Source organism: Diceros bicornis, chromosome 19 (assembly GCF_020826845.1).
Source record: "Diceros bicornis minor isolate mBicDic1 chromosome 19, mDicBic1.mat.cur, whole genome shotgun sequence".
Classification (NCBI taxonomy): Eukaryota; Metazoa; Chordata; class Mammalia; order Perissodactyla; family Rhinocerotidae; genus Diceros; species Diceros bicornis.
In genome coordinates this window covers 26,895,717-27,037,813 of record NC_080758.1, presented here as the reverse complement: position 1 = coordinate 27,037,813, position 142,097 = coordinate 26,895,717, and the positions used below count along the sequence as shown (strand labels likewise).

At 50.6% G+C, this 142,097-nt stretch overlaps 2 protein-coding genes across 13 annotated transcripts; one reads left to right on the top strand and one right to left on the bottom strand.

Moving 5' to 3' along the window:
• Window positions 1–66,533: 66,533 nt before the first annotated feature.
• On the bottom strand, window positions 66,534–102,985 carry COMMD7 (COMM domain containing 7). Of its 3 annotated transcripts, XM_058562940.1 has the most exons (10): window positions 102,926–102,985; window positions 100,503–100,690; window positions 78,758–78,811; window positions 78,557–78,659; window positions 69,808–69,864; window positions 69,689–69,726; window positions 68,905–68,995; window positions 68,540–68,589; window positions 67,829–67,877; window positions 66,534–67,286 (listed from the first exon to the last, which is right to left on the bottom strand). In XM_058562940.1, exons 2-10 carry the CDS (start codon window positions 100,608–100,610, stop codon window positions 67,210–67,212), a joined length of 627 nt encoding a protein of 208 aa, XP_058418923.1. In that variant the 5' UTR covers window positions 100,611–100,690; window positions 102,926–102,985; the 3' UTR covers window positions 66,534–67,209. The 3 variants fall into 3 exon arrangements, with proteins under 3 accessions (XP_058418923.1, XP_058418925.1, XP_058418924.1); XM_058562942.1 differs by lacking the exons at window positions 100,503–100,690; window positions 102,926–102,985 and adding an exon at window positions 85,227–85,853 and having other exon boundaries at window positions 78,758–78,808; XM_058562941.1 differs by lacking the exons at window positions 100,503–100,690; window positions 102,926–102,985 and adding an exon at window positions 85,227–85,852.
• DNMT3B (DNA methyltransferase 3 beta) lies at window positions 102,302–141,867 on the top strand. 10 transcript variants are annotated; one of them, XM_058562926.1, is made up of 24 exons: window positions 102,302–102,542; window positions 116,941–117,103; window positions 117,234–117,344; window positions 118,062–118,123; window positions 119,679–119,783; window positions 120,978–121,103; window positions 121,778–121,987; window positions 122,887–123,045; window positions 125,049–125,156; window positions 126,100–126,244; window positions 127,016–127,075; window positions 128,169–128,324; window positions 128,471–128,515; window positions 129,718–129,797; window positions 130,130–130,242; window positions 130,741–130,924; window positions 131,520–131,604; window positions 132,590–132,735; window positions 133,103–133,193; window positions 133,523–133,671; window positions 134,756–134,841; window positions 137,772–137,841; window positions 138,602–138,720; window positions 140,285–141,867. In XM_058562926.1, the coding sequence occupies exons 2-24, from the start codon at window positions 116,947–116,949 to the stop codon at window positions 140,424–140,426; spliced, it is 2,709 nt and encodes a 902-aa protein (XP_058418909.1). In that variant the 5' UTR covers window positions 102,302–102,542; window positions 116,941–116,946; the 3' UTR covers window positions 140,427–141,867. The 10 variants fall into 10 exon arrangements, with proteins under 10 accessions (XP_058418909.1, XP_058418905.1, XP_058418911.1 ...); XM_058562922.1 differs by lacking the exon at window positions 102,302–102,542 and having other exon boundaries at window positions 128,199–128,324; XM_058562928.1 differs by lacking the exons at window positions 102,302–102,542; window positions 117,234–117,344 and having other exon boundaries at window positions 128,199–128,324.
• Window positions 141,868–142,097: the final 230 nt, after the last annotated feature.

Below are 142,097 nucleotides of genomic sequence, written 5' to 3'. Positions count from 1 at the left end.
AGCTGAAGTCTTAGACACTATGCAGAAGTCAGACGAGGTGGCCCCTGCTCAGAACCTGCTGGGGGCAGGTGGGCCCATGAGGTGCTGAGGGACCATCTGCGGCTGGGACTCCAACTTTCTCCCCTCCGCTCGCCTCTGCGCTCATGCCCTGCCTGCCACTGGGCTTCCTTGCTGCTCCCAAGAGCCACGGGCCATGCTCCATCGTTCCCCCACAGGGCTTTTGTCCTTGCCGGTCCCACTGCCGGGGACTTTCCTCCCCCAGTGCTGCATGGCTGGTTCCCGCTCAGTCTCGGGCCTCAGCTCAAATGTCGCCTCCTCAGAGGCCTTCTCTGATCACCTGCCAGAGCAGGTCAGCCGCACCACCTCTTACTCTCCATCAGAGGGCACTTTCAGGTCTGTCATGGCACTTAACAAAAATGACAGTCAGCCTGTGTGTTGTTTACCTGTCTATTGTCAGTGTCCCCGTCGCTACAGTGGGGTGTGAGCTGCCTGTGCCTCTTGTTTCCTGGAGTCTTCTCAGCACCTGGCCCACAGTTGATGATCAGTAAATAGTTGTGAATGAGGGCATGAGAGTTTACCCCCCTCACTGTACAGATGCAGCAATTGAAGTTCAGAGATGGTGAGTCACTTTCCCAAGGTCACACAGCAAATCAGAGGCAGAACCAAGGCAGGAGCCCAGCTGAGCTCACCTGATTCTGTGTCCAGTGCTCTTCAGCCTGCACATAACTAGTACTTGGATCTCAGCCAGTCCTGCCCCAGCCTTTCAGATAGGACTTCTACCCTCACCACTGTCTTCTAGCTCTGGGGAGAAGGAAGAAGTGGGTAGAAAGGGTGGAAGGGGGCAAGGAGGGGAGAGTGCGTGTCAGAGGTGAAGGGGTCCTCAGGAGTCACCTAGCCCCACCTGGTGGGCTCCGTTGAGGTTGGGTGCCTGGCCTGGGGCCCCTGGGCCCACAGTCTGGTCTTGCCCTTGCCTGCCTGAGCTGGAAGGGGTTAAATTTTGTGCTTGGCTCCTGGCTCACTGTGGACCATGGCTGGGACAGAACATCTGTCTGTTGCTATGGTTGCCGTACACTTGAAGGGGATGGCTGGATAATTATGGCAAATGCTGCCGAGCGAGTGAGCGGGTGCCCAGAAGTGGCTCAGGACCCTTGCCCACCCAGTGCAGTGGCGGGCCGCAGCCCCCTCGCCTGGCCAGTTCACCGTGGGCTCTGTCCCGAGGCTTCAGCTCCTGGGCCGGGTGGAGGGGAGCCAACCGGAGCCACCTTGGCCTCTGCACAATGATGGGCCTGGCGTGGGGCTCCTGGCGCCCTGGAGCAGGGCAGACGCGGGCAGCCCTGGGCACCGGATCCTGGAGGCAGTGGGCCGGCTGGAGCAGGTGGCGGGCTCTGATAACACCCCAGTGCCTCCGTGTCCTCTCCTTGGGGAGAAGTCCGGTCATCATCGCTGCCCCCGTGGGTCTCTGGAGCCCAGGAGGTGGCAGGTGGAGACTGGCTTCATGAGGCTTGGCCTCTCTGCTCTGCCAGTTCGCTGGGCAACGCAGGTGGCCCGCTGGCCCCCTGAGCTTCAGTGACCTCATCTGCCCATGGAGGAGAAGAGTGCCGCCCTGGCAGAGCTGAAGGAGCTCTACAGGGGACAGGGTCAGGCAGAGGCCGCTCTGGGGCGGGAAATGGTTGCCCGGGCTCATCAGGCAGCTGGTGAACCTCACGCTGCTGTGGATTCACGACCTGCAAAGTGTGGCCCCGTGGTGGAGGGAGGGCTGGAGGCTGCTGAGCATGGTGGCCGGTCACGTGACTTGTCCTTTGATCCAGCCCCTGCCCAGCCCGGCTGTGGGCCGGGCAGAGGGGCTTATGCCAGAGGATCACCCTCTCACTCTCTCTCCCAACCCCTATCCCCAGGGCCAAGAGCTCAGCTTCCTCAAGGCTCTGAGCAGACTCGCAGACCAGCACACTCAGAGGCCTCAAGACAGGGGCTGGGCGCCCTCCCCAAGGGACACTTACAGGTTCCTGGCTCTCCCCATGCCACTCCTCTGGGCAACTTCTCTCCTCTCCTGCCATCTGCTTCCTTCACATAATAATCACCATAGTAATAACCAACACTGTGCAGGTGCCGAGCTCCAGGTGTATTAGCTTATTTACTTTCAGCAACGGATGAAGAAGGTGCCATTTTTAAGGCTGTTTTCAGATGGGGAACATTGAGGCACAGAGCAGTCAAGAGATCTTCCCAAGTCTCCTGGCTGGTAAGTAGTATAACCCAGAAGCTCAAAACTGGGCCACTCTGAGCACTGACTCCTCTTCTGTCTCCCCTCCCCCTGAGGACGACCTCCTTGATGTCAGCGATGGGTCTGCTTCTTCTGCGCAGCTCTGTGCACAGAGGAGACACAGACCACGTTTAACCTTGCGTTCATTCATTCATGCTTCATTCATTTGCTCACTATGCACTGAGCACCTCATAATGTGCCAGGCCCTGTGCTGGGTGGAGCAATGATCCCCTTCCCCACACGGGCCCAGCCAGAGGTCCCTGAGGACGTCTGACCCCAGTGCACGGAGACTAATTGAGACGAAGGATCAAAGTTGCTCTGGCAGCCTGGACTCTCCTGCTGGCCTGCGGGGGCAGGGCGGTAGCCACACCCTCACATTACCGCTGAGGAAATGGAAGTTCACAGAGATTAGGGGCTCTGCCCAAGGCCACACAGCTCGGTCCCAGGTGGGGCAGCTCCTGGGCCCTGGAATTCTTCGCCCCACAAAGCTGTCAGCATGGGGATGGCTTTGGCCTTGATGGAGTGCTCACAATAGGAACTGACTTGTCCTGGTCTGCCGCCCTCAGACCCAGGCGAACTAGATGGGTGGGTACCCTCGCTCAGGACCTCCTGCGTGCCAGACCCGGGCTTTGGAGTCCGGTGCCTGGTCTGGAATCCAGGCTACCTCCCTTCCTGGGGTGTGATCCTGAAGAAGGGAGGGCCCCTCCCTGCCCTGCCCTGGACCTGCGGGCCCCCCAGCCTGCCTTGACAGCTTGGAGTCAGGAGTGCTGTGCCAGGGGAGACACCAGGCCTGCCCAGTTCCTGTGCCTCCGGAGCGCCGGTGGGTGGGGAGGCCCGAGCCCTCCTTAAAGAGACAGGCGCCTGCCCCAGCCAAGCTCCACATACTCAACAGGCAGCTCCTGTGAGCTGTGAATCAGCATCCCAGGGGCACTCTGGGCAGCACAGAAGCATTTTCCCAGCCAGGATCTTCCTGCAGCCGCTGGGATGTGGGGGGTGGGACAAAGAGGTCTGCAAGGAGGGGCCTGTAGGCCCTGGAAGGCTGCTCCCCTCCCAGAGGCAGGGCCTCCTCCGGGCCTGACAGGCCCCAGGCAGGGCTTCCAGGAGACCTGCAAAAGGGGCTGCAGGGGGAGGCGTGGGGGGCTCTCTGGTTCCAAGCCTGATCCTCTTGCTTCCTCGCTGTGGATGGGGACCTGAGCCTCTCCAGGACTCAGTGTTCCTGGAGCAATGGTATCTGGCCTCTGTGACCTCTCTGGCCCCTTCCAACCTTGCTAAGATCCTCTAACTGAAACCAGACTTCCAGATTCCCCCTGACAGCTGGCTGAATCCTGGGCTTTCTGGTCCCTGGGTCTCAATACTCAGCCTGATACATGGTAGGTGCTGAGGAACACATAATAGAAAGATGGATGGATGGACGGATGGATGGATGGATGGATGGACGGATGATGGGAGACTGGCTGGAGGTTGGATCTATGGATGGGTGGATAATGGATGGATGGATGGATGGACGGATGGAGCAAAGGACCCCTGGGCCAGTGGACTCCTCAGTGCCGAGCAAGGGGCCTGCCTGGCTCCACTTGGGTAAGAGGTAAGTCAGTGGGTGAATGAGTCCTTGACTCCTCTCTGGCTCTTCGCCTCACATCCACCCCACTCTCAGGGCCATGTATTTTACCTCTAACTTTCTTTCCATCTCCCCTGCTACCTCCTGGCTAAGCCCACTACCCTCTCTAGCCTGGACGACCACAGCACCCTTCTCACTGGGCTCCCTGCCGCTCCCTCAGCCCACTTCAGATCATTCCCCACGAGCAGGAGGAGTTAGGATGTCAATGAGCCCCCTTCCCCTGCCTCAGATCTCCCCGTGGCTCTCCTTAGCCTGGTCCACAGGCCTCCACAATTGAGCCCGTTACCTCTGGCTCTCATCTCCCTCCCCACCCACTTCCCGATCTCTCCATCCTCCTCCAGGCTGACTGGTCTCCTGGAGGTTCCCCACGTGTGCCATGCTCCCACCCACCTCAGAGGCCAGGAACACTCTTCCTCCACTGCCCCTCACAGCCCCATAACCAATGCACCCGCACTTTACCCACTTACCTCCTACTCCCCTTCAGATCTCAGCTCAGGGGCCACTTCCTCCAGGAAGCCCTCTCTCACCCCGAGCTGTACCAGGCACTCCGCTGGTTGCTGTCATGGCACCCGGGCCCCTATTTTATAGCTCTTCTTACCGCTGCAGGCACGTGTCTTGTGTGACTGATAGGAGGACCAATGTCCTCCTAGCGATGTGGACCTGCACGGGCCGGGCCTACCTGTCTCACTCCCTACTGGGTCCCCCGCACACAGCACAAGTTCTGGCACACAGTGGGGACTTATTGAGTATTTGTTGAACGAATGAGTGAGCAAATGAACAGATGGAAGGATGGGTGGATGAGAGGGGATGGATGGCTGGATGGGTGAAAGCACAGTAAGGAGTCAGAAGGTTAAAGATGAGGTGACGGCTGTTTAAACAGGCCGGTTGGGGCCAGGGGAGCCTTGGAAAGGAGCTGACATTTGAGAAGAGTCATGAAGGTGGTGGGGGGTGACGGGTATCCAGCAGAGGAAAGAGCATTGCAAAGCCCAGACGGGAGGCCAGCACACACCTGGTGTGTCTGAAGGACACAGGAGAGAGGGAGGAGGAGCGCCGAGCCAGAGAGGGCAGAGAGGGGTCAGGCAGGTGCGTGAACCCTGGAGCTGGTCCCAAGGGAGGTGGGAGGAGCCTTTTGAGGGCTCCGAGCAGAGCAGTGGCTTCGCCCTTTTGTCCCCCCGAGTGGACTGCACGCGCCGTGAGGGCAGGCTCTGATCTGTGCACACAGACCTGGTGCCGGTGCACAGTCATAAATGTGGGTTCGGGGAGTGGCTGAGTGGTCCTTGCACAGGCATCTGAGGGGACATCTGCCATCCCTCTCCCTGGTGTGGCCATTTTCCACCCAGTCAGGCCATGTCCTCACTCTGCTTAAAACCACCCTGTGGCCTCCAGATCACCTGGAATAAAAGCCGAAGGCCTTGCAGTGGCCCGCAGGCCCCACGGCAGCTTCCGCACCCCGGCCCTAGCGCCACCCGGGGCGGGAGACTCTGCTGCAGCGCCGTCCTGGGCACTGCGGCCTGTCAGCAGCAGCAGCCCCGGGCCCTGCCCACTGGAGGCCAGCGACACCCCACCCCCAGTGGGGGAGGGGAGAGGAAGCACTGCCCCCCGGCGTCTGCACTGTCCCGCAGCCCTCCTCTGTCCCGGACCTCTTCCTGAGAATAGCCCCACCGCCGGCACGGCCCCTCCTCCCCTTGGGTTTACTTTCTCCACGGCTCTTACTGGCAGTCTGCCTTTCTTTGGCTCACTTGTGTGTTTAGCTGGTCTGACTCCCCACCTGGAATAAACTCCCATCTCATTTTGCTGGCCATCCCCAGGATGAGAGGTGAGGACTGTGGAGCTCAGGGGGTGGGCACTGGCTCAGATCCCCAGCGCCCAGAACAGGGCACTCTATATATTTGATGAGTGGATACTTGAATTCAGTTCATCACTGCCTTGTTTATGGATGAGAAAACTGGATCAGGAAAAAAAGAACTGGATCAGAGAGGTTTGGTGACTTACCCAAGGTCACTCAGCTAAGTCTCTGACACCACCAAGACTAGAACCTAGGGCCTCTGCTTCTAAATCTAGGTTCATTTAACTCTGTCCATATGCTCGATGGCCGAGGCCTGGGACATGGTGGGCCATGCAGAGGGAGACCAGAGGTTCCCAGGAAACAGGATTCCACTGGGACTCAAACCCACGACCACCTGGATAGGAAGCACGTATGTGCTCTCCCCACCAGGCGTCACAGTGTGGGGCTGAGGGAAAGGGGGCATTGCTGGGGGGTGCGAGGATTAATTCATCCTCATTGATTGAATTGGGTTTTATTGAATTCCTGAAAAGGCGCGGGCTGGGCATTTCGGAAAACACGGCTACGGTGTCTCCCTGGGACATGTCCTCCTATGTCAGGCAAGTGAGCAGACGCCATTTAAGATAAAAGTCTGTTGAGTTTACCCAGTAAACCTTCTACGCTATGCCGGGGGAGGCGGTGCTCGGGAGAGGGTGTGCGACTTCATGAAGAAGAGAATGTGCTTTTCATACATTACCCGGAGGAAAATCGTGTGTGTCGGAATAAACTCTGTCAAGATATGTAGGAGGGCGGCCGGACAGTTAATAATTCAGAGTGTTCACCAGCAGGAAGCAGGATTTAGAAATATTTCCTTGGGATCATTATTCAGAAAGACTGTAAATGGCTGGGAGCCTTCTCATCACGTTAGATGGCCATGATGGGCCAGCCGGGGGATTCCTGGGGAAGGCAAAGGGCAGCGACACAGTGACCCACCGTGGTGTGTGAGTAAAGCTCTGCTCCCCAGGAAAGCACTGTGGACACCCGTCTCATTCTTCTCACCGTCCCCAGGCTGAGAGGTGAGGACTGTGGAGCTCAGAGAGGGCAAGAGCACAGCCCCAGACCACACAGCTAGGAAATGGAGGACGGGACTGGGATGAGAACCCAGGTTGGGGTGGTTGAGTTGCAATGACTCCATTCTGACTTTGTGCAAGGGGATCCCCGCCTCTGTGCTTCAGTTTCCTCATCTGTAAAATGGGGATCTGTTTATTCACTCAGACAACACTTGTTTATGGGGTCCTTGTAAAATCTAAGTGTTGGGATGGAGTGTGACCAAGACAGACCCAGTGCTCATTTCCATGGAGCACAGTCTGGTGGAAGAGTCAGATGATGAGCAAATACATCCCATTGCAAATGGTAATCAATACTATCAAGAAAAATAAATATAAAGGGACAGGGTGGGAGATGGATACTTGAGTTAGGATAATCAGGGAGAGCCTCTCTGGACAGGGGATAGTTGAATGGAGACCTGAGAAAAGAGGGAGCTGAGAGGATTTCTGGAGGAAGAGAGCAGCAGGAACAGCAAGTGCAAAGGTCCTGGGGTAGGACTATGCCTGCTGTATTGGAGGAGCAGTGAGGAGGCCACCATGGCTGGAGTGGAGTGAGTTAGCAGGAGAGAGGTGGGAGGTGAGGCCAGAGATGCCAGCAGTGGCCAGAGCACAGAGGACCCCGTAGAAGTTTGGACTTTATTCCGAGAATTCTGGGGACCCACCAGAGGGCTGGTTTGCAGGGGAAGGACCAGTTATAGTGTATGTTTAAAAAGACCCTCTGAGGGCCGGCCCCATGCCTTAGCAGTTAAGTGCGTGCGCTCCGCTGCTGGCGGCCCGGGTTCGGATCCCGGGCGCGCACCGACGCACCGCTTCTCTGGCCATGCTGAGGCCGCGTCCCACATACAGCAACTATTTTATTTTATTTTTTCCCCCCAAGGCCCCAGTAGATAGTTGTATGTCATAGCTGCACATCCTTCTAGTTGCTGTACGTGGGACGCGGCCTCAGCATGGCGGGAGAAGCAGTGCTGGGTGCGCGCCTGGGATCCGAACCCGGGCCGCCAGCAGCGGAGCGCGCGCACTTAACCGCTAAGCCACGGGGCCGGCCGGACACATACAGCAACTAGAAAGATGTGCAGCTATGACTTACAACTATCTACTGGGGCTTTGGGGGAAAAAAATAAATAAATAAAATTGTTAAAAAGACCCTCTGAAAATTCAGATTAGATTGTCAAGTGAAAAAAGCACAGGGCAGAACCACGTGCACGGTATGCTACTCTCTGCTTAAAAAAAAAAAAGGAGATAAAGGTATGCATTGGCTTACATATGCATAAAATTTTCTCCAGCATGATAGATGAAAATAGGAGGAAACAGCGCTTGCCTCTGGGGAGGAGTTCTGCCGGGCTGGGGCTGGATGAGAGGGATACTTTCCTCTTTCAACATTTTTTCTTGCACCTTTTGAATTTTGAGCCGTGCAAATTTGTTACCTATTCAAAACATAAATAAATACTTTTTTGAAAGCAAAAGAAAAGAGAGGAAAGGGAAAAAAAGGAAGAAAAAGAAAGGCCCCTGTGGCTGCCCTGTGAATAATGGATTACGGATGCGCTGGGTGGCAGCTGGGAGGGAGATGGGGAGGAGGCTGGGGCTCTTTCATTGGTATTTTTAGCTCCACTGTACAGATGAGGACTGTGGGGCTCAGAGAGGCCAAGTGCTGAGCCTCAGACCACACAGCTAGGAAATGGAGGATGGGCTCGGATGAAAACCCAGGGCTGCCGGCTTCCTCGCTGCCTCCTTTCTGTTCTCTGCTCTGTTTCCTTGGAGCATCTGCCCAGCGATGTCTTCCTCAAGGCCCAGGTGATGAGACTCGGTTCCCGGGCTCTGTACGACAGCAAGATCTTACCGCAGTAGGTGCTCACAAGTGTTTGCTGAGTGATGGATTCACGCGTTCACTCGCTCATTCATTCATGCCACGATGGCAACGGGTACCTTCCCCGTGCCAGGCTCTGTGCCAGGGCCCAGGACTCAGCCATGAACGAGCCAAAGCCCCCACCTTCGTGGAGTTCACACTCTCCAGGGGCAGGACGAGGGGAGGCGGGGCGACTAGACGTGAAATATGTGTGACAAAGTGCTGGGAAGGAAACTGAAGTAGAGGGGTGCCGAGTGAGAGGGGAGGCCTTTTGACGGGCAGTCAAGGCTCGTCCGAGGAGGTGGTACCACAGCAGAGGCTTCGGGGGGTGTAGGAGTTTGTCCTGTGGGGATCTGGGGAAGAGATTTGCAGGCAGAGGGAACAGTCAGTGCAAAGGCGTGAGGAGGGTCTTGCTGGGGGTGTTTGAGGGAAAGCAGAGGGTGGAGAGAGCGGTCGAGGGGCAGGCAGCCAGCGGGGCTGTGCAGGGCTTGTGGGTGCTGTGTTACTCAGAGACAACACGGGACACTTTGGAGGGCTCTGAGCAGGGGCTCGACATGCTCTGTGAAGTTAAAATGAACACAGCTGCCCCCTCTGCTGTTAGTGGGCCAGCGACAGGGTGGCCTAGGCTGCATAGACTGCCTCGAAAGAGGTTCTGGGAGAGATAAATCTCAGAGCAGAGAGGCCAGAGGGGCTGTCCCAGCCTTCAAGGATCCTGGGGTGCTGGAGAGGACCTAGCTGCATTCACAGAAGCTGGTGTCCACTCCTAGGGCTTCAGCTGTCTGCCGTGTCTCCAGGGGACAAGGTCACAGATGGAGAAGGGCTCCCGAAGTCTGGCAACACTTAGCGCCAAGAACAGCGGTGCCCCACCACCAGTAGAGACTGACCCCTGCAGCTGAGGCCCACCAGGAGGAGGCGCGGGTCTGGAGGCTGATGGAGCCCCCGGCCACCTCCGGAGCCCTGGGTCGGGCCTGCGCTTTCGCCATCTGTGCTCTGCAGCTGGCCAGGCGTGCCCTGCTCTGGGGTGCCCATCGGGACACCCAGCCGACGGCACATCCGGCTCAAGCAGGGTGTCTCACGAGCACCGTTCGCAAATTCCTCAGGCTCCCAGCACTTTTGTGAGTTTGGGGTTGGGCCCCTCTCCTCTCCCAGTCTCACCAACAGGGAAAGAGAGGGGAGACGGGAGCTCACACATCCTGTCTGCTCTGAGCGGAGCCACTGGCCTCCGCATCCACCATCTCATTCTGTCCCGTGTCAATCCCCATTTACAGGGGCAGAAACTGAGGCTCTGAGAAATAGTGGCTTGTCCAAGGCCACCCCGGTGTTAAGAAGCAAAGCCAGGACTGAAACCTGGGACTGTCGGACTCCACACCAAATCCCTATTCTCACTGGCACCAAACGCCTGGAAGGAGCTTGTTGGGGGAAAGGAGCTTGTCAAAGCAACACCTTCATCCTGGGTTCAGAAGGCCCCGGGCCGCGGTTCCTCCACGGCGGTGAGGGAGCACGCCCCCACCAGCAGGCCGTATGGAAACGTGCTCCCTCCTCCCTGTGGAGCGGCCGTGCCCCGGGCTCAGGTGACACAGCACCTGCAGCTCGAGCCACCGCCTGCCTGGCCTGCCGGCTGCAATATTCCCAGAGCAGCGGGCGGGAGGGGGCCTCTGTTCACTGTGCCAGCCTCGAGAAGCCCAAAGACGGAGGTTAGGAATGCCTGCCAGGCTTCCAGCAACTACGGGAATGGACCCAGGGCAGCCTGACCCCTGCCCAGATCCCCTCACAAGGGCCGGCTCCTACACGCACACACACTGTCCAAGAGCTAGGCCTTCTGTCCTTGGCTTGTGAGACCCTGGGGAAACCCATGGTGGGGCCGCAGTGCCTGAAACGCCGCCGTCAGCCAGCATCACCCTGGGTTAGGGATTGCCTTGTCCCAGCTACCTTTTGTTTAATACGCCTATAATCTCAAGAGGGAGAGCATGCCTGGTCTTGAACACGTCAGTGAAACGATAACTGACGGGGGGGAGGAAAGAGCATCAACTTCCTGTTAGACTCATCGGACTCCAACTCTAACCATGACCCAGGCCTCCACGCCAGTGGCCTCTCTTCGCTCCCCCTGGCCTCACATCCGGCTTTCAGCCCCCCTCAAAGGCACCCCTTGCTCTCCTGCTCAGGCACCCCTTGGAGTCGAGCCCTCATCATCCCTCACCTGGACGGGTGCAGTAGCCTCTCAGCTGGGGGGCTAGGCCAACTCTGGTCTCAGCTGCAGAGTCTTCTCTCTCAAACGCAGCTCTTACCCTCTCCCTCGCCCGCTTGAAGCCCCACTATGGCTCTCCAGCAGCCCCAGGATTGGGCCCTGACACCCTTCAGGGCCTTTCATGGCCCAGCTAGGACTGTCAGTCCAACCCCACCCCTGGGTGTTTGAGAGCAGGGGTGCTGTGGTTGCTGTGTGACGTTGGGTGAGTTACTTAACTTATCTGAGCCTCAATTCCTCATTCATAAAAGAGAAATAGCAGACCTCTGCTGCAAAGAGAGCAGGGTTTAAATTGTGTGATTCCAATGAGCTCATGCCTGTAGCACGGGGTTGGACATAGAGTCAGTGCTCAATAAAGGTGATATCCTTATTTGTCACTGGCCCTATGAAACAACTAAAAAAAAATCTGCCACCATGCTGTGCTATTTCCTGTCTCTGAGCCTGTGCAGGTGGTGTGTCCTCTGCCTTGGCAGCCTAGTGAACTCCTATTGATCCTTCAACACCCCTCTCAGGCAGTGCCCTGACCCATGTCAGCTCTCCTTCCTCAGCACACTCCTCCGTATCGGCAGAACGGTGATCTGGGATTTTTCCATTTACTTGTTGATCCTCCACCATATGACTGTAGGCTCCCAGGGCAGCAGCTGACAAATGACTGAACTGAACCAGCCAGGGAGGGCTGGAGTCATGGGGGAGGTGGTGCAAGAGAGGAAGGAGGGAAGGTGGAGGCAGAGGGGCTCTGCGGTCGGCCAATGCAGAATAAAGCTTCCATTCATTCATTCACTCATTCATTTAACAAATATGTGTTGACCTCCTTCTCTACCTAAAGCCACTTGCTAACCTTCCATGGCTTCTAGAATCACATCCAAAAACTCTCCTCCGTGGCCCATGAGGCCCTGGAGATCCAACCCTAGGCGACCTCGCCGACCTCAGCCTCCCAGTCCCTCTCTGCTCCCCTCTGTGCTCCAGAACTCCGGCCTCCCTCTGGTTCCTCAAGCACGGCCACATTCTAGAACGTCCTTCTCCTGACCTTCCCAGGCCAGCCCCCTGGAGAGGCACTCCCTGATCACTCTGTGGAAATGGGGTCTCGCCCCTGCCCCCTGGCACCGACTCCGTCTCGGCGGCCCGTTCGCCTCATTCCTCACTCTCAGCCCACACCCCAGCTACACTGCGGGATTAGGCGTTCACACCCGCCTCCTCACTAGGCTGTGAACTCCCCGCGTCCCAGCTCGCCTGTCCCGACTGGCGCCTGCTGGAGAGGCCTCGCCTCCAGAAAGCCGCCTGGAGGCCAGAGCCAAAAGGGGCCTTGGTGAGCATCTAGGTCGCCTCCTCGTGTTGTAACAACAATAATAAAAATAATCATAATTCCAACAATAACAGCAGCTAACGCTTCCCACGTGCCAGGCGCTGCGCTTTCCTCTTACCCTGTTTTCTCTAATCCACAGAACAACCCCGTAAGGGGAGGTTCAATTCTATCCCCATTTCAGAGAGGAGAAAACTGAGGCTGGGAGAGGTTGACTTGCATCCCCTCTCAGGCCACAGAGCCTGCCCTCTTAGCTAACCACTGGGCTACACTGCCAGGTGACAGAGGGATGGAGAATAGCCACTATGAACACCACAGCAACAGCAGGGCAGTGACAAGACTGAGGCTCCACATTTTTAGCTGTGTGACTTTAGACATGTCACATACCCTCTCTGGCCTCAGTTTCCCCTCTATAAAATGGAGATAAATACAGTCCCCTCCATCAGATTGAATGTTCACAGAAGGGAGGCTGACAGGATCTCTACTATAGAGTGGAGGGGAATGGGTGCCATGAGGACAGGATTCTGGGGGTCCCCAAACACTGTTCCTGGGCCAAGGGCCTCCCCCACAGGCAAACTCCCCCACAAAGCTGCTCTGTGCATGGCTCCAGCAGGACCACTGTTGGCAGGCAGGGTGAGTCGAGTCATAAATACCCTTCTGGGGGGCGCCAGTGACCACACACTCCCCTCTGGAGAGGGAAGAAAACACTGTGGGTGATAAGACCCAGGGGTCCTGGGGTGAGCAGCAGGCAGCCAAGTGGGGCACCAGCATGCCCCAGAGTCGAGCCCTGAGCCACAGGGACCCCAAGTGCCCCCCACCCTCCTGACACCTGCTCCCCCTCGCCCCATGGGCCCTGGCAGTGGGAATGGGGCGTCTGCGGGAGCCTCCCCTGGGCCGTGCCAACCTCCCTGTACCCAGACAAAGCCCCCTCCCCCGGCCTCTGGGGAGGGGGCCAGTGGGCGAGGGAGCCAACAAAGGGAACCAGGGGGGCGGTGCCTGGGGCTTGTGCCACCCCCTCCCCGACCTGCCCAGAGCGCCCACACCCCCTCCTGCCACTTGGCCGCTCTGCTGGGGCGCCCGGCACCGTTGCTATGGCGGCAGCTCTGGGGAAGCTGCAGCTGGGTAATTATTGTGAACATCCATCCTGCCTCCTGCCCACCCCAGAGAGCAGGGTAGGGAGCAGCCGGGCCAGGGCAGCCCTTCCCCAGCCACCGGTGGCTGCCTCCTGGCCTGGCACGGTGCCCGCCTGAGGTGTGGAGGGGAGGAAAGCCATGCAGGCCACAGGAGCAGACGGGCAGGCCCGCTCCAGCAGGAGCCAGCTCGGGGCTGGCCAGGGGAGCCCCACTTTCGCCCCTGCCCCCCATCTCTGGCCCACCCTGGGGGCTGACCGACCAGCCCGGAACCTATTTTTTCCAGCTATAAACACACATGCCACACACAAAACCAGCCAGAGAGCCTCCTTTGTTCAAACGGCATCTTTCCTCGGCCTTTTTTGGGGCAGGGGGAGCCAACAGTGGCGAGTCTGGGCTCTGGCCTCTTACACAGGGACCTCCCCCTAGATGAGGAGGTCCCCCTGGGGCCCCCTGTGGGCCCTGCCATCTCCTCGGGCCCAGAAGCTCTTCCTGGCCCTGGTGTCTAAATATAGCCCAGCCTGGCCGGCTCGAGGTCACACACACTCCCAACCGCCTGGGGCAGCCACACGGAGGGCGGCAAGCGACGTCCATTGGTTGGAGCCTCCACCGGTGCCGGGCACCGTGCTGGGCTCAGATCCCCTGCCGTGGAGCGGGGGTGTGCCTGGGCCTTCTGGGGCTCAGGGACCCCTAGAGAGACGCATGCCTGTGACACAGGGGGCTCACTCTGTCCAGGGGACACAAGATAGCGTCCCCTCCCGCAGACTGGAGGCAGCATGGGAAGAGAGGCCTGATGGCTTGATGTGGGTGGAGAGATGTCAGGCCTGAAGGAAGGGAGGGGCCCAGGCAGAGGGGAGAGGGAGCAGGCACGGTCCAGACCTGGGACCTCCTCGTGTGGACAGGAGTGTGGGGTGCACCTCAGGCAGGATGCAGGGTCGGGGGCAGTGGGAGGCCGCAGAGCAGAGGGACACTCTTTTCCTCTCCTCTGGCCCCTGCCGCCCCTGGGGCTCCGCAAAGGCTGAGACGCTTGGCAGAGAGCACTCAGCAGGAGAGATCCGCCCCGATCCTTGATTTCCAAAGGTCCCTGGTGGCCAGGCTGGAAATGGAGGGGGCACGAAGGAGGGGGAAAGCTGGTGGGACAGGGGCCGTGGGTGGGCCAAGGGCCCCCGGGGCAGCAGGTTAGAGAGAAAATGAAATGACTAGACAGGCCTGGGGGCTTGGAGGTGGGGGGCTTGGCTTGCCTCTCCAGGTTTACCCAGGGCCTCGGGATGCCTGTGCCCCCTCCCCAGATCTCGGTCATCTAGGCACTGACCAGGGCCCTGCATGAGGGGCGGCCATGGTAAAATAAGAGGGAAAGGTTTGTTAAAAGAGAGCCCAGCCCAATGAGCCACCAGGCGGCAGGGCCCCGGGACAAGGCCGTCTTCTCGTCCATCGCTGATGGCGGGAGCAGCCTGGGCTCTGGCACGGCCTTCTGGGTGGGGGCGGTGCGGCCCTGATGGCCTTTGGACCTCACACTTACGGTCACAGGCATAAATCTTCCCAATGGGCCAAGGTTTCCCGTCTGCAAAGTTCGTTCCCGTCCAGAATCCTCCACTAGCCTCAAACAGCCCTGGTGCAGGCCAGGCAGGGAGGAGCAGCGGTTGCCGATATGAGGAGACTGAGTCTCGGAGAAGCAAGCTGATTTTCCTAGGCAGGGAGAAGGGGACAAGAGTCGTAATCAAGTACCCACTGAGTGGTGGGGACCTCGCACAAGTCACTCGGCTGCAGCTAGAAAGTGTTAGGAGCGGAACTCGAACTCGCTGCTGATGCCCGGACCAGGGGTGCCCTGTCCTCCTGAGACGGAGGTCAGCAGGAGCCCAAGCTGGGCCAGGCTCACACCCTTTCCAGCATGTTTTCTGAGACTAGAAGCCAGAGGGCCAGGGGGCCGAAGACAGAAATGCCTGTAGGAATTACCCAGTCTGACTGTGACCATTCCTATATTACAGATGGGGAAACTGAGGCTCTGGCCAGGTCCAGACCCAAAGATCCTGCTGTTTCCCAGATCCTGGAGTAGCCGAGACTGAGTGGGTCAGTCTCACTGATCCCCAGAGCTCTGCTGGGCCCAGCTGTCCAGCAGCACGCGCGGTTTTCATTTGGAATGTGGGAGAAAGAACTCTGGATGCAACTTCAGGAGATAGGGTTCTGGGCCAGCCCTGCAGCTAACATCAGCCCTGGGACTCGAAGGTCACTGGGTTAGAGCGACTTGGATCAGGAAGGACGGGGAGGGTCACGTCACAGCTGGCACCAGCCACCTGCAGGAGTCTCAACAGTGCAAGGACGGTGATAGTGCGCACTGGGCACCGCAAATGAGAACATCAGAGAGGCCATCTAAAGGGCGCTGGCACGTGATGAGGCTGCAAGACACACTTGCCACAGTTTGTATTATTATTCTTGTCCCTCTGCACCGGGTCTCTGATCTGAGTTTTTCTCTCTTCATCCTCAGAATAACTCTGTGAGGGAGGCTCTAGAATTATCTCCATTTTAGAGACTATGAAATGGAGGCTCAGAGACATCCATCCATCATGCATCCATTCATCATCCATCCATCATCCATCCCCATCATCCATCCATCCATCCATCCATCATCCATCCATCCATCATCCATCCCCATCATCCATCCATCCATCCATCCATCATCCATCCATCCATCATCCATCCATCCATCCATCCAACCATCCATCTATCCATCCATCATCCATCCGTCCATCATCCATCCATCCATCTTCCATCATCCATCCTCCATCCTCTCTCTCTCCCTCCCTTCCTTCCTTCCATTCCTTCTATAGACCAGACCCAGTGCTGGGTACAGGGCACACAGGGGTGAGTCAGCAGCCCTGACTCCACCCCCGTGGGGCTCCCAGCCTACACTGTTTCCTCATCTGCAAAATGGACACCATGGTGTCCATCTCCTGGAGTTGTTGGAAGAGTAAGCTCACAGTGTGAAAGGCCAGAGCAACAGAGATGTCATTGACTGTAGGTAATAATGAGGGTGGTGATGAGCCAGTTTAGAGCCAGTCCCCGTTCTGGCATCCGCAGCCCAAAGGGCAGGCCTCCAACTTTGCATGTGGCACCATGACCTACACCAGGCTCTTCCACCATCAACATGCCAGGGTCACTCCCACCTCGGGCTTTTGTTCAGGCTGTTCCGCCCACATAGAAGGCCCTTCCAGTCCCCTGCAAATCCCACCTGTCTCTCCGTATCCCCTCCCCACTCACACATTTCTCCAACTTTCACTTATCTCAGGCGCTCCAGGCAGTCAGCACCAACTTCTAGCACACATCTTGGCTCCTTGTGATTACAGGCCTGGGCTCTGGGGCTGTATAGGCCTGAGTTCTCATCCTGGCTCCCCCTCGCTCTGAGCCTCGGCTTCAGGGTGGGGGTAATTACAGCACCCACCACAGGGTGTGGCCTCAGGCTCGTGTGGCACGGGGCACACGGGAGCACTTGGTAAGGAATAGGCTGTTAGTTTGGTTCTATTCTTTTGGTCCCTTGTGCTTCCCACCTCTGCCCCACGCTGCTTGTGTGGCAGCCTTAGGTACAAGGACTCCCAAAGGAGGCAACGCCCTCCCCGAACTGGACCCTTCAGGGAGGGGAGAAATTTGGGGACTGAGGAGTTTCCCCCCTTCTCCCTGAAATCACCCCAGGCAGGATGCCACTCACCAGCAGGGCAAGCCAAGATAACTGGAAAGTTCTCTGTGGCTCAGGTTTCAAAGCCAACCCAATGGAGTGATGAGAGGCTCGGGAGTAAGGATTATGCTGGGGAGAGATGGCTTGGTGCAAAAATGTGCCACACTGGACAGCTCAGTGCTGGCGATGTGGGCGGAAGCAGGTCTACGCCCTTGGGTGGGAGTGCGGCTTAGCTCAGGCTTCCTGCTAACAGGTACTTTGTTAGTACCCGTCACAAACTCGGTACCCATCACCTTCAGAGGTGCCAGCGGCTTAGCCAGGTACCTATCCTGGAGACAGCGCTCTCGTGTACTATGAGGCTGCCCACGGCTGTTAGTGGAAGCAAAACAATGGAAACAATTTAAATGCTCATCAATAGGAGACTGGACAAAGAAATGACAGGCCAGCTCACATTGTGGAATACTGCACATATGGCTGTATACATACTGGCACAAAACCACGTCCATGACACGTTCAGTGAAAAACAAGGCATCTTGCAGAACAAAACATACAGCATGTTCCCATTTATGTGAGAAGCACACACTTAAGCATCTAAACACATAGTTACAGATATAGATGACAGAGATAAAGGTATAGGTATAGATATAAACAGAGGTATAGATATAGACATATACATGTGGCAGTAAAATGTTTGAAAGAATACCCACCAACCGACAGTGCAAGGGAATTACTTGGGCTTTTATTTGCTACATTTTATTAATGTTTGAGATATTATAATGAGAATATTTTCCCAAAATATGGGTGTGAGGCTAAAAATTGAAAAAGAAAAGAGCCTGGACATGCGGCCGTGAGCTCCAGGGAGGGCTGGGCCGGGAGCTCGAGGGAGGATGGTGTGTGGGGTCAGGCCTGCCGGGTGGTCTCAGGCTGCGCCTGCAGCCTCTGCCCGCACTGGCCATGGCTCCTTCTCCCCAGGGCCAGAGGCAGAGGGAACTGGCTTTGGCGGCAGCAGCAGCAGCCGCAGGGTACTTTGTCTGGAGGAGGGTGTACCCTGGACCATGTACTCTGCGAGATGGGCCCACCTCCACCCCGAGAGGAAGGGCGGGCCCTCGGAACCTGGCGGAGGGCAACCTTAGACATGCAGGCAGAGCAGCGGGCAAGAGACCCCGGGCAGCCCCAGGCCTGCAGGTGGGATGCTGTGTGGAGCCCACAGGTGTCTCCTCAGACTGCACTTGCACCTGGGCTAGACGAACACTGCATCAGAGGATGCAGCAGCCCACCTGTGCCCCTGCACGCCCAGCACAGAGGTCACGAGTGGGAGAGGGGAGAAGGCCGTTCATGGAGCACCTCCTGGGGCTGGGCCCTGAGCTGGGCACTTTTCCTGCTCTGTAACTTTGGCCTTTCAATTTTGTTCAGGGTGGTGGTTTTTGTTTTTTTTTTTTTGACACACAGAAGTTGGGGAGGTTTTTCAGCCAGATAATGAAAGCAAAGGGCTAAAATTATTCCAACGATGCAAAAGGATGCATAGTGAAAAGCAAGTCTTTTCCCCACCTTTCCTTCCAGCCACCCAGTTCCCTCCGGAGACTCCGTGCACACTTGAGCACGTGTGTCTGTTCATGCCCTCCTCTGATACTAACGGAAGCACACCACGCACTGTGCTCTGTGCCTTGCCTTTTTCACTAAAAATATGTATCTTCGAGCTTCTTCCACGGCATATATGCGAGCTGGCTCATTCTTTTTTGTGCCTGGATTTCCATGGCATACAGAATTCTTTAATATTCATGCATCCAGATCTGGAATTCTGGTCCCATGGTTTTCTGCCTTTCCCATATATGCTTCCTTCTGTCCTGCACAACAGCCCTGGGAGGCAGGTGGTCCCCACATTACAGATGAAGAAACTAGGGTGACCGACCATCCCAGTTTGCCCAGGACTGTCCTGGTTTTAGCGCTGAGAGCCCTGCGTCCCGGGAAAACCCTCATTCCCAGGCAAACCAAGATGACTAGTCACCCTAAAGGAAACTGAGGCCCGGAGGGGTAAGGACATTCCCATGACCTTGTGGTTGGTCAGCACACGCCTGAGACTGCCACTGAAGTCCACCCGATGTTGACAATACCACAGAGGACAATGACAGCAGCTGCTGCTTGGTAAGCGTTCCCGGAGCGCCAGTGCCTCCTCTGTGCTCACAGCAGCCCCAGGAGGCGGACTGTAGGGCATCAAGAGAGAACCTGAGACCCACAGACCCGGGTCCATCTCAGCTGTGTGTGTGATGTGGTAGTCAGCTCGCTCTCTGGTCCTGGGCCCAGAACAGACACTCAGCAAGTGTTTGTTAAGTGGGGGGAAAAAAAAGAGTGAATGAAGTACTAACATTTAATAGATGGAAAAATTGAAGCACAGAGAAGCTAAGTCACTGGCTCAGGGTCACGTAGTTCATAAGCAGCAGGGTCAGGATTTAAACCCAGACAGGGGCGCCAGAGCCCATGACACTTTTCCTTCTTCTGGAATATTCTTGTCCACAGTACCCATCGGTGCCCCCTGCCTCTGACTCCTCAGCTCAGTCCACCAGTGGGCCCCTCCTTCACTGCACTGCAGTGCCCCGGCCCTGCTCCCATCCTCCTTTCACAGGAGTCTTGCCTTCCCTGCTCCCGGCTCCTGGCTCGGGGGCATTGCTCTGCACCCCCCTACCCCCCTGGACAGGACGCTCGTCCAGAGCCCAGGGTCTGAGCTTCAGCCTTCCCCCATGGACTGTGTTTCATTTGTTCATCCATTTGTCCAGCTCTTTATTCCTTTGCTCAACAAACATTTACTGAAACTGAAATGAACCAGCTCAACCCCTGGTACTGGAAATTCAAAGATGAACCCAGCCTGGGCCTCGTCCTTGGGGGACAAAGAAACCTAGACAAAGAAACGGCACTGGGATCCCAGCGAGAGAAAGCTCTGACGGAGGCGGCCCAGGGCGGGCCACAGGGGGTGGGAGTGGGGGCTCCCAGCCTGGGGCTCTGGGAACGCTCCCTGGAGAAGGTTATGCTGGAGTCTGGAAAGATGAGGAAGAGTTAGCAAGACAGAGAGAAGGGAGGAGAGAGAGTTGGGGGTGGGGCTGTAACAGAGGGACAAACTGGCCTGGAGGCAGGAGGGAGCTGTGAGCCATTCAGAAAGTGCAAGTAAAGCAACTAGAAGGATGTGCAACTATGACATACAACTATCTACTGGGGCTTTGGGGGAAAAATAAATAAATAAAATTATAAAAAAAAAAAAAAAAAGAAAGTGCAAGTTGTTCTTCACAGCTGGGCCCCAGGCTGTCCTCAGGTGGGGACAGGTGGCCCTGGGGAACCCACCCCCTCTCCTGGCTACCCAGCAGGCTCTGCGCTGAGCAGGGCTTCCAAGAATCTCATGTCTAGGAATTGATCAGAAAAAAACTCAAAATAATCAGCGATGTGGACAGGGAATTACGCATGTGAGGAGGACGTCCATCACGATGATCTTTGCTGCAGCAAACCAGTGGAAACAGCCTCAGTGCCCAGCCGGGAGAAAGGGCACTTCAGCCGAGAGTCCGCCACCAGCTGGAGTCGTCCAAAGGTCTTAGAAGTCAGGTTTTCAGAGACAATTTAATGGCACCGGAAAATGTGTCTGCTGTAATTTAGAGTAAAAACCAGCAAGATGCAAACTCTTTTATTGTTCTAAGTTAGGATATATGTAGATACACGTGGGGAGATACTAGGAAGAACTGTATCAAATGCTTCACAGGGGTTATCTCTGATGACGGGCTAACCTAGGGGTTGTATTTCCTTTTTGAAAATAATTTCCTGTGTTCTCTGATTTTGCAACAATGGGCCAGTCTCACTTTTTTTTTCAGAGACCAATTCTAGGAGACAAGCTCCGAGAGGCCACGACTTCCCTTTCCAGCCTTGTCTAAGTTGGACCTCTAGGCCCACCAAGAACCCTCCATGGAGCCACACAGAACCACCTGGTACCCCAGCATAGCATGTCCATCCAGCCTCCGTGATTTTGCCTCTGCCAATCCTCTGTCCGAATGCCCTTCCCTTTCTCTCTCCTTCTGGTGAAACCCCCCCAGCCTCCCAGGCCTCCTCAGGGTCCTTCCCTTGAGGACATCATGCCCCCCAAGTGCCCACGCCACTGAAGGACAGGTTTACACACCCAAACCCCTCACTGCTCTGGACTCGGAGCTGCTGAGGGGAAGAAAAGGACCCTGCCTTATCTCCACCATCCCCAGATGCTTCATGCGGGGCCCTGAATTTATTTTTATTTATTCCCTTCCCTACCCTTCACTGAAATTCTCCACTATTTGCTTCTTCTCTCCCTCGCTGTCTTGCTGACCCAGTGCAGACATCTCTCCAGGGCTGGGGTTTGGAAGGTGCTCAATGCCCCCTGGAATGAAGGCAAGAAGGAACGAGGACGCGGTATTCCTCCCCTCTCCGTCCTCTGCCCCAGCCAAGAACCCACAGCAAAGCGTCGCTCTTTCTAAACCACAGACGTGGTCGAGTCGCCCACCTGCTGGGAGGCCCACAGTCAACGCAGCCCCTTCACAGAGGCCAAGGCCTAGTCATCCCTTCCCGCTTCATGGTCCACTGACCCCCGGAAGACAGCCTTGTCCCACAGGGGCCTGCACCCCCTCACGCCATGGCCCTGGGCCTGGGAGCCTCTGTCCTCCTTGCTCACCCAGCACACGGCCTCCCCCTTCCATGTCCTTGGGACCTTTCCTCGGCCCCCTGGCGCCGAGGACAGCCTCTGTGAGGGTGACCTCTCCTCCTGGTTTGCCCAGCACTTTCCAGTTAGCACTGAAGGTCCTGGGTCCCCAGAATCCCTCACCCTAGCTTCCGTTGACTCTTCGGGGCGGGGGGGATGTGTTCACAACCCACTGCTGGGAGACACCACCTGTGAGCCACTCGGGGTGAGTCCCCCTCCCAGCGCCCTGCCAAGGCCACGGAACAGGCCCCAGGAAATGTTTGCTGACACTGGCTGACTGCCTGGGGGAATGAATGAATGAATGAATGAACAAATGAATGAATGAATGAATGAATGAACGAACAATAACCTCACCCACTTTGAATCTTTGCTCAAATGTCACCTTCTCTGTGGGGCCTTCCTTGGCCACCCTGTCTCAAATAGTAGCCCCATCAGTACTCTCTCCCTGCCCCTGCTGTCCGTGTGCACTCGCATCTATCGCTAAGGGACATCCTCTACATGTCACTCTTCATTTCCTCTGGGGTCTGTCTGTCCCACCAGCAACAGCTCTTCCAGGCAGGGGTTTTGTCTGTTTTGTTTGCTGCCATCTTCCCAGTGCCTAGAACGGTAGATGCTCAGCAGGTATTAGTTGAATGAATGAATGAATGAATGAATGAGTGAACCCTGCATTTTCCTGCAAAAGGTGGAGCCCGTGGCCTTCTCACACATTTGCTCTTTTGTTTCATTTGTTCACCAGACATCAGCACCCACTTTCCGGTTAGCACTGAAGGTCCTGGGTCCCCAGAATCCCTCACCCTAGCTTCCGTTGACTCTTCGGGGTGGGGGGGATGTGTTCACACCCCACTGCTGGGAGACACCACCTGTGAGCCACTCGGGGTGAGTGCACTGTGTCAAGGCAGGGGGCTGTAGAAAGCAGAGTGCCCGGTCCGACGGCGGGAGGGGCAGCGGCCAGGAGAAGGACCGGAAGAGCCATCAGGCCTGGTGGTGTGTGAGGCCAAGGATCTGGCATTTGGGGAGGGGGTCTCCAAGTCAGGACCCCGTGCACCGCAACAGCCCTAAAAGGCCGGGACCGTAGTGATGGTGACCATCGCACAGTGAACACTTGCTGTGTCCCCACTATTCTGAGCGCTGGATGTGTATTTGCTCAGCTGACTCTCAGACCGCTGAGGTGCCGCTGTCGTCCCCATTTTGCAGACACCGTGCAGACTCTGGCGCTATAGAGAAAGAACGAGCGAGGCTCAGAGAGGCGAAGTCGCTTGCCCGAGGTCACGGAGCTGGTCAGAGGTGGGGCTGGGATTCACACCAGGATCCACAGGACTCCCAGACAGTGGAGGTCCCACCAGGTGACGTCCCGGAGTTGGTGCTGAGGGCGACTGAAGAGAGGGAGCGGGAGGCAGAGGAGGAGCACAGAGACCCAGGGCCAGGAGGGTGGGATCTGTGTTCAAGTGGGGCAGGGCAGTCGCCTGGGACAGGGGGACAGGAGGGACCAGGCCTGGCTGGGGAGATGGGGGCAGACTCCTCGGTGGACGTGTCCCCCCTTCTCTCCTAATCAGTGGGTGTGGAAGCTGTGGGCGGCTGTCTCCACCCCTTCACGCAGGCTGGCCGTCCACCCACTGGCCTGGAGAAGAGCATGCGAAAGCTGGGTGGGCAGCGGCTCCTCTCCCGGGGGCTCCTCCACGGCTCCCTGCGGCCACCCTCCTGACTCGCCCTGGTGATACTGAAGCGTAGTCCACGTCGGGAGCTGCACTGAGTGACTCAGGGGCTCTAACTTGTTTAATTCTCACAGGCCCCTCTTACAGCCGGGGAACTCAAGTTCACACGGTGAGGCAATTGCCCGAGTCACCAGCAGAGGGGGCATTCCAACCCTGACTGTCTGGCTCCAGAGCCTGTGCCCCTAACCCCGACCCAGGACGTGGGCCCCGGCCCTGCCTGGTTCCCACCGGGCGAGCCTGCGAGGCCCATGTCGCAGACACTGCACTGGAGCCCTCGCTGTGTCTCCACAGTGGCGGAAGGCTCAGCACACAGTAGGTGCACACGAATGCATCCTTGTGGTTTAAAATCTTAGAGTGGTGACTTCCCCCTTTGGATGCCCCCCTCCAGGCCTGGGGAATTATAACAATCCTTCATTTGGACAGGACTCGAGCCCTTTTGAAGCTGTCCTTCCTTGTAGGGCAGGGAAGCGGCAAGAACACTGGCTTTCAACCAGGCAAACCTGGAAAGGAACCCCAGCTCCACTCTCGGCTGTGTGGAAAGGGCAAGTGACTGCCCTGCCCCAAGCCTCAGTTTCCCCGCCTATCACATGGGGTCAATACCAGCCTTTGGGAGGAGACAGCATGAGCCAGAGCCAGACACACGGAGATGCTGGGGAGGATGGTATCTCTCCATTGAGGGTCCAACAACCTCTGGGCTCTCCAGGGTCTGGCCCTGATCCCCCTCCCTACTTTTAAACTGTGGACGTTGTAAATCATGATATATTTGAAATGTACGGAACAGTACAGAAGCGAGCTGACCCCTGGTCAGAGAGCTCCACACTACATAACCCTGACAGGGCCTGTGCTTTCAGAGTGTTTTCCTAGGGCCGGGGTCTCTACGAGGTGCTGGAGGCGGCCATCTCCTCCCTTTGTCCTCACGACCTTCTCTGCAGGTGAGTCCTTTGGTGACCCCACCTTGCAAAGGGGGAGACCGAGGCTCCAACAGATAAGGTGGCTTACCTGAGGCCCATAGCCAAGCAGTCGTGGCAGCAGGATTTGATTCTGTGTAGAGGTGTATTTATTGACGTGGAAAGATGTTTACAACATATTATTAAATGGAAATGCAGTCCCCAGGGCAACCGAGGCTAATTTGGGAAGTATCATTAAAGGGTTAACAGTGGTTGTCTCTAGTGATTGGATTATGGGCCTTACAAGTTTTTTCTTTTTTCTTCTGCTTATCTGTATTTCCTAATTTTTTATAGCAGCTTTATAGAGGTGTAATTCACATATCCTACAATTCACCCATTTAGTGTCCAATTCAATAGTTTTTAATAGATTCACAGAGTTGTGCAACCATCACCACAATTTTCTATCATTATCATCATCGTCGTAGAAAACCCCTACCCATGAGCAATCATTCCCCATTTCCCCAAATCCTCTCCCAGCCCTAAGCAGCCACTTTCTGTCTCTGTAGATTAGCCTATTCTGGACATTTCATATAAATGGATTCATACAATATGTGGCTGGCTTCTTTCACTCAGCATAATGTCTTCAAGGTTCATCCATGTCGTTGCATGTGTCAATATGTCATTCCTTTTTATGAATAATATTCCATATTATATTTATCAATTCATCGGTTAAAAGACATCCAGGTTATTTCCATTTTGGGGCTATTATGAATAATGGTGCTAGTAACATTTGTGTAATTTTTTGTGTGGATATGTGTTTTCATTTCTCTTGGGTGGATACCTAGGCCCGAAATTGCTGGGTCGTATGGCGACTCTATGTCAACCTTTTGAGGAACTGCCACACTGTTTTCCAATATGACCGCGCTGTTGTACATTCCCACCAGCAGTGTGTAAGGGTTACAATTTCTCTGTCTCCTCGCCAACGCTTGTTATTATCTGTCTTTTTGATGAGAGCCATCCTAGGGGGTATGAAGTGGTATCACACATGGTTTTGATTTGCATTTCCCTGATGGCTAATGATGTTGAGCATCTTTCATATGCTTATTGGCTGTTTGTATATCTTCCTTGGAGGAATGTCTGTTCAGATCCTTTGCTGTTTTAAAAATTGGGTTATTTCTGTCTTTATTATTAAGTTATTGGAAGCAGGATTTGACCCCAGGTCCTGCTCTACCGTCAATCAATAGATCCTGCACACGCAGGCGTGCACCTCTGCCTCCAAGGCCATCTAAAAGCACCCTGGAGTCCTGCCCACCTTCTGGGCGGGCAAGCCGCTACAGAAGTGAGCCTGGTTGGGCCCGGCCCACCACAGGTGCCCAGTGAGTGGCTACAGATGGACAGATGGACGAACAACTCGATCGCTAGGAAGCGGTGAGCCAACGGGGACGAAAAAACACTCAGAACAAAAACTCTGCCCCCCAGAAGGAGGAAAGGGCCGAGGCCCCGCTCCAGGAGATGGAGATAAAGCCCCGGGCGGCTGAGAGGCCACCACAGCAACTGCTTCCCGCGTCCCTGGTGGCGGCGACCCATCTGCATGTTTTTATGCTACTGACTGTTGGCGCACGTGAGGCCGTGAAGGGGAGGCCTGGGGAGATTAGCAGGAAACCCGAGAGCATATCTGTCCGGAGGGGGGACTGTAGTGGGTCTGTAGGGGTGGCAGCTGGTCAGAAGAGAGCAGGGACCTGGTGGGGTGAGGCCGCACAGCTGGGCCACTGCCCTAGCCCAAGAAACCCACTGCCTCGTCACCTAGGGCACCTTGTTCTTGACCCCCAGCTCTGGAGTCCAAATGCCTGGGTTCAAATCTCAGCATCACCATCTCCCCGCTGTGTGACTGGGCAAGTTACCTCCCTTCTATGAGTGTCTCCTGTGGAATGGAGATAACCAGGGAGGATGACGTAAGAACATAACACAAGCTCTGGTGGGGCCAGGCTGCAGGCTGGGAAGCTGTGGACAGCGGGGCTCACCCAGGGGGCATCCCCAGGCCCCCAGCACTCAGAGCTGGAGGACTGTCACCCTGTAAAATGGAAGCCACAAACTCTCCTGAGAACACCTGAGACCGGTCACTTGCAGGAAGCTTTCCCCTCAGACAAGAGCTGAAGTGCGGCCGCTGAGCGAGGTAGCTTCTCGAGCCTCCACAGGGAAGGCAGGCCGTGCAGCGGTTCCGAGCGCAGCCCCCCCCTTGGGCAGCCCGGGTTCGAATCCCAGCTCGACCACTGACCAGCTCTGAACCCTGGGCAAGGACTGGCCGCTCTGTGCCTCGGTTCACCCTTTGGAAAATGAAGATGACAGCAGTGCTTACTTTATAGGTTGGTTGTGAAAATTAAATGCTTTAATACAGGAAATATATCAATTAAAGTCTTAGCTTTAAAATAAAGATAGAGCATCTTCCAAATCCTTTCAACTTATTTGGACCCCACATTCCCCCAGATCCCTCCAGATGTGGTATGTGGAGGAGGGAGAAGTTTTCAACTATTTTGGCATTTCCCCAAGTGGGTTCAGTAGCCCCCTAAATTCACATGCTCCAGGACAACTCACCGGCCTCAAGTAGGCTCAGCTGCTGGCACGAAAAGACCACCCCCCCCCCCCGCCCCCGGCTCTTAGAACCTCAGAAGCGCCCATGAAAGGCTCTGAGAAACCCTGCAGAGGAGAAACCCTCCAGATGTTTAAGTTGGTGTTCCCCAAATTTATTTGACCATGAATGCCCTTTTCTGCCCAATATCAATTTAACATCCTCCTGGAAAAACAGTGACCATCAAGGACATCTCTATCTCACAGTTTCTGCCTCACAGAAAAGACAGAAGTTTTTCTAAGAATCATCCTCCCGTGGTCGAGAAGCCCGGTGGGGTTTTTCAAGCATTTTTCAAGCATGCCCCCACGAGGCAGGGGGCGGGGCTTGCCCACAGGAAAGCCCCGCCCCCTGCCTCGTGCTCCCAGCCCTGCTCCCTGGGTCAGAGAGGACAGGGCGGGGAAGGCCCCCTCAGGGACGCCCAGCCAGGATAGGCCCAGCTCCCTTCCACCCCCGGCAGCCGCCTCGGGCTCCCACAGACCAGACGGAACACACAGAATGTTTGTCAGAAGGCATAGAATGTTTGTCAGAAGGCGGCGTCTTTCAGGAGACTTCTAGAAGGAGTTGCCAAAAAGAAGGCTTTGTGGGTTAGGTCAGCCCAGCCTCAGGCATGGGAGGTGTGTGGCAGGATCCGGAGTCTCCTGGCACCTGAGGCCCTATGACCCCCGAGTCCCTTTAGTAGGGACAGCGCCCCTTGCAAATAGTCTGTCCCACCGCCCTGTAAGTGTTTCAGCAATTCTAACATTTGGCAACCAAAGTACTTCTCCCAGATGGCTGTGGGGACCCAGGACAAGTGGCAAAGTTCATCTTGAGGCCCTGTGGGGCTTGGAAAATGAGGTTAATCAGCTAGTCAGTGGAGGAGAGTGACAATTATTGAGCACCCACTGCATATTCGGCATTGTGTACGAAGCTCCATCTTTGTGATGAGATCTCAATTCTGATCATTTTGATCCCCATTTTACAGATGGGGAAACTGAGGCTCACGGCTATGAGTTAACAGGCCCAGGGATGCACGGACCTGGGATTCAACCCCAAGCCTGGTTTTGCCTCCCAGTTCCAGTACTGCCCGCTCCACTGTGCTGTTCTGCTGCAGCCTGACTGAGGTCGCCGACAAACGTTCCAAGATGGTGTTCCGTCCCCTGATCCCAGGCCCCTTTCTCACCACTAATCCCGGTTCTCAGGGCCTGAGGTATGGAGAAGGGAATCAGATGGGAGATGAATGTAGTCTGGCCCCTAATGGGGGCCCTATGGCCCACGTCATAGATGAAGAAACCAGCATTTGGGATTTTCAGTCAGAGTCCTGGAGAGTCTGGCTGTTTGAGCCCCCAATAATCTCATCATTGGGGTGAGGGAGCAGGTAGATAAGTCAGTTTTTGGAGCCTGCTAAGCTGAAGGCCAGCCCACCAGCCTGATTGACCCTGCCAACATGAAGACCTCCCCGGGAGCCCCGGCCCCGAGCCGGCACCTGGATGCAGCTTCCTTCCCTGCATCCTGCCCCACCCCCCACCAGCCTTGCAGGGTCCTGGTACTCAGCCTGGGGTGCGGTGAGGGGCTGGGCCCACCACACAAATCTCTGGAAACCACCTTTCCCTCTCCTGACTCCCCAGAATTCCTGGGTGAGCAGCGTGGCTGCAGGCTGGGTAGAGGGTGGGGGCAGGGGTGACAGCTCCACCCGTGCTTCTCGCGGGGGGCTCCTCATCTGCTCTGTCTGCACAGCTGCAGGGGAGGAAGGCCTGGCCTTGAGCTCCCAGCCCCTGAAACACCCACCTGGGAGCATCCTGCCCGTGCCCACCAAGGAAAGTGGCCATCGTCGGGCGAGAGCAACATCCCAAGCCCCGCCTGGCAGCAGAAGCTCTCCCACCGCTCGCTCATCCTCCAGCCTTCGGAGGGCAGGCTTCCTTGTCTCTGTCCTGGGTAGGGAGCCAGGTCACAGGGGAGACAGTGCCCTGCCCGAGGCCATGCAGCCGGGCAGTGGTGGGCATCACTCCAGGTCTGGCTGACGCCAGAGATGGGGCCGTTTCTCCCAGGACAGTGCAGTGATCAGCGGTGTGGGTTCTGGCTCAAGGCCGCCAGACTCAAAAGTCATGGCTCCTCAACATCCTCACTGCGTCACCTGGGGCTGGTTACTCAACCTCTCTATGCCTCAGTTTTCTCATCTATGCAATGCTGTCAGACAGTCCCTGAGTCCAAACCCTGTGTTAGCTGTGTGGCCTTGGGTGAGTGACTTAACCTGTCTGTGCCTCCATTTACTCCGATTTAAGATGGAGAGCTTCATATACATATGGGTTGGTATGAGGATTGAAAGAGACTACCGTGTGTGTAGGGCTCTCTGGCAGATGGTGCCTGGGAGGCCCACGGGGTCCACTGGTTGTTCCCTGGTGTTGTCAAGGCACTGCCATCCAGAGCGGGTCTGGAAGGATGCACAGGAAACGGGTCCCAGAGGGCATCTCCGGGGAGGGAAAGTGGGTGGCGGGGGACCCTGACTTGTCCCCATATGTTGTTTTCTACCTTCAGAACTTTGTATGACATACGTGTTGTATTACTATTACCCGAGTTGATTACATAACTATTGTACACAGATGCTCTTGCCCTGCCATGTCTCATGCTGCCCAGAGACCCCATCCCTCGGGTGCCCCTGTTCCAGGCTTGACCCACCCTCTGTAGCCACACATGGGCTCTGTCCAAGCCCTGCCTTTTAGCCCACTCCATGTCTCCCAGCAAGACCCCGGCACAGCCTCAGGGCCACGAGGTCTCTCCTTCCCAGCACAGGCTTGTCACCTGTGATGTGAGTGACAGGTGGTGAATCTCCGCCACTCCCCCGCCCCACCTGTGAGATGATGGTACCCCCACCCCCACCCAGGGTACTGTAAGGACTAAAGTGAGGCACTAAATCGTGGAAAGTGCTAGATTCAGTTCCCAGCCCAGAGTCTCCCTCCTCCTTCCCGTGCTTTGAAAGGGAAAATGATGTCGAAGGAAAGCTGCCACTTCTCTGAGCTCATCTCCACCCTCCAGGCCCCCTCCCACCCTGCAGGTGGGCCTCAGGCCTCCCAAGACAATTCCTGCCTCCAGGCCTTTGCCCTTGAGGTTCCCTCCTCCTGGCAGGCCCTACCCTGATCTCCCCAAGGCTGGAGATCAGGCTCCTTCCCATCACTCGGTCTCCCTTAAGTATCGCCTCCTCAGAGAGGCCCTCCCAGACCACCTTCTATAATGGCCCCCACTTCCTCTTCTCTCTATCTTTTGCCCCTCTTTATTTTCTTCATGGTATTTACCATTATCAGAAATTGTATTTTTCAAATAAACTTTTCTTTGGAAATAATTTTAGATTGACAGAAAAGTTGCAAATCTAGTACAGAAGTTTCCAGAATACCCTTCACCCAGTTTTCCTAATGTCAGCCTTGACCTAACCGTCGTACATTTGTCAAAACCAAGAAATCAACACTGATGTGTTACCATTAACTAACCTGCAGGCTTTATTCAGATGAAATTGTGCTTTTCCTTTATTTATTTACTTGTTTTCAGCTGCCTCTCCTGCTGGGAAGAAAACTCTGAGAAGCAGGGAAGCTGCCTCACTCACCACCACCAACTCCCCCACACCTGGCGATAAATATTGATTGGAAAGAAGAAGGGAAATAATGGCAAAAACAGCCGACGACTACCGAGGACGCCCTCTGTCAGGCTCTGCTCTGAGTGTGGTAAACACTGTACATCATTGAATCCTCCCGGCAGCCCATGAGGTAGCTACTAATTGTGGGGAAACTGAGGCATGGCACAGTTGGGTGGCTGGCCGAGGCCACACAGACAGTCGGTACCAGAGTGGATGGGCTCCAGAACTTTCCTCAGGTACCAGAATAAGTGCTGGTCCTTCCATGTCCTTAGTCCACGTCAGAGCCGGGGGTCAGCACCCTTCTGCAGCCTGGACCTGGACGCAGAGGCCCCGGGGCGGCTGATTTGCCTGAAGCCGCAGGATGGACGGGTGCAGGGCTGGGCCGGAAGCGGAGCCTGCTGCCTCCCGCTGGCTGCCCCGGGGCGGCGGCTGCCCTGGCTCTGTCCGGCAGGGCGTGGGGCGCGGCTCCCAGGGCCACCAGCCCCGCCCGGCTCCAGGGAAACGGGGCGGTTGCTTCACCCAGACTGTAGGCTCGCTCCCGTGCCCGACTCCCCAGGGGCCTGCAGACTCAGGGCAGCCCTGCGACACCCCCACCTCTGCTTTGCCCACAGCCCGGGCCTGGGCCTCCAGGATCTGGGTCGGAGGATGGGCCTTCTCAGGCAGCTGCTGGGCTCCGGGACAGGAGGGAGGAGGAAGCAACGGTCGTCCCTTTCCCGCTGCGGCGTGGGAGCAACATGGAGGATGACTGCAGTCTTCTCCCGACACCCCGGGACTAGCTGGAGAGGTGTCCCGGCACCTCCCAAAGGGAGAAGCCGTTCAGGAGCAGTGGGACAGGACTGAGGCCGGCCGCCCCGGTCCAGCCTGGGCTCCGCCGAGCGCCAGCCTGGCGCACACTCAAGGCCCTGATAATGTTTGCTGGCTGCCTTGAACACAAGCGCCAGTGCCCAGAATCTCCTTGAGGCTTCAGTCAGGCGTGCCGGCACCATCCCCCATTCTGGGGAGCAGAATAAGTATGGGGGGGTGACAGGGGACACCGTGAGGTGGTGGCGGCCTCTGTGCGAGAAGCAGGCTGCTCAACCCAGAGCTGGGGGGCTGGGGCGCCTTGTGTGCGGCTAATTAAACAGTGACTGTGATGAATCGGGGAGAGGCTGCTGCTCACTAATTAAAGGCACGGGCGTCGTGCCTGGCAAGGATGGAAGGCAGGAGCAGCCCGGAACCATGTCGAGAGGCCAGGCCAGCAAGGACAGCGCTGGGCGGAAGCCCCCCACCCTGCTGGCTCTGGGCATCCCTCCCATCCTCCGCCCTCCCAGCAGGGCCCCTCGGCCCCCTCCCCACTTCCCTATCTCTCCTACCCACCTTGCCAGAGGAGCCCGGGGCCTCGGACTTCCCCCTCCCTACCAACCCAAAATGCTTTCCTGATAAGGGCCTGGCCTGGGGGAGGAGGAGCCTGCTGGTGCCCAGTGTCTGGGCTGGTGGGTGAGCATCATATCGAGCCTTTGAGGTACTCCCTCCCACCCCACTCCCAAGACCCCAAAGCTGGGCAAATGAGTCCACCCAAGACGGAGGCTGGCGGTTGGGAACAAGGCCCCAAGATGACTTTTAGGATCATAGATTCTGAGACTCTCTGGGGCTTCAGGCGTCACCCAGTTCCTCTGCTGTAAGGACACATGATGTCAGCCAGGGGCCTGCTCCGCCCCAGATGCTCTGAGGTGAGAGAGACAGAGAGAAAGACGGCGCCCCTTCTGGCCTCAGTTCTCCAGCCTGGAAAAGGGAAGAATGGAAAGAATGCTCTCTGACCCCTGAGGATTCTTATGCAGTGGACAAAACGACCCCAAACCTGCTGTCCCTGCCCCGCGTTAGCTCAAGGCAGTGGGTGGCTCAGGGGCTACAAGCACAGGCTCCAGAGGCCGGACACCCGGGTCCAAGTCCTAGCCCCACCATTTGCCAACCGTGTGACCTCGCCAAGGTAGCTAATTGCTCCGTGCCTCAGTTTCTCCATCTGCAAAGCTGGGGATGGTAATGCTGCCTGCTCAGAGGGTCACTGAGGGGACCAAGAGAGATAATCCAGGTGAGGTACTCAGTGCAGTGTCCCGTCCACAGAACGGGCCCAGGAAATGACGGTCACTGTTACTTGAAACCTTGGGGCACTGGGAAGGGTGTGGCCTGGCGCTACCTCTCCTCCATGTGACCTCCTCGTGGACACTGCAGCTGCAGCCCAGTGCTCTGAGGACAATCATACCCAACACAGGGAGGGCCTGTCACCCTTCACACCAGGGCTCTCACACGCTCTCTGACCCTGGCAACCTTCGGATGGAAGTAGAACAGCAAAGAAGAAAACAAAGTGGACACTCAGAGAGGCTGAGTGACCTGCCCAAAGCCATACAGCTAAGTGGGGGCAGAGGCAGCCTTGGGACCCTTGAGTGGAAGGAAAGGATGGGATCGGGGTTCCCATGGTGACATCTGTTGAGTTTCTACTGAATGCCAAGTCCTGAACCAGCCATCATGAAGGGGACCGAGGAGAATGTGACACTCACTCTGCCTTCTAGGGGACCAGGTCTGGAAGGGGAGAGAAAACACACACACAATAACGAGAACCCAAGGCAAACAGGCAGGCATCCGGGCAGGGGCTCTGGACCCTCCACGCAAGGGGTTGAGTGATGCTGCTCTGTCCTGGGGCTCCATCTGCAACGCAAATTTCTGCTTCTGTTTGGAGGGTAAGATCAGCACTGGGGGAGCCTGAAGGGGGCTGATAGAGCCCCTGACGCCTATGGTGCCTGCTTCTCTGGTTCTGGAGTCTGTCGCTCAGGGTATCTGGGGGGCCCAGATGCTGTGGTTTCATAGACTGCACTGTCCAGGACTCCCAGCAAGAATCTATCCACGTCCAAAATGGCCTGTGAGGTGCCCCTTCCAGGAGGCCCAGGCACTCACCGGGATGGGGGCTTCCTCCTGCCCGGCAGTGCAGCGGAGGAAGGATGCAGCGCCCCTAAGAGGCCCAGAGACAGTGGAGACATTTTCAGGCTGAGAAACTCAAGGTTGTTGGCCCCGACGCTAGGATGCCTGGGCCTTAGGCTGCGAACCCAAAGCAGGCAGGGATGAGTGCAAGGTCACTGGCCTTGGTGGCAATGTCTCCATCCTCTCTCCTCGGACATCAGGGCTCAGCCAGAGGAATGCGGCAGAGGGCATGGGTAGGTCTAGCTACAAGGAAGCCAGTGCAAACAAAGCTAGTTGCTCCTGGAAAACACACCCTGCCTCAGCCTCCCCAGGGCCCCTTGCACCGGAGCTGGGCCAAATGCTGGTCTGGGGCGCCCTCTGGTGGCCACTCTTGGCAGTAGCAGAAGCAGCTGTGGGTTTCAGGGTGGGTGGTCAGAGCTGGAGGACTTCAGAGTGGACCACCCCTCCCACTGCACAGTTGGGAAAACCAAGGCCCAGTCGGGGGAAGTGACTTACCCAAGGTCATACAGTAAGTCAGTGGCTGAGCCCAGAACTGAACCCAGACCTCCCTCTGTACCAGTGGCTGCCCTTGTTGGGTCTCAAGGCATCCCCACTGGGTGGGGAAGGCTGAGCGTCCAGGAGGCTCACTCCCTAGTGACTGTGAACAGCTGAACGGTAGGCAGTTGAGCAGCTGTGTAATGGGGCATGCAGCACTTCCTCTCCCTGGTCTCGGCTTCTTCACCTCTAACACCTGGGACTACCATGGCAAGGGGCAAGGGGACTGGGGTCCATCCCATACACTGATGGTAGTGAGGCTGTAACCAGCCACCTTTCAGGAAATCCTCAAATCAGACTTCCTACAGCAAGTATCATACTTAATGGTGAAAGACTGGGTGCTTCCCCCTGAGATCAGGAACAAGACAATGATGTCCACTCTCGATACTTCTATTCAATAGTGTACTGGAAGTTCCAGCCAGGGCACTCAGCAAGAAAAAAAAGGCATCCAGATTGCAAAGGAAGAAGTCAAACTATCTCTATTTGCAGATGACACGATCTTGTATATAGAAAATCCTAAAGAAGTCACACACAAAAATATTAGAATTAATAAATGAGTTCAGCAAGGTTGCAGGATACGAGATGAATATACAAAAGTCAATCGTATCTCTTTGCATTTGCAATGAGCACTTCAAAAATGTAATTAAGAAAATAATTCCATTTATACTAGCACCAAAGAGAATAAAGTGCTTAGGAATAAATTTAACAAAAGAAGTGTAAAACTTATACTCTAGAAACTACAAAGTATTGTTGAAAGAAATTAAAGAAGACCTAAATAAATAGAAAGACATCTCATGTTCATGGATCCGAAGACCTAATATTGTTAAGATGGCAAGATACCCCAAACTGATATTCAGATTCAACAACATCCCCATCAAAATTCCAACTTGCTTCTTTGCAGAAACTGACAAGCTGACTTTAAAATTCATATGGAAATTCAAGTGACCCCAAATAGCCAAAATAATATTGAAAAAAAAAAGAACAATGTTGGAGGACCCACACTTTCAATTTCAAAACTATCTACAAAGATACAATAATCAGAACAGTGTGGTACTGGCATAAGGATAGACATATAGATTAATGAAACAGAATTGAGAGTCCAAGAATAAACCCTCACATTTACAGTTAATTGATTTTCAACAAGGGTGCCACGACAATTCAGTGGGGAAAGGGCAGTCTTTTCAACAAACGGTGCTGGGACAGCTGGTTACCCACATGCAAAAGAAGAAAGCTGGATGCCTTCCTCACACCCTACACAAAAATTAACTCAAAATAGATCTTAGACCCAAATATAAGAGTTAAAACTATAAAACTCTTAGAAGAAAACACAGGCATAAATCTCCATGACCTAGGACTAAGTTTCTTAAATATGACACCAAAAGCACAGCAACAAAAGAAAAATAAACAGATAAATTAGACACCATCAAAATCAAAAACTTTTGTGCTGCAAAGGTCCTCATTAGGAAAGTGAAAAGAGGGGCCAGCTTGGTGATGTAGTGGTTAAGTTCAGCACACTCCGCTTCAGCAGCCCAGGTTCACGGGTTTGGATCCTGGGCGCAGACATACACCACTCATCAGCCGTGCTGTGGCAGCATCCCACATAGAAAATAGAGGAAGACTGGCATAGATATTAGCTCAGAGTGAATCTTCCTCAGCAAAAAAAAAAAAAAAGAAGAGAGAGAAAAGAGAACCTACAGAATGGGAGAAAATATTTGCAAATCATATATCTGGTAAGGAATTGTAACCAGAATATATAAAGAACTCTTACAACTCAATAATAAAAACCAAATAACTCAATTTAAAAATGGGCAAGTGATCTGAATAGACAGTGATCCAAAGGAGATATACAAATGGCCCATAAGCTCATGAAAAGATGCTGAATATCATTAGCCATTGGGGAAATGAAAATCAAAACCTGGAAATACTCTTCACACCCACTAGGTTTGCTGTAATCAAAAAACAAATAAATAATAACAAGTGTTGGCAAGGATATGGAGAAATCAGAACCCTCACACACTACTGGCTGGAATGTAAAATGGTGCAGCCACTTTGGAAAACAGTCTGGCTGTTTCTCAAAAGGTTAAACAGAATTACCACATGACCCAGCAATTCCATACTTAGGAGGGATACATCCAAGAGAAATGAAAACATACAATCATGTAAAAACTTACATGAATTTTCACAGAAGCATTATTCATAATAGCCAAAAAGTAGAAACAAGCCAAATGTCCATCAACTGATGAATGAATAAATAAAATCTGGTATATCCATACAATGAAATATTATTTGGCGATAAAAAGGAATGAAGTAGCGATACATGCTCCGATGTGGATAAACCTCGAAAACATTATGCTAAGTGAAAGAAGCCAGTCACAAAAGATCACATGTTGTATGATTTCATTTATATGAAATGTCCAGAACAGGCAAATCTATAGAGACAGAAAGCAGATTGTCTTTTATAGCAGTGGTTGCCTAGGGCTGGGGAAGAGGATTGGAGAGAAATGAGTATGGGGTTCTTTATGAGATGATGAAAATGTTCTAAAATTGATTGTGGTGATGGTTGCACAACTCTGAATATAGTAAAACCATTGAATCATACATTTTAAATGGATGAATGTGAATCATATCTCAATAAAGCTGTTATTTAAAAAAAAAGAGCCTGACCTTGGGACCCATGATCCACTTCTAGAAATTTCTTCCAGGAATCACTCAAGTGCACAGGACATATGTATAAAGATTTCCATCACAGTATTGTTTATAACAGCAAAAGTGTGAAAATAACCTAAGCGTTCATCAGTAGGGGAACAGGTCAGTTATCTTCATCCCTGGGATGGAACAATGGAGTCATTAGGAAAGATTAAACGGCGGGCCTGGTGGCGCAAGCAGTTAAGTGCACTCGTTCTGTTTCGTAGGCCCAGGGTTAGCGGATTCGGACCCTGGGTGCGCACTGACGCACTGCTTGTTGAGCCATGCTGTGGCGGTATCCCATATAAAGTAGAGCAAGATGGGCACGGATGTTAGCTCAGGGCCAATCTTCCTCAAGAAAAAAAGGAGAGGATTGGCATCAGATGTTAGCTCAGGGCTAGTCCTTCTCACAAAAAAAAAAAAAAAGAAAAAAGAAAAAAAGAAAGATTAAAAATGAGAGTCACATTTACTAACATGGACAAGGTCCAGGATGTACCGCCAAATAAAAAACAAAGTTAAAGAAATAAACCTGTAGGGCCAGCCCCGTGGCTTAGCGGTTAAGTGCGCATGCTCCACTACTGGCGGCCCTGGTTCGGATCCCGGGCGCGCACTGATGCACCGCTTCTCCGGCCATGCTGAGGCCGCATCCCACATACAGCAACTGGAAGGATGTGCAGCTATGACATACAACTATCTACTGGGGCTTTGGGGAGGAAAAAAAAAAAGGAGGAGGATTGGCAATAGATGTGAGCTCAGAGCCGGTCTTCCTCACAGAAAAAAAAAAAAAAAAAAGAAAGAAACCTGTAGATCAAAGGGACTTAAAAGACAGATTGTTTTTTAAAGACAAAATTATAGCATCTAGGGATGCACACTTGGGTGATAAGCAAAAAAGTGATTATCTTAAAAGTCAGGATAATGGTAACTTTTTGGGGGGAGACAGGCAGTGTGATCAAGACGGGGCACACTGAGGGCTTTGGGAGTGGCTGGCAGAGTCTTTACCTGGTTGGCGGTTCCCAGGGTGTTTGCTTTATAACAATTTGTCAAGTTGAACGATTATTTTATATGGTCATTCTGTACGTGTCATATTTTATAATAAAAAAGGTTTAAAAAATAAAGTCTGTTCATTCTGATTTTTTTTTGAGGAAGATTGGCCCTGCGCTAACATCTGTTGCCAATCTTCCTCTTTTTTTCTTTTTTCTTCCCAAAGCCCCAATACATAGTTGTGTATCATAATTGTAGAGTTATAGCTCTTCTATGTGGGACGCCGCCTCAGCATGGCTTGATGAGTGGTGAGTAGTTCCGTACCCAGGATCTGAACCCGCGAACCCCAGGCCGCTGAAGCAGAGCACAGGAACTTAACCGCTACACCCCGGGGCCAGTCCCACATTCTGATTTTTTAAAAACAAGTATCACAGGATTCCATTCTTGTAAAACAATCTATATCTTTATGCGCATACTCATAAAAATACCTGGAGGGGCTGGCCCCCTGGCGTAGCGGTTAAGCGTGCGCGCTCCTCTGTTGGCGGCCCGGGTTCGGATCTCAGGCGCACACCGATGCACTGCTTGTCAGGCCATGCTGTGGCGGCGTCCCATATAAAGCGGAGGAAGATGGGCATGGATGTTAGCCCAGGGCCAGTCTTCCTCAGCAAAAAGAGGAGGATTGGCATGGATGTTAACTCAGGGCTGATCTTCCTCACAAAAAAAAAAAAAAAAAACCCTGGAAGTTTGGGATTTGGGGGTGCTCTTAATTCACATTTTTCTGAGTTTTTACATTTTTTTCTGCAATGAACAAGAATTGCCTTTACAGCCAGAAAAACAATAAAGGTATTTGCTGCATTTCGGGTGTTCCCTTGGAGCTCTGACATTGTGTGAGCAGGAAGGTAGATGGTGATGACGCTGGGCAGCTGGGAGTTGGGGCAGGGGCACGATCAGGAGAAGACCAAGGTTCATCGCCTGCTTGGCCCCCCAGGGCCTGGCCAAGACCCCAAAGCCCAGCCCCCACGGCGGCTTCCTGGCAACTGGGCCCCTTCAGGTTGCTGATGGCGGCGGCTGCACAGCTGTCCCACACGCCCCATGCTCCAAAGACACTGGGCATGCAGTTCTGGCCTGGTGAGCTACTACCAGCAAGAAAACCTGTAATAATAGCTAAATGAGCACTTTCTACGTAGGGGGCACTCACGAGAGGTGGGTTACGTGGTTCGTTTTATTGAGTTCTCCAAATAACCTGAGGCACTGGGTGGGACAATCATCTTCATATTACAGATGGGCAAACTGAGGTCTGGGGATCCTAAGTGACTGGGCAGGCACTCGGCAGTGGAGGTGCCTGGAGCAGTCATTATCTCTGAGGCTGGACGTGGCCAGACTCCTCCCAAGAACCCGAGAGGGTGGCGCCCTCGTTTTGCAGATGGGGACACTGAAGCTGAGAGAGAGAAGTCACTTGTCTACGTCCTACAGCAACTATGTGGGGGGGCCAGGCGGCCTCTCCCAGCTTTGAGGGGCTGTGGACATGCTTCCCCACTCTGTGGGAGGCTCCTAGTAATATTAATGGAGTTACTGTGCTAGGACCTTAGGAGTGTGCGTGACAATGGCCAAAGTGCTGTCATATACACCATCCCATTTGCTCCTCTTGTCAGACCTATAAATCTTCAGTCTGACTGTATTCCCCCCATTTTAAACTCTGGAGGCCCAGAGAGTTGAATGACAGGGTGAGAGGGCACGGGGCTTCTGTTGCGCATCTGCTGTCCCTGCCCTGTGCCAGGGCCGCCTGGGGTGGAAGCTCTCCGAGGCAGTGCAGCCAGCTCCTTTTTCCCCTGCAGGGGACACAGGAGAGCAGCTCTCCAGAGGAGCCGGGCCCACCTCCTGGCCGAGCTCCCCAGCAGCAGCATGTGCCCTCCCAGTAGGAGAAAGGACACCGAACAACAGAGCCAAGGCATAGTGCTGGGGTCTCAGGGGATCTGTGATCCTCTGCTGCCTCCTTGGGTAGTCCCAGCCCGAGATCATCCCGTGCCCCTCGTCAGTCAACTGGTCAGCCAGCTCACGTCGGGGAGCTCATGCCATGGACAGAGGGCCAGACCCCTGCCAACAAGAGGGCTGCTTCTTCCCGGGGGGCCACCACCTGCCAGGCACTGACTGTGCAATCTGGCACTAAGTCTCAGAAAACCCTTCAATGTATCATATGGCTCCATTTTACAGCAGAGGCAATGGAGGCTCAGAGAGGTTGAGGGACTTGTCCAAAGTCACACACCTGGCAAGGCTCAGAGGTTCCTGGTGGCCAGTTTCAACAAAGGAGGGACAGAGGAAAGGATCATCCAGAGCCCTTCAGAGGGAGGGAAGGGGCCCACTGTGGAGGGGAGGTGGGGAGAAGGGAGGGCCTGCATCGTCAGTTCTAACTCTTTTGGGACATGACATTCATCAACCCATCCATTCTCCGTTTGTTTACACATTCGTGGACCCTCTCCATGTGCCAGCGTCTTTGGTGGGCATTGAGGACTCAAGCGAACCAGGCTCATCTCTGCTCTCACAGAGCCCACAGCCTAGCAGGGCGGAATGGAAAGGGAAACTGAGGCAGGCAGAGGCCACCACTTACCTTGATCTGCTAGTATTTACTGAGGGTCTACCGCGGGCCAGGCCCGGTGCTGGGCACCGAGGGCACCAAGTAAGTGAGAAGCATGAGGCCTCGCCCTCCTGAAGCATATATTCTAGTGGTGTCCAGCCTCCAACCTCCAGGAACCCTGCCTGCATGACCTCTGAGCCCAGAATACAATGGGGAATTTCTCTGGAAGGGTTGGGATACGCAGCAGACCTTGGGGTTCTCCATGAGTCATACATGGGCCTGATTCCAGGAAGGGCGGGGAAACCCGATTGGTGGCTTCCTTGGGGACTAACAAGGCCCTGGGAGGCCAGAGCTGTTCAGAGCCGTGTGGAGTCGTCCAATCTGGACAGCTGGAGGGCCAACAAGGGCCAGCCGTTCTGGCGGCAGCCGCAGACTCCTGGGGCTGAGGACACATCAGAGAATCTCCGAGTGGGAGGGGCTCCACGGCTCTTAGAGAGCAGAGGCCACTTGCCAGGAGGCCACCTGGCCCCACCACACCTTTGTCCCTCTGCTCCCCACTGACGGCAGTACTGGTTCAGGAGCAGCACTAGGGCACCCGACTCCAGCCACTCAGCATAAGGCCCATTTTACAGCCCAGGAAATGGGGAAACGGAGCAGTATAAGGACCTGCCCAGACTTCACTGTCCGCTCGTGGTGCAGGCAAAATGGGAACCGGGAGCTGCCCGACCCGTCCACCAGCTCACAGCCAGACCGTGCAGTGCTGCCAGAGGGCAGGGACACAGCACGAGCTGCAGGCACAAATGAAGAGGGGCTCTCTTCCTAAGTCCCCCAGGGGTGGCGGGTTTAATTTTTTGCTTTTTGGTTTTTCCAAATGCTCAACATTTGCTGTCATCCCAGATGTTAAGCTGAGGGGCCCCTCTTGGTATAAATGGCAGACAGGATACCCCAGAACCGCTCCATCTTGGCAGCCAAAAAGCTGGATTTATATATATATATGTATATATTTTTTTTGTGAGGAAGATCAGCCCTGAGCTAACATCCACGCCAATCCTCCTCTTTTTCCTCAGGAAGACTGGCCCTGAGCTAACATCCATGACCATCTTCCTCCACTTTATATGGGACACCACCACAGCATGGCCTGACAAGCGGTGCGTTGGTGCGCGCCCGAGATCCGAACCCGGGCCGCCAGCAGCGGAGCATGCGCACTTAACCACTACGCCATGGGGCCGGCCCTAGATTTACATTTTTAAGGGGAATTTTTAAAACTGCCAAATTCCCTTGGTCAAAAAAAAGAGTCAAAATAGGAGAATGAAAACAAAAAAACATAACAGGAGAATAGCTAAATAAATTATTAATAGACTATTATACAGCCATTAAATAACTTTAAAAAAATTTTAATGATGTGAGAAAGTGTTCACAATGTAATGTAATGTGGAGGGGAAAAGCCAGCTATTGAGTATGATTACAATTAAAATACACACTTATATACATATGTATGATTCTTATAGAAAAATAGGACCAGGGAGAAATACAACAAAATAGCAACAGCAGTTGTCTCTGGGCAGTGGGATGACAGATGATTTTCATTTTCTCCTTTCCACCTTTCTGTGGTTTTCAAATTTTACAATGAGTATGAATTGCTTTTATAATTAGACATAAAATAGAAAAGGAGAGCAGAGAGCTGCCCTTGCCCAAGCTCATCCCCTCCACCTCCCCCCACCCTCCACACCAGCGGGTGGCCGCTGGGCTCTGTCCTCAACGGCGTGCCCAGTCCCAGCTGGAGCTGCGGGACCTCCGTCCAGGCCACTGGAGGCCGAGGGCAGCCAGCACAGAGCTTGTGGGATTCACCAGCCGTCTCTTCCCATGGAGAAACCAGCAAGGGAACACTGTCCACTTGGAGCCCAGGCCCACCCAGGACCTTCTGGAAGAGTCAGTTGCAGGCTGTAAATTTCCCGGTTCGGGACACTGGGAGATGATGCTCTCAAGGCCTGAGAATCAGAACATTCATTATCTACTGTCAGAGAAGCCTTCTTCTTTGTTCCCTGCATTTTGGGGGAGCTGCTGAGTGCAGAGGGAGGGCTGGAGGAGAGCTGGCCTTTGTCACCTCCTCACTCACCGTGGGCCTCAGGCAGGGTCTCAGCTTCCCCATGTGGGAATGGAGCGCCGGGCGCCCCTAGTCTCCCTGGGCCCTTCCAACCCACGGTTTCTTCTAACTTGAGAGGTGACAGGCCCAGGAACGCTGGCCCCTGTCTTAGAAAAGCTGTCTGGGTTCATGCGAGAGCAGTGTTTGGAAAAGAATGGAGAGTGAGAAGGCAGCATTGCCCTCCAGAGTTACTGTGCTCCAGGAACGATCCAGCCCTGCCTCTGGCCCGCACCTCCTCCTGCCCCGCCCCGTTCTCACCAGCAGGGTATGGACGGATGCAGAGGTTTCCAGAGAAGGGGCTCCCTGCTCTCTGGAGTTGGGTGAGCTCCAAGAACAGTGTCCTCACTTCCCTCTAGCAGAGATTCCAGCTGCCCCCTCCCTGTTCTGGAAGCTTCTGCCCTCCTCCTGGGCTATTTTAGCAATCAGGTCACCCGTTGGCTCACTCTGAGCTTGTGGTCAATTAAAACCCACAGGCCTCTTTCACAGAAATAGTGGTATCTCCTCCTCCTCCAGATCCCGCCAAAGTCGGGGTCCTCAGGATGAAAGCAGAACAAGGCGATGACTTGGGGGTCCTCCTATAGCGGGGGCCCCCTTGCTCAGGAACTGAGGCCATGCGTTGTTTCCATCCCCAACATGGCAGTGTCCTGCAAGGTGGCTGACAGTGCGGAGGGGGTGCTGGTTGGGATGGCCTGAGCACCTATGTGTCCCCACGCTGTGCCCTGTTCACATTGTACACATGGCCCTCCCTCTGGTCCTCACCGGCCCTAGGAAGGGAACTAATCTTCATTTGGAGCAGAGCTGAGTGACCTGCGAAGGTCACCATGCGGTGAGCAGCAGGGCCAAGATGGACCCTGGGATGAGCAGCCAAGCCCACGTCCACTTCAGCTCCTCTGGCATTTCCCGAGGGCCTGGCACCTGTCCCAGGCTGCCAGTGAGTTCTTGTGATGAAGCCTGGGGGGCTTCGCACCCCTGGTTCTACTGACACAGTAGGTTCTCAGGACACCACGAAAAGCCCAAAGCCCCTTCTGGCCAGTGTGTTCTGCTCAGAGCCACTGATGGCACTCCTGCTTCGGTAAACCCCGGCCAGCAGCAGGTGGAGCCCTCTGGCTGAAGACCCCCTCCCACGGCTCCAGGCTGAGGAACACGGACCAGTTCCCATCCTTCCCTCCCCCAGGCCTCTGACTGACCACATGTCCTTCCCCGCCAGCCTGGAGCGGGGTGCTGAACCAAGAGCAGATCACTGGGAGCTGGCTCTCCACCCAGGGAAGAAAGATAACAAACAGGAGGGTTCTCGGTGCTGGTGGTGCGGCTACAGGGGCGACTGGAAAGTGGTGGGGAACAGAGCTGTGGGGAGAGGGATCCAAGGCCCTGCCTGCCTGGGGCGGGGAAAAGCAGGGCGCGGTCCAGGAACCGGACACAAGCCAGTGTGGCTAGAGCAGCACCGTCCAGTAGCAACAGAATGGGAGCCACGCATGGAATTTATAATTTTCTAGTAGCTGCAATAAAAAAGTAAACAGAAACAGGTGAAAGTCACTTTAATAATATATTTTATTTAACCCAATATATCTAAAATATTATCATTTCAACATATAATCAATATAAAAATTATTAATGAGATATTTTATATCCTCTCTTTTTGTACCATGTCTTCGAGACCCAGTGTATTTTATATGGACAAGCACTTCTCAGTTCAGACTGGCCCCATTTCAAGCGCTCAACAGCCCCATATGGCTGGTGGCCGCTGGTCGGGACAGCACAGAGCTACAGGATGCTGAGCGAAGGGGAGGAGGTGCGAGATGAGGTCGGAGAGATGGGCAGGGGTCACCCTGGGTTTTATTTCAAGGGCTTCGAGAAGGCATGGGAAGGCTGTAAGCAGGGGGTGATGTGACCCATTGCTGTCTTTACAGGCTGACTTTGGCCACCACTTGGAATGCTTCAGAGCAGGTGACACTGGCTTCCCAGATTGATGCCCAGGTCAGGGCCAAAGGTGGCCTGGACTTGATTTTGGGCAGCCACCATAGAACTGACAAGGCTGTGGAGAGGCAGCAAGACAGGGAGACAGGCCTTGCCATCTCTTTTTTTCTCCCTCTCTGCAAAAATTCCCCCCTAGTGACCCTGTCCCAACAGTCACCTTCCTTCCAGGAAGAGATCTTCATGGTTCTATTTAACAAAGCCTAAAGGAACTCAACCAGAAACATTTTGCCAAGGGCCTAGAATTGAAACGGCTGCCACTTTCTGTATCTCATAGAATCACTGCAGTTCTGAGCAAGGAAAGATAAATCTCTGGGTGCTGGGGATCACACGGTGATGAGGTGGTTTCTGGGGCCAGCCTGCCTAGGTTTGAAATCCTGCTGCCCGTCTAACTAGCTATGTGACCTTGGACAAGACACTTAACCCTTCTGGGCTTCTGTTCCTCATCTGTATACCAGAGGGATTAATAATCCCTATCTCTGGGGTGACTGGCAGGAGTAAATGGGCTTATACCCACTGCTTAGAGCAGTGCCAGACACATAGGAAGCACTCATTACATGTTATCTATTGTTATTGTTGCTGTTATTATTAACAGGTGAGATAACTAAGGCCTAGGGACAGAACGGGACCTGTCCAGTGTCACACAGCAAACCTGAGGCAGAATAAGAAGCAGAATCCAATTTTCGATTTGGATTTCTGATCAGAGAAATCAGAAATCAGAGCCCTGATTTCTGGTTCTGAGCCGCCTCTCAATCAAAATGGCTGGTTATCCCTTCGTTCAGACATTTCCACACTCTCCCCACGTGCCAGAGGCCATGCCGGCAGGTTGGGGAGACACTAAATGGTACAAGACCCATCTCTGAAAAATCCAAGCTTTCCAGTTCAGAAGGAAAAAGCTCTTTCTCGGCCACTCTGGGCCACAGGGTGAGGAAGGTTTTATTCAGTGCAGGCAGAGAGCCATGTGCAGATAACAGGTCAGTCAAAACAGTGCTGGCCCAAGAGCTGGGAGAACCTGGGCCCGGCCGCCTCCACCTGAGGTGCTCTGTGATGTGGGCGAAGGGCTTCACCTCTCTGATCTCAGCGCCTCTGGCTGTATGGATGTGAACAAATGTTAAGTGAGCACCTACTCTGTTCAATCCTGAAATCCAAAGTGCTCATAGTCTGATTGGAGAGAAGGAATCGACTGCCAGTCAGACCGGGATGTGGCCTCCAAGGACATGGGCCCTATGGCCCAGATTTTCTTGAACATTCTTGACTGACCCACTCTTCTCATAAGAGCCATGTGTTTTTAAAATATAATTTGTCATTATAATAAAGTTATGAGGGCCGGCCCCGTGGCTTAGCGATTGGGTGCGCGCACTCCGCTGCTGGCGGCCCGGGTTCGGATCCCCGGCGCGCACCGACGCACTGCTTCTCCGGCCATGCTGAGGCTGCGTCCCACATACAGCATCTAGAAGGATGTGCAGCTATGACATACAACTATCTACTGGGGCTTTGGGGGAAAAAATAAATAAATAAAATTAAAAAAAAATAAATAAAGTTATGAGAGTCTTGTTCACAGGATTTCACAGACCAGTAACATATCTAAAGAAACTCTGGGAACCTGCAAAGAGCTGAAAATTTCTTATTCTGCCAAGGAAGGCCCTTAAAGCCAAGCAACCAATGGTGTTGGGAAGACTGGATGCAAAAGGATGGAATTGGACCCTTATCTTATACCATACACAAAAATCAGCCCAAAATGGACTGAAGACCTAAATTTAAGACTTGAAACCATAAAACCCCTAGAAGAAAACATAGGGGAAAAGTTTCATAACATTGGTCTTGGCAATGATTTCTTGGATCTGACACCAAAAGCAGAGGCAACAAAAGCAAAAATAGAAAAGTGGAACTACATCAACCTAAAAAGCTTCTGCACAGCAAAAGAAACAATCAACAATATGAAAAGGCAGCCTACAGAATGGGAGAAAATATTTGTAAACCATATATCTGATATGGGGTTAATATATAAGAAACTCCTACAACTCAATAGCAAAACATATCAAACAACCCAATTAAAAAATGGGCAAAAGGCTTGAATAGACTCTTCTTCAAAGAAGACATACAGGGCCGGCCCCGTGGCTTAGCGGTTTAAGTGCACGTGCTCCGCTGCTGGTGGCCCGGGGCTCGGATCCCGGGCGCGCACCGACGCACCACTTCTCTGGCCATGCTGAGGCCGCATCCCACATACAGCAACTAGAAGGATGTGCAACTATGACATTCAACTATCTACTGGGGCTTTGGGGGAAAAAAAAGGAGGAGGATTGGCAATAGATGTTAGCTCAGAGCCGGTCTTCCTCAGCAAAAAGAGGAGGATTAGCACGGATGTTAGCTCAGGGCTGATCTTCCTCACACAAAAAAAAAGAAGACATACAAATGGCCAACAGGTACAGGAAAAGGTGCTCAACAGGGAAATGCAAATCAAAACCACAATGAGATATCGCCTCATACCTGTTAGAATGGCTATTATCAAAAAGACAAGAGTTAACAAGTGTTGGAGGATACGTAAAAAAGAGAACCCTTGGGCCGGCCCTGTGGCTTAGCGGTGCTCTCTGATGCTGGCGGCCCGGGTTCGGATCCCGGGCGCACACCGGCGCACCGCTTCTCCGGCCACGCTGAGGCCGCGTCCCACATACAGCAACTAGAAGGCTGTGCAACTATAACATACAACTATCTACTGGGGCTTTGGGGGGAAAATAAATAAATAAATCTTTAAAAAAAAAAAAGAGAACCCTTGTGCATTGTTGGTGGGAATGTAAAATGGTGCAGCTGTTGTGGAAAACAGTATGGAAGTTCCTCAAAAAAAATTAAAAATAGAATTACCATATGATCCAGCAATCCCACTTCTGAGTATTTATCCAAAAGAACTGAAATCAGGATCTTGAAAATACCTTAGCACTCCCATGTTCATTGCAGCATTGTTCCCAATAGCCAAGAGGTCAAAACAACGTACATGTCCATCACTGGATGAATGAGTAAAGAAAATGTGGTACATACATACAATGGAATATTATTCAGCCATAAAAAGAAGGAAGTCCTGTCTTATGCTACAACGGGGATGAACCTTGAGGACATTATGCTAAGAGAAATAAGCCAGTCACAGAAAGACAACTACTGCATGAGTCCACTTATGTGAGGCATCTAAAGTGGTCAAACTCATAGAAGCAGAGAGTAGAATGGTGGCTGCCAGGGGCTGGGGGGAGGGGGGATATGGGGAGCTGCTGTTCAATGGGTATAGAGTTTCAGTTATGCAAAATGAATAAGTTCTAGGGATCTGCTGTACAACATTGTAAATTTAGCTAACAATACTGTACCATACACTTAAAAATTTGTTAAGAGGATAGATCTCATGTTGTGTGTCTTTTGCCACAATAAAAAACAAAGAACTTTCTGGAAAGGACACTAAAACACCAAAAAAACAGGAAGGCCATCATCTTAGAATGAAGAATAGTCCTTCAAATTAAATAGCCTTAGCTTTGTGGGGGAAATTAACCATACTGTGTGTGTGTCTCTACCTCTCACGCTCTTTCTCTCCCTCCACCCCAATTTCTCATCACGCCAGGTCTTGTATTTGGAAGTCCAAGGGAGGAAGCCATGGCCTCTTCCTCCTCTGACCACCACTCCCCTCCCCTTCTTCCTTCAAGCCCACAGCACTTTGCATACACCGTTCCAGAAAAGTGCTCTGCTATCTTCCCACTGGGCCACGAGCTCTGGGGTGCAGGGTGTGTCCACCCCTCTGCACCCCGCTTCTAACTGGAACCGGCTCTAGGTAGGAGCCTGGTAAACACTGTTGGGTGGGAAATGGATTCTGAGACGAGGGAGGCAGTGCTGGTGTCAGGCGCCTGGGAGACCCTGAAGGACTGAAGAGGGGAAGAACGGAAACCCGCAGGAACAGCAAGGCTGACAAGGAGCGTCCATAAAGGAAGCCCCCAGCCCCAAGACCCCTGTGTGGTGAGGGCACCTCTCTGTCCCACTTCACAGCCTGGAGGGAGGGTGGGGAGGGGAAATGGGGAGGGGCTGCGGAGAAGCTCTGGACTGAGTCCCTCCTCATAAGACCCAGGTTGGGACAAACGGCAGGCAGAGGCAGCGCTGGGCCCTCAAAACCAGAGGAGGCCCGCGGCCCCTGCTGGGACAGTCCAGTTGCCCCCTCCGGCTCCCCTCAACACCGGCCCGAGATGTCTCAGTCACACCACCAACCACACGGAGAGCAAAGGACGGAAGTGGCCGGCGCTTCAGACCTCGCTGCCGGAGGTGGGCTCAACGGCCACACGCCCCCCACCTCGGGGGCGCCCCAGTCACCACAGGTCCCCGGGCCCAGAGGCCCACGTGGGGCTCCAGGGGACGTGTGAGGGACACGGAGGCTCAGATGGCAGCTGTGGAAGCACACACTGCTCTTTCCCCTCCATCTTTCACTCAGCCACCCCCTCTGACCCCTCACGGTCACCCCCGCCCTGCTGTCAGGATGAAGAGAGGCTGTGCCCAGCCGGCTGCAGGCTCCCCTCACCCTGCACGCATCTGTGCCTCGCGCCCCGGCCATTTGGCTCCATTTGCAATCACACGTTTGTGAGGTTCTTCAAGTGCGCGGGGACACATCTGCTTTTGCTCATGGTGGCATCCCCAACGTGCAGCAGACAGCCTGGCCACGGAAGCCACACAGAGCTGTTTGCTAGTGGAATGAGCGAAGATGCTGGGGAGGGAGGTGGGGGGGGGCAGCAAAGGGTTGGGAGATCAGCCAGGCTTGGGGAGCAAAGCCATCTGAGACCCACTAGCTGTGTGACCTCGGGCAGGTCACTGCCTGGCAAGCCCTTCCAGAGGCTAAATCTCCCCGCCTTGGCTGGCTCAGCAGCTGGGGGCAGTGGCGGCGGGGGCCGTCTAACCCTCTGTGAGTGCAAAGCGCTGCTCGGAGAAGATTTGTTCTCTGCGTGTTTGTTTGTTTTTTCAATCCAGCCTTTTCATTTTATGGACAGGACGCTGACGGGAAAGTGATCTATCCAGTCTCATCTTGGTGTTTACGTTTAAATGAACCAAAAAAGGAATGCACATCGGCGCAAATATTTTTGGAAAGACACTTAGATGTAACCTGCCTGGGTATAAAATGCTCATGTCCACCAATCCAGCCCTTGTACTTCTAGGAATCTGTCCTACGGAAAATATGTTGTATTTGGATTTATTAGTTTGATATTCAGGGAAAAAGTACAGTACACTGTTTTAATAGGGGAGAAAAAGCAAGCAGGAAAACAGTGAGTATTTTAGAATTGACCGCTAGGGGGCGCCATTAGGTCAGGGGCTCCGGCTCGTTAGCCCAGGGAACCTGGATTTAAATGACAATACCCAGCCCTTCTCGAGGGGCATGCCAATCTTTTACCTCATCTCACCCTTGAAGCTTTTGTTATAGACAATATCCACATGTTTTGCACCTTCTCTGACCTTCTCTGCTCACAAACAATGCCCGTTACCAAAGAAAAGGCAGTTCTAAGTCTTACATCCTTACACTGTTCTGCTCAGCTTATTTCTGTGTGGGTCTTTGTCTCTCAAAGCTTCTTGGTCAGAATTCAGTTAATTTGAATTTGAAACCTGACTTGTGCAATGTCTTTCGTGGGCTTCATGACAAATGGGTGCTATAAATCTTATTATTCCTATGAACAGGTGGGGAAACTGAGGCCCTGCACAGCCAAGGCCATAAAATAGACAATGGCAGAAACTGGGGGCCCGGAGTAACCTAAATAAAGTAAATGAACAAAGCCCTGACCTCAGTCTTCGGTGCATCTCAACCCTCTAGCCTCTCCTCTGCCTCCTCTGCTCTCTGCATCTTCTATTTCCATGTCTCTAAACGTAATCTTTCCTTCCCATCTCCTGTGAGCCTGCCCTTTATCCTTCTCCCTCGGCCCCCTGTCTCTGTATCCTCCGGCTGCCTCAGGTCTGGGCCCTCCTGGTGGGCCACAGTTCCTGCCACCCCAGCCACACCCACACACATCGCTGTCTCTACCTCAGGAGTCCAGGCAAAGATTCCTCACCTCCATCGGATGGGGCTTAGATAAAGTCATCAACCAACAGGTCTCTTCCCACCCCCACACCCTCTGCTAACGACCCGCCGCACTGCAGAGCCAGGACGCTGGGGCTCAGAGAAAGAGCAGGGCTTGCCTAAAGCTGGTTAACAGTGGGCCTGCCGCTTGCCCTGGGATCAGTCCACCCCCACCCAGCGCAGGAAGGGGGACGCCTCCTCACAGTACCCCATCTCTCGTGAGATGCTCCTTCTGAGTTCCCAGGTGCCCACTGGGCTTTCCTCCTACCCCCACAAGCCTCGGGGTGCTTCCTGCAGCACCTCGCCTCCCGTCAAGGCCAGACGGCTCCTAGGGATGACGCTGTGCGTCAGACACCCACCCTGAGGCACACAGGGACGCTCTGCCGCGGGAGTGCCCCTCTCTGGGCCTCGTCCCCTGTCTAGAGGACCGGCATGCCCCTCTCGGCTCGGGCTCGGGCGTGCTGTGCTTTTCCCTTCTCCACCCCCCGTGCAGCAGTTTTTCATTAAGCTAGTCTTTCAAGGAGGGAAAAAGAATAAAAAAGAATCTTGTTCCTGGCCTCCAGGCTGTTCACAGCGACAGTTCATGAGGAACTGGGCTCTGAGCTGACAAAACTCCATTTTGGACGGGGTGAGGCCTGGAGATGGGGTGACAGGAAGGCCTTTTAACAACAGAATTCTGGTCATGGTGTTGTGGCTTCATTTCAAATCCTTCCGGCCTTCCCACCTCCAGGAGCAGCACTTGGTGTGGTAAGCAAGACCCCACGGGATCTGGCACATCTGCTCATTCATTCATTCATTCAACAATTATTTATTCAGTGCCAAGCTCTGGGCTAGAGAGAGAAAGACAATAAAAAGGAGAACACATAAACATATTGTTGCACCTGATGCGAGTGTCACAGGGAACATGGGGAAGGGGAGGATGAGAGGCAGGATAGTTGGGGGGGGCTCCTGGAGGAGAGGACACTTGAGCCGAGACCTGACTACCGAGGAGGAGTCAGCCTGGGAGGCCACCGGAGACCAGAGCAGCAGACGGAGTGATGGAGAGGCTGGCAAGACACAGGCTAGAGGAGAAGCAGAGGCTGCATCATGCAGGACTGCCTGACAGGTGGGGAAACTGAGGCACAGAACGAGGTGACTCACACACGGCCCTGCGGCTAGTTAGATGCTCCCTTCCTACCTGCCCCCCCCAGGACACCGGGCTCTCTGTTCGAATGGTTCTGAGTCACCTGGTGTGGGTCATGTGTTCACCCTAGGGGTTCCCAGGGCAGAGGCTGCATCATGTCCATCTCAGAGGCTCAGGGTCTGGTGTGTACTGGGCGCCCAATGAGCATTTGAGGAATTGGATCTTGGTATCTCCAGGATGTGGCCCAGTGCCTGGAAAACGGCCAGGGCTCAGGGAGCATGTAGGCTGTCCTGACACTGCCCTGGGCCCCACGGCTCCGAGTGTAGCCGGACAGGCAGAGTCAGTTTTGCAGCAGCTGCGTCTCATCCCCGCTGTCTCTTCCGGCCCTCGCTGCTCCCTGCTGATGAGAGCTGTCACAGAAATGCCGGGTCCTGGCTGTGCCGAGAGTGTCATGAGCCCCCAAGAGCTCTGACCCCAACTCCTCACGTCGGTTCTGCCTCTAATCTGAGCCAGTCCTGTACCAGCTCAGACCTCAAGGGTAGAAGCCTGCAGAGCTGCATTTCAGGATGTCTTGGGCAGTTTCGAGGATGTGGCTTAGCCGGCTCTCTAGCTACCCTGTTGGTGACCAGGGAGGAAAACCCCACCCCAAGAGCATGCACCCAGCAACCACAGATCAAGCACCTTCTAGGTTTGGGGCCTTCTAGAAAGCTAAGCTGGGGGAGGGGCGAGGGGGAGTGGCTCTGGGCCTCCCTGTGGGCCCGTTTATCAGCTCTCACAGAGTAACAGAAACCACCAGCTCAGGATGTGGCAGGTGTGAGTGAAGAGGAAGTGCCTGGTCTGCAGCCGGGCTCCTTCCCGAGGCAGTCTGGGCAACATGCTGCCTCCCCTGATGCTGCAGGGCATCTGAAACGACCACAGCACCCCCACGCCCCTGACGGACGGACCTGAGTAGGGGGGAAGCAGAGTACCACACTGGGGTTTAGAAGCGGGGGAGGAACCCTGTCCCCCCTCCACCCCTGCTGAGACTGTCTACACATCCACCCAGCAACAACGGGTGTCGGCTGTGGGGTGCACAGCCCTCGAATCCCAGGAGTCTGGTTGGGAGACAGACGCACAAAGAAGCAAGTACAGTGCAGGTGCTCAGATCAAAGTCCCGTCAGGGTACTGTCAGGGGACAAAGGAGACAGTGCCCTCCATCCAGGGAGCAGTGTCTGGCACAATGCCAGGGGTGGGCTGGGTGAGGCGTAATGCCAACAACGACAGCCACCCCAGCAGCAACGGCTGTCACCATGGGTGCCAAGAACACACACTTGGTTTCATGCGCTCCTCCAACAGCCCCAGAGGAGGCATTGCTTCCATTTCAGAGATGGGGAAACCGAGGCACGGAGAGGTGAGCGACTTGCCCACAGGCCCCCAGGCAGTAAGGGTAGGTGTGGAAGGGGGAAGCTGGCATGCTGGCTCCAGAGATGTTCCCATGGTAACACTGACAGGGGCCTCCAGGAACCCCACGTGTTTAAACTCACCAACTTGTTTCGTCTTATTTCCAGCATCACCCGCCACCCTTGCTACTCTGCGCCCTCTCGCCTAGCAGGGTGGTGCCTCTTCCCAGGGGTGTGGCACAAAGACCAGGACGAGGGGTCAGGACTGACTCGCCCTGCAGACAAGCCTGGGAGGAGAAGACCTTGACCCAGATGCTCCTCAGCAACTAGATCTCCTGGGCCCTCCGGAGGCCACCTCCTCCCCCGGCTCCCATGGCCTGCAGCCTGCAGAGTGCTTCCCACCATGGCCAGTTACAGCAGCCCAATCTAATCAACAGCTGAGAGGAAGGACACCGGGTGTCCCAGAGCACTGGGCATCCTGATCTCTCCTGAGCCCTTAGGACAGAGGCAGAATGCAGGACGTGGGTCACAGCCCCGCTCTCTCAGGCCTGGGTAGGCCAGTGCCTTGCCCAAGGTCACGCAGACCCCTCCAGGCAAAGCTGCGGTCAGGCCCAGCTTCCGTTTACCAGCAGTGCCTCTCCTTTCCTGAGCTGGGCAGCCTCGGAGCAGGAGGGGAAGGCCCGCAGGAAAGTGCTCTGGTGGCCGCTGCTGTCAGGACGCTCAGGCAAGCCAGCGTCCAGTCCCCTGCAAAACTCTGGGCCTCGGTGAGGTGATTTCAGAAGGAAAACGCTGGCACCAGCATCCAGTTTATTTCCTGGTAGAGATGGGGCAATGCAGGAGCAGAGACAGGGCACTGTCTGCCCAAGGTCACGCAGCAGGTTCCACTCAAGTCCCTGAATCCCGCATCACCCCCCTTCTCATGGTGCCAATGAGGGGGCTCTTCCTCCAAATTCACCTTCTTCACAGGCTTTCCCTCCAAGAGGCAGGAAGTGAAGTGTAAGGAATGGCTTTGGGGCTGGGCAGACTGGGTTTGAAGCCTCACTCCCTCACTTAATTGCTGTGTGACTTGGGGCAAATGAATTTCCCTCTCTGAGCCTGTTTCCTCATCTGTAAAATGGGGGAAATAATAACTGTTTCTTAATGTTTCAGTAAGAATTCAATGAAATAAGGTGTCTGCCAGATGGAAAGCTACACTGAGCCACTGGCAGGCCTTCCTGATGCCCAGTAGGTGGTCAGACGTTCCACAGATGCCCTTTCCTCCTCCCTCTCTGATGGCAAATATACCCCAGCTCGGAGACACACATCTGCCCAGGCTTTGAGACAGGCTTGAAAATCCTCCCACGGTGGCCACCAGCACAGGGCTTCTCCCTGGAATGGTTTCTCTGACCAGAGGGCGATGACACAGCCAGCAGTGGAATTCTCTGGGGAGAGAGCTCCCAGGGGCTGGTACATGGAGAGGAAGGCAGAACCCCTCCCCACTTCCATCCCCCGGTCTCCTGAGAGCTCAGTCCCTCCCACCTCCTCAAGAGCCTCCTGGCTGCAGGGGCCTGCAGGGCGAGGGGTGCTTGGAGAGCAGCCTTCCCCCCTCCCACAGACTCGTCTGCAAAGGCAGTGCGGGCGTGAGGCAGGCGGCGGAGCTGAAAGCTGCTGACAGCAGACGTCTGAGGAGGAGTGGGGTCGGGAGGAGGGGGAGGAAGCGACAGGGGAGGAGGGGGAAAGAGGCCGGGTGGGTCCTGCTGCCTCCCCCAGCCCACCCCGACAAGCTAAGAAAAGCTCTGGGGGAGAAAAACCGCCCAAGATGCACAGTCGCGCTCCCCACTGCGCTGGAGGCCCTTCCTTCCCCTGCCAGCTGCCCCAGGCCGATTAGTATTCCGGAAAAGCAGGCCCCACACTCCAGCCCACGGGAGGCTGCCAGCTGAGTCAGCCTCTACCTGTCAGGAAATCATTCATAAAAAGTGACACCTTCCCAGCGGGCGGCTCTCGGCCTCACCCCAACCACTGTCCCGGAGCCAGCCCAGCGGCACAGCGCACGGCCTCCAGCCCCACCCTCCCGCCGCTCCCCAGCCACTGCACGCTTCTCTCCCGGGAGAACCACGAATGAGCCCGGCGTGAAACAAGGCAGGCTCAGTCCTGGTAAGCCAGCATCTACTGGCAGCCTGGCCTGGGGACAACAGCAGAGTCCAGAAGAGCGACAGCTTCGCTCAATTATGAACAAGTGCCAGTGACACGGCTTCCAAAATGCTTCCACTGTCACGGCCACGCTGGGCACCTCTTCACCTTCAGTTTCCGTACAGACAGCTCGAGACTCCCAGAACCCCTCGCTGGACGTAGGTCACCGGGCCAATCCTCGCACACAGGAGAACCGGGGCCCACAGAAGGGAAGTGACTTGCCCCAGGTCACATGTGAACTCAAACTTGAAGCCCATGTCCCTGAAACATAGATGATATTCCACATTGTTCTTCTCACTTCCCATCACTCACACCCTGACGCACTCTTCCTTGGGAGATAAAACGCAGGTTGCTCTCCTGCTGAAGAACTGAATACCTTATCACAGCCTTGGGAGCCTGGGCCCTGCTAACATGCACCGCAGTACACTCCCCCTCACTCTCCTTCTCCAGCTACTCCGGCCTCCTTGTTTCTCAAACACACCAGGCATGCCTCAGGGCCTTTGCACATGCCACCCCTTCTGCCTTCTATTCATTACATCCTTATCATCTTACAAGACTAGGTTCCTTGTCCCCTCCTCAGAGAGACCTTCCCTGACCACCATAAGAAGCCCCCCTCGCAGACATTATGCCCTATCCTTTCATGAAAATAGTTCCCATCCTAACCCATATTACAGGTTAATTATGTACTTCTTTTCCTATCTACTGTTGTCTCCCCACGTAGAGTAAGCCCATGAGGTTGGTTTTGCTCACCATGGTGTCCCCAAGGCCTAGCACACACCTGGTGCAAAGCAGACCCTCGGTAAATATTTGTCATATGAATAACTGCATGACTTCTCACAGTATACAATCAGGACCCCTCAGGCTGGCCCTCAAGTCCCTCTATCCTCTGACCATCCCAGTGAAATGATCAGAACACTTCTTCCTTCATTGTTCTCATGTGATGCTGCTGAGGGAGAGGCTCAGGAGGGCACTGGATGGTGGGGGTGGAGCCAGGAGTAGGGAGCCCGGGGAAAGGGCTCCTCTGCCCCACCCGCCCAGGTGGGCGCCCTGACAGCAGGGCCCTGTGATGGTGTAGGGGAGCGTTCTGTAAGACACTCTGCAAACTGCCATTATTTCTACTGACTGTGCCCCTGAGAGTGGTAGAGAGCCATCCAACACTCGCTGGTTCACGAGAAGGATGTCAAGCTGCCTGGCTCAGCCTTCTGGCCAATCTCTGATCAGCATTTGCCAGGCACCCACCGGGACTCAGACCTAGGTTAGCAGCTGAGGAAATACACCCAAATGATAGGATCAAGGGTTCTTAACATTATATGGACATTAGAATCACCGAGGGAGCCTGCTAACAATGCCCTGATCCCTCCCCATCCCACCCCATGCTGATTTCACAGGTCTGTGCTGGGGCAGGGCAAGCGCCCAGCGGGGTTCTGATGTCAGTGATTCCACCCTGGCCGTGCACTGGAACCGCCTGAGGAGCTTCTGAAAACACGGATGCCAGGCCCCTCTGCCCCCGAGGTCCTGACTCAAGGGCTGGGCACCTGAGACTGGTGTTCTTCAGTGATTCTACAGTGCAGCCAGGGTTAAGAACCACTGCCCAGGGGCCGGCCTGGTGGCGTAGCAGGTAAGTTCTCGCACTCCGCTTCGGCGACCCGGGGTTCGCGGGTTCAGATCCCGGGTGCAGACTGATGCACCGCTTGTCAAGCCATGCTGTGGCAGCATCCCATATAAAGTAGAGGAAGATGGGCACGGATGTTAGCCCAGGGCCAATCTTCCTCAGCAAAAATAGGAGGATTGGCAACAGGTGTTAGCTCAGGACTAATCTTCCTCACCAAAAAAAAAAAAAAATTTCAGATAAGAACCACTGCCCAAGTGCTTGCTTTCTAGACTGTTCTAGCTGACCCAAGTCAGAGGCCCTGGCTCTTCTTGTGGGAGGTGGATGTTCAGGGTCAAGGCCACCCAACTGCCGTCACCAGCACTGTTGGTGGACACTGACTGAGCACTTACCATGGACTGCACTGGACACCTGTCCTGCCTTTGAGACCTTCACTCCCGCTCAGGCTGGGAGAGGGCTGAGAGCTAGGAGGAGGGCAAGGCCAAAGGCAGGGCACAGATGCTCCTGTCACTCTCCTGCTTAACATCCTTCAGGACTCCCTTCAGGACCAGCCCTAAGGCTCGCCTGGTAGGAGCTGGCCCTTGACTCTCTTCCGAGCCTCCTCTCCTGAGGTTCCCCAACACTCACTCAGTCTCCGTCATCTTTAACTACGCCTACTTCTCCATGGTGCCATGACCATTCCCACCTCCCTGCAAAGACAATGCTGTCCCCTCAGCAGCGCCACCAGCCCAGCTTGCCCACTTGCCCTGCTCCTGCTGGCGCCTCACCCCAGTCAGTCAGATGCGCTCCATTAGGGCTCCCAGGGCGTGTCCATGCTGCCTCTGGCAGGCATCTGCACGCCGCCCTGGAGTTGCTGGCACCTCCCTGAGAGCAAGGCTGTGTGTTTCCAGCACCTACCACAGGCACGTGGGGTCTGGGGGAGCAGAGGGTAAGCAAGGGCAGGTTGTATTTCCAGGCCACTTTGTCCAGGTTCCAAAGACTTCTGAGAAGGGAGAGCCTCAGGCAGGGCAGTCAGAGAGGAGACTATTTAGGACCAACGCAAGGACTAGAAGGCTGCACAAAAATGGAAATCCAGGAACCGACAGGCTAGAAGTTATCAGGAGATGCCTCACCACTTGGTTAAAATCCAGTCTCTACCATGTACCAGCTGTGGGCCTTTGGGCAAGTTATCTAACCTCTCTGAGCCTCAGTTTCCTCATCTGTACAATGGAGATAATTATAGTTCTAACTCAGGGCTGCTAAAAGCAGGAAAACAAGCCAATGTATACACAGCACTTAACGCGGCAGTGCCTAGCATAAGGAATCACTCAGCAAATGTTGGCAGTTATCGCTGTTATTACTCAGGGAACACTCGTGCTGAAAAGGCCTTCAGAGACTATCTAGAAGAACTGCTGCATTTTATAGTCAGGGAACCGACGCGGACAAGAGAAAGGTCTCAATTGTGCCCTGTCCAGCCCTCACACCGGAGCAGGACCAAGCGGACGGGGTCTCCTTCCGGGCCCCTGAGGATGGTTGTGAAGGGCTGCTGCGAGTCAGCTGATGAGCTGAGAGGATTCCACCTGGAGTTTCTAACGACCTGGAGCCCAACAGAGTCCCAGCATCTCAGCCCTGTTTCAGGCAAAATCATCGAGCATATTTTAGGATCAGCAAAAACCCACAATGCCTTTGGCTGAGCACGTTCCCTCTTCTTGTTGAAGCCCAGGGGTATTTTCTAGGAAATTGAGTCCATCTGTTTCTGATTCATTTGTACTTAACTCATCACCAAGCTGTTTTGTAAGAGCCCTTTGATGTGAAAGCCGTCTTATTCCATAAGCCTCTCTAAGCCTTTATTTAGTCAACAGTAGGTAAACGGGTCTCTCCTAAGAGGCCAGAGGCAGCTTCTCAATCTCCCTCCACGCAGGGCCGTGTGAAGGGGAAGTGTGGCCTGACACTGGTCCCCTGTGGGCCTGTCAGGGCAAAGCAGCCGCTCCCTGACTCCAGCCCAGCCCACAGAGAGGCCTCCCTGACCACTCGCCATCTCTCCTTGCCGGGCACTGTCACCCAGTGTCCTCCTCGTCCACTACTCAGAGCCTGTCCACGTGGATTCATGACTTCCTGTGTGTTGTTCGAATTCCTTGAAATTGATTTCAACTTCCTCGAGGATGGGAGGCCAGGTCTCCTAATTCACTGCGCCCCCACCACCCCGGCCCCATGCCTTGTACAGTCACAGGGACGATCACTTCCAAACCAAAAACCCACGGGAAAACCTCACAAGTGTGAGGGTTCCCACCAAAGGGCCAATGGGGCTGCCGTGAACATGGTGAGCCACTCAAAGAACCACTGACTGAGCTCAAGGTGCCAGAGTACGAAGGGGAGGACCTGTCTCTCTGTCCCTGACACCCAGCCCAAAATACTTACAAAGGCCCACACCCGCCCTGCTCCACACAGCAGGGTGAAGAACTCAAAGGCCCCTACTCCAAGAGGATGGATGAAACTCCACTAAATTCAGGGAGACTGGATCATAAGGCGTTCCTGAAGGGCAGCCAGGGTGTTTGAGGGGATGTCCCTGACTTCAGGTTGATTTCAAGGCTCCACAGCCCACAATCCAAGGTGTCTCTGTTGGAGGAAGAATCTTGGGGGGGTCCCTGTACAGCTGGTCACATTCTATGTTTATTAAAGGTGTATTTAGGGGTCTCTCAAAGGCAGGGGATGGGGTTGCCCAGTGGTTCTCAAATGTGAGCATCACAACCACCCACCAAGGCTGGTTAGAACAGAGAGCACTGGGTCACACCACAGAGTTCCTGACTCAGAGGTCTAGAGCAGGGCCCAAGAATGTGCAGTTCTAGCAAGTTCCCAGGTGATGCTGATGCTGTTGGCCCTGGGACTACACTTTGAGAACGACTGGTCTAGCCATTCATTTCATCCTGGGTGAGAATTTCAGGGGTAGGGGTAGCTACCTACTGCCGATGAATCTGTTAAGTTTCCCTGTCTCTCTGAACACGTGGCTTAGTGCTAACAACCCAAAGATGGGTGATGGCGGAGATGATGCCCCACTCTGAGGCAGGCACTGGGCTTGGTGCCCCACAGAGACCACCTCACTCCACCCTCACAATTACCCTGTGAGGCAGACGCCAGCTCCACTTTATAGAGGAACCTCAAAGATGTGGGGAGGTGAAGCAAACCCCCTCAAGGTCACACCTGCTCAGTGCTGGAGCTGCGGCACGGCGAGTGGTCGACAATCCCACCGAATGAGTGCATTCAGGAGACAGATGGTAAGAGGCGGATTTGAACCCAAGTCTGACTCCAAAGCTCAAGGTCATTCTACCACATTAGCAGGAAGCATTAAAGGAGGGAATGCAGGCTCTGGGAAGAGAAGACTAGAGCTTTTCTCTCTTTCTCTTTCTTTCCTTCCTTCTTGATTTTATGAAAATAGTGATTTGACTAAAGCTTTTCTGAATCTAACGTACTGTCAAGATGTTCAGGGCCTGACCTCCGGGAGCAGCGATGAAAAGAAATGGTGAGGAGCTGGTTCCAGAGGGGCCAGGAGAGGGAAGTGGGACCACGTGCTACAGAATTGATGACATTGCCCAGGTCACGGCCTAGGTCAGCCCTGGGGAGTCATCACAGCCTCGCTAGGGACAAGGCACCTAGAAATAACTCAGGTAGTCAGTGTGGAGGAAGTTCACTTGTTTTGGTTGAAAAATTTTTTTTTTACAAAAATAATAGATGTTCTTAGCAATCTAGCGGGGAGGGAGGGAGGTTGTTTTCCTTTTCATCTCTTTCAGTTCTGTTTGAATTTTTTACTGTGCACCTTTCATGCATTATCTCTATAAATAGAGCACACTAATTTATTTGTTTTTTTATTGTTCATTTTTTAAGTTAAATTATTTTATTGAGGTCATATGGGCTTATAACACTGTGTAATTTCAGGTGTACATTCTTATATGTCAGTTTCTGTATATAGAGCATACTAATTTGTGTGCTCATATTGAAAAATTTAGAAACTACAGACAAGCAAAATAAAAAATTAAAAACCTGTAATTTGGGGCTGGCCTGGTGGCGCAGCGGTTAAGTTCCCTCATTCTGCTTCAGCAGCCCGGGGTTCGCCGATCCTGGTGCGGACCTACTCACCACTCATCAAGCCATGCTGAAGTGGCCTCCCACTGAAGGACCTACAACTAGGATTTACAACTATGTACTGGGGGCTTTGGGGAGAAAAAAGAAAAAAAAGAGGAAGATTGGCAACAGATGTTAGCTCAGGGCAAATCTGCCTCAAAAAAAAAATAATTAATTAAAAAAAAAAAACCCGGGCCGGCCCCGTGGCTTAGCGGTTAAGTGCGGGCGCCCCGCTGCTGGCGGCCCGGGTTCGGATCCTGGGCGCGCACCGACTCACTGCTTCTCCGGCCATGCTGAGGCTGCGTCCCACATACAGCAACTAGAAGGATGTGCAGCTATGACATACAACTACCTACTGGGGCTTTGGGGGAAAAAATGAATGAATAAAAAAATTATTAAAAAAAAAAACAAAAACCCTGTAATTCCACAGCTCAGAAATAACCACTGACAACGTTTCCTTTACATCCACTTTATCCACTTAGTATGTTTCTATGTAAACATTTTTTACAAGAGTAGCTTCACCTTGATCTTACTGTTTTGTAGCCTGATTTTTTTTTTTTTTTTGGTGAGGAAGATTGGCCCTGAGCTAATACCTGTTGCCAATCTTCCTCTTTTTGCTTGAGGAAGAGTGGCCCTGAGCTAACATCTGTGCCCATCGTCCGCTATTTTGTATGTAGGATGCCGCGACAGCATGGCTTGATGAGTGGGGTAGGTCCGCGCCCAGGATTTGAACCTGTGAACGCCGGGCCACCAAAGCAGAGCATGCCGAACTTAACCACTGTGCTACTGGGCTGGTCCCTGTAACCTGACTTTTTTGCCTACACATCATGACCATGAGCCTTTTCATAATACCATGGTCTTTAATAGTTTCAATGACTGCATGCTATTCCATCACATACATATACCATAACTTATATAACTAATCCCCTATTGCCTGATACTAGATTGTTTCAAGATTCCTTCTCCTTTAACACAGGGTGAGAAATGAAATATTCACGGAGATGTTTCATTGGGGTTTGATTGCATAATACTTCCTGATTTATGTAAGTTCTCGTAAAAGCTTTCTGATTGCAATTTTATGGGATACGGATTATATCTCAATAAAAACCAAACAAAACCCTTTCTAGTTGGGAGTTAGAAGACCAAGGTTCCAATTGTCACCATGTGACCTCATGCAAGTGTACCCCGTGGTGGGTCCTTTTTCTTAGACACTCGTGCAGCGACACCCAACTCTCAGGGTGTCCTGAGCTTCAAATGAGATGATGCATGTGAAGGAATGAATGCCGGAAACTATAGTGCTGTTCTTTATTCATAATCACCAAAGCAGGAAACAACCCATTCCACTGGTCACCAGGAAACAGATCAAAAAACCCCAAAACTGGGATGTATCCGTACTATGGAATAGGAGCCAGGCATAAAAAGGAAAAACCTACTGACATGTCAATAACACAGACGAATCTGAAAAACACTGTGCTATGTGGAAGAAGCAAGGCACACAAGCTACATACTGCAGGATTCCACTTATACAACCTTCTGGAAAAGGCAGAACTGTGGGGCCAGGAGTCAGGTCAGCGGTTGCCAGCAGTGGGGATGAGGGGAGGGGACTGACTACAAAGACTTATGAGGTAGGGGCCGGCCCCGTGGCTTAGTGGTGAAGTGCATGCGCTCCGCTGCTGGCGGCCCGGGTTCGGATCCCGGGCGCCCACTGACGCACCGCTTCTCCGGCCATGCTGAGGCCGCATCCCACATACAGCAACTAGAAGGATGTGCAGCTATGACATACAACTATCTACTGGCGCTTTGGGGGAAAAAAAGGAGGAGGATTGGCAATAGATGTTAGCTCAGAGCGGGTCTTCCTCAGCAAAAAGAGGAGGATTAGCATGGATGTTAGCTCAGGGCTGATCTTCCTCACACAGACACACACAAAAAGACTCATGAGGGAACTTCTTGGGGTGATGGAAATATTCTAAATCTTGACTGTGGTGGTGGTTACACGACTGTATACATTCATCAAAACTCACCGAATTGTGCACCTAAAAAGGGTGAATTACACTGTATGTAAATTATGCCTTAATAAACTTGACTCCCCTCAAAAAAACTATAGTGCTGTCCAAATACAAGGTACCATCCATCTGACACCATCCACAGCACTTTTCACAAAAATTCTGAAATACTTTTGTGAAATATGACAAATGTAAAAAAATGCAATCCAGAAAAAACCAAATATTCTTTAGGGAAATATTTGTTGTTGGGTTATCTGCCTTTTGGAAAGGCCATTTCTACACTCCAGCAAATGCCCCTGTGCGAGGCAGCTGGTCCCACTGGGGAGCAGCTGACCACTTGGACTATTTGGGGATTTTCCTTGTCATCACCTGCCTTTTTTTTAACATCACCAGAATAAGAAGAAAGAAGAGTGTCAGAACTGAAGAATGAGTGTCTCCCTCACCCCATCCAGGACAATCCTTTTTCCTCCAGGGAAAGAATACAGGTATTTCTGGTTGATCTTCTCTTGGCCTAACCACTGCCAACTTAATGAACATTATGCTCCAAAAGTAAATAAAACGTAAAATAAGAATAACCTGCAGCTAAAGACTAGGCTAACAGCAGATTTCTAAGCAGAACAGGAACAACAACAAGTCGATGCAAAGACGAAGTGCTAACAGTAAGAAAGAACCTGCTCAAATCCCCCAGCCCTGCGGCAAAACCCCTGCCGAACAGTCCACAGACCCGATCGATGCTCCTTATTCAATAGACTATATTTGTGACAAAATTCCAACACAACAAAGGGACTGGAGTCGATCCCGGAGTTCATAATGGGATCTGAACTATAGCAAAAGGGCGTGAGACTACAATCTCCTCTTGCATAGAATAGGGTCCTCTTGCATAGAAAAGATAAACTGTAATTATCTGTGTGCACAGCCCATCACCCTAGTCCACAGGGCCCAGCAGAGCCCTGCCCATAGGAGGCGCTCCAGGAATGTTTGTGGAAGCAAGGCACAAGGCGTTCAGCTGCTCTTGGAAGACGGCCTCTGGAAGACGGGTGCCAGCCTGACCGCCTTACACTAAAGACTCATCTATGATCTATGTTAAAATTGACCAACCATCAAACCAACTTCCTCAGATTTATTCTTCTAAAGCCAGGCAGGTTTGTGACAGGCAGCCTCATTTCATCTCAACTGACAACAGGACCTGTTACCAGGCGGCGGTGGGGAGGAGGAGTGGGGCTGCCTGATGCCCAGTGTTGGGGTTATTGAGCTGAAACACAAGTCTCTTATCAAGAAGCCCACATGCTAGTGGGGAAGAGTATCCTGCAAACCAACAATTACAATAATTTGATAATGAGCTCCCCATTAGTAGAGCATTCACTGTGCTAAGTCATCTGCCCAACAATCCTGTGAGGTCAGAGCTATACCCATTTTACAAATGGGGAAGCTAAGGTTCTGAGAGGTTAGGAGCTTGCCTGAGGTCACACAGTTGGTAAGCAGAGGGGCCAGGACTGGAAGCCAAGCAGTGATTGCAAAACCCTCACTCCTGGCCCCTGCAGCAGAGGCACGAAGGGGACCCTAGGGGTGATTATTATGGCCTGGAGCTGTCGGGAGAGACCCTCAGAAGTGCACTGGCCGCCACATCTTGAAGTGTGGGGGAAGCACTGTAGGCCCAAGGGGAGAAGAGGCAGACGGCCTCCTGGCACGGTGGCTGTCAGCAGTCTGGCAGACTAGACACTCCAGTACAGGACACCTGCTGGGGGCAGCAGAGATGAAGCGGAAGACGACGCAGCAGGGCCAGCCTGTGGGGCTTGGTGCACTCAGGAGCTTGGACTTTACCGCGGACACCACGCAGAGCCGTGAGCATCTGGATTTGTGGGCTGACAGGGCACCTGCCTGTAAGAATGTTCACCCAGGAAACAGGCCAGCTGCAGAAGCTGCGAGGCTGGAGACTGGGCTGGGCCATCAGGAAGCCCCTGTTGGGACCCAGCCAGGGCAGGAGGGCCTGAACTGGGCAGGGCAAGGAGCTCCGTGGTCAGAATCTGTCCAGTGGCCAGCTGGGTAAACCCCCTTCAGGTCTCCCAGGACCCTGTTTCTGAACCGAGCAGGACCCCATGGCTCACAGGGAAGCACTTAACACTGGGCAGTAACCAAAGTTACAGTCTTCAGGCCTCAGTTTCCCCATCTTTAATATAAGTAGGTATAACTAGATTGTATTTTAGGTGCCTTCCTGTTCTGACGTCCTGTGAATTCTTTTTACATTAGATTCTCATGGTCTCAGGCACAAGCGGCCCTCAGAAACCTCATGGACACATGTGAAACTCTGTCCAATGGCACTGATTTGCTCTTCTTTGGTACTTGTGCATAGTAATCTTGCATAAACTGGAATAATCTCAGTAGAGGTCAGTTTGGTACTGTGATGGTTAATTTTGTATATTAACTTGGCTGGGCCACTGTGTCTAGATATTTGGTCAAATACTATTCTGGACGTTTCAGTGAAAGTGTTTTTTCGGATGAGATTAACATATAAATTGGTGGACTTCTGAATTGGAGTAAAGCAGATTCCTCTCCATAATTTGGGTGGGCCACATCCAATCAGTTGAAGGTCTTAATAGAACAAAGACTGGTTCCCCCTGCCACAATTGTGTGAGCCCAGCATTTAAGATAAATCAATCTCGCTCTATTTACACACATACATCCTGTTGGTTCTGCTCTCTGGAGAACCCTGACTAATACCAGCACTATTTATCAAAATTGCAAATGCTGGTTATGACCAATCCACATATCAGAATATGCTGCAGCCATAGAAAGGGATGCAGATTCTTTATGTATTGATATGGAAAGATCTCCAAGATACATTAAGAATAGCGTGTATGGTGTATACTCATCTGTGTAAACAACAACAAAGAAGAGAGTAAAAATTAAAATTCCCTTTGCTTATATGTGGGGGAAAAAGCCCTCTGGAAGGATACCAAGAAACTAATAGCTGGGGTTACCTGTTGGAGGAAGGCAGCAGGGGAACTGAGTAAACGGGAGACAGGGTAGAGGGACCTTTCTGCTTTATTCCTTTTTATACTCTTTGATAAGTGCACATACTCTTTGACCCAGCAATTCCACGTCCATATATCTACCTTACAAATATACCTCCACGCATGCAAAATGACATATACACAAAAATATTCAGTTGCAGCATTGTTCATAAAAGAAAAAGAATGGAAACAACCTAAACACCTATAAGCAGAAAACAGTAAAATAAATCATCCACTTGAAGAAACATGGTGCATTTGCTACAAAGAATGAAGCTGCTCTCCCTGTTCTGATGTGGAATAATTAAGTTAAATGAAAAAAGCGAGGTGCAGGACGCTGGGTGTACAAGTGCAGGCGCTACTGTCTGTGTGGGAAGAAAAGTCAAACTCTGTTTGCAATGCATGAAACAGCTGCAGAAGCACAGAGAATAAACTAGTAACTGTGGTTGCCTCTGGGGAGGAGCGGGGAATGGAGGTGAGGAGGAATTACTTTACACTGTATCTTCTGAATCATGGGCACATATCTATTCAAACTTTTTAAAAAATTCTGAGGAGGAGAGGAGAACCACGTGGTGGTGGGGGAGCTGAAGTCATCTAACACCCAGCATTTGGATGCTCTGCTGTTCGTGATGCTTTTAACCCCAGTTTCCCCTGAACTGTGTTTACAAATTCCAACTTCGGACTGCAGCTAATTCCACTGGAGACCCAGGGCCGTCACCACAGCCAGGAAGACATTTCTGAAGATCAGAGCACTAGCTCTCTGCAAGGCAGATTACTAATCCACGCATAGAAACAACCGGGTTCAGACCTTTTCTCCAGAACCTTTTTTATTCATCATCTCACCAACAGAGAAAGTCAGCTAGAACCAAAACAAGCTAAAGCAGCCTCAAAAGGCCCCCTCATTACAACACAACAGGCCAAGACCAGAAATGAGGACGGAGTTCCGCCTCAGCTCTTGCCCGAGTAGACTGAGCACGCACTTATACACGGGTGCCCCAGTAAAAACTGCTGAGCGATGCCCCACCACAAGCACGGGACAGAAATCTCGCTGCGGGCTCCCCACAGGCGTCACTCGCGGCGTCTGCCTCTTCCTCAGCCGCCAACAAGCCCTTGCTTTTTTAGGGGGAGGGTGATCACAGGCATCTTGAGTGACGGCACCATTTATTTACTCTGGAACTTTGATGGGGGAGGGGTGACTCAGTTTATCTCCTCCCCTGAATCTGAGACGCAAAAGCCTGTCTGAATATCTAAAAAGTGTCCTGGGAGAGACGTGGTGGAGGTTCCCTAACAAAAGTGTGCAAGGTGATTGTGCAGGGCTGAGTAATTAATCCCATTGTTTTTCAGAAAGCTTCGCACCTGGGCTCCGAAGCATGGCCAAATCAGGCCCCACAGGCCTGTGAGCGGCGGCCCTCAGAGCAGTCACCACCGAAGAGGAGGGTGCAGGGAGGGGCACGGTGCAGAGGCAGGGGGACAGAAATCAGCTGAAGCACTCCATGCTGGTTCGGACTCGCTCCATCTCGTGCAGGAAGCTGTAGAACTGAGGCAAGGTTAACTCTGGGGAGAGAAAATCCAGCTTCAGGGACATGTTTGCAACGCCACAGAATCATCCAAGAAAATTAATTTCCACCCAGAGATTTTTTTTTTTTTTTTTTCCTTTTTTGGCTTAGTCCATCTAAGCAGCTCTAGACGGGTAACTGATCATTATAAAGAACTGACAGCCTTGAACAGAGAATGGTTCTTGGCATAAGAAAGTCGGGAGGGTTTAAAATGGCCTAACTCCACAGCACAAAGAGATGACGGGCGCCATTCAGGATGCCCAACTGGATCCTACAGCAAGAGCTTCTTACTCTGTAATCCATGCCATTCCTTCCCTGTTTTCCCTTTTTTGAAAAGGCCCCCTCGACCATGGGCTCTCTACCCTGCCGACGGCTTATTAATGATCCTCGTACCATCTTTCACGAGAGGAAAGGCAGTGGTTATAACACAGCTCAGTTATGACTTTTTTCCTGGAAGAAATGACGTGTGTTGGGCCTCGTGAGCCACTGACTGAAAAGAACATGGGGAAGTGAAAAGGCTCAAAGGGAATTCAGACTCACCGATATATACATTTTCAGTTTGATTTCCTTTCTTAACCACCAACTTTAACTGATTAAGAAAAAAAAAAAGAAATAAAAAAATTAAAAGGATGACACGTGGTCAAAGTAATTCTCAAACCCTGAACTTTCACTTAAAAACCAAAGCATCCAGCTTCTAACTTGAGAGTTATACAGGAGCGGTCTGGATTGTTCACCACCAACACTTCTAACAATTCCCTAGATGACAGGAACAATCAAACTTTTTTATTTTTATTTTTTGTGAGGAAAATCAGCCCTGTGCTAACATCTGCCAATCCTCCTCTTTTTTTTTTTTTTTTTTGCTGAGGAAGACTGGCCCTGGGCTAACATCCATGACCATCTTCCTCCACTGTATATGGGACGCCGCCACAGCATGGCTTGCCAAGCGCTGCGTCGGTGCGTGCCCGGGATCCGAACCCACGAACCCCAGGCCACCACAGCGGAGCAAGCGCACTTAAACACTTGCGCCACCAGGCTGGCCCCCAAACTTTTAATAATAATATCCGGATCCTATGAATCTGAAAGCAAGCATGTCAGTGACCACGTCTTTGGCTGATCACATTGCTCTGAGATATATAAGGCACTTCACCGGAATATCCACTTAACTGGATATTTAAGAAACTCAATGTAGACTTAATAATTTTTAACCAAGTCAAAAATCTACCCATTTTCAAGAATCAAGACAAGACTTACTTGTAAAAAAATACTTCCCACTTTTTCCAGTTCGCTGCTCCCAGATGTCACTGCGACACAAAAGAGAAAAACAATAAGTGACTGGTTGAGGACGCACTCTGAAGACTGCAATCTTGCAGGCTGTACAGTAGAAACCGGGTGGGGGCGAGTATGAGGACAGCAAAAGGTGCTTTTCGGGAAGTCAACTTATCGAGAGCTGTGGATAGAAACAGCCGCTGAACGTGGACAGCAAGACAGAGCGGCAGCTGCTGGCCCCAGCTGTCTTTGGGGACCGAGGACACCTCTTCCCATGGAGGCTGTCTAAAAGCCTCTGTAACCCCAACCGACATCACCCAATTGACCCAGGACTGGCTGTAACCAGTTACCTCCAAATTTCCACTCCATATCTACCAGCTGGTTAATCATCAGAGTCTGACCTATGGCCCATCGAGCGAGGGTGGGGGCATTCTGCTTCCACTGGAACAAAAGCAAAAAGCCCAAGTCATAACAATGGGAAAACTCTCCCCTCTTCATTCTGCCCCCAGCACACCCAGGTTTAGTACTTATACAGACAGTGGGAAGAATGCAAAACCAAGGGCTGGGCCTATACGCACAGATCTGGGGGAGGGGAGGAATAAAGAGGAGCAGACGTCAACATAAATGTTTTCTTTCATTCCAAGATTTAATCCAGGTGGGAACAAAAACTGAATGAATTTATACTCAGTCAAATCAGAGGAAGAAAATTAGAAATGCACTAAATAGTGTTGTTTAAAAGCTGTATGTATGTCATTTGCATAAAAGCAAACGAAAAACATTAAGCTGGAAAAATGACACATAATGATTGATGGTTTTTTCTTAGTCGGCATTTTCCATTTGTTTCTTTTCAAGAAATAAAGCAAGCAATCTTTCTTTTTTTTTTTTTTTTATAATTTTATTTATTTATTTTTTTTCCCCCAAAGCCCCAGTAGATAGTTGTATGTCATAGCTGCACATCCTTCTAGTTGCTGTATGTGGGACACGGCCTGAGCATGGCCGGAGAAGTGGTGCGTCGGTGCACGCCTGAGACCGGAACCTGGGCCACCAGAGCGGAGCGCGCGCACCTAACCGCTAAGCCACGGGGCCGGCCCGCAAGCAATCTTAATTAACCTTGAATAAGAGGAATTATGATACCTTTTCAGAGAAGTAAGTGGCCTTCTCCTCACCAAGACCTATAAGAGAACAGAGGAGACATTAACATAATAAAGAGCTGCAAGGCCTGTCACCAGGAGCAGCCTTGGGTGACGACCTACCCAGAGTGATGAAATCAGCCCGGACCTGCTCGGCTGTGAGACTCTTCTTCAAGGCACCTAGGGAACAGGGGAGAACTCAGTTAAAAAGGGCAAATCAATTAATCAGTCGGCATTAAGTATTTAATGACAGACAACAAGAGGAAGACACGAAGACAGCTAGCTCCTGAGGATTTCACTCCAGCTGGGAGAAAGGGCACATCTGAGACAAGTGAAGAACAAGACAGAACAAAACACAAGGGCTTACTCCTCCAGAAAGTGTGGAAGAAGCCAGAGACAAAAGAAAAGAGTCTATGGAGTTGGGGACGGGGGCACCTGATCTGAGGGAGAATGAGGCCACTGATTCCCGGAGTGAAGTGCAGGGAGCTCAGTGTCAGGCTAGGCACAGGGGCACCAGCCTAGAACTGCCCTGTACAATAGTAACCACTAACCACATGCACTTATGTAAATTTTAATCAAAATTAAATCAAAGGTAAAATTCTGTTTCTCAGTTGCACTAGCTATTTCAAGTGGTCAATAGCCACATGGGCCCAGCGGCCCTGGTACTGGACAGTGCAGATTATAGACCATCTCCATCTACATAGAAGGTTCTACTGGACAGCGCTGCCCTAGAAAATCAGCTTTCAGGAAGTACACCAAGAGGGACTAGACAGCCTGGCCTCTACAATTGACAAGTCACTTCCAGAGGGGCCCTCAAACCTTCCCCTCAGAAGCCCTGGGGGCTGCTTTGATCTGCTGGCAAACTCCAAATCCTGAAAACAACGTGTTGCCAGCAATCCCGGCTTCTCAACGTTTAACCTGCAGGCTACAGCCTAGAGTCGTAATCTGGCAACTGCTTTAAAATTTTCCACTTCTTCGTCTTCCACAAGATGGCTAATTAAAGAATAAGAAGACGTCCACCGCCATCCAGGGAGGGCCGAGGAGTGACACCCTAAACCTAGCCCCCACCCCCTCTCACTCCAGAAAAACAATCCTACAGGCTGTGGTTCCCTGCAAAATCAACCGAGTAAACAAAGGGAGGAAATCTTTTATCTCCAAAATCAGACTGAGCAAGGAAGCCGCAGGGAAATAAAAAAGGCAAGACCCCAGGAAACCGTGGCCATAAAGGCCCTCCAAGATGGGGGCCACTTCCCAGCCAATCCAATTAACTCATGACCACCACGTGTATGGCTCCTTGGTTTATATCTAGTTCAAATCCAATATGTTGCTTGATGATCCCAAAGTACTCTGAAGTAGGGATTATTATTGCAACCTTTAATTTACCAAGAAACTAAAGATCAGAAAGATTAAGCTTTTGGGGAGAAAATCTGGCAAATGCACATAGTCAACAACTGCACTGCCAAGAATTTACTCAACAGATACACCCTCGAAAGTACACTGCGATACAGCGGGAAGCTCTTCAGCAATGTGGGTAGTAGGGACAAAAAGTCAGGGCAGCAGGTCGGTTTTGGGGCATCCACACAGCAGCCTGGGTGCCAACATGATTTTGTTGAAACTTAAGTCAGACTACGTGTCTCCTCTGCTCAAAACGCTCTAATAGCTCCTGTTTCACTCACGGCAGAATCCAAAGCTCTTACAGCGCCCTGCATGATCTGGCCTCCTCCAGACCCCTAACTTTCTCCCTTGCTTACTCAGCTGTTTCTATAATATGCCAGGCAGGTTCCCACCTCCAGGTATTTGCCCTTGCAGTTCCCTCTGCTGGGAACGCTCTTCTCAAGGCCGCACATGGGCCGGCCCCGTGGTCTAGTGGTTAAGATCGGCATGCTGCAATTCAGCAGCCAAGGTTCAGTTCCAGGGCATGGACCTATAAGTCTCATTGTGGGCCATGCTGTGGCAGCAACCCACATACAAAATAGAGGAAGACAGATGGGGCCGGCTGGGAGGCGCAGTGGTTAAGTGTGCACTCTCCGCTGTGGCGGCCCAGGGTTTGCAGGTTCGGATCCGGGCACGCACCGCCACACTGCTTGTTAAGCTATGCTGTGGAAGTGTCCCATATAAAGTAGAGAAAGATGGGCATGGATGTTATCCCAGGGCCAACCTTCCTCAAGAAAAAAGGGGAGTCAGGGCCGGCCCCGTGGCTTAGCAGTTATGCGCGAGCACTCCGCTGCAGTGGCCTGGGATTCGCGGGTTCAGATCCCGGGCGCGCACCAACGCACTGCTTGTCAAGCCATGCTGTGGCGGCATCTCATATAAAGTAGAGGAAGATGGGCATGGATGTTAGCTCAGGGCCAATCTTCCTCAGCAAAAAAGAGGATTGGCATTGATGTCAGCTCAGGGCTGATCTTCCTCACAAAAAAAAAAAAAAGAAGAAGAAGAAGAAAAGGAAAGCCAAGAACAGTCTACACAGTGTGATCTCTTTTGTGTAAATAAAGAAGGGTATATTATATATCCTTATTTACAGCTTTAATTATGTCCTTATTCAATAGCTAAGTAGATAGATGTAAGGCGTATTTTTTTTTAACATATCCACAAAAAACTTAAGAGTGGCTATCCTTGGGGAGAGGGACTGAGTGGGACTTTTTCTTTCTTTCTTTCTGTCATTTTAAATTTTCTAGCTGCATGTAGGCTTTTTTTTATGCGAAGGTGGTAAAACTGTGAGCTATTTTTGTTTCCTTTCTTGTACTTTTCTATAATTAAAAAACAAATGTTACTAAAAAAAAAAAAACCAACAGGGGCCAGCCCTGTGTTGTATCAGTTAAGTGTGCGCGCTCCGCTACTGGCGGCCCGGGTTCGGATCCCGGGCGTGCACCGATGCACCGCTTCTCTGGCCATGCTGAGGCCGCGTCCCACATACAGCAACTAGAAGGATGTGCAATTACGATATACAGCTATCTACTGGGGCTTTGGGGAAAAAAATAAAATAAAGTTTAAAAAGATATATTTGCATCGTGCTAGGCCTCAAGCCCTAACTTCTTTTTCAGCCTTTTCCTTTGGTGATTCCTTTGTCCTGAGCACAAGACAGGCCTGCAGCCTTGACTGGATGTCTGACAGAAAACTGTGGGAACTCCAGGGCTGGAGTCACCAGAACCATCACTTGGGGAAATTTGAGAATGTCCTTCTCTAAACACAGATAACCATCTGGGATGGTTTATAAAGTCCCTGAGCACCAATTTTCACTGAACAGTTGCCTTAGGCAAAGCCTCATTGCCATCACACAGTACGGGGGACAGACGGAGGTGTATGTGAGGGTGAGGGTTTCAGTTTTCGCAGGAAACAGCTGGAAAATTAGCAAACATTGTTCTAGCCAAAAATCTCTGTAAGCTCATTCAGTGTAATAAGGGAAGACAAGGAACAGAACTAAGCTTTGGTGAAAACTCCTGGAGAAGGAAGGAGATGGGAGAGGATGGTGAGCCACATTCATTCAGTGATTACTGACCCGGAAGGCTGACTGGCTGAATCTACCCCTTTGAGGCTCATGGGGGAACAGAGGTCACGGTCACTGTCTACAGATTTACTGGGCACTTGCTATGTGCCAGCACTGTGCTGGATGCTGGGAAACATCAAGGAACCAAACAGACAACAGTCTGCCCACCGGAGGCTCACATTCTACTGGGAAGAGAAAGACCATAAGGATAAAGCCACATTGAGTATCAGGAAAAGTGCCACAGAGAAAAGCAAGAGCAGGGAGAGGTTGGGAGTCCCCGGGGAACTTAGTTCAACAGCTGATTAGATATAATTCGTGACTATTGTTTAATGTTGATTCTTCTTTTTTTGGCCCAGCCAGACAGAACTCCTTTGGGAGTGGGGAAGGGAGTTACCACCTTTTCTTAAAAAGCAATCAGTTACTGAGAACCCACAAGCGCCAGACATCTTGCTAAGTGTTAAAATAAAAACAGGCTTAACTAGTGGCCCCACTGCTTAGAGACATACATAATGATAATGACATTGTAATATCAGCAGTGGTGCAGCTAACACTTATTGAGGTACTTCATATTTACTATCTTTCTCCATTCTCGCAGCAATGTAGGAGCTACTATTATGAGCTCTGTTTTCTGAAGAAACTGATTCTCCGAGAGGTTAAGTAACTTGGCTCAAGGTCTCAGAACTGTTAAGCAGCCACAGTGACAAGTAAGCATACAAGGGTCATCTAGGAACCAAATGCAATGTGGGGGCCCTATCTAGATCCTGAGGAGAACACCCACTAAAGCAAATAAAATGCACAAGACAACGGGGAAATCTGAACATTGACTGCATATTTTAATTTCAGATATGATAATGGATTGTGGTTTGATAAGGGGAAAACACTCTTTATCTTTTAGAGATACATAACTAGGTATCTAGGAATGAAATGATACGCTATCTGAGATTTGCTTTAAAATAATCCAGTGTGCAGAGCAGCGAGGAGAAGTGGGCAGGGTACAGATGAAAGAATTTGGCCACAGGTTGATAGCTGTTGAAGTCAGGTGTTCTTAAGAATTACAAAAAAAAAAAAAAAAGAGAGAGACAGAGAGAGAAAGAGGGAATTACATATTAAATAGTAAAAGAAAAACATTAAAAAAAAACACAAAAATCACTAGGCTTTGAACCAATCAAGGGAGGTTCCAGCCCCAGCTTTTCCACTATAAGATCTTAAGCGAGTCACTTCCCCTCTTTAGGGCTCTGTTGCTTTATCTCTAAAACAAAGATTAGACCAGATCAGCACTTTACAAAGCTTTTACTTGACCCTCCCCCTGCCAAAAAACAAAGACAGGCTCCTGGTTAACAGTCTCACAAATACTGGTTGAGCAGGTTTCTTTACCGAGGGACTTTTCGGAGCCTGAGATATGTTAACATGAATCTCCAAGGCTCCAAGGCTGGGAGTGCGGGGACAGTATTTTCTGCCTCTGTCTGACCCCTGAAGACTTTTAATGATGAAAATACCAATTTAGGGAAGACTGATCTGGAGGGTCCTTGAGGCCCCTTCAGCTCTAATAAGCTGTACTTCTACTACGAGGTCTCACTGCTCAGGCAGGACCAGGATGAGGAAGGAGGATGATGGCCTAGAGGCCCTTACGTTTCGGATTAGATTGGGAAAGGCTTTGAATGCCATATTAAGGACTAGAGACTTCATTACGCAAAGGAAACAGTTGAGAGGAGCAGCAAGATCCATGATCCATGTTGTGCTCCAGGAGTGTCCTCCAGGGCATGCTGGAGTCTGGGCTGGGAGAACGGAGGCAGAGATGCTGCTGCTGTAACAAGGCATGAAGGGCCAACAGCCTACTCTGGGATGGCAGCCCTCGGGACTGGGGAGAAAAAGACACACAGGCCGAGGGATGAGGAAGAGGCCAAGAGACTTATAAGCTACAGTCTCAGATGCTTAGGAGACGCTCTAGAAGAAATGGGGAATCCAAGCAGGAAAACTGCAGGAAGAGAAAAGTCAGATTGCCACGAGAACAAGAAGAGTAAAATAAACAAACAAGCAGAAATTGTTGAGAGCTAACTGAGAAGTACAGCAAACCAGAGACTTCAATACTAGAACTCGAAAAGCTTGAAAAAACTGGGGGCATTAAATAGTCAAGAGGTGAATTCAGACCCTCTCCATTAGGCGAAGGAAAAGTTTTATCTCATAATTTGATATTGAGGCACAGGACTGAAACTAACGGAACTATCAATAAATAAAGCTGAAGTTAACAAGCACTGTATTAAGTGCCTTACATGCACTAACTCACTTATTCCTACTGCCACCACCACAAACTGCTCTTATGACTCCACTTTTCAGATAAAATAACTAAGGCTCCAAGAGGCTGACTGGTCCAAGGTCAAACAGCGACATTAGGTGATGTGACCAGCACTCAAATCCAAGGAGCCTGTGAGGCCCACCTCTTGTGCTGTGCTCTTCAGGGTTCCCTGCATCTACAGAAAACCATCTGCTATAAACACTCGTAACTAATCTTGCTTGAAAAACATTCACCTAACCTCCCCCGGGAGGGTCACAGGATCTCCCAAACCCAGTTCAACTCACCCAGCATGCACTAAACACCTGCTTTATGTCATTAGTCTACTCGTAACTGCGGCCTCAGAAAGAAGTATGAGACCTGCCCCGACTTCAAGGAACCAGCTATCTGTGAGAGCCACGAGACAGACACACATAAAACAGCAAGAACAATAGAAGATTGTAAATGATTATGGGCCAAAATGAGAGCTGCAGATAAAAAACATCTCTTGGGAGCTGAGAGGAAGGGGAGGTCACCATGGACTGAAGTGGTTTGGGAAGGCTCTCTGAAGAGGCAGCACAGGGGCTGGAGCTTGAGGGCTGGGCAGGACTGAAGGCAGTCAGACAGGATGGACTGGGGTGGGCAGTAGAGATGAGAGAGACAAGAAAGAACAGAGGCAGGGACACCAGACAGAGGTCTCCTGAAAATCAGTATCTCCACCCACAGACACACCCATTCCCACAGGTGTAGGCCAGACAAGGAGACTAAAGACTCTGTTCTACGCTCTAGGCACCTTCCTACAGAACTTTCAGATACACAAGCACACCGATGTCCTAAGGATGTTCACTGTGGCATTGCTTCTAAGAGTGAAAAGTTAAAACAACCAAAATGTCCAGCAACAGGAAATGGATTAAGTAAAGGAAGATACATTCAGTCCACGGGACACTACAGTCATCAGAAGAATGAAGTAACGTGGAGATATCTCAATGACATACTAGGGATGAAAAAATACAATTCTATGGCTTACTACCATTTATGGAAAACAGAACAAAACTAAATGAATGTATACATGTATGTCAGTCAGTGTACATAAAACTATAAAAGAATGTACACCAAAGTCACATTGGGACTGTGTCTCGAGAAAAGAGCAGGATGAGAGTAAAGGGGATTTTCACTTCTAACTCTCCATAGCTCTGCACTGGTTTAAGTCTGCAATGAAAACTTTTTCCTGTATTGAAAAGACTGCAAGTTCCCATCCAGCCTCGTGGTTCACATGCCTTTAACCTGCCGTGAGGGCAAAGAATGCAAAAATCACCAAAACAGAGGATCATAAAATTTCACAGCTGGAAACCTCGAGGATGTTCTCATTCAAGCCTCCAGAACCTCAGAAGCACATGACAGGGTGAAGGAAAAGATCCACACTAAGATACAGGAAGGTGCCTGATGGGAACCAACAGAGTAAGCCCCAACTTTTAGTGCACGTTGGGCTGAGATCTTGGGAAGATCAGCTTATTACTGATTTTTAACACTGCAAACCCGGGACACTGCTTCACCTCCTCTCAGCCTGGTCAACCGTGATTCTTTCTTTAAGTCTAGGCTCAAATGTTACCTCTCTCTTTAAACAAAATTAACTTTTAATGAAGTTGCCAAATTAATTCTAGCAACTTTTTAGAAAATACATAGCCCCCAAAAAATAAATAAATAATTAAAACAATCTGGAGTCCTACCACCCAGTACAGTCACAGTATCTTTTTTTTAAAATAGGACTGTGGTAGACAGTTTTGTAAACTAGTATTTTTATTAAACAGTATATTGTGAAAGGTTTTCCATATCATTACATTTTCCTCAACAGCGTCTTTTATAATTACTGCATAATTTGAAAAATAAGAGCAACCTTTTATTGAGGACTGTGCTAGGCATTTTATTTACATTATATCAATTAATCTTCAAAACAAGCCTCCCCTGCCAAAAAAAAAAAAAGCTTAGATGGAGGGCAAAAACTGCTGGGGAGGGGCTGTTGCTAGGGTTTGGGAGAGATTAGGTACCTGGCCAAAGTCACACTATTTAGCAAGCGACAGACTGGAATTCACACCCAGGTCTGCCTAACTCAGAATCATGAATTTTTTTTTTTTTTTTTTGTGGGGAAGATCAGCCCTGAGCTAACATCCATGCTAATCCTCTTCTTTTTGCTGAGGAAGACCGGCTCTGAGCTAACATCTATTACCAATCCTCCTCCTTTTTTTTTTCCCCCCAAAGCCCCAGTAGATAGTTGTATGTCATAGCTGCACATCCTTCTAGTTGCTGTATGTGGGACGCGGCCTCAGCATGGCCGGAGAAGTGGTGCGTCGGTGCGCGCCCGGGATCTGAACCCAGGCAGCCAGTAGCGGAGCGCGTGCACTTAACCACTAAGCCACGGGGCCGGCCCCAGAATCATGAATTTTTGATGTTCCCCTGTAAAAACGGACCACAGCTCCTCACCCCAATCTCCAGCTACTGGGCAATTTGACTGTTTCTAATTTTTCTCTCTCATCAACAGTGCTATGATGCACATCCCTACAGTGATCGCCTCCCCCCCAGCTAGGCCTTTCCTGACTGCTCTGGGCAAACTCTGCTTCTCAAACCATCTGCCACAAAAGACCTATCTTTTTTATTTTCAATCCATTTTGGACCAATATTTTCGTCGAATACAAGGAAAATTAATTCCTAGAAACAGGAAAACGAAAAAACACAAACAAAATATAAGCCCCAAATGGTTAAAACGTTAAATTTTATCTTATATATATTTTACATATACATTTACATTAAAAAAAAATACAAGCCCCAATTTAAAAAATTAGTGGATTCAAGAGACTTGGTCAAATTGCTGTAAACGTTTCTGTACTTTTCGTGTAGAGGACCAGATAAGTTTGGGGGCTGAGGCCGGGATGCAGACACACTTCGAGCTGCATCTCAATTATTCCCTCCCGACGTTATCTGTTCACCTGGGCTCCTTCCCTGCCCATGTCTGGTTCACTACTGAATGCTCTGGCTCAGTGCCCAGAGCACGCCTGCCGACTCTGCGGACTGAAGGAATGTTCAAGTAGTGTCTCTGGCCTCAGCTGCTAGGAGAGGCTACTTACCATTAGGAACCAAAAGGAGGCTTTTCACGATGCTTCTGAGGGGGCCGAGACTGATCTGATTGGTGGTGGCAAATTCAGAGAGCTGAGCCAGAAACCTCTCCACCTGCCGGGAGGGAACAGCACAAACCAGGCCTTCGCTTTCTCAGCATCTCAGGACGCAGACCCACACTCGGGAACTCGCCTCATCCCAGGATACTTTACCTCTTTCGGCTCCGTCAGGAAGTGGAAAAGCACTTCTGTCAGGGCTGAGAACTGCTGTGAAGAGAGTAACACAGAACATCAGTAAAACTCTACTCCTGGGTCCATGTTCCCACATCCCATCCAGCTACAGACCCTTAAGAGGGAAGAACACACAAGTGCTGACTCCTGTTTGACCATCTTCAAGTTACCAATAGTTACAACACCCACCACCAGTGCTAACACATCTGTATCGCTATACTGTCTGAAAAACTCGTATATTCTATTGGGATACTTGGGAGATACACATTGAGAGACTGTGAGTGTGTGCCCACACGTGCACACATACATCTCAAGGGTCCAAATACACACACACACACACACACAGAAAGCCGAAAAGGGAAAATCATTGGAACGTTAATAGCAGTTACTTACTTCTTTTTCTTTTTGTTTATACTTCCACATTATTATTCAAAATAAGCTAATACAAATATATAATTTTCCTTCCCCCCGCCAACAGAAATGGTGACAGACTACACAAACTTTCTCTCTACCTTGCTTTTTAAAGCAGTTACTTCTGTGTGGCGAGATTTTGGGTGATTTTTATTTTCTTCTGTTTTGTCTATCCATATTCTCTGGGGGTTTTTTCCTGCACAATAAATATCTTACTATGTATATGACAAAACAGTACATGTAACGCTTTATTACACAGTTTTAGAACAGTCTCATTCTTTTGGACATGGCATCCTTCTCTGTAGGTACTGTATGGTTAAGGACTGAATATTTGTGTCCCCCAAAATTCATATATTGAAGCCCTAATGCCCAATATTACTGTATTTGGAGACAGGGCCTGTGAGGTGACAAAGGTTAAACGTGGTCATAAGGGTAGGGCCCTAATCTGATAGGGCTGGTGCCCTTGTAAGAAGAGGAAGACACCCCAGAGCTCTGTCTCTGTGAGAAACATGTCATAATGACACAGCGAGAAAGTAAACCAGGAAGAGAGCTCTCAACAGGAACTGAATCTGTTGGCACCATGATCTTGGACTTACCAGCCTCTAGAACTATGAGAAATAAATTTCTCTTGTTCAGGCCACCCAGTCTGTGGTATTTCATTATGGCAGCCCAAGAAGACTGAGACACATATCATCACTTTCCCATGTTCCCTCCCAATGGACACAGTGTGTGTGGCAGAGTGGGGAAAACCAAGACAGAAGAGTTTAAAAGACCCAGATGTGAATCAGTGCTTTGATACTGACCATCCATGTGACCTTGGGCAAGCCACTTAGCCTCTCCGTGTCCCAGTCCCCATAGGGAAAACAAAGTTAATAATACATAGCTTCTAGAACAGTACTACAAGTGGCACGTGCAAAACCTCCAGCACCGTGCCAGGCTAGAGGCTAAACAAATGGCAGCTATTATCAGAGCCATAACCAAAGTCACTATACCATTTGATCCACCTTCCTGAAGCAATACAACATGAAAAAAAAAAAATCACAGGCAGATACTTCAGCTCAAAGTCCTCAAAGTTGTACACAGAACATGACTGTCAAACGCACCTGCCCCTTTTACCACGACACACTAAACTCCACACAAACCCTTGGTATGGCTCTGTACTATTCTATTCTAAAATGTGTTCTAGGGCCGGCCCCATGGCTTAGCGGTTGGGTGCGCACGCTCCGCTGCTGGCAGCCCGGGTTCGGATCCCCGGCGCGCACCGACGCACCGCTTCTCCGGCCATGCTGAGGCCACGTCCCACATGTAGCAACTAGAAGGATGTGCAGCTATGACATGCAACTATCTGCTGGGGCTTTGGGGGGGAAAAGTAAATAAATAAAATCTTTAAAAAAAATAAAAAAATAAACTGCGTTCTATTTTAAAATATAAGGGTCCAGCCTGGTGGCATAGTGGTTAAGTTTGCACGCTCCACTTCAGCAGCCCAGGGATCACAGGTTCGAATCCTGGGCACAGACTGATGCACCACTCATCAAGCCATGCTGTGGCGGCATCCCACATACAAAACAGAGGAAGATGGGCACACACGTTAGCTCAGAGACAATCTTCCTCACTAAAAAAATATATATATATATAATATAATATAAAACTAGTCTTTGAAAATATAAAAGTAATGCATGTGCAAGGTTTTGAAAAGACTCAACTAACATAAAACATAATATAAAATGTTTCTCTCTTCCTGCCACACACCCCCGCCCCGTCCCACTACCCACAGGTAGTTATTTAACACCTCTGTGGCCTTCCGGTTGTTTTATTTAATTTCTTTTAAATATAAATGGGATCATACTGAACCCACTCCTTGTACCTTGCCCTTTTTCACTCATTTATATCTTAGAGATCAATCATGTCAGCAGATATAAATCTACCCAGTTCTTTTAATAACTGCATGGTGTTCGATTGTATAGACTTAGCATAATTTAGCTCCCTAGAGAGGAATGTATGTGTGTGTGTGTGGTGTGTGTGTGTATGTGTGTGTTTTGTTGGTGCTATTATAAACAATGTTGCAATGAATAACCTCTCACATATTTCTTTGTGACATGTATATCTATAAGACAAATTCTTCAAATGTATCCTAAGTTAAAGGATATATACATTTTGAGTTCTGAGAAAATGTTGCCAAATTGCCTTGCAAAGAAGTTGCACAGGTTTACACTCCTACCAGCTAATAGCACAGAAGTGTCTGCTCTCTCAAAACTTAATCACTGATACTCCTGGGAAACATTTTAACCACTGCTAATCCAGGGCTTGTCTTTCTGCAATATTTATGACATTGGGTATTATTAGTCTTGCATAACTGCTGATTCTATATAGTAAAAACAAGAACAGTCAGGACTCGTTTGGGAACGTGTCCTCAAACTGTTTTAGATTTCCCTTATTTCTTTAAAATTTTTTGCTGCAAATCTGAGGAACTGTCAGATCTTTGGCCAACTGTATTCCCTATGCTATCCAGGGCCTTTTAAAAAAGAGGGCAGCCAAGAAGCTCTCCAGCTGCTTCTCCATTTCCAGGCCTCAGCCTAGCATCAGGCTCAGCCTCCTTGTGAGGTCTCATCTCCCATCTCTCCTTTCAAGAGGGGCCTCAAGCGAATCTGGTCTACAGGCTGTTAGGACCCCCTTCCCTATCTCCACTTTCCCACACCCTCCTTATCCTTCAAAGCCCTGCCAAGATACCGTGACACTCCCAACAAGAAAGGGACCTACCCAGATTCTTAACTTCTGAGGCTCCCTCTTGGAACCTTGCCTGGGGGCACTTAGAATTTTCAATCTTGATAAGGAACACAAACATCTCCTAGCAGAGAAGGTTCCCTGTATGGCTTTGTATGGTCACAGAGCCTTAATTAATGTAAGTGCTCAGTAAGTATTTGTTGAATAAGTGTTCCCTAAATACTTTCCCCATTCTTTGCCTTTATACCTGCCTAGCTGTCTCTCCCTGGAATGCTCACCTGCCCACGACTATCCACAAAATCAAAATCTTAACTATTCTTACCAGTAAACATTAGGAAAAGATGCTCAAGACTATTCCAGATAAGAAATGCAAATCAGTAAAACAAGAAGATACCATTTTCATTTACTAGAGCTTCAAAAATAAAAGTTTGATAACACCAGTGATGTTGAAAGTACAAGAAAACAGACATGCCCACACGCTGTTGATGAGAGGATAAACTGGGGCAACCCTTCTGGATGGCAATTTGGCAATCAGTATCTAATTTTTAAACGATCATACCCCTTGACCTAGTAATACTATTGCAAGAAGTATACCCTTCAGATAGGTTCCAAAAGGTAAATCCAGACACATTTACACAAAGCAGTTTGTTGACAGCATTGTTCATAAAAACAAAACACCTGAATGCAACTGAAGTGTCTGTTAATAGGGGAGTGGTTAAATAAATTATGGTAGATCCATTTCAAGGAATATCACACAATCTCTTTTGTGTAAAAAAAAATCTTTTAAAGGATATCCATATATATGAGGCAGATGCAGAATTTTTTTCTATAAAGATACAAAAGAAAATGTTAAAATGATGATTTCTGGGGACAAGAGAAATGGGTATTTTATATCTTTAAATACTGTTTGAATTTTCTAACCATGTGTGTTGCTTTCATTTACAGCTAGGTAAGAGGATTGTAGTCCATTCATTTTCTTCTTTATATTTTTCTGAATTTCCTCTCATAACCATTCTAAAAATGATTATTTTTAATCCTACCTATTCTCACTTACCTAGGACTGACCATGGGCATCAGAGAGCACATGCAAATACCCTTAGTACTGTATTGTGTTTCCACTTTCTGACCTGCCCTAGCAGATCAAACTTCCCTAGCACAGGAGGCCGCGTCCAGCAAGCCTTTGCAAACCTCACATTAGTGGGGTAGTGGCTATTTGGTGTACAGCAGACATTCAGATAAATACCCACTGAATGAACAATAAATGGTGATGCCAATACTAACACAATTCTCTTTCTCCTCGAAGCCTAGGCCTCAGACACCAAAATAAATTCAGCTAATAGAGTGGGTCCTCAGAGAAATCTGACCACCCAAAAAAGGGGAAGAAAATGGCCCAAAGGACTCTGGTAAGTTGCTCATCAGGAAAAAGCTTTCTGTATTAAAAACAAAGGTAAAGGTTTACAGTGTGTTTCCAGGTTAGAAAACTAGTCAAGCTCTGATCTTAAAGGAAATGGTTTATATTTTCCACGACCACGAAGTTGGAGGTAACCTTAGGGATCATAACAATCCAGTAGCTTTAAAAAAGTTTTTTTAGCAGCAGAATCTTTTTTATTCTCCAAATGGAAGTCTTCCAGAAAACCCTGACACATAACAAGTAAAAGCTAAGCAACCTGGTTGGGGAGATCATCTACAAAGCTCTGTTCTAGAGTGTTGAATTCCCCAGGATTTGAAGTCAGGCACCAGGTCCTGAATTCCTGGCTCCTTCACTTCCCAGTTGCCTGACCTTAAACAGGTCAATTTATTTCCCTGAACCACTTTTCATATCTGTAAAATGGGAATAATAATAGCACCCACCTTTTAGGGTTGTTACACATAAAGCACTTAAAACAGTGCCTGCCACACGGTGTGTGTTCAATAAATGACAGCTATTTTTTATTTAACCACTGTGATTCAGTTTCCTAATCTGTAAAATGGGAATAATAATAGCACCTACCTTCTAGAATGGTTGTAAGGACTCAATGACTTAATATACACAAAAGCACTTAGAACTGTGCTGTCTAGTACAGTGGCTGCTAGCCACAGATAGCTATTGATCTCATGAAAAGGGCTAGTCTAATTTGAGATGTGCTGTATATGTAAAATACACACCAGAATCAGAAAACTTAGTATCAAAAAGTAAAATATCACATTGATATCTTTTATTTGGACTATATGTTGAAATAATACTTTGATACAGTGGATTAAAGAAAACATATTAAAATTAATTTCCTATTTCTTTTTAATTTTTAAATGTGGTTACTAGAAAATGTAAAATTAGACACGTGACTTGCAATTCATTTCTACTGGACACCAGCAGCCTTAGAACACGACTGGCATTATAATTAGTGTTACTTTGTGCGAAAACAGTAAGTTGTGGGGATGCTGAGATAAAAGAGAGGGGCCCCACCTCCTGAGAAGTGACAACCCAGTGGGGGGAACAGATGCACCTTTGCAGTGGTGGTGAGAAGAGTCATTTTAACCTATTTATTTTGGCTGCCTTGGTGGTATGAGAGGGACATCCCAACCAGCACAGGGCCAGGAAGCCTCCAAGTTTGACTGGCTGGCACCTGTGGCTGGAAAAGGGAGAAACAGGCTTTGCCAGCTCCACTACCATCGAGGACCAGCACTCCACTGTGTAGACTGTATATGGTTTCTTTCCTTGGGGACTGTCAGTGTTTCCCTTGATTGGGGGTAGGGGGCGGGGGTGAGGAGAGGATGACACCACCAGCCTGGCCCCAGACCTTGCCCTCAGGCCCAAAGCCCCACTCTGGCCTGGCCATCACCTACACCCACATCGAACCCCCAGATCAGCTGCCCCTACTCCAGGCTCCCCTCGGGATGCTAAGACCCTCCTCAGTCCCCCCAAGCCCCCTGGCCTGTTATACGTCTCGGTCCCTCGCCTGGCCCACCAAAGCCCACGGCTCCCGCACGCTCCCTCGGCCTCCCAACGCCCGGAGTCTTTTACTTCATTTCCCCCAACTCGCTGCAGCCTCATCGAGCCTCCCCCCGTCCCTCTTCCAGGACCCCGCCAACTCTCCTCGCTCCCAGGACCCTCGAAAGTCCCCCAGTCCCACCTTCCGGGTGCCCACACCCCCGGGGACCCCTCAGCTTGCCCTTGGGCCTCCCAAGATTCCTCGGCCCCCAAAACTCGCTTCAGCCGCCAGTTCCCCTGAGCCCGTCCCCGAGTCCCGCAAGGCCGCGACGCAGCCCGGGCGGCCCCCGGCCTATCCCCCCGCCCTCCCTCAGCCCTGCGGGCGCCCCCCGGCCCCCGCGCCCGGCCCACCTGCGCGCCCAGCTGGTTCAGCTGCTGCATGTCGCCTCCCACGGCCTCCGGCACCGGGTCCCGCGTGCAGTGCAGGCGGCCCATGGCGTCCGCCCGGCCCCGGGCCCCGCGGCCCCGCCGCCGCCCCCAGCTTCCTCCCGCGCCGCCCGCCTTGCCGCGCTTCCGCAGCCGCACTTTCGCCACGGCCGCCCGCCGCCGCGCTCCTCCCCCGGCCGGCCCGGGCGCGGGCGGGGCGCCCTCGCGGACACGCGCGCACCCCCGGACACGCGCGGACGCCCGCGTCGGGGCGGGGCCGCGAATACCCGCGACCGCCGCGCCCCGGGGAGGGCCCCGAGGCACAGAGCGGTCAAACCTGGGGCTCCCTGCCGGATCTCCCGCTGGGTGATCCCTGGACACGGAGCTTGGCCTCTCTGGGCGCAGTTTCACTCTCCGTAAAATAATCCCAGGCGTGGCGCCTTAGAAGAGCGAACCCTGCTAAATGTTTAGAACATAGCCTGGCGCACAGGAGGTCCTCGATCAATGGCTAGCTGCATTCATCATCATCGTTATTATGCGCTCAGCAGATATTTACTGCACGCCTGCTAAATGCCAGGCCTGGGGATAGAGAAGTGAACGACGCAAGCCGGTGTCCCTGGGAGAGCTTAGGTCAGAGCAGAGCAGTAAGGTCTCAAACCTGGGCTTGCATCAGCATCATCTGGGGGGCCTGCTGTAACGGCAATTGCTGGGCCCCACCCCCAGAGTGTCTGACTAGAAAGGCCTGGGGTGGAGCCTGAGAATTCGCATTTCCAACAGCTTCCCAGGGACCACACTTGGAGAACCTCTGGAATAGAGGAAACCCACTCAAAAGAGTGCAAAGACTGTGATAGTGCCAGCAGTGGTCAGGTCGGTCAGGGGACATTACTGGGACAGTGACAATCACTGCAGCCCTGAGACACTTGAACCCTCATGCTGTCTTCCCAAGAACCCCTGGCAGTCCCAGGTGAGTATGACCCTGATCCCTATTGGATGGATGAGAAAATGGAGCCATGCTCCCTGAGATCCAGGACCTGACCCCAAGCCCAAGAACTTCTTCACCTACCCCTGACCCCAGCCTGGAGGGTAGGGAGGAGGTGTGGGAAGGATTGGCTGGCTTTCTCCACCAGGCCTTCCTCCCTATCCTTCGCTAAAAATCCCTCTGGAAGGGAACGAACAAAATATCTTCTACCCAGAGGCCAAGCCCCTCCACGTTAGTCATTACTTCACTCATGCCTTCATTCAGCAGATAATATTGAGTGCCTAGTGTGGGGTAGATGCCCTGACAGGTGCTGAGACACCACAGTGACAAACCAGATGCAGTGCCTGGCCTGGGACAAGTCAGAGTTTTGTCAGGGAGGTCTACACGCACGTGAAATTCACGTGTGTGTGAAATTATTAACTGATGTGAAGATAGACAAAGTACTTTGAAGATGTATACAGGGCACTTGTCCAAGTCCAAGCTACCTGGAAGAGAGTGAACCTTCAGGTTACTGACAGACGGGGGCTGAACTCAGATGCTCTGACTCGCTGTCCAAGAATTTTTATTTAAAAATATTTTTAACCTTTTTAAAAAGATCCCTGTCAGGGCATTATATTTATTCATATATTTAAGTTAAATCAACTTGGTTAGGGTATAATTTATACACAATGAAATGCACTCATTTTAGTGTATTTCTTTAAATTATTTTTAACTTTTTTTTTAAACATCCTTGAGGAAACCACTGGATTTCCTTCATTTCTGCTCCCACCAGTGGCGGGTGCTGAGGCACTCAATAAATATTTATGGAATTGAATTAGCCCATGTGACAGAAAATAGAGAAAGGGAAAGAAATTCACTTGAAACTTCTGCCCAACACTTCAGTAAGACAGTGACTGTTCTGTCTTCCAGTCTTTTTCCACACCACAGGTAACTGGGGCTTCTGGGGTTTGTTTTTGTGTATTCAGGGCTCTCCCACTTCTCCCAGCTATTTAATCTCTGATACTCAGAGATACTCAGAGTGTGGTCCTTGGACCAGCAGCATGGACATCACTTGGGAGGTTGTTAGAAATGCAGATGCTACCCTAGACCTGCTGATTCACCATCTGCCTTTCAAGATCCCCAGGTTCTTCCTGGGCACATTCAAGTTTGAGGTACAAATAATAACCACCATTTATAAGTGCCTACCACGTGCCAGGCTTTATTTTAAGCACCTGAAAACGCACCATGTATAATGATGATACTTTGCATTGTCTACCTACTGTCCCTCATATTATTTCTCTTTTAATGTATATCACCTTATGTTAGTGCTGTTGTTTACACATCTTTCTCCCCCGCTTACTAATTATGCGGTCTTGGGCAAATTACTAACCTTTCTGTGCCTCCATTTCTTTTTTCATTTCTAAAAATGGAGACAATAATAGAACCTTCCTGAAAAGATGAAATGAGACAATGCTTGTAAAATACTTAGCACAGCCACTGGCCCATGGTAAGCGCTCAATAAATGTTGTTATTATTATTCCAGTTTTTCAATATTATAAAAAGAACAAGGCAATAAGCATCCCTGTACAAAATTCTTTTTACATATCTGATTATTTCTTTAGGAGAAATTCCTAGAAGGGTCAAGGGATATTATGTTCAGACTTTCTGGATTCTAAATAGCAGGAAGATGGACAAACTTTCAACGTGAGGCAGAGACTAGACCATGACTGATCTCTCTGAGGAGAACCAGAAATTAGCATTTCAGCCTGAACAGGGACCTGATAGCAGGTTCATTTCCCTCATGAGAACCCTGCTTTCCTTCTAATCCACATCCCCTCAGCCCCAAGGAGAAGAATTCCATGTCCTCCAAAAGAAATCTCAAAATCTCAGACAACACCATTCTTGGCTTCAATTATAAATGCTACAAAAACATCGTCAGAAAATGTTGCATAATATTCTACTGAGCGAGAATATAATAATGCCCATAACTAATCCCCATGGTTGCCTATGTAGGTCTTCACAATTTTTCAGTTTTATTAAGAACTTTGCAACTAACAAAGACAATAAATAAAAATTGTCTTTCCAACGTTCTCCTTCACAATCCACTCTTGGAAGGAAGGAGCGGTGATTACTTAATGCGATAATTTTGTCGCAGGAAATGCAGACCTGGGGCAGGCCTCCCTTCTAGAGAACTCCCGCCCCCAGCAGCTCCCATTTCAGCCTTAATGAGGGACCTTGCTCCCTTCATTCACTTTAAAATGTCCCTGTGGAGGGTAGAGGCCTCCCTACCCCCACCCCTGCAAGTGAAAGGAGTTCGTTAAGAAGTCCTTTCTCAGGCACAAGGATTCCCGCTGGTAATTTCACCGAGGGGCCAGCTTCTTCCTAGGAGAAAGGTTGATCCTTCGCGCTCTGAAATGCCAAAGGGCATTTTCTTTTTTAAATTAAACTTTTTATTTTGAGATGATTGTAGATTCACATATAATTGTAAGAAATAATACAGAGAGATCCCTCGTACTCTTTACCTAGTTTCCCTCGATGCTCAGATCCCATCTTGCAAAGCTGTAGTACACTCTCACAACCAGGATATTGACACTGATACAGTCAAGATACAGAACATTTCCACCACCACAAGGATCCTGCAATGTTGCCCAAGGGCATTTTAACAGAAGGTACAAACTCCAGGTCTTTCTACCAAAAACTGGAAAAAAATACTATAGACATTCTCTTGTTTCCATTTATTATTATGCTAATCATACCATTGAAATTAGCTCCTTTATTATAAAATCATATAATAAAAATGCAAAATTACAGTTGGCCTAGTCTTTTCAGAACACCTATGTCATGAAAGTCATCAACAAAGGAAGGCTGGGGAATTTTTCCAGATTAAAAGAAACCAAAAATATAAGATACTAAATTCAATGAGTAATCCTGGATGGAGATAAACAATTCCTATAAACGATTATTGGCACAACAATGTGAATATACTTAACACTACTGAACTCTACACTCAGAAATTAAAGATAAGGCCGGCCCCATGGCGTAGTGGTTAAGTGCGTGCGCTCTGCTGCTGGCGGCCCGGGTTCAGATCCCGGGCGCGCACCAACGCACCGCTTGTCAGGCCATGCTGTGGCGGCATCTCACATAAAGTGGAGGAAGGTGGGCATGGATGTTAGCTCAGGGCCAGTCTTCCTCAGCAAAAAGAGGAGGATTGGCATGGATGTTAGCTCAGGGCTGATCTTCCTCACAAAAAAAAAAAAAGAAAGAAAGAAAGAAAAAAGTTAAAGACAGTAAATTTTATGTATTTTTTTTACCACAATTAAAAAAAAGACATTGAGACAATTGATGAAATTTGAACAAGACGGTAGATTAGATAACAGTATTGTATCAATGTTCAGTTTCCTGAATCTGATAATTATACTTTGGTTATGTAAGAGAATGTCTTTGTTTTTGAGAAATATATACTAAAAGTATTTAAGGTAAAGGGGGGCAAGATGGTACAAGAAAAAAATGAGGAAGGAATAGCACAAATATGGCAAATGTCAACAATCAGCGACTCTTGGTAAAGAGGATACAGGTATTCTTTGCATTATTCTTGCAACTCTTTTGTAAATTTGAACTGATTTACACAATAAATTTTAAAAGGGGTAAAAAAAATTTAAATGATCTTTGTTCCCATTCTGTCACAAGGGAAATGACTTTCTATTTAACTAATATAACTTTGAGTACTCACTCTGTTTCTCCCTTAATCCTCTCAGTCACCTCACCAGGAGGTCGGAACTCTTATCTTTGTTTTTTTGTGGGAGGGAGGATGCAGCCTAGAGAGAAAAGATGCTACCCAAGGTCACTTGCTGGTTAGGGGCAGGGCTGAGATCAGAACCTCCCAGATGCACTTTCACGATCACTCTGGAATGGCCTGTTAGACTTCTTTCTGCATGTTATTATTATTTTTTTTTATTATTAGATATTATCATATCTATACTGTTTACACTATTTAGCACCTTGCCTTTTCACTTAGCAGTATATCTTGGTGCTCTCTCCATATTAGCACTTAACAGACTTGCTAGTTTTTTTCACAGTGGCATCATATGGATGCATTATATAGATGAATCCTATCTGATTTATTCAGGCTCCTATCAATGGACACTTAGGGTTTTCTCCTGTTTTCAGTATTACAAACAATGCTAGAGATAACATTCCTACATATACAGATATCTGTGCATACAGATATCTTATGAATGGAGTTACTGGGTCTTAGAATGGAATTGTTGGGTCAGAACCTTTCCTTTGGGTAGGAGTTGCCAAATTGACCAAGAATATTTGAAGTCAGCCTGTGGAGACGTTTGTCCAGTCGTGCAACATGTCTTCATTGAATACTTACTCTGCACCCAGCATGGTGCTGGGTGCTGGGACAAAGCAGTGAACCAGACAAAAACTTCCCTGTTGGGAGGCTGTTATGGGCAGAGGAAATGAGACACTTAAAATGGAGGATAAAAAAAGAAAAATAGTAAATCAGGACCAGGTAAGACTCTGAGCCTAGTGGAAGCTGGAGAGAGGGAGACAATTCCACTTTAATTTTTTTATCCTTATACGTGTAAATTAATGTAATCAACTCTCTATTGTTGGACTTCTAGGACAGCTCCAATTCTCTGATTTTTGTATAGGATGTGGTGATGAACTTCCTTGTCTGTTAAAACTATCCCCCCAAATCCCAAGATTCTTCCTTGAGACAAATTTGAGAAGTGAAATTCCTGGGGTAAAGTTTAAGCCTTTTTAAGACCTTTGGCCTAAGCTCCAATGGACATTTACACTGCCCCTTCTAGAAATTTGCTTTTTAAAGGGCCCTTTGGCAGCTCCTAGTTTTGAGGGTGGGGGTGATAATACCTCCCCCTTTTGGGAATCTCACCCCTTATTTCAAATTCAAGGTAGGACTCTCTTTGCCTGAGAAAATGCGGCCTGGATCTCTATTGTCTGCTTTGTTTTTCTCCTCAGGCAGATTATAAAGTGAATGCCCGGCCTGGCCCCGATTTAGGGCTGCAATGCAAATCGCTGCTGGGTGCTGTGAACACAACACAGGGTGTCACCTTAGAGGAGTTGCCTGGAGAACTTTCTCTCCTGGACCACTTTCTTATCTGAAAGATGGAGGAGCCCTTTCATTCCCTGAGGCAGCAGATATTTATTGAGCACCTACCCTGTGCCAGGTCCTGTGCTATGTGCTGGGGACACAGCAGTAAACAAGACAGATGCTGTTCCGCCCCCATGCAGCTCACAGTCAGTGGGGAAGACATGCTGTATTTGCAGAGTCTCTCAGAGACATTACAAAGGGATACATGCTAGGAAGGAGAGTGGAGGGTTGTGAGCAGGTTCAATGGGGTAAACCCGTCTTGGAGATGGGGGGGCAGGTGTGAGTAGACATGAAAGATGAATGGAAGGTAAGCAGACTGTCACCAGGCCCTGGACATATGAACATAATCAAGGGGGAAGGCTTGAGGTCTTGGGCATGTCACCCCTGGGCGTGTCATTCCAAAGCCCAGCCTGTAGGCAGGGTTATCGCCATGCTGTACACATGGACTTCCTGGAGCTTGGAGGGAGAAGGCCTGTCCAGAGGACATAAAGACAGTTCTGGACAAGGGGGATCCATCCCTCTATGTTTATCCCAAGCAAAAGAGGAGGCAGAATCCAGATCTAAAGCAAATCCGGGAAGTAGATTCCTTCTTTCCAGTCCCTCTACAACAATGACAGTTGTTATTATTACTACATATCAGCACTGTGTTAAGCACTTTCCATGTGGCTTCTTGTTGAACCCTCAATAACTTCTGAAGCAGGTACGAGTAGGGCCAGGGAACTTGAGTGACCTGCCCAAGGTCATACCGGTGTCAGGAGCCAGTGCCCTAAACCATGGGACCTCTTCACCATCGAAGTCTGGGCAGCGCTCTATAACACACGTCTCCAGGTACCATGGAACTTTTCTTTTTTTTTTTTTTTCTTTTAATTTAATTTTATTTATTTTTCCCCCAAAGCCCCAGTAGACAGTTGTATGTCATAGCTGCACATCCTTCTAGTTGCTGTATGTGGGACGCGGCCCCAGCATGGCCGGAGAAGTGGTGCGTGGATGCGCGCCCGGGATCCGAACCCGGGCCGCCAGCAGCGGAGCGCGAGCACCTAACCGCTGCGCCACGGGGCCGGCCCCATGGAACTTTTCATAACAACACAATGAGGAACATGTTGGGAGCCTCTTCTTGAGGGACGAATCAAAGCCTTAAAGAAGTGCTGGAGGTAAGTCCCAGACCCATGTCCCTGACTCACCACAAATATTTACTGAGCACCTACTATGAGCCAGGCTCTATGCGAGGAGCACAGTGAACAGAACGTAGCAGTGGTGAAAACAGATAAATAAGCTGTCCCTCACGGAGCCTACATTCTAGTCAGACAGACAGACAATAGTAAGTAAGTAAATACATAGCACGTTGGACGATGGTAAGTGGAAGGGAGATGGAGAGCACTGGAGGAGGAAGGTAGAGGTTTGCTATTTTTAATAGGGAGGGAGAGAAGGCATCTTCAATAAAGTGACATTTGAGCAAAGACCTGAAGGAAGTGGAGCAATAAGCCATGCAAATACCTGGGGGAAGAATTCCAGGCAGAGGGGCAAGTGACCGCAAAGGTCCTGAGGTCAAAGTGTGCTTAGTGTGTTCAACGAAAAGCCAAGGAGATGGTAGAAGGTGGCATTGGGTCAAGATCTTGGGGGCCCTTGGGGGCCATTGGAAGGACTTCAGCTTTTGGCCTGAGGGAGATGGGGATCATGTGAAGGCTTTGAACAGAGATGGGGCATGGTCTGACTTAAGTGTTGCAAAGACCCGTCTGGCTACCCTGGAAGAGGAGTCCTTAGGGGGCAGGGTGGAAGCTGGGTGCCTATTAAGGAGGCTAGTCAGTCCTCTAGTAGAGCGTGGAAGATAGTAGCTTGCACCAGGGGGGCGGCAACGGAAGGGTGGTGTCAGATTTTGGATCTACTTTGACCCAAAGGAAGAAGGAAGGAAGAACTTTCAGATTTGCCGATGGATCTAATGTGGAAGCATGAGAAGAGTCAAGAATGACTCTTGAGATTTTTGGCCCCATTCCACCCTATTTGACAGTGGAGGAAGCAGGTGACCAGAGGGGGGATGACACTTGCCCAAGATCACTCAGTGGGTTAATGGGAGAATGAGACCAGGACCCCAAGCTGCTGACTTTCTTTCCTTCACCATCTTACCCCTCTCAAGAGTCAAGCCTGAGTTTCCAAAAATAAAGGAAGGTCCAGGGGTACTTGCTGGTCTGTCTAAAGGTGAGCGAAAGATAATAATGGGTCAGGGTTTCAAGGGAACAAACGTTTATTGAGCATCTCCTGTGGGCTAGATGTGATCCCTGCTCTCAGGAAGCTCAAAGCCTGAATACAGGTCCCAGAGAATGAGAAGTTAACTGCCTACTGGAGCTCACAGGAGGAATGGAACTCATCTGGCTAGGAAGAAATAAATTCCTTTAGGCATTGGAGAGGAGGTGGGATATTTTTTCTCCTATTAAAATAAAAGAAGGAAAAAAATATGTGTGTGTACTTGGGGAGTGCTTTTCCCCCCCTCTGTTTAAAAATCGATGATGTTCTAGAACTGGCTATCGATGGTGGAAAAAATTAGAACACCCATTGTCTCTGTAGGAGTGGGGTTAGGGACTGCCTGGGAAGGGAAACAAAGGAATTTTCTAGGGTGATGGTGATGCTCTGTATCTTGATAGCATTTACAAAGGTGTGTATGTGTATATGTGTATGAATGTTCAGCAAATGTACACTTAAGATTTGTGCATATCTTTGTACATAAAAGTTTTTTTCCTTTTTTTTTGGTGAGGAAGATTAGCCCTGAGCTAACATCTGTTGCCAATCCTCCTCTTTTTGCTGAGGAAGATTGGCCACAGGCTAACATCTTTGCCCATCTTCCTCTACTTTATATGGGACGCTGCCACAGCATGGTTTGATAAGCCGTGTGTCGGTCCTAGCCCGGGATCCAAACCTGTGAACCTCGGGCCGCTGAAGCGGAGCACACGAACTTAACTGCTCTGCCACTAGGCCGGCCCCTATAAATTTTACCTTGAAGACAAAAACATTGTAAACAAATATTAAACTCTAGTTAGTGTTATGCATGTTGAAATGTTTAGAGAGAAGTGTACTGATGTCTGCAATTGACTTTGAAATGCTTTGAAAAGTAAGATGGATGGATGAATGGCTGGCTGGCTGGCTGGCTGGCTGGCTGGATGTGTAAAGCATTCATGGCAGAATCTCGGTGGTGGGCATAAGGGTGTTCACTGTAAATTCTTTCAACTTTGCTGAACGTGTGAACATTTTCATTTATTCAACATTTTATTAATGTTGGTAAGTTATAAAAGTAATAAATTGTTATATAGTCATCTTGGACAATTTAACAGTAACTTTTACAAACAGAAATGTATATACGTATGAGGAAGCACATAAAGGAATGTTCTTTGCAGCCAGAATGGTAATGGGGAAAAGGTGTAAACAAACTAACTGTCCATTAACAGGATAAATTGTTAAATAAAATAAATTGCGCTTCACTCATACTGTGGAATTCTGTGAAGTTGTTTACGAAAGAATGACAGTCATAGGTGCTGATGTGCACATTTTGTCTGCATGGGTTGACCAAGGAAAGGGCAAAATGTTATAGACATAGAACAGAACAGGGCCTCAACCCCACCTCTAGGACTTTGGCTTTTGCCCTGGGAGCAACCTGTGCAAGAGTTCTAAGCAGAGGCTTGAGGGTAGTGGGGTACGGGGACTAACACTTTATAATCCAAGGGATTCTCTAGGCATCTGCCTGGGAGTAGCAGACAGGGACTTCAGGTGGGGACCCTGGAACTTGGAAGGTGGACTGGAGGAGGGACAGAGGCCTCCTGGAATAGACCCTGGGGCCTGGAACCTGTAAACGGTGAACAAGGTGTGGGTACACCTGTATTTCTCTGTCACCATCACCACCACTGCCCCAGTGGACATTTCTCCAGGGAGCTCTCTAGGCTGAACTGTGCTGATGTGCCTGAGGATACACACAAGGACGTGAGTCATCCCTTTGAACCCTCACCCGACCCCATTTTACACATGGAGAAAGTGAGGCTCAGACCGGTGAGGCTGCCAGCCCAGGTAACAGGTGGTGGCAGCAAGACTTTTTCAAATAACTTCCTAAAAGTAGAAACCTATCAAGTGTGGATGAATTACAGTAAATGTTACCTTACCTCACGATCATCCCCAGATCTGGAGGGGCCATGGGGCATTCCCTAAAGAGTAAGGCATGCTGTCTGTTTTAAGGCTCAGGATGGGGAAAGCAATCCGTGGTTCAGGCCTGGGCCCCAAGCGACAAAGACAAATCACAGACTCGAATCTGCGGTGGAGCATCTGCTCACAAGGGCCACTCGAAGGGTGTGTTTCAGGGCAATGGGCAGTAAGCTGTGTTTTCTTAATCATGTCTTATTCCTTTTAAACATGATCTTCTTGGACAACTCAAGAGAGGCAAATTAGGAGTAATATTATTATTACTACCACTACTAACAATAACAAATAACTTATTCATTTGATGTCTGGAGAAATGGGGATAAAATGTTGTCTATAGATATATATCCATAGATATGGATGAAGGGAGGGCTTTCTTGCCTTCTATTAGCTACCATTGTGTCAGCCGTCGTGCAAAATGCTTTATTCATATCTGATCAAGTTACTAACCTGCCTGCTGAAAACTCTCCAATGACTCCATTTCTTAAGGTCTGCATGCTCTGGCCCCTGCCTTCTTCACCAGATTCTGCATGGTCCACATGGGCCTCCCCTCAGTTCCTTTTGTGGACTGTGCTTTTTGTGCCCCAGGACCTTAGCAAGTGCTGCTCCCACTGCCCAGAACACATTTCCTTCCATCCCTCAGCCTGCCTAACTGCTGTGTCCCCTTAGATCTCTGCTTGACCATCACTTTCTCAGGGAAGTTTTCTCAGGCCCTGTGACCTAATTAATGCTTCCTCTTATTATACCCTGTCCTTCTCTTACAGCACTTGACACAATTATAATCTCACAATTGTTCATGAGATAGATTTAAGTAATGTCTGTTTCCCTCACTGAATTGTAAGTTCCAGGAGGGCAGAATCAGGACTGAGCCTGTTTCTATTCCCAGCCTTATCCCCTGTCCTCACCACAGTGCCTCGCATGCAGTTCAATAAATTCAATAAATATCCACACCCCTCCTCCACCAAGGCATCCTCTTCAGTGAGGGCAACAAGGAAACAACTTCCATGCTGGTTTTGCAGGGGATGGAGAGAGTGGGGTGCCAGGACGAGGAGGAAAGGTACTCCACTACCTATCCCATCCCATCCCACCCCCCTTCCCCACCCCAGGGCACTTCTCTTTTTGGTAGGAGGGCAAGGAGGAAGAGATGGGAGATACTGAGAACAAAGCCTCAGGATAGTTTCCCTGGCTCAGAAGATGGGGCAGATTCACCTCCCAGGCAAAGAAAAGGCAGTGGGGCTGTGCAGTGAGTATGGGCTCTAAAACTTAGGGAGACTTAGGGTCCATCCTCCTGCCCGCCAGGGCCTCCTACTCAGTGATAATAATACTAACAATAGCTAATATTTAATGAGCACTTACCAGGCACCGTGCTAAACCTTTTCTGGGGTAGTAAAGTGGTTAAGACCACAGCTTGGTATTTAATTCTAGCTCTTGGGATACTTCCTGGCCAAAGGAAGTATAACTTTCGACAGTTACTCTGCCTCTGTGGCCCTCAGTTTCCCCATGTGTAAAATAGAGATAACACTCCTTCCTACTTCACAAGGCTGCCGTAAGAGTCAATGGACAACACACGTAAAACGCTCAGCCCAGCGCCTGGCACATGGTCTTCTCTCGACAGCTACTAATACCGCGTTTATTTAATCACAACGAATGAATAATACCTGGCCAGACTCAGTGTACTTGTCTAGGCAGGTATATTTAGAGCAAATATTTCAGTGGCCCATTTTTGGGTTTAAAAAAGCAGAAAAGAATTCCATCCATGGGTCAACTGGAGCAGAAAGAAGTCTCGGTGTTCCTGTTGAAAATGAAAGGTGAGGAACCCACTTTGCAAATGAACGTGGCCTCTAACGACGCTGCAATTAAGACTGAGTACTTTACAATGGGGTTCTTTCACATACATGGGCTCTGCGAATCCCTGCGGTCACTCCGGGAAGTAGGCATCACTGTTATTATTATTATTCCAATTAGAAAGGGAAGATGACCAAGGCTCAGACTCCTTAGCATAGCACACAGGGAGTGGGGGGTCACAAAGAGTGGGGGTCGAGCGAGCTGGGAGTCTAGTCCCAGCCCTGCCACCAACCAGCTGTGGCTCTCAGTTGAGCCGCCTCACCTTGCAGAGCCATGGTTCCCTGGACTGTAACATGGAGCTCATCTGCTTGCAGACCTAGAGGTTCTTTGGGATTGCTTTAGAGCCAGGAACCCAAGGGACAGGGTTATGTGACGCTGAGCAGGGAGGAGAGCTCTCATCTCCACACCTGCCCCGAGTTGAGACAGCCAGCAAAGCCATGTAGCATGTCTTCATTACTCATAACAATAGATTTCTTTAATTTAACATTTTTATGGTGTTTTCCACGTGTCAGACACTGTTCAAAATGCCTTACATGTATTAACTCATATAATTCTCACAACAACCCTATGAGTAAGTACTATTATTACCTCCATTTTACAAATGAAAAGACTAAGGCACAGTGAGATGAAGTCACTTGCTCATAAAAATACCTACCATATATGAAGTACCTATTATGCATTGGGCTCTGGGCTAAGCACTTTCGTGTGTTATTAAAAACCCATAGCTGCTCTAAGAGCAGAAAAGATGATGGTATAATTCAACACAAATATAATATGTAACCACAACATAAGTGTAAGTCCATCAATATGTTGATTTATTAGCACAAGGGCACCAAGAATGTATGTATGTATGTGTAGTTTTCTTTTTGGTTTATTGTGGTAACATTGGTTTAGAGCATCGTATAAATTTCAGGTGTACATCATTATACTTCTATTTCTGCATGGATTACATCATGTTCTCATGCTCACCACCCAAATATTAATTACAATCCATCACCACACACATGTGTCTAATTATCCCTTTCACCCTCCTCCCTCCCCCTTCCCCTCTGGTAACCTAGTTTTTCTTTTTAACATTAATTTTTTGTGGGGGGCACCTTTTTATTTGATATAATCTCTATAGAAGAGCTGTAAGACTAGTACAAGGAACTCCTGAATGTCTTTTTAAGCAGATTCTCCATTTGTTTATCTTTTGCCCAATTTGCTTTACTTCTCCTCTCCCATATGTATGCATTTTTGTTTCTGAACCATTTAAGGACAAATTGGTGACTTTGTGCCTCTTTACCCCTAAATACTTCAGTGTTTATTTCCTAAGAGCAAGGACATTCTTTTATCTATGTTCTTTTTTTTTTTGATAATGAAACAAATGACCTTTAACCATAGGATTTTTGTTGTTTCCTTAATAAACATTGATTAGCATCATGATTATAATGATTGTGATCTGTTACAACCAATTTTTAAGTAAACACTGTTGTACCTGTATGCAACCAGAGGAAGATTTGAAATCAATCCAGACATAAAAGTTTTCTTTCTAACCTTCCATGCTCTCCACTGCCTCTGTGTGTGTGTGCGTGTGTGTGTGTGTGTGTGTAGTAACAACTATATGTTTTTTTAAACATCAAAAAACAAAGTTTTGGGGGTGTGGTGAAAAAAAGCAAAATTTTTCATAAAAATATTTCTTTGAGGGCCAGAGCCTTGTCTGCCCAGCTGGGTAACCCAGGATCAATGTTCTCATTTAAATTCATTCAATGATTCCAGCAGCAATCCTGTGAAGTGTTCTTTCTCTCTGTTGCTGAGGAAACTGTGGCTCAGAGAAATCAGGAGATTTATCAGATTCATGGGATCTTGGAAGCGGGATTCAAACCAGTGTCTGATGAGAAGTCCCCCTCTAGGACATGGGGTCAGCCCCTCTGAGAATGCCTACTGGGGGAGGGGGTGTGGTGTGGGAGATGTATATGGCATGCTGTACCACCAGACAGTGAGAGGGGCATTGGACAGAGTCGAGAGACCTGGGTGCCAGCCCAGTCCAGCCACAGTGTGACTCCACATTCACACAGCCAAGGCAGATCCACCGAGCTCAGCTCCCCTGCAAATCCACCTTCTGCAAGCCTTCCTCGCTTAGGTACATGCACCACTCTTCACGGAGGTGCTCAGGCTAAAATCCCAGGGGTCATCCTTGACGCCATTCTTGCCTTTACCCCCTAGAGTCATCAGCACCACCTGACTCAACCTCCACAATCCAGCCCTTCTCTCCACCTCCTCTGCTCCCACTGTGGTCCAGGCCACCATCCTCACTCTTCTAGATAGGCAACAGCCTCTGCCCCATCCACCTCCTACTTGGATCTGTTTTAAACACCTGAGTCAGATCATGGCTCAAATGGCAAAATCCAAAGTCCCCACCATGGCTTACTAGGTCCCACAAGACCTGGCCCCCTGTTATTTCCCCCCTCCTCACTCCCTCTGTTCTGGCCGTGCTGGCCTCCTCGCTGTCCCTCCTGAATGCCAAGCCCTATTCTGCCCCTGGCTGCATCACTCCATTTTATCTTCTTCCCAGCAAGTATCCATACCTGACATTCTCTTATTTGTTTATTTGTGTTTATTGTCTGCCATGTAAGCTCTGAATTCCTAGCCAGGTGACTGCCACATAGCAGGTGCTCAGTCAAGGTCAGGCTGCATGGCTGACTCACTTTGCACAAGTCCCTCTCTTCTCTGGGTCTCAGTCCCCTCATTTGAATTGGGGTCCCAATTCTCTTGCCCTGATTCCCCCTGGAGAAGCTGTGAGGCTCAAATGAGGTGGTGACTCTGACCAATGAACTTTGCAAGCTAAATTGCGTGCCCTCAGGAGATACCACGCCATTTTTCTTTCACCCATTCTCCTGGCATTCACCTCCCTTTTCAAATGACCAGGACTGAGACCACATGCTCATTGATATCCTGTTGTTTCTTCCTGAATTTTGGTAGTCTGCTGTACCCAGAAACGTCTGCCATGTCCCAGAAAACCCAACCCTTTGGGATCTTAACCAGGCCTTGCAGGCATTCCTGGTGGTGTACCCACACCCTCTGCCATGTGGCAGGTCCTGGCTTAGGGGCAGAAGACAGAGGCCCAGCAGCCCTCTCCACAGGCCACCAGCTCATATACATTTTCTTTCCAGTAAAGACATACCCCAGATGGTGGGGACAAGCTTGAGAGATCCTCTTCTTCCTGCACCAACTGACTGGAACCCAGTTCTGGATGTTTGTACCAGAAGGCCAAGGAGTTCCTGCTGCTCATTCACACGAGGCCCTCCTGGTTGCCAGGCAGGGTGCTGAGCCCATTTCACTCTTGTATCTCCTTAGTCTCTCCCTGGGCTCCTAGGGAGAACAAGATGCAGTAAGTTTAGAAAGTTTTGCAGCTTCTAGAGAAATTGCCATTTACTTATTTGCAAATATCTGGTAAGAGATGAAGGGAGAAAGCTGTGGTTTTACCCAGGAGGCTGGAAACCTGTGCTCATTCATTCATTCAACAAACTTGTATTGAATTCCTCCTGTAGGCACTGGAAATACAGCTTGGAATAAGACAGACAGACATGGTTTCTGCCCTCATGAGTAGAGTTTATAGTTTGTGTGTGTGTGTGTGTGTGTGTGTGTGTGTGTGTGTACAAGAACAAGAAAAAAGAAAAAGATGCAAACAAGGAAGTATGCAAAACCTTTTCAAACAGCTGTAAGTGCTACAAAGAGAATGAGAATAGGACAGGAGTGATGGAGAGGGGAGACTGTTCAGGTGAGGTGGTCAGGAAAAGCCTCTCCAGGAGGTGACTTTTTGAGAGAGAACTGAATGGTGAGAAGCTGGCCATGCAGAGATATGGGCCAAGAACTTCCAAGTGGAGGGAACAGTGAGAGCAAAGGCTCTATTGTGGGGACACACTTGCTGTGTCTGAGGAACAGCAAAGAGGTAAGAAGGTTAGAGTGAAAGGAGGGAGGGGAGAGGGGAAGAGAAGCCTAGAAAGGCATCCAGGAGCCAGCTTGTATAGGGCCTTGTGGGCCACCATGTTATCAATCATATGCTCATTCATTCATTCAACACATATTAATTGAGCATCTACTGTGTGCCAAGACACAGAGACCCTGCCCGCAGTCTAATGTGTGGAGACAATAAGCAGGTAAGCAAATCTATAACTATAAATACCAGGTACGAGAAATATTAGGAAGTGCTGTTTTCCAATAGTTCAATGCCCCTTTAAGGGCAGAGGCAACTGAGACCTGCTAACAGAGTGGGGCTTCTCTTTCCGCTGGGCAATGCTGGCAGGGCCCGAGAACCCAGGCAGCCTGGACCTGACCGCCTTCACTACCCGCTCTCCTCTCCCCTCCCCTCAAGATGGCTGACAAAGGCCGAGCACGGTGGGAGGAAGGACTGACTAGTCCGAGGGTCCAGAGCGGGTGGCTGGCTGGCGGGGACACGCAGCGCCCAGGTGGCACTGCGGCTGGAGGTGAGGGTGAAGGGGAGACCAGGCCGCTGTGTGACTCCAGTGGGGGCGCTTCCTTCTCTGGGCCCCCGCATCCAGACCTGCGGGTATGTATCCGTGGTCGGGGTGGGGGACGGGAAAAAGGGGCCCCAGAAGCTCCAGGAGGAGTCTCGAGTATTGGGGGATGTCTGCAAACTCCCCAAAAGGGCTTGTTATCAGGGTGGGTGATTTAACAGGCTAGGGTGGGAGGTGGGGGGACAGGAGGCGGCGCCTGAGGAGGAGGGGCCGAGGGGAGGCTCCGAGTGATTTCAAATTTCCCTCGTCCCCTCCTCCCGCCCCCCCCACGCCCGGGGCCGGGCTCTGAGTGGCTGCGGAGGGGGCGCCCCCGGGCGGGGGCGGGGCGAGCGGCGGGCCGGGGTTACAAGGGGACTCGGCACCGCCCCCTCCCCACCCACTCCCGCTGCCGGGTCCGACCTGCGCCGCTTCCTCGCAGCAGCCGCCCCCCGGCCCGCGGCCGCAGCCCGCGCGGACGCCCCGAGCGCCCCCCGACGGACGCCACCGGCCCGCTGGCAGGCAGGCGGGCGGGCGGCCGCGCCCGGCCGGCAGCGCCGGGGTTAAGTGGCCCAAGTAAACGTAGCGCGGCGATCGGCGCCGGAGATTCGCGAGCCGAGCGCCCTGCGCGGCCGCCCGCCGGCCTCCCGCCAGCCTGTCCGGACCCGCGGCTCGACCGCGGAGCCGCGCCGGAGCCGGGCTCTCGGCAGGTGAGCGCCCCGTGGCCCCGCGGAGGCTCGCCCGTCCGGGGGCTCCGGGGGCTGGTGGGGGAGGGGACAGCGGGGGGTCCTGGGACCGCAAGGGGGGACCCAGTCGGGGGACCTCTTGGGGAGGCGGCTCCCATCCGGCTGGAGACCAGGCATGCTAGGGAGGAGAGGTCTCCCGAGCCTACTTGGGGGAATTGGGCAGGAAGGATAAAATGGGGGGTGGGGGGTTGTGTCTTAGAGAGATACCCTTGCTGTAGGGTTCCTAGGAGGGAGAAGTTCGTCCCCAGGGAGGGGAACGGGGGCGGCTTCCTGGAGTTGAGAGTCGAGGGGAGGAGGTGTCCCTCTGTGGAGAAGTGGAGGAGGTCGTGGGGAGGGGGTATCCTTACCTGGCCTCGGCTTGAGAGGGAGCCTCCTTTGGGAGGGGCAGTGATAGAGGAGAGAATTCTGCCTCGGAGGTGGGCGTCCGTCCCTTCTGACTTGGACCTGGGGGTTCAGGCGAGGGACCGTTTTTTTTCCCTCCCAGGGATAGAGAAGAAGTAGTGGGTGTGGGTGCGGGCAAGCAGGTGGGCCGGGGTGTGCGCGCGTGTCGGGGGCGTGTGCCAGAGGGGCGGGCTCCCGGGGTCCTCCCTAGATGAGCCAGCGAGGGCGAGGCGTAGCGGGGCCGCCGAGACACCTTTGGGAGGGGCTTAGCGCTCCCCGTGCACACCTGGCCGGGCTGGAGCCGGCCCGGGGCGGCGCCTCCCTGTCCCGGCCACGCTGCCTGCCCTGGGGGCTCACTTTCTATTTTTCCTCTCTTCCGGGTGTGGCTGGTCCCACTTCGCAAACTCGCAAACTGAGGCCTCTAAACCTCTAGCACCACCTCCTAGCTCCTAGAAGACAGGCTTCCGTGCCCGTTTGATTGGGTGGGGAGAGTGGCTGTTGAGTCCCACTTCACAGAGGAGAACGTGGTAGCCGGGAAAGACAGCAGGCGGATTTAGCAAGTTAGTAACACAGAGTGTTCTTGGCCTGGGTTTTCCTGCTGGAGTCACTCACCTGTGGCGGCAGGGCTGCAGGAGTTCTGGGCCCAGCCCCAGGCTTGTGTTTCCAGCCTGCCTCCTTCCGTTATCTCCTAGGCTGAGAGACTTACTGGCTGGGCCCTTGGGCTGCCCCATCTCCCCCAAGCTGAGACGTATATGAATTAAAGGGAATTAAGGACAGAGTATGAACTTTGAACTGCCTCCTGATTTCTGGATGCTGGGGGTTTTGGCAGACTGGTGGCGATTGTCTGGGAGGCAGATCCCTGAGGGGCCCTCACTTAGAGAGCCCAGGACACCGACCTGCTTCTGCCCTCCTCCACAGGCCTGCTGAGGCTTCTTGTGCCCCAGCCGTTGAATCCCCAGGTGCAGACTTGATTGTTCCAGAGTTGAGATGGTGGTACCTCATTTATAGGGTGGCATACAGTAATCACTCAATAAAAGCCTGCTACGCCTGGCATCATTACCTAGCATGTGGACTAAGCAAGCTGCCCTGTTTAAGGGGATGCATAGGTCTATGGCGTGTTTAAATCTGACCTAGCAAGTCCGTTCCGCGCCCCCTGCCCCGTGCCTTTGTTATTACATCTGTGAAGTAGGAACAATCCCAATAGCCCCAGGTTGTGTGAGAATGAAGCCAGTTTTCTTGATTTGACCTCTAACCCTCCATGCTCCTGGCATGTTTGATGGGTGTGATAGCCCCTACCACGCTGGCTCGGGTAAGGACTCAGTGGGTTAGTGCTTGGATAGCAGGTGGTGACTGTTGACTCTATTAATGAACCAATAGCCCCTTTTTTTAGTGTTGCCATTAATGAGACTTGAGGATGAAGGGAGGCACCTCTGCTGGCCCCTCCATTCCTGCCTTCCTCCACCAAGGTACTCTGTTCCTTTCTCAGCTATGAGAGCTTTTCCAAATCATTGTCCTCGATTTGGGAGTTGGCAGGAAGGAGTGCCTTTGTTCCTTTTTTAAAGGAGCCAGGGTTTTGTTTTATGGGTTGGGGCCATTTTTACTGCACCCCCTCCCCCCAAGCTTGGGGCCTACCTTGAAGGCATAATTGCTGAGCTGGGTGAGATCCTTTACCTTTCTTCCTTGGAGTGGAGGCAGCTGGCACAAAGGCGCCAGGGCTGGGGCTGGCTGCATGCTGTCTCTTAAAGCCATAGGCATACCCCCACCCCTTGCAAAGGTTGGAAGGAGGGGAGGAGACTATCTGGGAGCTGCAGGGGGCTAAGGGGAGGAGCAAGGGAGGTGGGGTGGGGGAGGCTGCGTCTCATTCCCTTCCTCTAGCCACGTGGGGCCTATGACCCAGAGGTGCCTGTAGCCCCTCCTTGTTGCAGCCCCAGGGATCCCCTTTTGATGGGGATGGGGGGTTTGGGAAAATTCTCCTTCCGGGAAAAATTACCCTGGGATTGATTCCTTTGTCTCAGACCTGCTTTCATGCCAGTGTCCCACCTCCAGGCTCAGACACCTTTTCCAATTTCATCTGAGATGGTCCTTGCTAAATCGGAAACTCGAACTGGGTCCTCCACCATGGCATGTGCCCCCACCCCCCAGCCGTTGATGGCTATAGGACCTCAGCTCAGGCACACGCTTGTGCTGAGTTTTCTAAAATCATGAATTCAAGGAGATTTTTGGTTCCTCGGTGGCCAGGGCTGGAGTGCAGAATTCCTCATTCCATGTGCAGAGCACCCTCCTTGTGACGTGGTGGGCGGACTTGTCTCCCTTATTGTGGGGGCTGACTTTCTCCCTGGCCCCTTCTAAGGCTGATGGAACTGAGGCTCTGGGAGATCCAGTCACTTCTGCATCTTGGTGGTTAGCGCTTTTGAGAACACATTCACATCTGCCACTCTCCTGGGACAGGGTTTGTCCCTCCAGAAGGGAGAGAGCCTGGTGCAAGTGTTCGGATGTGTCTGGCTGTGGCTGTAGGCAGTGGCCTGTTAAATGCAGAGGTGGCTGTGCATAGGGCCACTGTGGTAGATTGCCTTGCTTCAGATTCTTGTTCCCATCTGTGAAGTGGCTACAAGTACACACCCAGCCAGTAGAGTTGCTAGGAGGAGCAAATGGAATCCAGGTGCCTTTTAGCTTAGCAAGCCTTAATCGCTCATTCACAAAACAATTTAGGTGGGGGCCCTAAATATTGTAAAAGCCTGTTCCCGGTTTGGTCGTGTTATTTTCCTGAGGCAATAGACTAAAGAGGCCTGGGCTTTGGAATCAAATCTGGACTTAGATTCCTATTCACTCCATTTATAAGCTGGTAGCCTGGGCCTCAGTTTCTCCATCTGTAAAATAGGGATGCACTATTGGCCAATTCTAGGGGATGTTGAAGGTTAAATCAGTTGAGTTCCTAGATTAAAAAACGCTCATACTGAGGATTCAACAAACTGTTGTGTGTTAGATAGTAAACATTCAACTATTGGCAAGTGGTTATTTACTTCCTGAGAGGAATGCAATCCCTGTGAGCATTCCTGAGTTTTCCAGGGAATAAGCAAAGGAGGAGGACCTGTTTTGTGTAAGGAATTGGAAAATTTCATTCATTGAAAATTTGCCTGTGTTTGAGGCAAATGAAAATCAAATTACCCTCTTCAGATGCCAAGAAATGAGTTGTTACCTATAATTTCACAATCCCCAGGTAATCTATGTTTTGCTTTCTTTTTGGGGCCTCTCAATTTCTTCTAGAAATGGAGAAAAATGTAGATAGGATCAGGAGCCCTTTCTAAATGAAGGGACGAGAACCCAAGGAAAGTGGAGAGAGCTGAATTGGTGAAGTCTCCCGAGGGCCCTGCAGTCACCGTGGGGGCTGGCTTTCCAAGCAGATGGAGGACTGTTTTGGGGAGCAGTGGGAAGAGATTCTGTGAAATCTGCAACCATTGGCTTTGGCTCTTGTTCTCCTGCCAGCTTGCCTGACCAGGCTGCCTAGGTCACTTCATCTGAGGAAATTTCATTCATTAAAACTGCCATCTATGGCCTTGGCCCCAGTGCAGACTCCTGCCTTCCTCACCTCCACCTTTCTCTCTCTGCTTCTTCAGTTTTGCAACTCGAGGATCAAACTTAAATTTTCCAGAAAAGGGTCTTTTACAGTCTTTGAAATTTGTGGGAGAGCAGTAGCTATTGAAAGATTCTGAGAAGGAAATTAGAAGTGCATTTCCAAAATGACTGAGTTGATGGATGGGGGAGAAAAACAGTTGTCAGTGGGAAAAGGTTCTTAACCAGTCAATTTCCTCTTTGGGACAGGTTGATGCTGACCAGGTGTGTGGGAGGGGGGTACAGGGGGAGGAGGGCCCAGCATGGTTGGGGGCTCCTATCCTAAGATGGAGGGAATAAATTTCCTCAGATCATCACCTCCGTTGTTTTTTTCTGCTCTTATTCTACAACTCTTATTAATAAATCAGACGTTGAGTCTCCTGGCCTGGTGGAGTTTTCTTTGACCGCTCGTCCTTGTGTTCTGCTTTCTTGGGCAATGTCCTCCCCTTCCAACTCCGTATTTGAACTTTTGTCTTCCGTGTTTTGAAGAGTTGTTGTCCTACAAATTCCATTTGTAGTGGTGTCCTCATCTTGTTTTTGGATACATCTTTATTTCTCTGAGAAGATTAATTCTAGTGTTTAGTGCTCCCTCCAATATTTATTTCTCAGGTTTTTTTTTTTACTGTTTTCATTATATTTTATTATTTTTTTATTTTTCATTTATTTATTTTTTGTGAAGAAGATCAGCCCTGAGCTAACAATCATGCTAATCCTCCTCTTTTTGCTGAGGAAGACCGGCTCTGAGCTAACATCTACTGCCAATCCTCCTCCTTTTTTTTTTTTCCGCAAAGCCCCAGTAGATAGTTGTATGTCATAGTTGCACATCCTTCTAGTTGCTGTATGTGGGATGCGGCCTCAACGTGGCCAGAGAAGCGGTGCTAGGTGCGCACCGGGGATCTGAACCCGGGCTGCCAGTAGCGGAGCGCGTGCACTTAACCGCTAAGCCATGGGGCCGGCCCCATTGTTTTCATTTTAATATTTAAGTTTTGAACTTTATCTCCACATTTTAGAGGGACCAAAATTGTGGGATTTGAAAACTGGAGGGTTTCCTTGTGGGACAGTGATTTGAACTTGTCTTTGGGTCTCCCAAAATCTGAAGGAAGTTCTCTGCTGTTGGGTCTATCTGATTCCTCAGAGCAGAGGAGTCTTCCAGTGCCCTCCCTGGGAGGTACAGACCTGGCTGCTGGGAAAGGGTGCTGGAGAGTTCTCAGTCTGGCATCAATCGCTCTCCTCACTCGGGTCTCCCGTGTTGCAGCCTGGGTGGAGGACGAGTGGTTGCCACAAGAACAGGCTAAGGAAGGGGACCTGAGGGGGTACCTAACTTTCCTTTCCACCCTTCCCTGCCGCCCCACCTTCTGAGGTTAATTGGGCCTCTCTTCCTAAGCAGCGTTTGTTTTCCAGTTGCATTTGCTTCCTGTTGCAAGTGGACATGTTGGGCCACAGCTGGGGCTGGAACCCAGAATTCACTGGGTTCCAGTGAATTCAGCTCCTGGAGAAGGGATGACGCCTTCTTGGTCTGTGTTCCCAGCAGCCAGCACAGTGCTGGGCCCCTGGCCTCCTGGCTCCATGTATGTGTGCTGCGTGACTTGACTAAAGCAGCAAAAGCAGGCCTTGCTTTGCCTGAGTGTCACGTAGCAGCAACGCTGGAACCCAGAGGAGACACTGAGGGTGAGCAGGAGGAAACTGGCTCCCCTGGGACATGTCAGAAATGGGGTGTAACTAGGCTAGATGCCTGAACAGTCAGGTGCTGTTGGCAGATATTTTCTGGGTTGTCAGGGATTACATGGGAGGCAGTGTACAACTGGATGATAGAATTTGGAAAATTCTGAGCAAATGTGCATAGATGTGTGGGCCAAATCTTGAACTCTTGAGCTCTTGTTAAGAGGGTATCTAGTGTCAGAGCAGTGCAGGTTTTTGGGTGAACCAGCCTTGTTATTGATTCAGCTGACTCCTAGCTTTCTCTAACACCCTCTGTTATTTACCCCTGGCTGGCAGCTCCATGAGGACAGGGGCCGTGTGGCCTTTTTCTGCCTTTGATTCTCAGTGCTGAGCGTGGTTCCTGAAGCATAGCGGGAACTCCCCTCTGAATGATGCAAGTGGCCTTTGCTGTGTCCTGATCTGTCCTAGGATGTTATGTGTTGAGCTAAGCACAGTACAGAGTAACTGCTCAGTATTAAATATGATTGTCACCGTTACCTAAGGCCACATAGCTTTCAAGGAGCGGAGTCTGGATTGAAATGCTGTGAAATTTCTTTGAGACCTTTGCCTCCACTTGGCTTGGCCCCACAGAACTGGCAGGAGGCACAGATGTGCTGGGTTACGGTGCTCTGGAGAACTTGCCTGTGCCAGCTGCTCTGTCTGCAAGCCCGCTTCACCATTGTGATGAGGGGCAGGCCCAAACCCCTACCAGGTAGCTGGCTGGTTCTTTAAAAAGTGGTTTATGTGAGATATCATGGGCTTTTGAAAGCCAATTTCAGTATGCAATTACCTTTATTTTAACCTCACATAGTTACAAGTTTTTTTCTTGTGATGAGAACTTTGAAGATCTACTCTCAGCAACTTTCAAATACACAATACAGCATTGTTAACTATAGTCACGGTGCTGTTCATTACCTCCCCAGGACTTATTTATCTTATAACTAGAAGCTTGCATCTTTTGACCACTTTTACCCACTTCCCACACCCCTCACCACCTAGTTTTTTTTTTATATTGTAAAAATTCTTTTTAATTTTTTTTTTTTGAGGAAGATCGGCCCTGAGCTAACATCTGCCAATCCTCCTTTTTGCTGAGGAAGACTGGCCCTGGGCTAACATCCGTGCTCATCTTCCTCCACTTCATATGGGACGCTGCCACAGCATGGCTTGACAAGCGGTGCATCAGTGCGCACCTGGGATCCGAACTGGCGAACCCTGGGCCGCTGCAGCGGAGTGCGCGCACTTAACTGCTTGCGCCATGGGGCCGCCCCCCACCCTTTTTTAAAATGAGTAATACACAAGGTCTTATTTTCTACTTAGGGTGGAGATAATCTGTAGGTCCTCCTGTGTTGAAACGACTAGGAATGCTGTCTAAATTTATTTGCGTGCATAGAAAAGAAATCTAGGGACCAGGAGAGGGAACTAGAAATGAGAAAACACAACTAAGGGATGTTCAAGACCTTTAAAGAGAAATTGATGAAACTTCAGTATGGTTGGCAGACTGGCCCTGGCAGATGTGAGCACTTATTATAGAGCTGTGATGATGAAAAGGGGTGGCAAGAGGGAAATACCAAAAAGAAAAGTGAGCCCAGAAACATCCCACGTATATAGGGGAACTTGATAAAAGAGATGGAGTTGGGACGTGATAGGTGTCTGGCTTTCCTTATAGGGAAGGAGATCCCTACCTCACACCATATACAGATAACTTGACATTGGCTAAAGAATGGCCAGTTTCAAAGGAAGAAATGTTTCTGGGACAGTGGTGTTTTAAAAGTGCTTTCTGATAAGAAAAAGAAACACGGGCATATGGTAGTCAGTTCCCCCATAAGCTGCCTACCTAAGAGACCTGAGATTTTAGTTAGAGAAAAAAAGCTGAAGGACCATGGCTTAATGCCTATGCTAACATTAACAAAGGGAATTGTATTGTTATGCAGACTTTTCTTCCACTTTACATGGCCTTGTCTAACAATAGTCACCTCATTCTTTGCCTCTAGTAGTATTCCCTAGTATAGCTGCCTGTAATTTAGCCAGTCTGCTATTGATGGTCATTTGTTTGCAGCTTTTTTTTTTTTTTGAGGAAGATCCCCCTGAGCTAACACCTGTTGCCAATCTTCTTCCTTTTTTTCCTTTTTTCTCCCCCAAGCCCCAGTAGATAGTTGTATGTCATAGTTGTACATCCTAGTTGCTCTATGAGGGATCCTGCCTGGGATCCAAACCGCTGAACCCCCAGCTGCCAGAGCAGAGCACTCGAACTTAACCGCTACACCACTGGGCTGGCCCGTTTGCAGCTTTACTATGACAAACAGGACAGAGGTGACCATCCTTACGCACAGGACTTGGTGAACTCACCAAGACTACTGCTACACATAGACCAGTAGAATCCTGTAACAAGATAAATGGACACTTTTTTTTTTTTTCGTGAGGAAGATCAGCCCTGAGCTAACATCCATGCCAATCCCCCTCTTTTTGCTGAGGAAGACTGGCCCTCTGCTAACATCTGTGCCGATCTTCCTCCACTTTATGTGGGACACTGCCACAGCATGGCCTGACAAGCGGTGTATCAGTGAGCGCCCGGGATCCGAACCCGGGCTGCCAGCAGCGGAGCGCTCACACTTAACCACTATGCCACAGGGCTGGCCCCAAGATATGGACACTTGACATTTTAGATCACACTGTCAGATTGCCATCTTAAAGGCTGAATCAATATCCCCACTACATCCGTATTTGGATGGGTTGAGATTTAAGGCATTGGCTGTAGCAACAGGTGCAGCCTAATGTGAAGGGGCAGAGCTGAAGTGATCAATTTTGAGAATATTGGTTTCCTTTCTTCCCTTACTCCTTAGAGGGCAGAGGGTTCTTTGGCTCTGGTTTTGCCAAGGGTCACATGCCACAGGAGTGGGCATGTCAGCTCCCAGAATCCTCTGATCCTTAGTGCTGCCCCACCCCTCATTCTCTGAGTTACCATTGGCTTCCCTCTCCACATTTGCACATATTTCCAAGGGTTTCCCAAATTGTGGGGGAAGGCTGTTGGTTGTTTGCATTTTGTTTATATAGGGTAAAAAGTTTGACTCTAAACTCCAGTTTAAGTTGCCATATCGTTTCAGATCTTTCTATATGTTCCCAGGTTTTTTTTCCTATGAATTATATCTATTGCCAATCCTCCTCTTTTTTGCTGAGGAAGATTGGCCTGGGCTAACATCTGTGCCCATCTTCCTCTACTTTATATGTGGGACGCCTGCCACAGCATGGCTTGATAAGTGGTGCATAGGTCCGCGCCCAGGATCCGAACCTGCGGACCCTGGGCCACCAAAGCAGAGTGCGCGAACTTAACCGCTACGCCACCGGGCTGGCCCCAGATCAATTCTTTTGATAATTCTATTAAATATGCCAAGGCCCAGCTTTTACTACATGATGACAGTGGTTGACAGACAGAATTGCACTGAGCAGTTCTCCAAACACCTTCTAAATCATCCATTGAGGGTGAAGAGATGCTTTGTTTGTGAGGCAGAGCTGGGGAGTCTGGCAGGATGGCACACGAGCACACCTGAGAATCCAGGTCTCAGGGTTTTGTCTTCTACTTTGGGCTCGTAAGGACTAAAAACACTCAGGGAATTAGGTGAGGTCACTTCATTTCTCAGATGATAAAACTAGGGTTTGTGAAAAACGTTTGAGGACTTTTTTTCCCCTGCTTTCCTATGAATCTGATCTTGTCTGGAATTTAGTGGAGATTCCTTTTCAGGCAAAGGCACTGAACTGGGACCTTGGGCTTTGCCACCAGTCAGCTGGGTGCCCTATTTCCAGCCCCCTTGCCTTTGTGTCCCCGCTATCCCCACTGCCTCCTCTCCACTTACCTGGGGCGAGGTGTCCCTCCTTGGACTTAACTTTTATAACTATACTTAGCACATTGTTTTTAAGATGTCTTTAAGATCTGTCTCCTGGATTAGGCCTAAATCTCCATCACTTAGTTGCTGTGTGTGCTTGGGCAAGGGATCTGCTGATCTGCTTCCTCTGAGCTTCCGTTTACTCATCTGCAAAATGGGGCTTTGTAAGAGTTGCTCTGTGTTTTTGTGAAGTACATAGTAATTGCTCCATTTCAGCTATTTTGGAATCTTGGACAGTGGGAACTGCTAAGACTGGAGTAGTTGAATGTGAGGATTCAGGGGTCTCAATTTCCCTCCCACAGGCTGTGGAGAAGAAGGGAGTTTTTTAAATAGGGGAGGTAGGAATATCTTTCAACCTCTCCCTTTTTACTTCAACAAATCTCTAAGCCCTGGGGGACTGACCCGCCCTTCCACTCACTTCCCCATCGTGCCCACATCCCCCCTTCCTGCATTGTGAGTTTAATTAATGCAATTAACATTTACAAGGTGCTGTGAAATAGCTCTGCTGCTGGTGCCAGGCTGGAGGAAGGGAGTGACTTCACTTCTCAGCTTTATAGTTGGGTTGGGGGGATGCCCCTGGGCCTCCTCCCTGAGTCTTATTGGGGGTGCCCCCCACCCTTCTGTCTGCCACATTGCATTTGGACACGTCTGACCTGGTTCAGTCAGGACACAAGCACCCTGCACTAATGAGGCAGGGCCTTGCAGGGAGAACCTTGTGGGTGAGCCCACCCCGCACTGCTTCCCACCCCCAAGTCATGTGCCGGGCCCCAGCCTCTGGGAAAGGGTCAAAGTTCGCCCCGCATCATGAGGTTGGACCTCCATCTCCTGTGAAGGTACACACTCAGCTGGAGTATCATGTCCCTCAGCCATCATGCTCCCGAAGCCCCTGGGATGGGTGATGCATTGTTCATAACTTTATAATTCTCCTCTGCCTTGTCTCAGGCACAGCACATACAGGCACGTGCCCCGGACTGCCTGAGTGAGAGTCTTGATGCTGTCATGTAGTTGGGTGACTTAATTTATCTGAGCCTCTTGAGCAGGTTGATAACAGGACCTGCCTTGGGATGGGGTGGGGGCTAAGATGTTTGTACTGCCTTTAGCTTGCAGTAGGCACCTGGGGACTGTTAGAACAGCAGAGTGGCAAGGCACAGTTCTAAAGCTAGTATGTCAGCCCCTCTGGAACAATCCCTTAGGAAAGTGCTACCTCTTTCAGGGAGGTAAGGCAGCCATTTATCCTCCAGCGCTGGAATCATCACATTAGATAAAACAGTTGGCTTGTGTTGGAGGCCACATTATCTGGGAACTGCCAATCTTGAATCACTAGAAGCCAAACTGAGATGTTGGAAGAGGTGAGATTTGTATCTATCATTACACACCAGTCCCTGATGCTAATATCTGCTTGTTGCCAATAGCATGTAGTTAAATTTTTGTTTTCTTATTTAACTTCCCTCGATTTGATGTGAGCCCTTCAGAACACATGGTCAAGCACGTATTATGGTGCTTAACCTACCTCTGCCTCAGTTTGCTAGTCTGTAACATAGCGATAATAGTACATACCATATTTAAGGATTAAATGAATTAATACAGGCAAAGCTCAGAAAAGTGCCTGGTATATACTAGTAGACACTGAAAAAATGACTATTATCAGGTGAGAGGATTTGTACATCTACACGGGAAGGGCTGGATTATTACTTTCTGGAGCAGAGGCCTCTGGGAGAAGACTTCCTGGATTTTGAGCTGTGGGTTTTGAAGTCTGAGTAATAAGGAGGCATGAGGTAGGGACATGGGGAGAGCTTCCAGGTAGAGGGAACAGCAGCAGCACACGCCTGGAGGCTAGATTTGCTTGGCCTGTGTGTAGAAAGTGCATGGCAGAGAGGAACTGAGCTGGGCATATTTCAGTCGTGGGTGCAGGTGCTGGATGCCAGTGTGTGTCATGGCAGTGAGGCAGTAAGGTTAGTTAAGGTCATCGCAACCCCAGGGTGATGAAAACTACAGAGAAGGAATCTTTTATGGAGTCACATATTGAATTATGCACCTGGGAGGAGGAGTAATTGACCTGCCTAGCTCACCCAAGGGCACCCGGGTAGCTGGTGACACAGCTGGTAGGTTTCCTTCCCTGAATCTTCCTCCAATGCGCATGGGTCTGGTTCTAGGGGCAGGAGATTTCTCCTGAATGTGGAGATCTGGCTTTGGGAAGGTAGTTTGCTGACATGGCCATCCGGCACTCTGGCAGAGACGTTGGCACTGCTGAGGCTCTGGGGGAAGGCCCGAGGTAGTTAATGATTGTCTGGGCCGAAGGCTCTACCTGGGCCTGTCTATGAGGGAGGCTCCTTAGTGACCCAGTTAGGGGCTGTCTAAGGGAACCCTGAGCCCCGATGAGAGGGAAGTCATGCCCCTTGATTTGAGTTTCTGACCTGCTGCCCGGTCCTGACTAGAAGCCTTGTCTGCCCCTTCTCCCCGTGGACGCGCCTGGTGTCTTGAACCCTGTGGCCCCGCCTCCTACCCAGTGCCAGGCCACCCAGGTTACTTAGTTCACTGGTTTGGCCTGAGGCGAAACCCTGGAAATTAATTATTACTTTGAACCACTTTCCAAGTTTTCTGGGATTCTGGCCCCTTGGCCTCAGAGGAACTGGCCATAGGTCAGCCAGCCTGTTCTTTGGGTCAGAGCTTCAGGCTGAGAAGCAGCAGACAAGGCTGGATCAGGCATTCCCACCTCTCCCTGGGGCTGGTGAGATTCCTTAGCACGCGTTGAGAGAAAACAGACCAGAAGCTGAACCCGCAGACCCTGGGCCACATGGAGTAGTTAATGCCACGTTGTGCTATGTGTGAGACTGTACATTAATAACAGAACAGATTCTTTCACTTGCATGGGTATATATATGTATATATATATATACATATATATGGTTTTTGAGGAAGATTGGCCCTGCGCTAACATCTGTTGCCAATCTTCCTTTTTTTTCCCCAAAGCCCCAGTACATAGTTGTGTATCATAGTTGTAGAGTTGTAGCTTTTCTGTATGGGACGCTGCCTCAGCACCGCTTGATGAGCGGTGAGTACGTGCGCCCCCAGGATCAGAACCAGGCAAACCTCAGACCGCAGAAGCAGAACATGTGGACTTAACAGAACATGCGGACTTAACGGCTACGCCACCAGGCCAGGCCCTACGCCACCAGGCCAGGCCCTACGCCACCAGGCCAGCCCCTACGCCACCAGGCCAGCCCCTAACTTGCATATTAATCACCCAAGGATCTTGTGAAAATGTCGATTCTGATTCGTAGGTCTGGGATGGTGCCTGAGATTCTGCAATTCTAACCAGCTTCCAGGTGATTCCAAGGGTGCTGGTCCCTGGGCCATATGGGGAACAGCAGAGGTCTAGTTGCCCAGCGCCCACTCCTGGGGTGGTGGACAGGCACAGAGGATGGAACTGGGACCAGACGCAACATTGCAAATCCGCCTGGGGGCGCTGCAGGCCTCTTCAGACTGAGCCCCATAGCGCCCCCTGGTGGACGTGGTGCCTGCCAAACCACTGCAGCCCCCAGCCCGATAGCTTAGGTGCTGCTTCTAGAAGGTACCCTGGGAGGCTAGGGTGGTGAGTCCCTGAGATGCGGTATAGGGGCAGGGAGTGCTCAGTGCCCATAGGCAGCCATTGGCTGGGGAAGCTTTTCCCAAGCAGTGTTCCAAGGAGAGTGTGGCTCCGAGTAACCTTTGGAGCTGTTTGGGGGAAACTTAAGGAATGGGAGTCTGGGGGCCTTCCCTTGTATCTAGGCTCTATTTTGGCCTTGGCTTCAACTCTTTGATGTGATTTATGACCTTGGAGACTTTTGCTAGTCTGTGTCAGTTTTCCTTTTCTATAAAATGGGCCCACAATCACGTTAGGAATAAATGAAAGAAAGGTGGAGGTTCTTGCAGCCAGCAAATGTTGTTGCAGGCAGTGGGCCAGGTCAGAGCTCCCACAACCCTCCAACCCATCAGTGGCCTGAACTGGTCTTAGCCCAATAGCCTAGTGATGATGCAGTTACCAGGAGGGGCAGCAGTGGGGAGACAAAGGCCCAGAGGTAGGATGAGGCTGGAGCAGACCAGGAGCATGCCTCTTGTTAACTGCCCCATCCTTGCCTGTGCCGCCTTCATCCCTTCCCTTCTTGGGAACTTGGGACTCTGAGCCCCAGCTGGTGAGGGAGGAGGGGAGTGAGCGACAGGCCAGCAGACCAATGGGCCCTGGAGGTTGGGGTGGGGCGGGGCTTGTGCTGCCATGGAGAGGAGAGAAGCTGTTCTGTGGGGGAGGAGGGGGCGGGTGGGAAGAGGACCTGGAGATTGAGGGGAAGGGAGAGAGCAAACAAAGGGGTCAGGAGGGAAAATAATGCACTGGCTTCCTGAGGCCCTGCGGAGGCTGGGCAGGGAGAGGGGGCCAGGGGCAGAGGGGACCAAGGCTGGCGGCAGGCAGGCCGGGGGAGACGGGTCCTAAATGGCATTGTTTGAAGTGGCCGGCTAATTGCACAGAGCAGCCTGAGCCTCAGACCCTGGCCCAGCCCCCTCCTCTGTCCTGGGTGCTGGCATCTGAGCCTTTGGGCCGCCTGGCCACATGGAACCAAGTCCTGAGCCTCCGAGTTTGGTGAGGGGGGCAGGCTATGGGGGGCAGCCTGGGTGGGGTCCTTTGGCAGGAGGGTCACCTCAAGAATGAGTCAGGGGCCTCTCTTGGCCTGAGGACATAGAGCCATTGGCGGGAGGTTTGCGGGTGTGCTGCCCGCTCGTGCCCTTGTCTTCCTGCTGCCCTATCTATTCTGGCCCTCCCGCAGGAAACAATGAAGGGAGACACCAGGCAACTCAACAGAGAGGAGGACGCCAGCGGGAGGGAAGACTCCATCATCACCAATGGGGGCTGCAGCGACCAGTCTTCTGATTCAAAGGATGCGCCCTCACCCCCGATCCTGGAGGCTATCGGCACCCCGGAGATCAGAGGTGGCCGGGCCTGTGGGGAGGAGGGGGGCAGGCATTGCGGACCACAGCTGGGACATGTGCCTCCCAGCAGGCTCTAGTCCGGTTGTGGGGAGAGGGTCTGGTCTCTGACAGCCTCTGCCTCATCCCCCAGGGAAGGGAAGAGGAGGTAGGCAGAGCCAAGCCCCTTTCGCATCCCTGCCCACAGCCCCTGGCCTCCCTACTCTCTCACCTCAGCTGGGACTCCTGAAGAGGCGACCCCAAGGTGATGATCCCTGTCCTTTTCTAGTCATGATGGGGGTGGTCACAGCATAGGCTGAGGTCTTTGGCCCTGGTGCAGTGGGACCCCTCTCCCCCGCAGCTGGGGCTGTGATTATGTGGGAAGAAAGACAGGCAGGGAGCTCTGAGGCTTGTTCCTTCCCTGGGCAGTTCCCAGATTAGATCACCTGGGATCCTCCCCACTGAGATTTTTCTGACCCAGCTGGTTTGGAAAGCCCTGTATTGTCCCATCCTGTTCTTGAGAACTAGAGCTGTGCTGTCCAATAGAACTTTCTGTGTGGGTGCAAGTGTTCTCTTTCTGCATTGTTCACAACAACAGCCGCTGGCCACATGTGCGTGCTTGAAATGTGGCTGATGTGACAGGGACTGGATAGTCCATTTAAGCGTAGTCAGTGGCCACTGAATTGGGCAGCACAGTTCTGGAAGGAATTGGATGCCTTCCCTCATGAGCACCTTCTGTACTGTTTTGGGTCCTATTATGTGCCTGGCCTCGTGCCCTGTTGTCTTATGAATACATTGAGGGGACTACAGGTCCTGAGGGGCTGGGAGTTGGCCCCTGAGGATGCGGGTGGATATAGGGAGATCCAAGGCCACAGCCCAGAGGAGGCCACATAGGACACCCTGTCAGCAAGGGAAGACATGGCTGCCACCCAGCCTGGCGCTGCCCCTTCCTCAAAACAGACTCGGCTTCTTTCCTCCACAGGCCGAAGATCAAGCTCACGACTGTCCAAGAGGGAGGTCTCCAGCCTGCTAAGTTATACTCAGGTATGGGCTCTACTCACCCTTTATCAGGATTCATGGGAATTCCCTTTAGCTTTCATTAAATGGGGAACCGGGCCCACTAAGCTGGTACCCTATAAATACTTGTCAAATGACGAATTTCAACACTGCTGGGCACACAGGGGGCTTCCAACAACCTCACCTAGGATGGCATTTGCTGTCGTCATACGCCAGGTTTTTTTTTTTATCATAAACATTTATTTTACTAAATTATTTTGCTAGATGCTTCCTGCGCATATTTTGAAACTATTTTTTTCTCAATCTGGATGATCAATTACATTGATAAATTTCTAATGTAGCAAACTGTCCTTTTATTCCTGGAATGAGTCCAACCTGGTCATGGTATGTTTTGAATTTGATTTACTTTAGCGTCTTTTCATGAATAAAATGGATGTATAATTTTATTTCTTGTAATCTGTGTCTGGCTTTCATATAAGGGTTATGTGGCCCCAAGGAATTTTTTTTTTTGCACATTGGAAAGAACTTGCCTGACTTAATTTTAGGGGTTTAACAATCACATTTAACACTTGTTGCAATATCAATGTTTCTACATGGTGAGGTTTTTTTCAAGTTACAGTTTTTATGTAACTTTTTCATCCCTGACATCATTTATGCCTTACATTTTGTTATTGATCATACTCGAGTTTTGTCAATTTGGTTACTTTTCTCAAAGAACCAGTGTCAGGCATGGGGACAAAGTCATGGACATTAAATCACCAACAAATGAAAACTTACCCTCATACAGCTTCTTCTGGTGGAGGGCGACCAGCAGGTGCCCAGATGGTGGGGAGGCAGAGCTGAGTAGAGAATTGACACAGTGCTGGGTCTGAGAATCAGGACAGCTGTTGAATTCTGTGCCTGGCCTTGGGCTGAGTGTGCATTATTTGATTCTCACTATAACCCTCTTGTGCTATAAGGGAAGTATGGATGTTCCAATTTTAAAGAGGAAGGGATTCACTCAAGGCCACACAGTTAGTTGACAAGTGAAAAGTCAAGTTCTTAACCCTGCTGGCAGACCCCCTGCCGCTCACCACCACTCTAATTTTTGTGCCCAGTTTTTGTTGGGTTTTGGTGCGTGGCATGGACGTGCGCTAGGGGTCTTCATGACTTGATGCAGAGTTGGTGGGTTTTCTTCCTGGTCATCAAGAAGCATTGTATCAAGAAGCATCTCCCTGGAGCAATTGGCCTATGATTTCTCAAGGACACTCTTGATTGTGAAAATTGACCAGATCTCCATTCCAGGCATAGCAAATCCATCTAACACAGGTGTAGACACAGAAGCCTTCACAATGCATGTTGCATTCACACCATTTCTTTGGTTTTCTGATTCCACTGGAGTTTTATCTTTTAATCATGTCTTGGTTTCATGATCCCAAGATGAGCCATTCTAAAATCTTTTTGGAACAAAATGAGGTAGTTAAATATTTTTAGGTCACTTGGACCAATATTATGATTGTTTTCAATATGATTGACTCTTCATTTTTAAACTATATGACCTCTTAATTAACATCCTCAAATTCACAATGTTTCATTTACATAGGATCTGACGGGTGACGGAGATGAAGGGGAAGATGGAGATGGTTCCGACACGCCAGTGATGCCAAAACTCTTCCGTGAAACCAGGACTCGGTCTGAAAGCCCAGCTGTAAGTCCCCGCCACCCAGTGAAGGCACCTCCAACCACTCATAGGCTTGTGTAAAAAAACATGTCTTGGGGTCGGCCCGGTGGCATAGTGGTTAAGTTCAGGCACTCCGCTTTGGCAGCCTGGGGTTCACAGGTTCAGATCCCGAGTGCAGACCTACACACCACTCATGAAGCCATGCTGTGTCAGCGTTCCACGTAAAATAGAAGAAGATGGGCACAGATGTTAGCTCAGGGCTCATCTTCCTCAAGCAAAAAGAGGATTGGCAACAGATGTTAGCTCAGAGCCAATCTTCCTCACAAAATAAAATAAAATGCCTTATCTATTAAAAAACAAAACAAAACATGTCTTAGATCTCCCTGGGGGAACTTGGAAGAAAGAGATGAATAAAACATTTTGAAATTGGGAAGTGTCAGCAAGGCTCATGAACTATCATTGTGAAGGTTTTCTTTACCATGACAGTTCTGAACACTCTTGGAAATGCCCAAGAGTGTAGAGTTTGCAGGTGGATGGCTCAGTTGCCAGTTACCTTTGGGAGTCACTTCTGTAGGTGGATTCTGTGACTTCAAGTTTGACTACAAATGGGAAGGCAATTATTGCTCATGGTCACTCAGCCCGTTAGACAGCAGGCGGATACTTGATGACCATTGCAGGTGCAGTTTATCATCTCACACAGCATACGAGATATCTCATCCCCTTTTTACAGATGACAGAAGATTCCAGTAACTTATCCAAGGTTAAACATTAACTCTTGTGTGCAGGATTTGAACGCGTGTCTGCAACACTCAAGTTCTTGCCATTTTGAGGAAGCCTAAGGGCTTCTCATCCATCACAATGATCCAGTTCCTTCCTGAAGAACACAACAATTGTTTTAATGCTTTCTGGAAACAAAATGTTTGATTTAGAGTAAACTTGGATTTTATTTTTCAATTCAACTTGCAGGTGCCAGTTTCAGCCGTGACAGGCAGAGTGGGCTCTGCTGTGGATTGTCAGGCAGCCCTGCTGGCCACCCTTCCCCCTTATTCCACTAACTGGGGAGTTTCTGGGTGGGAAGTTACCAGTCCAGAGTCCCTGCCTACTTAACCATCTCAAGTTCGCTTCTGTTGACCTGAGGCTTCCTCAGTCCTCTTGGCCCCCTGCCTGGGACCTGTGCCTCCAGTCACCGAAGGCCTTGTGCCTATCCTTTCTTGCTTCCAGGTCCGAACACGAAATAACAGCTTTGCCTCCAGCCGGGAGAGGCACAGGCCCTCCCTACGTGCCACCAGAGGCCGGCAGGGCCGCAATCACGTGGACGAGTCCCCCGTGGAGTTCTCAGCTACCAGGGTTTGTTCCCCGGACGCTCAGACCCCTGCCCCCAGTCTCTTATTGGAAGGTCTGCCTCTCTCACCACGCCCCCGACACTGGCCAGTGTATTACCTGCTTCTCTTCTTCACGTATCTCCTTTTCAGGGTCTTGCCTTTCCTTTCTGTCCAGGCAGCTGGGTAAGCTTCTCTTAAGCCTGATGACTTCTCTCCTGGCCTGATCCTGGATGGAACTGTGGTGGGAATGCAAGAATTCCCTGTTGACTGGGTTCTTACCCCTCCTCGAAAATGAGCTCGAAACCACTGACTTCCAGAACTGTCTTGTCTCCCTAGTACCTTCACTGACTGTCTTGAGGCAACCCCAGGGCTTACAGCAACTCTCCACTCCTGTTGCAGGGTTGGGCACACAGTAAGCACTTAAGGAAACCAGTGGCCCTCTCTGAGCTTGGTTCTTGGAGCCTCTCGGCATCATCTATCATTATTACGCCTTTGTCCTCAATTCTGTTTCTGTTCTGATGAAAGTTGCTTTCTCTCACCACTTAAGGGATACTTGTTCCTGGAAAACCATCCTTTGTGGTCTGTGTTCTCCTTAACTTACATTTTCACTCTTTCTGTTTACCTGGGAAGCAATTGGGGGTACCACTGGTCACCCACCTGGTTTGCTGTAGTCCAAGCTATGTGTCCTTCTGTCCACAGTCCCTAAGGCGGCGGACCACATCATCAGCAGGCACACCGTGGCCGTCCCCTACCAGCCCCTACCTCACCATCGACCTCACAGATGACGATGTGGTCCCCCAGAGCAGCAGTACTCCCTACGCCCGCCTGTCCCAGGACAGCCAGCAGGAGAGCTTGGAGTCCCCACAGGTGGACGCAGACGGTAGAGATGCAGACAGCACCGAATATCAGGTACCACAAGGAAGGGCTGAATACTATAGGGAAAAGAAAACAGCTACCCAGAGGTGACTATTATTACTATGATTTTTGTCATTTTATCTTAATATTTGAATTCATTCTCCAAGTACATTTTCTATATGCAAAATGGTCCTTCCTTTACCTACGTATCTCCTGGATGTAACTCAAGCACCAGTTAATTTACCACCTGGTTACTGATTTTCTTTTCATCATATTATACATACAATTGTAGACTGGCTTTTCACTTAATAAGAACTAGATCCATTGTATTGTATAATCCATCTACTGTTTTGATCATAATTAACCAATTGGGCTTGTTTATTTCACTCGAGCATTGCTGCATATGTATGTACATGTATCATGTAGAAATCCTTTTTTCTATGTACGTTACTTCAGAGTAGATCATACTATAGATATATTTTAATAACTTGCTTGTTTTCCTGGGCATCTCACATTTTATGGCAAGCTTTTTATGTGCAAATGGCCAAAAATTTTTCTTGCATTTTAATGGCTTTATAATAGCCTATTTGATGGTCTGTAGGCACCTGATAGGAATATCCAGGTGATTGTCATTATTTTTTACTCCGATCTTATTTCCTGTGAGTTTTCAGCTGACGTCTCTCATTCCCAGATACTAGGTTAAATGTTACAGATCTAACATAATATAAATCACATGTTCCTATCAAACACCCAGGCATGCCCACCCGCTGTCCCTTATTTTCAAGCCATTCTCACTCATTTTATTTACCATGAAACATTGGAGGTGGTTGATGGTTATTTTCCTGAGGAGGTCTGCTGGGTACTTGCCTTCGGGGGCAGTGGGGTGGGCAGGATTTTTCCTTGGCCCAGGTGGTCTGTCTCATTGGGATTCCTTCATGTGGTTTTTCTTCCAGGATGGGAAGGAGTTTGGAATAGGAGACCTCGTGTGGGGAAAGATCAAGGGATTCTCCTGGTGGCCTGCCATGGTGGTGTCCTGGAAGGCCACCTCCAAGCGTCAGGCCATGTCCGGCATGCGGTGGGTCCAGTGGTTTGGTGACGGCAAGTTCTCCGAGGTGAGTCCAGGGCACAAGGCAGGTTCTCATGGGCCCACAGACCCACAGTGTTTTCCTTCCCTTTTTGTGGTTGTCTTTTAAGATAACGGCCTGGGACTGCTTTTTTCAGATGGATGAGGCTATGTTAACTGTGGGTGTCTAGGAGGAGGGACAAAACCTCCCTTGTTAACTAACTGGCTTAAACCCATACATAGGGTCTTGTGGGGCCCACAGTTGAGTCTCCTCTTACAGGAGACAGAGCTGGAAGGTGCTCTGGATCCCTGGCCACTTGTGCACTGTTGATTTTTATGTCTGTGGGGCAGAGTCACCAGTCTGGATTCTGAGGGGTCAAGAGCAGCCACCTGGGCAGATACCCTCTAGGGTGTTTAATGGAGAAGAAGCCTGGAGGAGACAGGAAGGAGGGGTGGTTTCTGCGTCTGAGCCTCATTTAGCCCTGGAGAGGTGGGAGGAGAGGTACCTGACTGAGCCTAGAGGTGGGTCTAGGGTTGCCTGATGACATTTATAAGAAAGTTCTTTGCAGAGTGATGATTCCAGGGTTTCTTGATTATTGGTATTAGCCACTTTAAGTTCATCTTTCTTGATGCGTCTGTGGGTAAGAGCTGTGTGGGGCATGAATTAGGCTGTTTTGATTTTATACCCTGTTGAAGGCACATTCTGAGATCTCCAGGTTTTGAATGATGTAAACAATGCTTTTCCTGTGATGGTCTCTATTTGAAATGTTAGTCCAGTCGTCAGCATGTCCAGAGGGTGGGTGAGGAACCACAGAGCAGGCTGGGCTGGGATGGAGGCAGATGTGGGAATGAAGGACCGTCTAGTACATTTGTGGGATTTGGCCTCAAGTTGAGGTTCTGGTTTTCCCATGATTTGGGCTTCCTCCGGGCCATTTTCCATAAAGATATTGAAGTTCCCAAAGGGCAAGAATCAGATGACCTGGAGTCTCCCTGTGCAGGGGAGAGTCTGCATGCAGATGCCCTCATGGGCCAGCAGAGGGAGCAGAAGGATAAATGTCCTGGTCCTGGGTTCTCGCTGAAGCGTCTAATTGCAGGGATGTGGGCAACAACTTCTGTGAAATGAAAAAACATGGAGTGTTTGTAATTGCTTTGGCCCAGTGAGACGTAAAATGGGCGCTTTGCAATACTGGGTCTGACGCTAATGAGATGAAGTGTGGGCTGTTCGCATTATGGGTGGGATTACAGGCCATATGTTGCACCGGAGCAGTTTGGCATTGGGCGCAGCACCTGTGTTTCAGTGCGCACCACCTTGAGTCCTAGTTTCTTCTCATCAATGGTGACGACACCGTCTCATGGGAGCTCAGGCTTAGCGGGGTAAAATGGAGGTTAGCGTGAGTGCAAGCACACACTGGACAGTGAAACATCATGCATGTCTTTCCATTCTCATCAGCATCCCTGAAAACCTAGTTTCATCTCTTCTAGTAGCAGCCCGATTAGTTCATGTATGGCCTGGGGACTTGGGGCATGAGGCTTGTAGAATACGAACCTTGAGCCCCTACAGAAGGCAGATACCACCAAACCACAGTAACTAGAAAGTGCTTACTCCGTGTGTTCTCTAAACACTTACATGAAATTAGCTCAGGTAATAAAAGGCTAAATAGTAATCATAGGCGTTTGTCATGCTCGTGAAGGAGGGAAGAACACATGCAAAACCCCCAAGGTTGGAGCATCCACAGCGAGTGTGAAGAGTGAGCCGCAAGGGGGCCACACTGGGGACCATGTGGATCAGTTGCTGTGAAAATATACACCAATACGGGGTGCATCGAATTGTATCCATTCGGAGTGTCCTACTTGCTCACGTGGAGTGTCATGTCCACCATGCTTCTGGCATAAGGGTGCATCAGGGGTCTATGTACCATTTATATTTTCTACTTCTTTCTTTTCCCTTCCTTTGAATCTGTGAAATTGATCCCTAGGAATAACCCTGTGAGAGAGACAGGCCACCCCGGACACAGGCTGTGGCTGGATATTGATGATGTCTTTCTCTTCTAGGTCTCTGCAGATAAGCTGATGGCCTTGGGGCTGTTCAGTCAGCACTTTAACCTGGCGACCTTCAATAAGCTGGTCTCTTACAGGAAGGCCATGTTCCACGCTCTGGAGGTAACATGGTGCTGGGTGGTGAGGGCCTGGCCCTGAGAGCAGGGTTAAAGCAAGAGAGCTGTAAAAAGCCAGCTCAGGCCACAGTATGGCTGAGGATGGACCACGGAGAGGACAGGACCACGGGGGAGGAAGTGAATGCAAATATGATGGTGGCCTGATGGGCCCGACTGGGAAGGAAAGGGAGGGATTTCAGACTTTCCCCTGAGTTCCCAGTGCCCCCAGCTTCCACCTGTTGGCTGTCAGTAATGCCGATTGAATGAGAAAGGTGGAGCACTGGGAAGTAGGAGATGGTGTTCATATCAGTGAATAAGCTTTTCCAGAGTCCACAGAGCCTCCTTCCTTGGAGAGGTGTGGTTCAAAGCCAAGACTGGGCAGCAGCTGAGGCCAGCTGCCTCCAGCCTTGTCTTTGGGATCCGTTAGGCTCTGGCCCTCCCTCCGCCTGGACTTGGAACTGAAAAGATGAGTGGCCTTTGTCCAGCAGTTATGAGCCAGCCTGTGTGCTTCATAGAAACGTAATTCCTCATGGTGCCTCTGAAATTGGACTTGACAGCTCCCCATTTTCATTAAGGAAATAAAACAAGAAATTTGGTGCTTCCTCAGAGGTGATGAGACAGGGCTGTCTGATGCTTCTCCTGTATCTGAAAGTGGCGGTACTACTTCCGATCCTGTGCCCTTCGAGAGGGAGGTGACCACTCAAATGCCCTACGGGGAAGACATCACGTTTGGTCCTGCATGGGAAGACATCACTCTCCCCCATGGCCTCCTGCCTGCCTCCCACCACAGGCCGCTCCTGCCTGTCACATACCACAGGCCAGGACAGCTGCCGGGCTATGAAAGGGCCCAGTGTGAGGGGAATGCAGGCCCCAGCTAGGGGAATCCCTGGGTGTGGCCTGGCGAGCACCCACCCCTCCTGTTCATCACAAACTTGCCTTTATCTCGGCAGAAAGCCAGGGTGCGGGCTGGCAAGACTTTCCCCAGCAGCCCCGGAGACTCGTTGGAGGACCAGCTGAAGCCCATGTTGGAGTGGGCCCACGGGGGCTTCAAGCCCACCGGGGTCGAGGGCCTCAAGCCCAACAACAAGCAACCAGGTGGGAATGGGTCCCTGGGGCAGCCCCCACTGCCACTGCTGCTGGGAGATGCAGGCACCCTGGCAGCCCTCACCCAACCCCGGCTTTCCAGCAACCAGTCAGCCCTGGAGCCCCTCTCCCCGTTTTCACCCTATGAACCCCCGGGGCTGTGGGAAAAGACCCCAGCCACATCCCACTTCCCTTGTCACTTTCCTGCTAAAGGTCAAGAACATAGAATTTGGAATTGAGTCTGTTCTGAAAACTTGAGTAAACAGGAGGTCAAAAATAATTAAGCTCTGCTCATTAAGAAAACTTTGGGGGGCCGGCCTGGTGGCACAAGCAGTTAAGTGCGTGAGCTCCGCTGCGGTGGCCCGGGGTTCACCGGTTTGGATCCCGGGTGCGCACCGACGGACTGCTTGGTAAGCCATGCTGTGGCAGCGTCCCATATAAAGTGGAGGAAGATGGGTACGGATGTTAGCCCAGGGCCTGCCTTCCTCAGCAAAAAAAAAGAGGAGGATTGGCAGATGTTAGCACAGGGCTGATCTCCTCACAAAAAAAAAAAAAAAAAAAAGAAAAGAAAAGAAAACTTGGAAAGTGATTTAAAAAACCCCACAAACCATAAGCCACTTCCTAACATTTTGACCAATACCATATCTTCTCCATTATAAGATGTGTGTTGTTTTCACACTGTCACTCTCCTGAAATCCAGGATGCCTGAAATCCAGGATTTGTCTTACAATCCATTTAACGTAGTGTTTCTGTTTTGTTTTGTTCCCCCTCCCCCCAAAAAAGTGGTTAATAAGTCGAAGGTGCGTCGAGCAGGCAGTGGGAACTTAGAATCAAGAAAATACGGTACTCCCTCCCATCTTTTGACTATGCACTATTTCTTCTGCACTTTTCCCCAATTTCTTTGCATATACAGGGGTCACTGGAAAAGTCAACCTAAACTCTCACCCCACCTTCCCCTCTCAGCCTTCACAACTGCCCTCCAGGTTAACCATGTTGGGTGTGCACATCCGTCCAGCTATTTCTCTACACTAGTTGGATTCCTGCTTTCCTTTTATTTCTCAATATTAATAGTATAAGCACTGTCAAATGTCATTTTGTCACTAAAGGGTCTTTATGATTTTTAATGGCTACATAACTTTCTTTCCTAGGGGCAGAGTCAAGTTGAATCATATCCCTTGCAGATTAAACTATATAGATTGAATAAAAATATAAATGGAATTTATAGAAATATAAACAGTCAGTTTTTCTAGTGGCCACATTGAAAATTTTTTCTAGTGGCCACATTGAAAAGAGTAAAACACAGGTAAAATTGATATTAATCATACATTTAATTTAACCCAATATCCATTATTTTAGCATTTCCAACAATCAGTATAAAAAATTAAGGTATTTTACATTTCCTTGTAGTAGTCTTCAAAATCTCATGTGTTTTACATATCTTAGAGCACATCTCAATTTGGATGCTAAACTTTCATTAGTTACTAGATCTGTATTTTCACAAATGTCCAAATTGTTCCAAGTGAACTAATTAGTTGAATCAATTGGCAATTTTTAAATTTACGTTATGATAAAGTTGAAGGTAAAATTCAGTTCCTCAGTCACACAAGTCACATTTCATTCAAGTGCTCAGTAGCTTCACGCGGCTCTCAGCTAGTGTGTTGGCCCTCGTAGACAAGGCTTTAGGGTTTCAGCTGTAGATTAGGCATTGTCTGATGTGTTTTGTGCTGGGTCTATAAGGATGCATTCTTTTGCATCGATAGCTGTTTAAAACTCTGAACGTGGCTAGATATGTGAGGGGTTTTGAATTACATCCCATAGTGGGGCTGTATGACACCCAGTATGGACCCCTGTCATGGCCCCGATGCACCTGGCAACAGGCGTAGCATAGTCCTGTCCCAGGCCCACATTCTCCCTGCATCTTCCTCCTCCTCCCCAGCTGTGGCTGCCATCTCCTTCCCTTTCACAGAGAACAAGACCCGAAGACGCACAGCTGATGACTCAGCCACCTCCGACTACTGCCCCCCACCCAAGCGCCTCAAGACCAATTGCTATAACAATGGCAAAGACCGCGGAGAAGAGGACCAGAGTCGAGGTGATGGTGGGCGAGGAGGCTGGGGGACTCTTATCACCCATTAGCAGGATTGGGCAGGTCTTAAGGACCACTCAGCAAGGGAGAGTGGCTCAGTTGATCAGGAAGTGTCTCCCTGACCCCATCGCACACCTTCTCTTTTCTCACAGAGCAAATGGCCTCGGATGTTACCAACAACAAGAGTAGTCTGGAAGGTACTGTTCTCTCCCTTGTAGTCCTCCCTTCTTGTCATGGCTAGTGCTCAATCCTGCCTTATACTGGCTTGTCCGCTCTGCCGACGTTGACCCAGAGTTCTGTGCCTTGACCTCAGGTCGAGGTGTGGACATCTTGGTAGCTAAATTTTATAGAATGAGTTGCCTGACTTCACTGAGACTGATCCTTCCACTGGTCTAGGTGAGCAGGAAGGGTGGGGTGGGGGCAGAATGAAACAAGGGCACTTGGACCAGGAGAACCCCAAACCTGAAACCGTGCTCTGACCTCTTGAGCCTTCCCAAACGAACTGGAGCTGGCTTTGAGGTCAAAGGCAGACACACTTCACCACTGTCACTCTCAAGGTACCTTGAGTACCTGGTGCTTTTTCCCTGGCTGGGCATTGCCACTGGGATTGAAACTCTGCCCAGAAAGTATCTAATGGGATTTAGAATGTGTGCGTTAGGAGTGACTCTCCCTTTCTTCCTCCACCTGATGTCCTTCAGTCAACAGATATTTATTGAGTGGTTACTCAATGCTGAGTAGGAAAACAACACAGCAGTTCCTCACCAGAGAGCCCTGGGGAAAGCTTGGGTTTGGAGCAGTCCCTGACGCTCCTGGGAACCTTAACCCATAATCCCCCCATCCCTTAAGACACCTTCCCCCATCTGTCTGCCTCCTGGCTGGGGGTGCTTGGTCTCAGGCATTATAAAGGCCCTGCCCACCCATCAGTGCTGTGGGTCAGTCTTGACCTGCTGATATGAAGGGAAGGCAGGAGAGCCTAATAGTAAAGGACCTGGGTTCTGAATTGCAGCCATGGCTGTGTGTAGGTTTGGTCATGGGTAAGTCCTGTCGTGAGATAACCAGCAAATTGGCCTCAACGCAAATTCCCCAGAGTCCCCCAAATTAAAGATAAGCATGTCCGTCTGCGGGAGCGGCCCTTGCCCAGGGTTCTGCTCCAGGTCTTCCTCCTGGGCCGTGCTTTCACCTGTCCTGTGGTACCTTCTGCTCAGAGCTATTGTGCTGTCCTTTCCTCATCTCTGGAATGGGGACTGCAACTTTGAAGCATTGTTGCAAGGAACAAAGCGTGCAGAATCCTTGGCAAATTACTAGCATGGAGTAATGTTCAAGAACAGTTAGACCCAAGGCTTCAGCAGCTGGTGTTGGGCCCATAATGGCCACAGCTGCATCTCTGTCTTTCTTACAGATAGCTGTTTGTCCTGTGGTAGGAAAAACCCTGTGTCCTTCCACCCTCTCTTTGAGGGTGGGCTCTGCCAGACGTGTCGGGTAAGTCCTACCCCCACCCTGGGCTTTCCTGCTCCTTCCCTCCTCCACTTCCCTGTACTTCCCAGAAGACAGCACCTGGGTGTGGGCGTTAGGGAAGGCTCTAGTGAAGCCCTCCTGGGGCCAATCACTACACCCTTCATGCTGGGGGCCGGTGCAGCAGCAGAGGAGGCCATCTGCAGTGGCACGCAGATGCTGGTCAGCTGTCCCTGTAAAGTGCACCAAGCCACCCGTGACTTGTTCTGTGGCTGCATCCTAGGGCCTCAGCCAGCGAGCAAGCGGGGCCTGGCGGTCCCTGTTCTCCGATTTCACGGGCGTTTCTCTCTGGCTGCCAGGACCGGTTCCTCGAGCTGTTCTACATGTACGATGACGATGGCTATCAGTCCTACTGCACTGTGTGCTGCGAGGGCCGCGAGCTGCTCCTCTGCAGCAACACGAGCTGCTGCCGGTGAGCTTAGAGCCTAGAGCCCCGCAGGCGAGGCGGCAGCTGGGCCCCGAGGCTCCTCCCGAGTTAGACGTCGTGATTCCTGCAGCACGAAGGAATCTCCGCATTGGGACTGGGAGCCAAATTGACCTGGGGACAGGGCCCAGAGCCAGTATTCTGTAGGGCCCATGGTTCTCATGTCTGAAGTGGAACAGGAATGTAGGGATGGGCTTCAGACAGGTATGTCTGTGGGTGGAGAGCCGTGTGGGAAGGCTCCCTGGAGACTGGCAATTCTGGGGGGTTGGAGAGCTTTTCTGTGCAGAACCTGTGAACTGGGGATGCACAGGTATCCGAGGAAGAGGTTAGTGTACCCAAACCACACTGTAGGGCCCTCTAGCCCATGGGGCAGAGCAGCTGGGCCCCGAGAAGGTGTTAGGCAGTGGTTGCCATCTCCCTGGGGAAGGGGTGTATGCAGGAGAGCTGTGCGATGACGAAGGCGTCCCTTCCCTGCCTTGGGCACAGGTGCTTCTGCGTGGAGTGTCTGGAGGTGCTGGTGGGCACGGGCACAGCGGTGCATGCCAAGCTGCAGGAGCCCTGGAGCTGCTACATGTGCCTCCCACAGCGCTGCCACGGCGTCCTGCGGCGCCGCAGGGACTGGAATGTGCGCCTGCAGGCCTTCTTCACCAGCGACACGGGGCTGGAATACGTAAGCCACGGGCTCCTGCACCCAGCGGCACCCACCCCAGAGCTTCAGGGTTCTGGAACACCCTGGAAGTCTGTTGGCCAGAGTTCACGGAAAGATCCATTGTACAAATGAGCATCTGCGAGCCTCAGACTCAAGGGATCCGGCTAGTTGACATGGCCTGTGTACACTTGTTAGGCTTCTCCAGTGTCTTGGCCTTCCCTCCTTGGCCTCTTATTATATGGATTTTCAAGGGCCTGCTGAAAACTGTTATAGATCGAACCAAGTCTTCCGAGTTAGTAGAACTGAAGAGGGAAGGGACGCCTGACTTAACTCTTACATTTGAGTGGAAGTGAATTTTCCTCGGCTCCATTCCACAGATCTGTGAGGGAGGCCCCAGGTCTTTCCTGTAGGGTAACGTGTCTTGTGTGTGCATCTGTATCAGAGTCTCACCTGTGTTCCATGTCTAAGGGTAGAACGGCCATTCTGTGCCAAAGCTCCTGAGGGGATCTCAGCACAGGGTTTGAATCCTTCAGAAGAAGGTCAGCCCTCCCCTCCCCAGAGGTTGAGCCTTCCCCCTGCACCTTGACCTCCATGACCTCCTTCTTTAACCTGGCAGGAAGCCCCCAAGTTATACCCTGCGATTCCCGCAGCCCGAAGGCGGCCCATTCGAGTCTTGTCCCTGTTTGATGGAATTGCGACAGGTGAGTTTGGAGTTCGCCTCAGGAGGCTCACCTGGTCCAGGTGTCTGTCCTCAATGCCAAGAATGACCCCTGGGACCTGTTCTGAGAACACCACTGGCTTGTTTCTCTGCTTAAACCTCTCCACCATTTCACCCACCTGGCCCTCTTTTGTCTTTGTATATTTTAGCAGTTGCATTTTATTTTTTATTACGTGCAGGTATGTTGGAAAATTACTTTTCATTCCAAAAGCAATGGAATTGGAGATTGATTAGGCAACTCCTCCTATTAATACCTCCAATCATCCCTTCCATTCACCCAGGTTTGAAATAAGCATAGCCAACATGCATATCACCCCTGGGGGCTTTGCCTGATATAACTTATCTAATCTTCAAAACTGCCCTGTGATGTGTTATTAGGAATATCTCTGTTTTACCAGAGCAGGAAGCAATGGAAATGAGCTGTTCTGCACTTAGCATCATTTGTACTTATGTGTGTACATTGGTGTCCACTTTTGCCTAAAACATTGACAGCTTTTAGTGGCTCCCCAGGTCATGGCCAGCTGCTTGTTTCACCCACTCTCTTGGGTCCTAAAGACCTGTTTGTGTTTGCACAGGTCACCCATACGAGGATGGAGCCTTGGCTGTGGCTCCCAGACCATGAAGTTCTTTTGTAAACATGGTTTTGGTGAAGAGTCCTGTCTGTGTGTCTGTGTTTGACTATGCTGGGATCATACATGCTGGGGCTTGGCTATGCACCTGTCAGTTTTAATAGATCCTGCCACTGGACTGTACCTGTTGATACGTATTTTCTTCGAGAAACTCCACACTCCGGTGAGCCTGGTGTGGCCAGTGTGCAGTTTCTGTGCCATCTGCAGGGGTTCTCTTGAGGACTACCAGGTCCTTGCTGGGTCTGGTCTGAGCTCTGGAGATGACTTAGTATCCCTGGAGGGAGAGGCTCTGGGCAGGATGACCTTTGGTGCATTTTCTGTCTCCTCAACCCCCTACAGGGTACTTGGTCCTCAAAGAATTGGGCATCAAGGTGGAGAAGTATGTCGCCTCAGAAGTGTGTGAAGAGTCCATCGCAGTTGGAACTGTTAAGCACGAGGGCAATATCAAATACGTGAATGATGTCAGGAACATCACAAAGAGAAACGTGAGGGCAGCCTGTGTCCTGGGGGCCGTGCAATGACCCCCACCCTCCTTCACTCCCCGAGCCCCACATGCCCTGACTGCCATGTTGTCGCCTTCCCTGTGCCCAGGGTTGTGGGAGGAGAGAACCTATGGTCACACCAGGCTGTGTAGTGCCAAGACCCGCACCTTGTAAATCATTCCAAGTGATTTAGATCTTAGGGAATCCTGAGCATTAGGTTTTCCTGGGTTAGAAGTAGAGTTGGGAGACTTAGGTGACCAAGCAAGATTCTAAACGTGAGTGTCTTGACAGGTTACCTGGAACCCAGGCTGTCTGTCCCTCCATCCTCACACCCACCCCTCCCCTAGGAGTGACTGGTTTTCTCTCACAGATTGAAGAATGGGGCCCCTTTGACTTGGTGATTGGTGGAAGCCCATGCAATGATCTCTCAAATGTGAACCCTGCCAGGAAAGGCCTGTACGGTGAGCGTCCCTTTCTGGTGGCCCCAAGAGACCCTATGTCACCTGAGTGCTGGTCCAGGAGGAATGGCTTGAGAAGGAGCTGTTTGTTCCTGGCTAACCTTACCTTTTGGCTCTATCCTTGCCCCATTGTTAATCCTCAGTCCCCAGAGATACTAATAAATATTGCACTGCTGATGGCTGTGTCCTTAGTCATGCCAGAGGACTGCAGGTAGAGGGACTGTAGGGCATCAGCCCTCATCAGTTGATCATTGGGAAATCATTGGTCTCAATATGGAGGGGTGGGCTGAAGGGTTTGAACTTGGCTCTGCTGTCTTCTTTTGTGGGCTCAGAGGGCACAGGCCGGCTCTTCTTTGAGTTCTACCATCTGCTGAATTACTCACGCCCCAAGGAGGGTGACGACCGGCCCTTCTTCTGGATGTTTGAGAATGTGGTAGCCATGAAGGTCGGCGACAAGAGGGACATCTCTCGCTTCCTGGAGGTGAGGGGGCCTAGGGTCCCGATTGTCAAGACAACATGGGTGTGGAAGGCCCTGCTGGCAGTGGGGCTTGGTGGGTGTTTCCAATGTTGGGAATGATTTCCGAGTTCCTGTTGGAAGATGTGGCTTGATTCCAAGAGTAATGGAATCAGATGGATTGGTTCTCTTGATCTCTAACTGAACCCCAAACCCATTGAAGTCAGAGCTGCTGAAACCGTCATCTACTTTTAGAGGCCTCGTGAGATTTTACTAAATTTTTTACTCAAGTTTTTTCTCATCCTTCTTCCAAGAACTGTTTTAGGGGGCCACAGGCAAGTTCATTATCCAACTTATCAGGCTTAATAGGCATCAAATATCTTAGTAAATACTTTTCATGCACTTAACTCCTTTAATTTTCCCCCAAACTTTATTATTTTTGTTTTTTTTTATATTTTAAACATTTTATTTATTTATTTTTCCCCCCAAAGCCCCAGTAGATAGTTGTATGTCATAGCTGCACATCCTTCTAGTTGCTGTATGTGGGACGCAGCCTCAGCATGGCCGGAGATGTGGTGCTTCGGTGCTCGCCCGGGATCCAAACCGGGCCCGCCAGCAGCGGAGTGCGCGTACTTAACCGCTAAGCCACCGGGCCGGCCCTCCCCCAAACTTTAAAGCTGCAGTTCTGCTAGAGAGGTTATAGAACTGGCTAGTTCCCTTGGACTCTGTAAACCTGGCAGATGGTGGCACAAGCGACGTATTGCCAACATTGCTTTCCTACAACAAAGACCTCAGTTTGCCAGATTTCAATTTTGAGCTGCTTTTCCCACCTCTACAGAGCACATTCTGTAGTACACCATGTCCCAGGGTGTACCCTCTCAGAACCTGCAGGTCCTATCTGGTCTTTCCCCACCATTAACATGAGGGCACTAGCTATGTCCTCCAGTCAGAATCTTAATGGGAATTGGTCTATCCCCTGGCTGGCAGGAACCGTGCCTTCTCTACAGCCAGTGGGCAGCCCTGTCACCTGCCCAGGTCAAGCCCCACCCTGCTGCCATCTGAACTCTGATCTGACGTAGGCTCCCAGCAGCTGCCTTCTCTCTCCCTGCAGTGTAATCCAGTGATGATCGATGCCATCAAAGTGTCTGCTGCTCACAGGGCCCGATACTTCTGGGGCAACCTGCCTGGGATGAACAGGTAACAAGGGGCTCTGAGTGGGACAGGTAACAGCCCAGTTAAATGCAGCTAATGGTGTGATCCCTGACTGTCAACTCTTGTGAGACAGAGACGTGTTTGAGCTTTCCAGAACAAGCTGGTTCTGCTGAGAAATGGCCCTACCCTGGGCTTCAGATCAATCCCTGGTGTTATGGGTTGACACCTGTTAGGATGTATGGCAACTACATGGGAATCTCAGGCCAGGATTCCTTAGTCTACCTGACTCATTCCTGCTCTGCCCTTGGGCCTGGCTCTTAAAAGGGCTACGTGCCTGAGCAGACTGAGTATCTTCTCCCAGTCAGGGATGCTGACGCCTTTACACCCCACCTCTTCTCCCAGTTGCTGTCCCATTGGCAAATGGAAGAAGATTGTTAGATATGCCTTTCTTCCTGTCCCTGAGATGAAGTGACCCCTGGACCAGGCCTGTGGGACCAACCAGGTGGCAGAGCTGAGATGACAGTTGGTAGCCCAAAGCCTGTCTCCCTTGGATTTTCTTAACCAAGAGCTTTTCTCAACTTTTCATTTGTCCTTTCATGTTGAAAGCCACAAAGCAAGTTGCTGAGTATTAATTATCTCCTGTATGTGGTTTCAGGGAGAACAATCTGCTAATTAAGATACAAAATGTGATGGTAATGTGACATTACAGACTCGCAAATTCGTTAAGATTAAAAAATTTCTCTTGTAGAACAAAGTGTTGAAGCATGATAACTCCAGCATTTAGGAAAATGTGGACAGAGATGGGAAGGTACTGGACTAGCTTGGAGGATTTTTGAGTATCTTGCATTTTTATTGGGCTAATCAGCCAGTCAAATGGTGCACTGTCCACGACTGGTATGAAATGGACTCATTCCCTCAATGCTTGAGCTCTCACCCTGTGGCAGGCACGGGTGTATGTGCTGCCGGTGTAGTGACATACAGATCAGACACATCAGATGCCAGTCTTTGCTCTCGTGGAGTTGATGTGCTGATGGGGGAGGAATAGAGGAGATAGTCAAATGATTTCAGAGTCATGGCTGGAGGGAGCATTGGAAGAGTTGAGAGGGAGGCTTTTCATTTTAGCAGAGCCCTAAATGAAGCAAGGGAGCCATGCAGTTATTTGAGAGAAGAGCCTTCTGGGCTGAAGGAAGAGGGTAAGGGGTGATGGGTGATGGGGAATTCACAGATCAGTTCAGAGGACAGTGTTCCTTTCCTGGGGAGTGACTAAGAGGAGGGCAGAGAACTCAGAAGTATGGGCCAAGTTATGTGGGTGGGGCCTGTGGGTCATGGTACTGCTTGATTTACGTTGGCATGGAAATTCATGGGAGGTTTTAGGCTGATGAGTTGTATCTTAGATTCATGGTACTTTCTGGTAGAACAGACGGGCAGGATGAGGGCGGTGAGATGGTTATTCAGAAGAGGAGGGCAGACTGCAATTGTTGTGTTGTATCCTGGGAAATACCATCCCTATACACAATGTGAGTGGTGGCTCCAGGGGGGTTGCAGCTCGGAGTCCTGTGGAACTTAGTAGGAGGGATCAGATTCTAGATAATGTGAGGAAGGCAGGACTTGCAGAATGTGCTGATGCCTTGGATGTGGCCTATGAGGTGAAAATAAGAGTCAGCAAAGATGCCACAGTTTTCTGCCCGAGTTGTGATAACTGAGCTGTAGTGCTTTAGCTGGGCTATGCAGGCGTCTATGATGGGTGACTGGAGTCAACCAGAGGTCACAGACCGAAAGCCAGCCTTTAGGCGAAAAACCTGAGTTTGTTTAGATCTCAGTCCTGGAATCAACACAAGGTAGGGCTGTGCTGTGTCCTTTTTCTCCAGGTCCCTTGGGATCATGAAAGAGTTGGGAATGGCTATAGGGTGTCATTTGAAACCTGTAAGATGAGGTCAAGGAAATCTGACAGAATCTAGGGGAATGGTTTGTGTAATTCAATGGCCCCTCTTGTGGGCACTGTTTCCATTCTTATGTCTGATTTCTTTTTGGCCTTGAAGTGGGTTGCTGTGCTGTTGATCAACTCTGTGATGGAGAGCTCTTTTCTGCTCTGGAGATGCTCAACCACTTTGGTTTCTAAAGTTCTACCCCTTCCCCTTCTCGGGCATCTGTTTGCCTGCCTCTCTCTGCATTGACAGGTTTCTTTGGTGAAAGTTACAAGGGCAATTAGTGTCCTATGAACCACGTCCCTGTCCCTCCCACCTGTACCCACTTTTAGTCCTTAAAAAGCCTCCTGAGGCAGCATCCCCAGCAGTAAGCCACCAAATCATGTGTTTGGGGTGCTAGTTGTAGCAGGTAGACCCAGAAAGATCTAATCAAAGCTCCTGAGACACGAGGCCTGGCATGATCTGCTGAAGGTCATCACTCAGCCAGTGAGCAGTGGGGCCATGACCTGCTGAAAGTCATCACTCAGCCAGTGAGCAGTGGGGCCGTGACCTGCTGAAGGTCATCACTCAGCCAGTGAGCAGTGGGGCCATGACCTGCTGAAGGTCATCACTCAGCCAGTGAGCAGTGGGGCCATGACCTGCTGAAGGTCATCACTCAGCCAGTGAGCAGTGGGGCCATGACCTGCTGAAGGTCATCACTCAGCCAATGAGCAGTGGGGTGGGCATGGAAGGAGTCTCCTGACAACTCTTCCAGTGTGCTTCCCCCATCCTGCTTTCCTCAGTGGGAGCCTAGCTTTGACTAACGTTACAATTTGGGAAGGGGGAGCATTCATTCCCGGACCTTGGGCTGCCCCCTCAAGGGGCTAGTCTGCCCCTGGCTTCAGCACAGAGGCATGTGCTCTTGCCAGGATCATTTTCATCACGGGTTTGTCGCCAAGGTCATTGCCAGAGCACACTTTGCAGCCTTAGGCCCTCACTCCCACCGTGGGAGGCGCCTAGCCGAGGCCCCTTTACAGATGGTAGAAAGTAATGGGTTTTGGCTGTTCCCAGGCCCGTGATAGCATCAAAGAATGATAAACTCGAGCTGCAGGACTGCTTGGAGTTCAATAGGACAGCAAAGGTAAGACGTGCTCACAATTGACGGTCTGTGCCGTGCCTTCTGGGAAACGCACTTGGTGACCTCCAAGTAGAGGCTTGATGTCCAGTTTGTTCCCTCCTCTCCCTCCACATGGCTCCCTGGTGCTGGGCCTTTCCCCACATTATTGTTCTGTCTTCAAGTACAGCGTAGGAGATGTTCTTGATAAATAATCACTAAGAGAAAAGGCAACTAGACCTTCCAGTTGTGAGTGCACACTGCATAGAGACGCAGAAAATGTCAGCTCATCCTCCCAGTAAGAAATGAGTCATTATACTTTTGCCAAAAAAAAAAAGGAGAGAAATTATCGGCTAAGTCATAGATAATTATACTAAGACCTCTATAAACTTAATTCCCAATGTTTACATCAAGGTATGCTCCATTCATTTGATCCCTGGTTGACCATCCTCTATAATCTGGGTGATTTTTACTTTTGCTTAATCTTCTTATTCAAGAACTCTGGTGTTTTCTTGGCCCCCATGTGATCTCATTCATGGTCACTTTTTTATCTCTTGTTCTCTTGGAGGCTGGGCCTTCCTGTTCGTTAACTTGTTGGCGTTTGGGGAAGCACAGAATGTTCTTATACTTCCGACTCTCCTCTTCTCATTCCCTCTGCGAGCTCAGCCTGCCACCCTCTCTCCCCCACCTGCCCACCCTCCTCCACCATCCGTAGGTGCTTCTGAGCCTTGACTGACCCAGAAGCCTTCATTCTGTGCTCACTCCATGATGTCGTTTTATTCTCCAGTTAAAGAAAGTACAGACAATAACCACCAAGTCGAACTCGATCAGACAGGGGAAAAACCAACTTTTCCCTGTTGTCATGAATGGCAAAGAAGATGTTTTGTGGTGCACTGAGCTAGAAAGGTGAGCAGGGCTGCCCATGGAGAGGGAAATCATGCAGACAGAAAGGGGAAGAACACGTGAAGGCCAGCAGCACAAATGGGCAGGTGCTTGCCCTAATTCTGCATGGTCTCACTGACCTCTGTTAGTGGGCCTGGAAGTAATACCTCTTCAGCATCAGTCTTCATTTCCTGGCAGCAATGGCAGAAGGGTGGTGGTGGCGGGGAATCCGAAACATGAGGTCATCAGCACCATCTGTCTGTTGGTTGCACTGCCCTGGCGTTTGCTTGTCCCAACTTGCTGGGACACTAGGATGTGTGAACAATCAGCTAAAGCAAACCCCACCAGCGTGCCATTGCTCTTTCTCAGAAGAGTCCTTCTGCCACCTTGCTCATTTGAAAGCCAGTTCCTACTTAGCCACAGACTGTCTGCTCCCTCTCCCATTTATTTGGCTAAGTTGGTAGTTTATCTATTTTGATTCAAAGAACCAGCTCTCAGATTTTACTTCCCCTGTTCTGGTTTCAGTTTTTTTTTTCTCGCACTCCTTTTGTTTTTCTTGTTTATTTTGTTCTTACTGTTGTTGTTAGAAATGTAGTAAGGGCTATGAATATTCCTCTTTACATTTTTGCCTGGGTCCTGAAGAGTTTGAAACAGAGTATTTTCATTCCAGATATTTCAGTTCTACAACCTCTTTGACTTAACAATAGTTTTCTTAGTATAAAACTAAGTTCTTTTTAGTAGAAAGAACTTGGCGCATTCACGCTGTGCATGATTCTGTATTTTGAGACTCAAGCCTAACAGGCCAGGCTGGACCTGTGATGCGAGGGTTGGTGCAGATGGCTGTCATTATGTGGGCAAAGCAAGACAGGCCCAAGGTGTTGCAACTTTGGCATGTTTCTTAACACCCGTTCAGCCGTTGGCCCAATGGTGTGATTTTTGGTATGAAATCGTAAACCTGGGAAAGGATGAGATGCAGTGTATTGGGAGCCTTTTAGCAGGCCTGGTAGAATCCCATAAAGCAGGCTCTTGGTATATTTGGTTGCCATCTGCCATCAAGTCTGGCTTGGCCCTTTTCTACCTACTGAGTTTGAAGAGGGAAAGAAAACACAGGATGTTTCAGTGTGCTCATGGTAAATTACCTGAGAACCTGGGGATTGAAAATAAGGTCCATTTTTGCGAGTGTCCTCATTCATTATTAAGGAAATTGCCTAACTTCTTTCACCTTGTGGTTTGAAGACAGATAGATGTCTGTGCTGGCTGTCAGCATGCGTTCATTGGAGAAAAGGCCACTGATCACCAGCTATGTGCCAGGAGCACAGTGCTAGTCCTGGGGGATGCACAAAACAGGCACCTTCATTGAGGGACCATGCCCTCGTGACAATCATTTGTGTTCTGAAGAACCGGTGGACCTGACCCGGGGGGGTCAAGAGAGGGCTCATGAGAAGGCCCACTGGGCCTGACGGAAGGGATGGGACAGAGGGCAGAAAGAGCGGCACCCTGTTGGCCATGGTGAGGATCTCCCAGAGGTGCTAAGTGAGCTGGAGGGGGCACTTCTGACTCCCTGTCTTTTTACTCTGGTGCCCCCCAGGATCTTCGGCTTTCCCGTACACTACACGGATGTGTCCAACATGGGCCGTGGTGCCCGCCAGAAGCTGCTGGGGAGGTCCTGGAGTGTGCCTGTCATCCGACACCTCTTCGCCCCCCTGAAGGACTACTTTGCTTGTGAATAGTCCCCCAGGCACACCGGGGCACTGGGGCTTGTGGGGCAGAGCCAGGACCCAGGAGGTGCAGCCCGGGCTCTGCCTTTCCTCAGCTCAGCTGTGTGGGGTCACACCGCGTACCTCGGTGGGAGCAGAGCCACCTGGTCCCCTCCTGGTAGGGGGAGCCCTAGGTGCCACCTCCTTGTGCACAATTCAGACCTGGCCGCTCGGAGCGGCCGAACAACGGTGCTCATTTTGTCTTCTCCGAAAACTTTAAAACTTGAAGTAGGTAGTAACATTGCTTTTTTTCCCTCCTGGGTTTACCGCTCAGAGAAACGATGGCTAAGATACCAAAACCACAGTGCCGACAGCTCTCCAATACTCAGGTTAATGCTGAAAAATCACCCAAGACAGTTATTGCAGGACTTTAATTTTTTTAAATGTCTGCGGCTCCTCATTTCCAGGAGTGCGCAGTGGTAGACATGTAGCTAAGGGACGTTTTAAGGCCCAGGATGTTTTTCTAGGGCTAGCAGAAAAGGAAATGATGTCTATGTCTTTCTTGAATTTCCCCTGGCATGTCCCCCGGCCTCAGTATAAAGGGCTGGGATGCGATGTCGGGGCCCATTGAGAGTATTTTCCACAACGATGATGATTTCAGCAGGGATGACATCATCATCACATTCAGGGCTACTTTTTCCCCCACAAACCCAAGGGCAGGGCCACCCTTAGCTAAGTCCCTCCCAGTGACTGCAACAGAACCCTTCGGGGAGCTCAGGAAGGGGTGGGCTGGGTTATAAGCTGCCATATGTTATATAGACAGGTGTGGTTCCTCGCTACCTCCCTCTTCCCCATGTGAGGGGAGTGAAGGAGCAAGCTTAGGTAAGACCCCCTCCCCCACCAAAAAAGATGCACCCTCCAGACTACTCTGCAGGCACAGGTCACCAGATGAGAAGCACGACACCCTAATTCCTCAGCCATTTTCTAAACTCAGAAGCAGTGACAGCCAGGGGCAGAAGCACATTCCTCGCACTTTCCCCTCATCTAAGAGATTGCAGGGGGAAACTACAAGAAAAAGCTCGACCCTCCCTCCAGGTTTTAAAGTCGTTTTTTATTCCACGATAAGTGGTTTTTAGGGGGAATGGGAGGTCGGACAAGCTGCATTTCAGAAATGCTGTCGTAATGGTTTTTAACACCTTTTACTCTTCTTACTGGTGCTATTTTGTAGAATTAAGGAACAACGTTGACAGGTTTTGTGGGAGTTTTTTTATATACTTTGTTTTTTTTTAAATCTCAAACTTCTATTTTTATGTTTTAACATTTTCAAAATTTTTTTTTTGTAACTGGAGCCACGTAACAAGTATGGGGAAAAGTTGTGCCTTGTTTCAACAGTTTTGCTAATTTTTAGGCTGAAAGATGACGAATGCCTAGAGTTTACCTTATGTTGAATTAAAATCAGTATTTCTCTATAACAGTCTGGTGTCCCTTTTGTTCTTTTGCAGGTCAGATGGGTGGGGCGTGGGAGGGCCTGGTTACAGTGGAAAGGTGGGTGGCTTAAGTAGGTCATTCATTCATTCAGCAAGCACAGTGCAGGAATACCATGGTGACCCCAAGCAGACGTGGAGCTAGTGACCTGGTCCCCACACTGCAGTGTATCGGCATCCTCTGGGAGGCTTGGTAAGCAGAGATTTCTGGGCCCCATCT

What these genes read in the sequence shown, in the direction of transcription:
- COMMD7 (XM_058562940.1), bottom strand. Translation starts at nt 100,610, where the DNA reads ATGAGCAGCAGGAACTCCTTGGCCTTCTGGTACAAACATCCAGAACTG. An exon ending in GGCTGATTTCATCACTCTGG is followed by an intron (nt 69,727 to 69,807) that starts GTAGGTCGTCAC and finishes GTTCTCTTATAG; the next exon opens with GTCTTGGTGAGGAGAAGGCC. An exon ending in TGGGAAGTATTTTTTTACAA is followed by an intron (nt 67,878 to 68,539) that starts GTAAGTCTTGTC and finishes TTTCTTAATCAG; the next exon opens with TTAAAGTTGGTGGTTAAGAA.
- DNMT3B (XM_058562926.1), top strand. Translation starts at nt 116,947, where the DNA reads ATGAAGGGAGACACCAGGCAACTCAACAGAGAGGAGGACGCCAGCGGG. An exon ending in CTTAGAATCAAGAAAATACG is followed by an intron (nt 127,076 to 128,168) that starts GTACTCCCTCCC and finishes CCTCCTCCCCAG; the next exon opens with CTGTGGCTGCCATCTCCTTC. An exon ending in AGTTCAATAGGACAGCAAAG is followed by an intron (nt 137,842 to 138,601) that starts GTAAGACGTGCT and finishes TTTATTCTCCAG; the next exon opens with TTAAAGAAAGTACAGACAAT.